The 129,034-nt window shown below is 51.6% G+C and overlaps 10 protein-coding genes across 11 annotated transcripts; 9 read left to right on the top strand and 1 right to left on the bottom strand.

Annotated features, from left to right (window-relative positions):
* Positions 1-12,002: 12,002 nt before the first annotated feature.
* Positions 12,003-20,098, top strand: MPG (N-methylpurine DNA glycosylase; the record flags this gene model as incomplete). The annotated part of the gene is made up of 3 exons (XM_080703279.1): positions 12,003-12,215; positions 15,722-15,926; positions 19,722-20,098. 3 exons carry the CDS (start codon positions 12,003-12,005, stop codon positions 20,096-20,098), a joined length of 795 nt encoding a protein of 264 aa, XP_080559405.1.
* Positions 20,099-20,776: 678 nt separating this feature from the next.
* On the bottom strand, positions 20,777-76,178 carry NPRL3 (NPR3 like, GATOR1 complex subunit; the record flags this gene model as incomplete). Of its 2 annotated transcripts, XM_080702588.1 has the most annotated exons (14): positions 20,777-20,942; positions 22,878-23,070; positions 23,866-24,055; positions 25,971-26,100; positions 26,441-26,547; positions 29,873-30,029; positions 31,468-31,605; positions 44,926-45,007; positions 46,397-46,550; positions 56,737-56,811; positions 60,211-60,340; positions 66,102-66,140; positions 73,262-73,331; positions 76,061-76,178. In XM_080702588.1, the coding sequence occupies 14 exons, from the start codon at positions 76,176-76,178 to the stop codon at positions 20,777-20,779; spliced, it is 1,749 nt and encodes a 582-aa protein (XP_080558714.1). The 2 variants fall into 2 exon arrangements, with proteins under 2 accessions (XP_080558714.1, XP_080558715.1); XM_080702589.1 differs by lacking the exon at positions 66,102-66,140.
* A 12,778-nt stretch (positions 76,179-88,956) lies between these two features.
* LOC308267781 (hemoglobin subunit zeta) lies at positions 88,957-90,236 on the top strand (the record flags this gene model as incomplete). Its single annotated transcript, XM_080702700.1, has 3 exons — positions 88,957-89,051; positions 89,764-89,968; positions 90,108-90,236. The coding sequence occupies 3 exons, from the start codon at positions 88,957-88,959 to the stop codon at positions 90,234-90,236; spliced, it is 429 nt and encodes a 142-aa protein (XP_080558826.1).
* A 488-nt stretch (positions 90,237-90,724) lies between these two features.
* HBM (hemoglobin subunit mu) lies at positions 90,725-91,314 on the top strand (the record flags this gene model as incomplete). Its single annotated transcript, XM_080704039.1, has 3 exons — positions 90,725-90,816; positions 90,907-91,111; positions 91,186-91,314. 3 exons carry the CDS (start codon positions 90,725-90,727, stop codon positions 91,312-91,314), a joined length of 426 nt encoding a protein of 141 aa, XP_080560165.1.
* Positions 91,315-93,500: 2,186 nt separating this feature from the next.
* On the top strand, positions 93,501-94,189 carry LOC308268936 (hemoglobin subunit alpha-like; the record flags this gene model as incomplete). The annotated part of the gene is made up of 3 exons (XM_080704038.1): positions 93,501-93,595; positions 93,716-93,936; positions 94,062-94,189. The coding sequence occupies 3 exons, from the start codon at positions 93,501-93,503 to the stop codon at positions 94,187-94,189; spliced, it is 444 nt and encodes a 147-aa protein (XP_080560164.1).
* Positions 94,190-95,202: 1,013 nt separating this feature from the next.
* On the top strand, positions 95,203-97,923 carry LOC308268934 (hemoglobin subunit alpha-like; the record flags this gene model as incomplete). Its single annotated transcript, XM_080704035.1, has 4 exons — positions 95,203-95,283; positions 97,163-97,282; positions 97,447-97,650; positions 97,795-97,923. The coding sequence occupies 4 exons, from the start codon at positions 95,203-95,205 to the stop codon at positions 97,921-97,923; spliced, it is 534 nt and encodes a 177-aa protein (XP_080560161.1).
* Positions 97,924-102,358: 4,435 nt separating this feature from the next.
* Positions 102,359-103,021, top strand: LOC308268933 (hemoglobin subunit alpha-like; the record flags this gene model as incomplete). The annotated part of the gene is made up of 3 exons (XM_080704034.1): positions 102,359-102,453; positions 102,543-102,747; positions 102,893-103,021. 3 exons carry the CDS (start codon positions 102,359-102,361, stop codon positions 103,019-103,021), a joined length of 429 nt encoding a protein of 142 aa, XP_080560160.1.
* A 2,373-nt stretch (positions 103,022-105,394) lies between these two features.
* LOC308268932 (hemoglobin subunit alpha-like) lies at positions 105,395-108,202 on the top strand (the record flags this gene model as incomplete). The annotated part of the gene is made up of 4 exons (XM_080704033.1): positions 105,395-105,441; positions 105,562-105,766; positions 105,900-105,995; positions 108,083-108,202. The coding sequence occupies 4 exons, from the start codon at positions 105,395-105,397 to the stop codon at positions 108,200-108,202; spliced, it is 468 nt and encodes a 155-aa protein (XP_080560159.1).
* A 30-nt stretch (positions 108,203-108,232) lies between these two features.
* On the top strand, positions 108,233-108,994 carry LOC308268931 (hemoglobin subunit alpha-like; the record flags this gene model as incomplete). The annotated part of the gene is made up of 3 exons (XM_080704032.1): positions 108,233-108,262; positions 108,473-108,628; positions 108,905-108,994. 3 exons carry the CDS (start codon positions 108,233-108,235, stop codon positions 108,992-108,994), a joined length of 276 nt encoding a protein of 91 aa, XP_080560158.1.
* Positions 108,995-125,782: 16,788 nt separating this feature from the next.
* Positions 125,783-126,421, top strand: LOC308268178 (hemoglobin subunit alpha; the record flags this gene model as incomplete). The annotated part of the gene is made up of 3 exons (XM_080703278.1): positions 125,783-125,877; positions 125,963-126,167; positions 126,274-126,421. The coding sequence occupies 3 exons, from the start codon at positions 125,783-125,785 to the stop codon at positions 126,400-126,402; spliced, it is 429 nt and encodes a 142-aa protein (XP_080559404.1). The 3' UTR covers positions 126,403-126,421.
* Between the last annotated feature and the right edge of the window lie 2,613 nt (positions 126,422-129,034).

Raw genomic sequence — 129,034 nt, 5'->3', positions numbered from 1 at the left:
CCTCTCCACTGCTTGGGGGAGATAGAGAGGCTCCCACCCACACGTAGAAGTAGGGAACTGAGGCGACTTGCCTTGCTCAGGCAGCTCTAGGGTGCTACTTGGAGCTCCTACCGGTCCTGTATGGATCCGGGAGGCCCAGAATACTGCACATGGCTCCTAGGGACCTACACTGCCGAGGAGCAGGCCTGGAGCATGGCTCACAGCTCCTGTACCAGCAGAGGGAGGCCCAAGGTACCTGCGCCTGGCCGTAGCCTCACATTCCAACTCCTGCTCTGAGCTGACTCTGCCCTTCAGGCCCTGGAGGCAATGGGGGAGCTCCCAGGCATGATGCCCAGAGGTCTGTCTTTTTTCTTTTCTTTTCTTTTCTTTTCTTTTTGGCAGTACCAGGGGTGGAACCCAGGGGCATTCTACTTCCGAGCTACACCCCCAGCCCTTTTTATTTTTCTTTATTTTGAAACAGGGTCTCACTGAGTTGCAAAGGGCCTCACTAAGTAGCTGAGGCCGTCTGCGAACCGCGATCCTCCTGTCTCGGCCTCCCAAATGCTGGGATTATAAGCCACCACACTCGCCCCAGGACCCCAGGGGTCTTTCTGAAGGCTGAGTTCCTCTCACCTAGCTTGGCCACAGGGTCATAGGATGAGGGCAGCATTTGTCCCCACACCACTGAGCCCCCTGCCCATGCTGAGGCTGCATTGGAGGCGTGGGACAGTGTCTGACATGAAGCCACTGTGTCTGAGAAACGGATGAGCGAGGTCTCTCAGCTGAACCAAAGCAGCCCTCGGCACCCAACCTGAACCGCATGCCCGGCCCAGACTTGGGTGCCAGGGCCATCCTAGAGATGGGTATCCTCCTCCTCAACCCGTGGTCCCCCTTTCAAGGCGCATACGGATTGCAGCAAAGGTCAGCCTGCTATTAAGTGTTTAGGAGATACCTCCGAGTTTCAGACACTAGTGGCTGAACCTGAGACAGTATTGGGTGTTTGGGAAAACAGGTGGACACAGGGAGGAGACCCTCACCTACAGGACTGCGACGCACCTCAGCCGTCAGGCCAACCCGTAGATGGGGGCCCAGCGGCCTGCTCCCCAAGGCTGCCGTGCCCAAGGGATCACACACAGGTGAGGCCAGGCCCAACGCAGGAGGGGACCACTTGGCATTTCAGCCATCCTGCCTCAGCCCACTCCTGCTAGCCTTGATTCTCTCAGGAGGAAGACACCGATGTCGCCTGTGAGGCCATTATGGGATCTGGAGAGGAGCCAGGCCAAGAGTAGAGACAGGCCACGGCTGGGGATGCGCCGGGCAAAGCCAGTGGCTGGCCTCTCCAGGAACCTGCCCACCTGTGCCCGGCACTTCTGCTGGCACCAGCCGGAACCCTGCTCAGCTGTCCCCGCAACCTTTGCCAACCGATTCACACACGCCTGTGAGGCCCTGTCTCCCGCTGCAGCACTAGAGCCCGTCCTCACGCCTGGCGCCCCCGTCCCAGGCCCCACACACACAGTCTGCCCAACCTCTATGTGTTCCAGGACCTCAGGCGGGCCGCACACCCAACAGGGCCTCCCTGGCCTGCTTCTCCAGGGCGAGGGCCACACAGGAGCCACGGCGTGTGTGCAGTCCTCTGTTCTGTCACTGCTGAGTCCAGAGTGCCCAAGACAGGACAACTGCAGAATACACACTGGGCAAACGCCGGCCACTGCAGAGCACGGGCTAGCAGGAACCGGCCCCATGACCTAGGTGATGGGTTCCGGGAGGAGACCCTGACTGACAGGAGCGAGTGGGAGCAGAACAGCACAGCAGAGAGCAGAGGGCTGGGAGAGCCAGCAGCACGGGGAGCCCAGCCCCACCAGCCCCTGTCTCCGCTGGCCACAGCTGGCCAGGATGCCCCAAGCCCAGCCACAGGGAGGCAGGGGCCCTGCCTGAACGCCCAGCTCTTCTGGGCTCCCCTCCGCCCAGGGTGGAGGTTAGGGTGCAAGAGAACCCACATGGCTCTAGGTCCAGCAGGCTGGAGGGGATGCCACCCTCCGTGGTGCTAGCCCCAGCCTGCCCACCATGTGCTCGGCTCCTCATCCGGGCCTCAAGTGAGTGGGATTCACAAGGCTCGGGGAGGAGCAGGCCCACACCGGACACAGTCTGGGCCAAGAAGCAGCACACTGCCCGCCCACAGAGGCTCAGTGTCCAGGCCTCCCCCAGGCACACAGGAGGCTCTTGTTCCCACACAGCCCTGGGTCTCCCTCCTCTGCTGATCTCCAGTGCAGGGGAAACCATGGCCCATGGAGGGCCCGACTGCCTGGGGTCACACAGCATGAGTCACTCCAGCACTATCAGGAGAGCCAAAACAGGCCTCTAAAGATGTGGGAAGTGATGGGACAGCTCTGGTCCCCGATGTGGAGCCAGGCTGGGTGGAGCATGGAACCCTGGTGCCTCTCCAGCACTCCACGCAGCAGCTCAGGACAAGCCGCTCAAGATGAGGCCGAGGCGGGAGGGCCGGGGAGCCACCGAGGCTGTGCGCCAGCAGAGACTGCTGTGGGAGGGTGCCAGTGGTTGCAGAAGAGCTGCCGGGTGGGGGGCAGGAGACAGTCCTGCTAACTCAGGCTCCTGCTCCAGGGTGATGGGACCCTTCAGGCAGCGACCATGCTCGGGTACAGGAAGAGCCAGGACACCAGAAGGCTAGTGGGTGAGTGGACCAAAACACTCACTACTGCCTCACCACAACTCCAAACAAGCCCCGGTTCTGCCATCTTAAAACCATGGGTGTGCCGGTGCCTGGTACAGAGTAGGTGCTCACCAGCAGCAGAGGGTCCAACACCGGGAGGCAGTCACGGGAGTGTGAGGGGCTGAGGGCAGGTGCAGTGGGAGGGCGAGCCCTTGGAAGGTATGGAGTTGGGGAAGGGTGGCCCAGAAGCACAGGGATACTAGGGACAGGCGGCCAGCAAGAAACTTCCCCCTCAGGCACGAGCAGCGACCACCTCTGTGGCAGGCCTGCCCGCACACTCACGGGCAGCAAGAGGCCAGGCCCAGGGCCCTGCTCCACTCAGGACACGGCCCACTACCGAGGTCAGCTGGATGACAGGCCCCACCTGGGACATCTGTCCAGTCATGTCCTTCGCTCACCACAAGCTCCCAAGGATTCCCACCTGCACCTTGGTCTCTGGCCTCGGTCCTCTCTCTGACCCCTGATCGAGAGGCCCCAAAGTCACCTAGCGGGAGGAGGTCTCCAGCGGTCTGCAGCTGTCCACCACTGCTACTGCATGGCAGAGGGACAGTCACCGGTCCTCTGTGCTTCTCCACTTATCTAGAAACAGCACTGTGTTGGGGATATCTGTGGGGCCTCTGCAAACCACAAAGTGCTCTTCAGTCCTCCCCATGACCCCCCTTTCCTACGGTGCAGAGCAGGGCAAGCCTGAGATTGACCAGTGGCCTTTACAGTGCCCTCTCCCTGGCCCCAGGAGGACACACCAGATCCCTGCCTCCCCCATCACGGCCACTGCATGTGGAGGGCCAGTGACAGAACAAGGGGCTGCTGCTTCAGGCCGTCCATAAAGGGAGCTGCCCTAGGCCCAAGAACCCGTGACGCTCGGGGACCTACACAAGAAGGCCGGTACAGGAGAGGAAGGGCCCAGCCCTGGGGAGGGCCCTGCCCAAGGCTAAGCCTGGGCCTGGGGTCAAAGCCCCTGACCCAACTCAAGCTGACAGAGCAGACATACCTGGGGGTCAGGGGACCTGTCCAGACCAGTCAGTCAGAAAAGTCATGAGGATAAAGACTCAGCTGGGCATGATGGCTTGTAATCCTAGTACTTGGGAGGCTGAGGCAGGAGGATCACTGGCTTGTAATCCTAGTACTTGGGAGGCTGAGGCAGGAGGATCACTGGCTTGTAATCCTAGTACTTGGGAGGCTGAGGCAGGAGGATCACTGGCTTGTAATCCTAGTACTTGGGAGGCTGAGGCAGGAGGATCACTGGCTTGTAATCCTAGTACTTGGGAGGCTGAGGCAGGAGGATCACTGGTTTGTGGCCAGCCACAGATACTTAGTGAGACCCTGTTTCAAAATAAAGAATAATAGCTGGGCGTGGTGGCGCACGCTTATAATCCCAGCTCTTGGGAGGCTGAGACAGGAGGATTGCACAGGTTCGAAGCCAGCCTCAGCTACTTAGTGAGGCTCTCGGCAACTTAGTGAGACCCTGTTTCCAAATAAAATAGAAAATAGGTCTGGGAGTGTAGCCCGAAGGTAGAAAGCCTCTGGGTTCCATCCCCAGCACCACACAAAAAAAATAAAATAAAATAAAAATTCAGGCTGGTGGAGCAGCTTGGAGGTAGAATGCCCCTGGGTTCAATCCCCAGTATCATTTAAGAGAGAGAGAGAGAGACAGACAGACAGACAGACAGACACACACACACACACACACCTGGGTTCCAGCCAGGTCCCAAGAGTTATATGAAAGCACGCTTTCCTGGCTGTCGGGAAGGAGGGACCCAATGCCCCTGGCTGGAGGGCAAATGAGCAGCCAGTCACCATCAGAGCCCCCCACAGTTCCCTTAACTGCCCCCACACATGTGTTCCTTGGTGCCCAGGCTTCCTTGGGCTCAGCAACCCTTCCCTGGACCCCTGAAGGATAAGACTGGAGAGGCTCTGGGAGGAGAAACCCAGTCAACTAAATGGCTTCAGCCATTAGGGGCTGGCACACCTGCCTCAAACCCAATCCCAACTGACCCCATTAATCCGCCATGACCTGTCCATCTACAGAATAAGGACACCGAGGCTCGCAGAGGCCCGTCCCTGCCTAAGATCTCAGAGCCCCAAAAGCCGTTCGGCAACTCAGAGAGGTCTGCCCAGAAGCCAGGATAGAAGGAACCCCGTGTGCCTGCCCTGTGCAGACACCTGGCTCTTCAGCCTCTGGGAACCCCACATACACGACCAGGGGCACCCCTGTTGAGGGAAGAAGTCACCCCTAAATACAGCCAGCTCCCAAAGCAGAAGCCAAGGAATCTGATCCCAGGGCTGGGTCTTTCCTCACAGGCACTGAGTGGGAAACCTGAGCTGGTTATGGAAGCAGATCCTCACACTCAGGGAGGGGCTGAGGCCCCACAGGAAGCAGAGCCCCCTAGCAGTGTTACAGCGGGAGGTCCCTGAAAGCAAGAGACACCTGGGAGAGTGCCCTGGCCCCAGAGGCCAGCTCCCAGGGTGGGACCTGCTGACTGGCCCTAGTGCCAGCCTCGGGTGGCGGGAGGCTGGCCGGCTGTGGAGGCCCTGGAAGGGACGGAGGGCCATGCCCCAACTCGACCACCAGACTCACTGGCCCTCGCCCTTCCCAGGGGAAAGGACCAGCCGTCCAGAACTACCTTGGTGGCAGGGGGCCGTCGGAACTTAGTGTGGGGGCCAGGGGGCGGGGGCCGCCCTAGGCTTCTAGCCGGGCTGAACTTGAAAAGCCAGTTTCCACAGGAAGTGGGGGTTCCCGGCCCGCCAGGCTCTCCGGCCCAGGCCCCGCCCACCCAGACGGACAGCCCAGTAGCGCCGGGCAGGCTCCGGCCGCGGCACCGCGGCTGCGGGCGGGCGGCCCTCCGCGATGCCCGGCGGCCCTCCGCGAAGCCCGGGCGCAGCGTGGCCGGCGCCCCGACGACCGGCCGGCCTCCCGCGAGGGTCCAGCCGGCCTGGAGGCCAGCCCACAGGCCAGGCGGAGGCCGGCCCGGTCCGCGCCGCGCTGGGCTCGCGGCCTGGGCCCGCCTGGCCGCGCGGCCGCCGCGCTGTCCGGCTGGACGCCCCCCGCCGCCCTCTCCGCCCGGCGGACCCCGGAGCCGCCACTCACCGCCGCGCGGCCCTCGACCGTCCCGGGAATGCGGCCGAGGGGCGTGCGCGGGGCGGGCCCGAGGGGCGGCGCTGACTCAGGGCTCAGGAATGCGGCCGCCCGCCGCCCGGCGCCTCCTCCGGGAAGGCTGCGGGGCTGCCCGGCCGCGGGCGGGCTCGGCGGCGGGGCCCCGGGGCCAGGCAGCCCTGGACCCCTCGGCCTCCCCGACCCGGCGAGTGCTGAGCTGCGGGCCTCGACCTGGGCTGGCCAGGGCTGAGCGCAGGGCCACGGAGGCTGCTGGGGTCTCCTAAAACTAGTCTGCAGCCCCTCTCCAAAGCCGCGCACCTCCCCTCACTGCAGACTCTCCTAGTCAGGCTCCGGCTGGAATCCCAGCTACTCCGAGGCTGAGGAGGCTTGCCAGGTTCCTGACCAGCCTTGGCAATGTCGGGAGACCCTGTCCCAAAATAAAACATACAAGGGGCTGGGGCTGTGGCGTGGAGGGCAAAATCCCCAGTACTGAGGAAAGGGTGATCTCTGCATCCGCTGTGCACACACCCGTTTACACACACTCAAGCGCACCACACATCCACTCGGTACACTTTCACGGGTACATGCTCGTGCACTCGCACATTTACACTTGTACACACGTGATGCACACTCTCCATCACACCCACACCAGGTCAGAGCACCCCTTCCCTGCTCCCCTCTCCCCTCCTCTCCCAGCAGGTGCTGAGACCAGACTGCACTCAGGGGCTGGCTGGGGGCCCATCCTGCAATGTGAGTTAGACAAAAAATGGCCCATCTGCTTTCAGGGAGCTGCTGGGGAGTGGGGCGGATTCCCAGCATCCCTCTCTCCTGACACTGGGTGCCCCCAGCAGGGGACAGGGACAGTAGGGCTGTCCCGGCTTTGTGAGTGGTGAGAGCCTGGGCTTCCCCTGGATCATGACTCTGAGTCTCCCTTCTTCCCACAGTGGCTCAGGCCTCAAAAGGGCCACAGATGTGTCCTTGGGCCTGTGCTGGTCCCAAGGCTGTTGCTGCCCCAGCCATACATCCTTGGGACCAGGTGTCCTTAGCTTCTGGAGTGGCTGCCACCGAAGGTCAGCAAGCTGCTCTAGTGCTTGACTGCAGGCCATGGCTGCAAATACAGTTGACAATTTGAACTTCTGGTAATGCACTCACTGGTAGGCCCACAGCTGAGCAAGGGGCAGAATCATCTACACTGTGGGTACCCACTCGAGGGGGGTCCTCCTGAACACAGATGCTGTCAACACAGACAGAAGCTTGGGAGGGTGGGGAGAGCGCCCTCACTGGGGAGACCGCTGTTGCACTGGGGACAGGCAGTGACAGGGAAGCTGCCTGGTGCAGATCCTCAGGCTCCTGCAGTGCACAGGCCACCTCTCCTCCTATGCCAGGCCGAGACAGGACAGTCTCCATGCCCGGCATTCTTGACCCCTGCCAGGGATAAGCAGGGAGAACCAGGGACTGGGCTTGCCTTCAATACCAGCATCAGTGCCCATGAATCTCCCCCTGCAGTGGATACTGTAAGGCCCCACCCAGACACTAGCCCCCAGCATGAGGAGCCCCACCACCACGACCTCACAGCTGAAACCCACTCTTGGCCCAGGAATCGCTTCAGTGGAAGAGCGCCCCTGGGCAGGTGTTCCACATCCAGGGGCAGGTACATGGCCTGGCTCTGTGTTCACTCTTCCCGGGGCCTTCTCAGTTCCCACACTGGGATCTGCAGCAGCCTCTCTTGCCCCTCACAAGTGTTGGTCCCAAGAGCATGCCCCTTGCAGGCAGATCCCACCTTAACCTGTGTCCATAGCTGCCCAAGCCTGGCCCACCTTGGCCTCCTAAACAAGGGCACCAGAACAGGATGCATAGACACATGCTCAGACCTATACCCAGTATACACTGACACATATACACACGTGCTCTGCCTCGTGCCTGCCATACTGACCTATGCTGTGGTAGAGGAGCCCCCTACACAGAATACCCACACACAGGAAGCTGCTGCGCAGCTGCTAGCTATCTGGGGATGGGCCTTGCCTATCCCCAGGTGTTGTAGTTCTTTCTCCAGGACCTGAGGGGTTAGAGGCCCTGACCAGTAAGACCATTCCTGGTATCCACCCTGGAATCTCAGCTCAGCTTCCAGGCCACAAGTAAGCCAAAGGGCCAGCCCTTGAGCTTTGGAAAGCCCTTGAGGAAGTCAAAAGTAACTTCTTGCCAGGCATGGTGGTGCACACTTGTAATCCCAGTATCTGGAAGGCTAAGACAGGAGGATCTGAGTTCACAGACAGCCTCAGCTACTTAGTAGGGCCTTTGTAACTCAGTGAGACCCTGTTTCAAAGAATAAAGAATAAAAACTAGGTCTGGGAGTGTCGTTCAGAGGTAGAATGCACCTGGGTTCCATCCCCAGTATCACAGAAAAAAAAAAAAAAAATGTTTCCGTCCTTGAGGAGCAGAGATCCAGAGATGAGCCCAGGACCAGCTGCTGACTACTTGGGAGGAAGGAGGAAGTGGGCCGGGCTAGCTGGAGACCAAAGTCATGGGCTGTTTCTGAGTCAGCTGCCCCTTACCCATGGCCCTGGACTTGGCAAGGGGATCCTGTAAGCTTCTGGGCCCAGGGTCTAGCAGCGTTGGCAGTATGGCCCCTGGGAGATACAGCCCACACACCTCCTCTTGGCCTGCCCAGTGGCTGCCCTCTGTGTCCAAGGAACCACTGACCCCCAGGCCCACTAGACAGGAAGCCACAGGCAAGGTGCCGAGAAGCTGCCACAATGGTGCTGTACCTGACACCCAGGAGCCGGCTCTGACCCAGCTCCTGCTTGCAGCTGTCAGCCGTCTCGTTGGAGAGAAGACTGGGTGAGCCCATGTGGTTGGCCCTGGGATGGTGAGGATGGTGCTAGCACTCTGGTCTCTGTGGCCCTTAAAGCCACCAGGGACTGACAGCCACATCCCTAGGAGCTTCAGCCCTTCTACGGAGCAGCTCACCCCAGCCTTGATGCCGCTCACAGCAGCATCTGCGTGTCCTCACCTAGATCTCTGGCAGATGTGCTTGCCTTCCCCAGCGAGCCTCCCCAGCCCAGCAACAGGGCACACTGGGCGCAGAGGAGGCCCCTTCTCTCCCCTGGTTCCACCTTCTCTAGCCCCTGGCTACACTGCCAGCCTGCCCTGCAGACCACAGTGGGAAAGCCCAACCCACCACTTCCAGCCTGTGGTAGGAGCCTTTCACCACAAGCCAGGAAGCAGGGGGTGGGCTGGCAGAGACTGCACAACCTCCTCCCCCTCCAGCACACACAGACCAGAACATCTGGAGAAGTGGGATGCTGGCTTGGGCCCCACCTCCTCCTCCAGGGGACAGGCCAGTCTGCCCAACAAATGGAATGAGCCTCTTGTTCATCCAAATGGTGGGGTTAAGACAGAGCTCCAGAATGCCTGTAAGCTTCCCACAACACTCACCTCCTGCCCTCAGCAGGGAGACAAGGGCCCACCAGGGGCCTCAGCTTCCCTCCTCAATTAGGAAGGGGGCTGATGGGAGAGGATCTGTTCCACAGGAAGGGGGTATCATTGTTTAGGGTTAGGGTTGAGGAGGAAGGGGGGTGGGAGTCACATCCAGGTCTGCCTCATTAACTAACAGATTTATGATACATCCTCACCCCCACCCCCGGAAGTATCACAGACAGCTGGTGGCTTCCTGCAGGCAGGGGCAGAGCCTGCCCCTCCCAGCCCAGGACGTCCTGGCTGGGCCGGGTGGGATGGCTGAGCCCAGCCAGGCACTCAGCTCCCCAGCTGTTCTTGAGAGGAGTACTGCCTGCTGGCCTTGCTTCCCCCACCTGAGGTTCCAGACACACCAGCATCTCCCTGCCACACCCAAGTGTTGGCTGCGGCCGCTGGGGTGCCTTCCCAGGGTCAGGGGCAAGGAATCTAAGGCAGCCCATGACAAGCCCTCAAGGGTTTTTACAGGCAGGGATGGGGTGTGAGCTGTGCCAGTTATTTATTGTGCCTGCAGAGGGGCCCAGCCGACCCAGACAAACCCGATAGTGGCAGAGTGGGGTGGGGATGCGTGATGGGTGTGGGGTTGCCCCTGAGTCCTGCCGGCCCCCAAGGATGCCCTCCCCGGGCCTTCCCTGTTCTCTGGGCCAGGCACTGCCCTTCCTAGTAGCCCCTCCCTCCCTGGGGGGCGGTCACAGGCTGGATGGGCAGCCGGGGCTTGGGCAGGGGAGCTGCCGCCCAGCCGGCGGGTGCTCCCGGGTCCCCAGTCCTGATGTCAGGCTCTTGGGGAGGCTGGCCAGGTGCCAGCTGGCCGGCCCGGCACGTGGGCGGTGAGCCGCTCTGGGCACGTCCAGGGTCAGGCGGGGTGGGGCTCCACGGCAGAATCCTCGCTGCTCCCGCTTTCCTTCCTCCGTCCGGATGTGATGACCCCGGCCCAGGGGCGGGGGGCCTCCGGACAGGCCAGGCGGCCACTTCCTGCCCACCCCGCCTTTCAGCCTGCCCCTCCAACAACCGCCCGCGGCGGGGAAGGCCAGTCCCAGGCGCAGGGCTCGGACCCGCCTCCCTAGCGTGCTCTCCACAGCACCCTCCGCGCCGGCCCAGGTGCCCGGCGGCCCAACCACCGAGGGCGGGTGGGGTGGGCTCTGCGGCCCTAGGCCACCCGAGGGCGTGCCAGGGGAGAACGCAGCGTCTGCGGCTGGGGCCCGCTCCTCAGATGCAGGCCCCGCCCACCATGCGCAGCCCCGCCCTCAGGCAAGGCCCACCCTCTGACATAGGCCCCGCCCACAACCAGGCGCAGCCCCGCCCTTAGGCACAGGCCCCACCCATTATGCGCAGCCCATCTTCCGGCTCAGGCCCCGCCCACCACGCGAAGACCCCGCCCATCAGGCACAGCCCCGCCCTCAGGCACAGGTCCCGCCCGCAAGGCGGGGCCCACCTTCAGGCGCAGTCCCCGCCTCAGGCATAGCCCCGCCCCACAGACGCAGCTCCCCCCAGCCTTCCGCGCAGGCGCAGCCTTGTCCCCGCCCCCGGGCGCCCACCGCGCAGGCCGCGCCCCAGCCCACCCGCCGAGCACTTCCGGGCAGGCGGCTGCTGGCGCGGGCGGGCCCAGGTGAGTCGCGGGGCCGCGCACTGGCCGGCTGAGCCGCCGCCCCAGACCTCCCGAGTGACCCGGCGCCGCGGGGCAGGGCCGGGCCGGGTGAGAGCGGGCCGCCGCGTCGCGGAGTCTGAGCCTCTGGCGGGCTGGCACCGTGGCCCCCGGCTGCAGAGACGGTCACGTCAGCGTCCATTCCCGGCGGACTGGCGGGCTCAGTCCAGCGCGAATGTCAGCGCCGTGTTAAAAATAAGGGTTCTCTCGCAGGCAGCAAGCCTTGGATACTGCCGAAGATCAGCCCAGGAGGGCACGTTCACGCGCTCACGTGCCGCCTTCATTTCTCCCTTCCCTTGGGCCTGATCAGCTCAGCATGTGGAGTCCGGCTGCTCTGGCCGTGTGGCGGGTAGACCCTCCACCTCCAGAGACTTCTTACCCACCTGTTCTTATCCTGACGTCCTGGGCAGCGAGGCGCAGGGGGCAGTTAGGGACTGGCAGGGGTCATGCCCTGAGCACTTGGGATGGGGCTGGGCAGATGGTCAGCCCCAAGTGCACCTGCGTGTGGTAATGTGGTGGGCCTTCTGGGCTTTTTTTTTTTTTTTTTCAGGACTGGGGAGGGAACTCAGGGGCATTCTACCTCCAAGCTACACTCCAAGCCCTATTTTTAATTCTAAAACAGGGTCTCACAGTTGCAAAGGGCCTCACTAAGTAGCTGAGGCTGTCCTCGAACCCTTATCTTCCTGTCTCAGCCTATCAGATGCTGGGATTACAAGCATGTGCCACCACACGCGGCTTCCTTCCGGGCTTTTCTGAGGAGCATGGCACAGTGCGAGCCCTGCTGACCTATCAGCCAGACATTTGGAGGAGAAATCCAGTATGTTTTCTCTGATGGGCCCTGCCCAGATCTGGGCTGCTTTTAAATTCCTGGCCAGGGTTGGGTACAAAGAGCAGAGTTCTAAAAACAAACTTCTTTGAGGTCCATGGGATGAGTGGGAATTGCACTCCTGCCCCAGACTTAGGCACCCGCTGGCTGTCCCCTCTGGCTTTGAACCTGTGCAATGCTCCTGTCTCTGCCTCCCAAGTGCTGGGATTACAAGCATGCACCATTTAAGTTTTGTTTTTTGACATTGCAGCTTTCCTGAAGGATGAGGCAAAAAAAACGACCGGCAGAGAGGCAGCAGCGTCCATCAGACACAGCCTGGACACCTTCCCCCAAGGAGCCCCACTTGAGACCACCCTTGACCCTGGGACCTCAGCGCAGTATCTATTTCTCCATCCCTGAGGGCCACCCTGCCCGGCTGGGGTCAGAGTTTTTCGACCAGCCGGCAGTCCCCCTGGCCCGGGCGTTTTTGGGACAGGTACTGAAAATGCAGTGACATGGTTTCTGCTGAAGTGCTTGGCACCTGTGGGTGCTGTGGACCCAGCCCTCTCACCACTGATTCACACCCCTGACGTGAGCCTCGGTCAGCTGTCCCTGTGCTCATGTAGTTGGCTTCTTGGCCCACATAGGTCCGTGGATAGCTTCATTCAGTTGTCCAGAGCCACTGGGAAGAAGGAGGAGATGCTAGTGCTTTCTGTCCCCGGTGGTGACGGTTGCCAGTCAGTTTTCCTGTCCTGGGTGAGGACAGGAACAGGAAAACTGGCAGCCTTCCCCACCTGGGAACAGCCTAGTCTCCACTCACCTGGGACTCCTCAGAGCAGGTCACTTGCCAGGATCATGGACAGTGTTGGCCTGTCTGTGGGGACACCTTTGCATGCCGGGCTCTTCGTAGTCACTGCTGCACTGGGGTTATGTGTCGTGCTATTTGTAGGCACATGGGAACATGGCTGTGGCCACCACTGGGCTGCCAGCATCAAAATTGCCTTGGGACAGCTCCCCTCCCACCACATGACTCGGACTTAGTGTAGGTCCAGGATCTGGGCTCTGCGAGGTGTACATGGGTATGCCTAGGGCCCATCGTGGGGTGGCCTGTCATATGACCTGTCGCCCTGCACATATAGCCATTGATTCTGGGCTGGGGGCTAGATCCACCTGGAGCACTATCTGGACATTGTTCTTGGGCACCAAAGCCCCAGGCCTGGATTACTGTTTCTCCTGGAGGTTCCCTGGCTTCTAGAAGAGGGCTTAATTTTAGGTTAAAATGTCTAAGAGCCAGTTACTATGACTAATAGAAAAACCAGGGTCAAGGGTTGTGTGCTAGCTGGGTGTGGTGGCAAACACTTGTAATCCCAGCATTTGGGAGGTTGAAACAGGAGGATCCGGGTTCGCAGCCATCCTCAGCTACTTAGGCCCTTTGCAACTCAGTGAGACCCTCCTGTTTCAAAATAATAAATAAAAAAAAAAAATAGGGCTGGAGGTGAAATGCCCCAGGTTCCATCCTCAGTACCGCAAAAAAAAAAAAAAAAAAAAAAAAGACATAGTGGCACACACTTGTAATCCCACTACTTGGAAGGCCGAGACAGGAGAATTGCAGGTTTGCAGCCAGCCTCAGTTACTTAGTGAGAACCTGTTTTAAAATAAAGAATAAAGCCAGGTGCGGTGGCACACGCTTGTAATCCCAGCGCTTGGGAGGCTGAGACTGGAGGATTGCACAGGTTCGAAGTCAGCCTTAGCTACTTAGTTAGGCTCTCAGCAACTTAGACCCTGTTTCCAAATAAAGTATAAAATAGGTTTGGGAGTATAGTCCGGAGGTAGAAAGCCTCTGGGTTCCACCCCAGTACCACCAAAAATATATATACATTAAATAAAAAATAAAGAATAAAAACTAGGGCTGGGGCTGGGTATGGTAGCACATACTTGTAATCTCAGTACTTGAGAGGCTGAGAAAGGAGGATTGCAGGTTTGAGGATAGCCTCAGCAAGTTTATGAGGCTTTCCATCAACCTAGTGAGACCAGAATTTAAAGGGGGGGGGGGGCTAGGGATATAGCTCAGAGGTAGAATGCCCCTGGGCTCACTTGTCAGTACCGCAATTAAAAAAAAAAAAATGCTAGCCAGTCATGGTGGCACACACCTGTAATCCCAGTATTTGGGAGGCTAACAGCATTGAAGGTGTGAGGCCAGCCTCAGTAACTAAGTGCACTCCTTCCTGTTTCAAAACAAATGGAAGCCCAAAGGGTTTAATCTTTTTTTTCTCAGATCTGGGGATAGAACCCAGGAGCATTCAATCTCCGAGCTACACCCCCTACCCTATTTTTTATTCTTTATTTTGAAACAGGGTCTCACTAAGTTGGGAGGACCTAAGAAGCTGAGGATGTCCAGGAACTGTGATCCTTCACTCTCAGCCTCCCGAATGCTGGGATTACAAGCATGCGCCACCACACCTGGCTAATCTTTAAAAAAGTATGTGCTTAAGGCAGGCATGGTGGTGCACACTTGTAATCCCAGCACTTGGGAGGCTGAGACAGGAGGATTGCACAGGTTCGAAGCCAGCCTCAGCTACTTAGTGAGGCTCTCAGCAACTTAGTGAGACCCTGTTTCCAAATAAAGTATAAAATAGGTCTGGGAGAATAGCCCGGAGGTAGAAAAGCCCCTGGGTTCCACCCCCAGTAACACACACACACACACACACACACACACAATTATGTGCTTTAAAGAAACAGACTTTAACCTAGTAGAGAAAGAATGTGTCTGTTCCTGTGAAGCAGCTGCAGGGCTCAGAGGACCCTTCTAAAAGCACCTTAATGAGCATTATGATATGGCAGAGCAGCCCATAGAGCCTGCCCAGGGTGGTGTTGAGGACACAATACATCTCTATTTAGTGTCCTTGGTGGTGCTTTTCCCCTTGGGCCCCATCATGACCCCTTGAGCCCAGTGGTGGACAAGATGATGTCTAGCAGAAAAGAGGGTGTCATCCTGTGTCCCTTTGGTCAGGGAGGATACCCTTTTCCATAACCTCCCAGTAGATGCCCTTGCAGACCTGAACTAAGGACGGTGTTAGCTCCCCCAGGAACCTCTACTGGACAATGACCAAGGGGAGCTCCCCTCCTGCACACCCCTTGGAGGTGTAGGAGATTGCAGTGAAGTCCCCAGAGGAATGTCCCCTCTGGGCACCTGGAAAGTCTCCCCTGGAGCTGGTCTGACCAGTCCATAGCTGTTCACTCATCTCTAGTGCCTTGGGTGCCATTAGGAATTTGGGGACAGCCATAGACCCCTTTCTTCTACTCTGTCTTGTGATACTGACCCTCAAGCACTACGGGCCACCTGAGGCAAAGGTGGCCGGCTTCAGTTGATCCTCTGACCTAAGGGTGGGAGGCAGGTGGCTGGTTCCTGAAGTTCCACTCTGAACCCTGCCTGACTTGGGCCTGAGGCTACAGACTCTGGGGCAGGATTACTGGCCATTCCCAGGAATGTGGTCTATGCTGGGGTATCACAGGACAGTGGGTGGTGCTGTCCAGAAAGATGTTAGAGCTGGTATGTAGTCAGCAAGCGTGAGGGCCTTTGTGCCTTGGCAGTCCGGGTTGGGGGCACTCCATAGGCTCTAGAACACCTCAGTAGGCCAGTGAGTAGCAGTGGGGCCCTGTGCTGCTCATGTTGCTAGGACTCATGCTGAACATTCGTGGTGCTCTAAGGGAACTGGGAAAGAGGGTCCCAGTAAGAGCCTGAAGGTTGACCTGCACCATGAATCCAGAGAGCTCGCAAGTCCTGGCCCAGCTCCCAGTGAAGAGTCTAGTCTGGTGGTCAAGCAGGGCTTGAGGCCTGGTGGGCTCAGTGGTGGCTCTCAGGCTCTGAGCAAGATGGAGCAGCCAGGTAGGAGGGCCTGGCTGGGCCTAGGCACCTGGCACATACTGAGCTGGGAAACTGGGCTGGGACTGTCGGAGTGGGTGAAACCCTATCCCTTCTGGCCCTGAGCAGACTGCCCACAGGTCCTTGTCCGACGACTTGCTGATGGCACAGAGCTCCGTGGCCGCATTGTGGAGACTGAGGCATACCTGGGGCCAGAGGATGAAGCTGCGCACTCAAGGGGTGGCCGGCAGACGCCCCGCAACCGTGGCATGTTCATGAAACCTGGGACCCTGTACGTGTACATCATCTACGGCATGTACTTCTGCATGAACATCTCCAGCCAAGGTTAGTGGTGTTGGGCTTGGGGGGCAGAACTGGCAGAGCCCCCTCAGCTACCAGCCAAGGGACCCCCATGAGGATTTTGGAAGGCAGGCATTTGAGAAAGGAGGTGCCATTGTCAGGGCCCAGTCTGGGCTTCAGGAGCTCTGGCTGCATAACAGGGTAAGGCTGGCTAAAGGGGCTGGGTCTCCAAGGGGAAGAGGCCATGGAGCAGACCTGTTTACAGAGCAGACGGGTTCCGTTAGGTCACCATTGGTCCCAGAACTCAGAGCTGATGCCACAGAGTACAGGGATACAAGAAAGGGCGAGTTATGGAGAAAAAGTGTAAGATCAATTTGGGGTGAGCTAGTCAGATGACCTTTTATGGGTTCTGGATCACTTGACCTCAGCTAGGAGCAGAATTGCTTAGAGAGCCTTAGACAATGCCTAGAGACAGTTTTGGTCACCAGTTAGAAGGTGCTACTGGCACTTAATAGGTAGAGACCAGGGGTGGTCCTAACCCTGTAGTGCACAGGACAGCCCGCCACAGGAACCCTCTGGCTCTGAACACCATCAGTGGACATGCTGTCCTAGCACTCAGGGGGCATCCACTCACCTCTGTGGTTCCGGATGACCAGGGCCCAGGATCAAGAGTCCAGGCAGGGCCTGAGCCTAGAGCACTGTTCTGCTAAAGCCACTGCCCAGAGACGCTCTCTCTGACCCTCCCGGGCTAGCCCGCTGTCTGCCAAGCTTCCCTCACCTACACCCAGATGAACAAATGCTGGGGAGCCAGTGGGGGTCTCATGATCTGGCATGTTGCGGGTCATGTGTGTCCAACAAGTGTGGTGATGTGGGAGTTCTTTTTTTTTTTTTTTTTTGGTGGTACTGGGGGTGGAATCCAAAGGCTTTCTACCTCTGGGCTACACTCCCAGACCTATTTTATACTTTATTTTGAAACAGGGTCTCACTAAGTAGCTGAAGCTGGCTTCAAACCTGTGCGATCCCCTGTCTCCGCCTCCCAAGTGCGGGGATTACACGCGTGCCCACCACGCCCGGCTTGATGTGGGAGTTTGACTGCCCAGAGCAGACAGCTGGGGATGTCCAATACAAGAGCCCCGGGGGTAGGGACACAGGGAACTCAGGACTGGCGACATGTCTGGCACAGAGTAGACACTGAGTGGGACTCTGGGTGACTGGATAACCAAGATGCTAGGAACCTTCCTGGAAGGCCTGTTATTACCCTGCAGAGCTGGTTGTAGAGTTTGTTGTTTATGGAACCAACCCCTTCACATGAGGCAGGGCTGACCTCAGTGGAGAGAATGAGCCCAGAAGTGCTTGGTGCTGTGGCTGGCAGGGGAAGAAACCCTCGTATCTGGGTATGGTGAACAGGGCAGAGGCAGGGACTACCTATTACATTCTGAACCCATGACCAAGATGCCCAGGAATGTCCAGGCAGGGGGTCAGGACCCCACATGGTACAGATGGTCAGGGTGAGGGTCATCTGGGTAGAGCAGAGGCTGAGAACATGGCTGTCCTATGCTGGAGTCGGGGCAGCATATGGAGATGCTGAAGTGCCAGGTTCAAGAGTAGGGTGAGCCAGGCATGGTAGTGTACACTTGTCATCCCAGTACTCGGGAGGCTGAGACAGGAGGATCCCAGGTTCGCAGCCAGCCTCAGCTACTTAGTGAGGCCGTTTCATAATAAATAATAAGGCTGGGGATGGTGTTCAGAGGTAGAATGCCCCTGGGTTTAATATCCAGTGCCACACACACAGGAAAAAGGTGAGATTTGTAAAGCTAAGAATAGGAAAGTGGTCAGATTTCCAAGCCTGGAGCCACTGGTGCAGCAGAGGGGGGTGGGGTGTGCATAGCAAGGGGATGGGGGGCTGGCAGAAAATGATCAAAGTCAGGTTGTGGGACTCCACGCACTCTGCAAAGGAATGGGTCTGGGGGATAGTGGTAAAGGCTAAGCTGTTCCTTGAACTCTTCTGCAGATAGGGCCCAGTGAGACAGCAGGGGGCATATGTCTTGTACTCCACAGGGACTCCAGGGATCCCTCTCCTTCCTGCTGAAGAGATTGTGGGTGGGCAGAGGGAGCCCCAGGTGTCAAGCTAGAGGTAACATGGGAATCAGAGGGACTGGAACCTGCAGACTTTGTATGGCCTTGATTTTATCTTGAATATTTTTGAAAATTGGCTAGATATGGGGTGTCAACTCACAAAAACTTACTGGCTTCAGGCTGTGCTGGGAGGCATGGCTTCATCCACTCTGGACTGGCCCTAGGTGCTAATGTAGAAGCTAGAGTTGGGAGGCCCATGTGGTAGAGACTAGGCCCAAGAGTAGAGACTAGCATGGCCACTCTCAGGCCCAGTCTCCCTGGCTGGAAGTCCAGGAGTACACAGGTAAGTAAGGGCAGGCATCTCAGGAGGGTAGTCTTGTTGAAGGGTCAGGCCTGCTCTGGCTAGCATCTGGGTTGTCACTGTCCGTGTCCAAGAATTTTTTTTTTTCCTTTGGTTGTACTGCGGATTGAACCCAGGGGCATTCTACCTCTGAGCTACACCCCCAGCAGCCTCCCCTCTTTTTAAATTTTGAAACAGGCCGAGCAGGGTGGTGCACGCTTGTAATCCTCATGTTTGGGAGGCAGAGACAGGAGGATTGTGCAGGTTTGAAGCCAGCCGCGTGCACTGGCTTAGGAGACCCTGTTTCCAAATTTAAAAAAATGTAAAAATAGGTCTGGGAGTGTAGCCCGGAGGTAGAAGGACTTCCAGGAACCCCAGTACCGCCAAATAAACAAACAAACAAACAAACTTTGAAACAGGGTCTCACAAGCCAGGTGTGGTAGCACATGCTTGCAATCCCAAACTTGTAAGGCTGAGACAACAGGATCACAGGTTTGTGGCCAACCTCAGCAACCTAGTGAGGCCCTCCACGACTTAGACCCTTTGAAACAGGGTCTCACCAGGTTGCTGAGGCCAGCCAACATCCTGCGATCATTCTGTCCCAGCCTCCCAAGTACTGGCATTACAAGCGCACATGTACCATCACAGCCAACCGGCCAGGGATTCTTAAGGGCCTTCCCAGACTTGTAGGGCAGGGGGACTCTGTGGACAGCTGTGTCCTCCTGGTGAGCCCCTGAAGTAGCCTGGACTGGCAGGGAGCGGCTGAGCTGAAGGAGACCTTGAGGTAAGAGGGTCCTAATTGGCACCTTCTTCTGACACACTCGCAGAGGTCGTTAATGGGAACGCCCACCGAATCACTGGATAGGGTCTTCCAATATTCCATTCACACTGGTGGCTGCTCCCAAGTTTCCCAGCTTGGCCAACGGGATGCTGAGTGGCAAGCTAATTCAGGGCCGTAGGTCTGAGGGTCCTCACTTCCTAGCAGGGTGACCCCACCTCAGGAAGGCTAGCTACCTGGGGCTTCCTTTGCTGGCCTCATAGCTGTTGCCCACCATCAGACCAAAGGAAGCAGGGGAGAAAGGAGGCTGGTGCCCAGTACTCACCATGTGCTTCTACAGGGCCTCCCCTAGCCAGCTCTGGCTTTGTGGGAATGGTGGCAGAGGCCTTCCCTGGTGGTGGCAGCCAGAGGCTCCCACAGAGGCCACAGCTGCTGTGGATTCAGATGTGGAAGAGGGGAAGGCAGGCAGAGGGGTCTGGACACAGTGGGATGCAGACCTCTCTGCTCAGAGCAGATGGAGAAGGCAGTGGGCCTAGGTCTACACAGAACAGGGGCCCCGTCTACTCAAGATGGCAGTCTCACCACTCTGCAACACTGAGCTGGGGGATGAGCGCAGTCTGTTTCCAAATTGTCATCTGTCCCACAGGGGACGGGGCCTGCGTCCTACTACGAGCACTGGAGCCCCTTGGGGGCCTAGAGACCATGCGGCAGCTTCGCAGCAACCTCCGGAAAAGCACCGTGAGCCGTGCCCTCAAGGACCGTGAGCTCTGCAGCGGCCCCTCCAAGCTGTGCCAGGCTCTGGCTATTGACAAAAGCTTTGACCAGCGGGACCTGGCCCAGGACGAGGCCATGTGGCTGGAGCATGGTGCCCAGGTACCCAGCGGGCCAGCTGTGGTGGCAGCGGCCCGTGTGGGCATTGGTCACGCAGGGGAGTGGGCCCAGAAGCCCCTGCGCTTCTACATCCGGGGGAGCCCCTGGGTGAGCGTAGTGGACAAAGTGGCTGAGCAGGACACACGGGCCTGAGCAAAGAGCTGCTCAGACAGGCTTTTTAATTGTTTGAACACTAAATAAATGCCCTTTCTAGGGGATTCTTGTTCACATCTTTGCCAGAGTCCTTGTCCCCCCATCAGCATGTGTCCTATGATGGGACCCAGGGGAGAACCACAGAGCGTGCACATACCTCCGGGGAGGGTCCTAGCAGCAAGCTGAGCTAGCCCATCACAGGACATGCCGGGTACAGGGCTGCGCCAGCCTGGCTGGACCAGCTCAGGCCCTTGTACCTCAGGTGGTCAGGTGGGCGCTGCTTGACTGGTGCGTATGTAGGGCAGTGAGGACTGGGCTAGGAAAGGCTCACAGCAAGCTGTGGAAATGCAGCTCGTGGTGAACAGAGGCCGTAAAGGGGGCACACAAGTTGGGCCAGGCATTCAGACCTCCTGCTGAGTGACCAGAGGGGCAGAAGTTGAGCCAAAGAAGTGCTTTTGCATTCTCCCCAGGGTGGCCATACAAAGGAGTGTGGCCAGGGATGGAAGAGGCACAGCCTCTGGCACGTTGAAAAGGTACAGGTGTCCTGGAACGCCCTCTGCAGCTCAGCAGCGCTACAGCTGTTGCAAGGACAAGACAGGTGCCACAGTGAGGGCCAGGCCATGCAGACCTCCAGGCAGCCAGGCTGCGCTCCAGCAGCCTCTCCATGTCCACCTGGACTCATGTGAGCAGCGCCTGGAAGACCGCAATGACGGGGTCCTCATGGGTGGTCACCACCAGCACGCTGCGGAACTTGTCGAAGAGCATGAGCAGCTGGGAGCGCCGCGTGTTCTCGTTGTACATGATCTCCTCTAGGTGGTGGCGGCCACGGAAGTAGTGAAGGAGCCTGGGAGGGAGGAGCGGCATGAGCCCGGGCAACCCAGAACCCCAGAGGCCACCTGTGGGGGTCTGCTCTGAACTGCCAGGACCACCAAAAGGGCAGGCAAGTACCAACAGGCATAGCTGTGTGGCGGTTCACACTTGTACTCCCAGAAACTCAGGAGACTAAGCCAGAGGACCACAAGTTCAAGGCCAGCCTCTGCGACTTAGCAAGACTTTGTCTCAAATAAATTAAAAAGGGCTAAAGATGTAATTCAGTAGTACAGCACCCTGGGTTCAAGCCCCAGTACTGGGGTGAAGGCTGTTCAAACCCTGCACCCCTAAACCTCCGAAGTCCTACTGTGGGGAAGGGGGTGCCAGAAGCTTCTTCATGTTACGGTGCACTGAATCCAGTCACCGTTTCAGCCAAGCCAAGGACGGCTTCTGCAGATGAGGCTGGCATACAGGGGGCCAAGACACGGGCAAGGCCTGGACCAGCTGCTTGAAGCATTGCTGATGGCTCTTTTAAGTGGTTCTGTGTGTGTGTGTGTGTGTGTGTCTCGCTGGGGATTGAACCCAGAGGTATTCTACCTTCAAGCTATACCCCTATTTTATTTTATTTATTTATTTTTAGTGGTACTGGGGTTCCTGGAAACCCTTCTACTTCCGGGCTACACTCCCAGACCTATTTTTATACTTTATTTGATAACAGGGTCTCTTAGGCCAGCACGGTGGCTAGCTTCGAATCTGCGTGATCCTGTCTCTGCCTCCCAAGCGCGGGGATTACAAGCCTGCACCACCATGCCCGGCTATTTTTTTTTTTTAAACAAGGTCTCACCAAGTTGTGGAAGCTAACTTCGAACCTATAATCCTCCTGTCTCAGCCTCTCAAATACTGGGAGTACCATCATGCCTGGCTGAAGAGTGTGTGTGTGTGTGTGTGTGTGTTGTGTGTGTGTGTGTGTGTGTGTGTGTGTGTGTGTGTGTGTGTGTGTGTGTGTGTTTTGCTGTACTGGGAATGTGAAACCCAGGGGCATTTTACCTCCAAGCTACACCCCAGCCCCATTTTTTAGTGGTTTTGTTTGTTTGTGGGTCTGGGGATGGAACCCAGGGGCATTCTACCTTGGAGCTACATTCCCTGCCCTATTTTTTATTCTTTATTTTGAAAGTGGGTCTCACCAAGTTGCGGAGGGCCAAAGTAGCTGAGGCTGTCCGCAAACTGTTATCCTCTGGTCTCAGCCTCTCAAATACTGGGATTACAAGCGTGTGCCACGATCCTGGCTTCTTATTTTTAATTTAATTTATTTACTTATTGTGGTACTGGGGATGGAACCCAGGGGCTTTTCTTCCTCTGGGCTATACTCCCAGACCTATATTTATACTTTTATTTGGAAACAGGGTGTCACTAAGTTGCTGAGGCTGGCTTTGAACCTGTGTGATCCTCCTGTCTCAGCCTCCCAAGCACTGGGATTACAAGCGTGTGCCACCACACCCAGCTGAAGTGTGATTCTTAACCACACTTAATACTAACAACCTCACCTCTCTCAGAACACCAAGAATCTACAGTGAACCCCAGGTCAGGGTGAGGGTTAGGCGATCAGGTTAATATGACGCAGGGATCCTGGGACTCCCTGCATTACCAAGAATGGTAGGCAAACCCCTACTTGGCCCCATGGATGAGAATTTGCTGCCACCTCTCAACCAGTGACAAGGAACATCCAGAAGGACCGAAGATACTCAAAACCAGACACACCAAGCCCCAGGCCTCAAAAAGTCTGCACTCTGCACACCTGGGAGTGGTACCCTGCACATGCACACACACTAGGTGGGAACAGTGTCCTCAGACACTGCCTCCCCTGTGAGCCCAGCTGTGGTGTGTGCATTTACACGCACAGTCATGTCAGGTCTGCCCCTTCCACTTGTCCCAACCCTAGAATTGGCTCCTGGCCTCACCAGGCACCCACCTGGCAAACATGCGCAGATCCTCGGGGTTCTGGGCTGCAGGTACGCTGAGGATGGCGGCCCGCTCGTGCTCGGACAAGCTGGCCAGCAGGTTCTCTGTCATTCTCTTGTTCAGGGGCGAGTCCCCACTGGGGAGCAGCTCTGCACTGGAGTTGTCCATGCTGGGGCTAGTGAGGGTCATGTCATCACTGCTGGCTGTGGACAGGCACAGGTCAGGGTGGCTTCCAGGAGGCCAAGGGGGAAGCACTGACTGCCCTGAAGCCACTCGACGGGGCCCCTCCTTGTGCCCCAGCCATACCATCTGCCCCCATCTTGAATCTGCCACAGGCCCTGGAACACAAAGGCCGTCCCTCTAGGAGCAGCCTTGAGGGCCTCAACAGAAGTACACTGGGTGTCCTCCACTCCCCAAGGCAGGCCCTCGCTCAGCATGGGGGACGGAGCGCCCCGCACAGGCCGGGTCCTCCCACAGAGCCTACAGCCCAACACTAGATCTCAGGAAGAAGAGTACTTTCAAACCCTTCTACCTTCTTGCCTTCTCCAAGCCTGGGGCCTGGGCTCAGTAATGGCTGCTGCCTTTGGGGTTACACTGTGGCTACAACAGCTCTTCCTAGAAGTGACTGTGACAGTCACTGTCTCTTCATGGGCCCAGGCACAGACATTTCAGTGGTCCTCCTGGTGAAGGTGTGAAGTCCTCTCTCATCTCAGGCTGGGGCAGGAGAGTCCAACAGCCATGTGGTGGACTGGGGCTGCTCTCGACTCCAGCAAGACACTGCTGAAGAGCCCAGGAGCACCCACAGTGGTGTAGGAAGACAGGCAGGGTCTCCACAAAGAACCAGGGTGCAGGAGCGTATGTGTGGGCACACGTGTGCAGCCATGCCAAGGCACCTCCACTGCTCTGGCAGTGCCCATGTTGGACTTCCTAGCAACCCTCCACCCTGCAGAGGTCAGGCTTCCCAGCTACTCCCATACCACCAAACAGGGGACTCCTACTTGGGGAGCCAAAGCTTAGGGCGTTGGGCGTGCTCAGGCTGCGGCCGCCAACCCGAGCAGTGAAGGGGACTTCGTCCTCTCGTGGGCGCGGCTCCTCCTCACTGGGCGAGGCCATCAGGCAGACGTAAGTGTGCAGCTGGATGAGGAGTCGGCGCTGCAGCATCCATACCACCATCTGGATGAGCTCGGTCTGTGGGCAGGCAGCGTGAGGCAACAGGCGAGGCTGGTTCACCCATCCCGGGCCCAATCCCCTCCTGGGGGTGAGAAGGCCATGGCCCTAGACAGCCCAGTGTGCTCTCTGGTGCTGACTCCTGGGCAGGAAGGCCCCTCACCTCAGAAAAGGAGCCCCCAGCAGCTATGCCAACTCGCCCCCCAGGGAAGATAAAAGGCCCGAAAGAGCTGCCGAGTCACACCTGCACTACCTCCCTTTGGACACTTGGAGGAATAGGACCTGGGACATGGAGTCTGAGCCCCTTCCCCCAGAGCCACCCCATTCAGAACACTAGGCCCTGCACTGAGCTCAGCCAGCCAGCCCGCTGCAGGGCAAGCCAGACACTATTCAAAAAGAGGCGTGGGCAGTTGTCCAGTAAGCAGAAAGTCTTTTCCTTGGATACACTTGAAAGTCTGCACTCAGGTGGCACATAGGTGGCTCCAGAAGGAAGCTGGAACATGGAGCTGAGGCCCCTCCACTCTAAGGCATGTCTAGACCAGGCCTCTGTGCTCTGTGCTAGCAGGAGGGGATGGGCCTGACCCAGAGTAGGGGACCCCACACCAGGACAAAGCACCTCCAGAGGCAAACTGAGCAGCGAGTGTGAGCACATGCCACCGTGCTCATCTCTGGAGTCTGACACTGCTGAGAGGTTCCTTTCCTGGGAAGAGCTGGTTGCTAGGGAATACGGGATGTATATACTAACCCTGGTCAAAACCAGATAAAGCCCAAAGACTGAAAAATACCTCAAGTTAACAAATTAGGAAATAAAACAAAGAGGCTTCAGAAGCAACAGACAGCCTGCCCCTGGGACTGGTCAGAACCAAATCCGGCTCCATCTAGGCCCCTGACCAGGCCTGAGGCAGCTGCCCAGGAATGGCCTGGAAAGTCCACCCTCTTATCCAGACCACTGGGAGGCGAGTAGGCCAAGCCCTCCTCAGTACTGCCCAGGAGGGAGAAAGGCGGGTGCAGAGGCAAAGGGTGTCTTGTATTCAGCCAGCACGATCTGGCATGGCTCCTGGAAACCAAAGGCTCTATGAAAGACAGCATTTAGAACCCTTGTCACATTCAGCATCTAAATGAGCTGGAAAACCAGGATCTTATCCTCAGTCACTATTTGAGAAAGAGTTTGATTAAAAGAACTGGTTTTGCTCAGTAGTTCTGGTGCTAATTAAAACAAATCCTTTGCTTTTGGAGACAAACCCTTAAGAACACCTAGCCCATCTCAGACCTCCTGTCCTGCTCCACCTGGCAGCCTCTCTGGCTCCGGCACCATCTCAGAGGCTCCAAGATGACACCCCGAAGCCCAGAGAGAGCTACCACCATCCTCCACATCTGTGGGAGAGCCCCGCTGCACTGAGGCTCAATCTGCCCGCCCCTGCCCTGGTCCAGGGCCCTGGACAGTCACCACTGCATGCTGGGGCCCTGTGGTCCCCTCGGGTGAGAAGACTGAGGGCCAGGAACCCCAGGAGTCACACACAGACCCTGTAGCCCTCTGAACACCCAGGGAAGGAGGGCAAGAGCCAAACTCTCTTGGAGGGCAGGGCCTAAGCCAGCTAGAAGCAAAGCTGTCTCTGCATCCTCTATCTGTGAGAAAACACCAGGCACAGAAGACAGCACAAAGGGATTCGGCTGGCCCAGAAAAGGCTCAACTCAGCCCTAACCCTAGGGACACCTGCTGCAGCCAGGGCAGGCTCTGTGGGTCTGGGAGAGTACACAGGGGTCGGTCACTGGTCAGGGTCTGCAGGCACCCTGGGGGCTTCTGTCACCCTAGCAGGGCACACAGTACCTGCACAGCAAGCCCCGCCCCCACCAAGCTGAGGAGAAAGGAAAAGCAAAGCCGAGGGCGCAAATCCACCTCTGCTCGACTGAGGGCCCCACAGCTTCTGTGACTCACCTCCTGCACTGGGGGCGCCAGGGGGCTCCTGAACTCCGACAAGGAGACCGGCAAGGAGAACTTGGCCAGGATGGATGGAAGGTCATAGGATGGGAACTGGCAGGAGAACTGCTCAGCCAGCGGAGAGTACCTGGCAAGCAAGCGCAACGGTGGGCACAGCAGACCCCACCACAGGCCCTCCGCGGGCAGCAGGGCACAGTGCGGTGGACAGGCCAGGATGGTGTGATGAGGATGGCAGGTCCCCCTTGGAGGAGCACGGCAGGCACCACAGGCACAGGCCACCTCACAGCCCTCCCTGACCTCAGCCCGAGGGCCACCAGCACTGAGCCAGACTAGAATAGGCACATGGACACAGTGCAGGCCAGTGATCAGGGTGCTGTGAGAGCATTGGTGCCCAGCCAACCAGGGGAGCACCAGGGATTCACCCTCCCCGCAGCAGGCCCCAAGCTCTGGCAGCCAGCGGTACTCACAGACACACACTGGCATTAGGTGACAGCACGTAGACATTGTTCTCACACAGCGGGTAGATGATGACGGCCTTGCCCCAGTACACCAGGTGAGCCGCAAGCTGGAAAACCTGTAGGCCACAGGAGCTGGGAGAACCAGGCCTGGAAAGCCACAGCCCGCCTGCCCTGGAGAAGCTGGTCCAAGGTCACGTAGCAGAATTTGTGACCATGGGCCCTGGGACTTCTTCCCTGACTGGGGCAGCACCTCCCACCGGGCACTGAATGGAGCCGGGCTGCAGTGCTTTCTGCACTCAGGGCGGTGGCCTTCCTATCACCGTGTCCTGTGTTATGGGCACCACCATTCCTGGCCAGGCCCAGACAGCAAGCTCATGACCACAAGAACATGGGAGTGCTGAGGGACACAGTGGGCCCAGCTAGGAAGAGTACTTGGCTGGGTGTAGCAGAAGCACAGCCCTCCCATACCCTCAGACCCCAGCATGGCCTCTCCTAGAAACAACATATGTGCGGTTACTAATGTGCCACCCAAAGACCCTGGACTATCCCATTGTGCCCTACCTTAACCTGGAGAACACCCTGTCATCTTGCTCTCCTGGGCCCTAGGACACCAGTAGATACAGAAAAAGACAGCAGAAATCCTTTCCAGGGAAGTATCAGGCAGTCCCCAGCTTCATGCAGGAGGCCAGGTCTGAGAGCACAGCACGCAGTGCTTACTGAGGTGTGTGAAGTCCCAACAGCTGGCATTTCTGCATCACCCTAGGACACCCCTCTGTCCTCTGGGCGATGAGTCAACTTACCATGCAGGACGTAGTACCTGCATGTGGACAGGTCTACTTCCCAGCACCTGCTCTGCACTGAGGACAGGTCTACTTCAGCAAGTGAGATCCCCAGTGGTACCAACTCGAGCATGGAGGAAAGAGCAGTTCTGACACTGCTCCTCTTCTCTCTCATCCCAAGTGCTACTGATATGAGCTCTCCAGAAAAAGCTCTTTCCCCATCGCTGCCACAGCACCCCGGCTGGCACCTCCCCTGCCGCAGCAGCCCTGACTGGTTCCTCTGCCTCGCCAAGACATTCTGCACAAGGCAGTCAGGCACCACTCTGGAGGCCAGAATTCCAAGATCAGTATCACAGCACAGGAATCAAGCCATGCTCCCTCTGAAAACTATAGAAGGGAATCTGCCTGTGCCTTTCCAGCAGTCAGCATCCTTCGACTTGGGGCACATCACTCCAATCTCTGCCTCCTTGGTCACATGGCCTTCTTCTTTTTTTTTTTTTTTTTTTTTTTTTGGTGTTACTGGGGATGGAACCCAGGGGCATTCTACCTCCAAGCTACACCCCAGCCCTATTTTTTATTCTTTATTTTGAAACTCACTAAGTTGCGGAGAGCCTCACTAAGTAGCTGAGGCTGTCCATGAGTTATGATCCTCCCGTCTGTCTCTCAAATGCTGGAATTACAAGCGTGTGCCACAACACCCGGCTTTCCATGGCCTTATTCTCAGTCCTTGTGACTGTATTTAGGGTTCAGCAAGAAAGCCTTCCCATCTCAAGATCCTTAACTTCCTAACAGCTACAAAGTCTCACAGAAGGCTATCACAGGTCCTGGGATGAGGGGGGCAATATTCAGCCAGTCAAAAATAACTCATGTGCCAGGTGTGGAGATGCATGTCTGTCTATAATCCCACTCTTTGGGAGGCTGAGACATGATAAATGCAGATTTGAGGTCAACCTCAGCAAGTAGTAAGATTCTCATCAAACTAATGAGACCCTGTTTCAAATAAAATATAAAGTAAAACAGCACTGGAGGTATGGCTCAGAGGCAGGCCCCTGGGTTCAATTCCCAGCATCACCAATAAATAAATAAAATTCAGCCAGGCGTGGTGGCACACACTTATAACCACAGTACTTGGGAGGCTGAGAGAGGATGGCAGACGCTAAGCCAGCCTCAGAAACTCAGGAGGGGCCCCTGGCAACTTAGTAAGAAATGACTTCAAAATAAAAAATAAAAAGGGATGGGGGTGTAGCTCAGAGGAAGAATGTCTCTAAGTTCAATCCTTAGTACCCACCCACCCCCAAAAAAAGTGAGCAGGATGTGTTCCTTACTAGATCATGTCCAGCCCAGGAGGCCAGACTGAAAAACAAAGGCAGAATCTGCTAAGTGTTCTCACAGATAAAGAGCCATGGGATAGGGAGGACAAAAGGACTTATTCTGAAAGAATAATTTTAAAAGTTGATTTGGAAAAAAAAAAAAAAGACCTGAGAATCAATCAGGCCTAAGCAGCAAATGCCACTAAGGATGAAACACCTCCCCTGGATGCACTTTGCAGCCCCAAACAGAGCCAGGAATCTGAGCCGGAAAGGCCCAAGTGGGACAGACCTGTGGCCAGCCTCCAGCTGGAGGGCTGGTGTGGACTCTGCTGCCACCTGGTGGCTGTTGTGTATACAGCCACTACACCGGGTCCTACTATCAGGTGGTCACTTCGATGGTACTCATGGCCCTGGCCAAGGTTGCCATCACCGGCCAGGCCCCTAGCCATCAGTTTCTTTTTGTACTTTTCTTCAGCCTCCCCACCCATACACACACTCCAACCAGATCCTCAGCCAAGGCTTAGGGGCCTTCTCTCTGATAAAAAGGACAACCCAGCCAGGCATGGTGGCATATGTTTGTAATCCCAGTACTTGGGAAGCTTTGACAGGCTGACTCCAGTTTTTGGCCAGCCTCAGCTACTTAGTGAGGCCTCCACAACTTAGTGAGACCCTGTTTCAAAAATAAAGAATAAAAGCTGGGCGTGGTGGGCATGCCTGTAATCCCAGCATTTGGGAAGCTGCGACTGGAAGATCAGTTTGTGGACAGCCTCAGCTACTTAACAAGGCCCTTTGCAACTCAGTGAGACCCTGTTTCAAAAATAAAAAGACTAAAAACTAGTGCTGGGTGTGTAGCTCAGAGGTGAAATGTCCCTGGGGTTCCATCCCCAGTACTAAAAAGAAAAAAAAAAAGAAAAAAAAAAAAGACAGCCCACAGAGACATGGCCTGGCAAGAAGGTGACATCTTGTGTGAGAAGCAGAGGCCCCCTCATGCCACCAAGTTAGGTCCTGCCCATCCCACTGTGAGGCCCCTGTGAGCTAGCTGATACCCTGTGTGCTCCAACCTCCAACCCCCCCACGGCCCACCCTGCTGTTCTCCCCGGTGCGGGGAGCACCTCCCTCCTTTCCTACAGCTCACCTCACCTTCTCTCACGGTACAAGGTTCGGCCCATGGCTAGCTCACGAGGCCAGCCACCCAGCAACCCAGCTGCTCCACGGCGGCCATGCAGTAGCTCTCAGCTGGACGGGGGCCCAGGCGTTGGCCCAGCGAGCTGCCTGCTTTCCTGCGACCCCACACCTCCTGCCTGCACCCAGGGGCAGCTCTCCCACCACCCAGCCAGGTCCCAGAGCCCCACCTGCAGCAGGGCCAGATCGGCATCCTGGGCTAGCTGCTGCAGGTTCTTCACAGCAGACGCAGTCTTGATCACGCGCACCAGGGCCGGGGAGCAGTCGATGGGAAGCTCGCTCAGCAGGGACTTCTCGTCACGGAGCAGCAGCAGGGCGTGGTAAGGGCTGGGAGCAGAGTCACACATCAGCAGGGCATGCGGAGTCAGGGCCCGCACAGGTGCGCACCCGGACAGGGCCCCAGAGCCCGCGGCAGGCACTGTGGAGCGCGGCGGAGGAGGGATCCAAGAGAAGGGCAGCGTGTCCAGGGGCCTTCTTAAACCTGTGCGGATGGCTGCTGCCCCTGGAGGGAGACAGCAGAATGACACCTGACTCCAGTCCCACCCCGGCGACTGCCCAGTACGTGTTTGCTGACTGAAGAAATGAATGAATCTTCCGAAGGAAATAATCCAAACACAGGAAAAGCAAAATCTCCACAGACTATGAATAAAACAACATAAAAATATGCTTAGCAAACGACTGAGAGGAAAGGCATCTGACTTAGAGCGCGCATGGGGGGGCAGGAGGACTGGGCAGTGCTTTGCTTTCTGTCATCTCCAAATGTTCTGGGATGTGTCAAGATTTCTTTTTCTTCTTTCTTCCCTTCCATTTCTTTCCCTTTCCTTCCCTCCTCCTTTCTTCCTTTTATTTTTTTGAGGGGCTGGTTATTGGGGATTGGATCCAGGGGCAATCTACCTCCAAGTTAAAAGTCCAGCTCTATTTTTTTATTAATTAATTAATTTATTTATTTTGCGGTACTGGAGGTGGAATGTAGGGGCATTGTATCTTCGAGCTACACACCCAGCCCTATTTAGTCTCACTGATTTGCAAAGGGGCTAAGTAGTTGAGGGTGTCCGCGAACTGCAATCCTCCAGTCAGCCTCCTGAATGCTGGGATTACAAGTGTGACACCACGCATGGCTTGCTTGCTTGCTTATTTATTTTTTTATGGTGCTGGGGATGGAACCCAGGGGCATTCTACCTCTGAGCTGCACCCCCAGTCCTATTTCATTTTCATTTGGAAACAGGTCTCTAGCTGGGCATGGTGGCTCATGCTTGTAATCCCAGTACTTGGGAGGCTGAGACCGGAGGATTGCACAGGTTCGAAGCCAGCCTCAGCTACTTAGTGAGGCTCTCAGCAACTTAGTGAGACCCTGTTTCCAAATAAAATAGAAAATAGGTCTGGGAGTGTAGCCCGGAGGTAGAAAGCCCCTGGGTTACTGAGACCCCATGATCTCCGACTCGTATGCAGAGGATCACCGAGCAGCAACATGAAGATGAGAGCCCTCCTCACCTGGCTTCTCCCCCATCTTAGCCACACGGCCCTCCAAGGCCGTCCTGCCCAGGCATGGGGTGAGGACTTGAGCAGGGAGTCCATCCCACTCAGTCAGTGCTGGGAGGCTCAAGGGAACTGGAGGTGGGGCCTTCCTGGACAGAACTAGACACAAAACCGTGAGTTTTTACTGGCAGCAGAGCCATACCTGCCAACCTGGGAACAAAGTAATCAACACAATCTTAGGGGGCAACTCCAGAGAAGGCTCCTGCAGGGCATGCGGGCTGGCTCTCACCGGATGGCTTTCAGGCTCCGTTCGATGGCCTCAGGGGGGATCAGGCTGGAGGCGGCATAGTGGATCTTGTGCGGCAGGCAGAAGCTCACTTCCAGCCAGCTGTTGATGTGGAGCCGTACCACCCCGGATGTGCACAGACTGCAGAGAGCGGCACATTACAGTTCAGAACAGCTTTCTAAACACACACCCAGATCACAGCAGCCCACGCTAAGGTGCTGCCCCAGCACACTCTCATGTTGGATGGAGGAAACTTCAGGTGGAGACACATGGACAAGAAAGTGACTTTCCAAGCCAGGCGTGGTGGTGCACGATTGTAATTCCAGTCCTTGGGAGGCAAAAACAGGAGGATCCCAAGTTCGAGGACAGCCTCAGCTACTTAATAAGGTCCTCTTCCAATTGGTGAGACTGTTTCAAAATAAAAAATGAAATAGGGCTAAGGCTAAGGATGTAGCTCAAAGGTAAAATATCCCTGGGTTCAATCTCCAGTACCACACACACAAAAGAAGTAATTTTCATATCTCAGTATATTTAAGAAAGCCTGTTAGGAACATACACACACACACACACGTTCATTTCTGGCTGGCACGGGGATCTGAGTACAATCAGCCTGCCAGGACTCAATGGAAGGCTCTTCTGTTGTCCCTGTCCTGGAGGATCAATGCAGCAGAGGCGACTAATCTGACTCCTGCCTGCCCAGGCCACTGGCAGATACCTGGCCTGTGGTTCTACTGAAGGAAGGTCACAGGTCACAGGTGGGCAGCCAGGCAGGGTCTCTAAAAAGGAGGGGAGCTGGCAAGTCCCCTAGAAGTTCAAGTGTTGAGAAGCACAAAGCAACCACCTCCCAGCACCCTGCAGATGCCAGCACTGCCCCAGGTGTGATATGTGAGGGTACCAAGCAGTAGATCTGTAAGTTCACATCCAGCCCAGGCCTGATACTCCACCAACACAGCAAACCTCTCACTCCTCCGTGTCTCAGTGATGGAAATTTAGTTCCTTCCTTTAGGCTCCAAACCATGCTTAGGCCAAACATGGCAATGATGTCCCTGACTCCCCATTTCGGGGTGGGGGGTGCTGAACCCAGGGGTTTCCCACCCCCCCACCCCTGGGCTACACTCCCAGACCTATTTTATATTTTATTTGGAAATGGTCTCACTAAGTTGCTGAGAGCCTCACTAAGTAGCTGAGGGTGGCTTCAAATTTGTGCGATCCTCCTGTCTCAGCCTCCCAAGTGCTGGGATTACAAGCGTGCCCACCACGCCCAGCTCTTTTTTATATTTTTGTGACACTGGAGATTGAACCCAGGGACATTCTATCTCTGAGCTACACCTCCAGTCCTATTTTATTTTGAAACAGGGTCTCATGTACAAATCAAAACTACACTGAGATTCCATCTGACCCCAATCAGAATGGCAATCATAAAGAATTCTAACAACAATGAATGCTGGCAAAGATATGGAGAAAAAGGAACTAGTGTACACTGTTGATAGGATTGCAAAATAGTACAGCCACTACAGAGATCAGTGTGGAGATTCCTCAGAAACTGGGACTGGATCCACGATCCACCATACAATCTAGCTATACCACTCCTGGATGTCTTTCCAAAGGGACTGAAATCAGAATATGATAGTGATACACGCATACCCATGCTTACAGCAGAACAATTCACAATAGCCGAATTATGTCCACCAACAGATGAACGAATTACAAAATTATCAGATATACATCCCTGGAAGAACCACATCCAGAAAGAGAAAGGGGTTGGACATGGAGGAGCCAGTCCTGATCCCCATACCTCAGCCAGCCTATGCTCTAAGTGCACTCAGTGCCATTTGCTACAGAGGAAAAGAAAACGCTCAAGCGAAGCCCACTGTAACTGCCCCACTGTGTCCCCCACGGGCCCAGGCACCAGGCGGTACGGTGTGTCAAGGGTTGGCCTGTGGGAAGACATTCCCCAGGACCTGCTCTGACCTAGGCAGGCTGAGGAGAGCCAAAGAGGTAGGCGCCTCCTTCATCCTGCAGGAAACACAGCCTAACCACTCCTGAGGACAACCTCAGCTCTCAAGCAGGAACAGGATGTAACTCAGTCTCCAAACTGCCAGCTTCCACAGCATGCCCCCCCATCGTGTTCCCTGATTGCTGCTCCCCAGCACTCAAGAGAGCAGCCAAGGCGTGCCTTTCCCATCACCCCTGGCCCTGCTTTGCTATTCCTAGCTCCCAGTGTGGGCAGAGAGCCAAGACACCCACATCTGGCTAATGGGGCAGGCCAGCAGCTCCACGAGGCAGGGCGGGAGCTCCTCCTGCCCCAGATCAGAAGCTGATCCCTTAGACCTCGCTCTGAGACACACAAACGTCAGGTGCGAAGACAGCCGGGGGAGGCGGCAGCACAGCCCTGCTCATGACAGCCATACAGCATTCTTAATACCTTCTTTCCTGAATCCTCAAGCAACAGACCAAGAGCCCCGAGCTTCTCCTCTTAGGTCCCACAGAGGGCTAACAGACTATGGCCAGAAGTTTCTTTTTCTTTTCTTTTTTCTGTGTGTGTGTCAGGGGGCGGGGAGGGAGGGATTTTTTGCAGTACTGGGGATGGAACCTAGCATTCTACCTCCGAGCTACAGCCTCAGCCATATATATATATATTGGGGGGGGGGGGCTCTGGGAATGGAACCCACGGGCATTTGACCTCTGAGCTACACCCCAACCCCATTTTTTATTTTTAATTTTGAAACAGAGTCTTACTAAGTTGCAGAGGGCCTCACTAAGTAGCTGAGGCTGTCCACAAACCTTGATCCTCCAGTCTCAGCCTCTCAAATGCTAGGATTACAAGCGTGCGCCTCCACGCTCAGCTTATGTCTTTATTTTGAAAGACTCTCTAGATCGCTGACAGTCTCATTAAATCACTGAGGCCGTTTTTTTTTTTTTTTTTTTTGCGGGTCTAGGGATGGAACCCAGGGGCATTTGACCTCCGAGCTACACCCCCTGCCCTATTTTTATTCTTTATTTTGAAACTGGGTCTCACTGAGTTGCAGAGGGCCTCACTAAGTAGCTGAGGCTGTCCGCGAACCGCGATCCTCCAGGTCTCAGCCTCCCAAATGCTGGGATTACAAGCGTGCGCCACCACGCCCGGCTAAGGCCGGTCTTAAACCTACAATCCTCCTGTCTCAGCCTCCCAAGTACTGGGAGTATAGGCATATGCCACCACACCCAGCTAAAGGCTTGTTTTTGTACTTGAAACTTCTAGAAGACAGGTGTGGTGGTTCATGCCTGTAACCCAGTACTTGGGAGGATAAGACAGGAGGATTACATGTTCGGGAACAGCCTCAGCAAGTAGTGAGACTCTCAGCACCCTAGTGAGATCCTGTTTCAAAATAAAAATAAAATATAGCTGGGGGTTTAGCTTAGAGGTAGACTACCACTGGGTTTGATCCCCAGTACTAGAAGAAAAGAAAAAATCCTTTAAACTCTCAAACAGGAAAGAGGCAATAGGGAAAGGAAACATGGGAAGGACACAGAATCTGTCTTTGTCCCACTATCCCCAGGACCTCTGCCAGCGCCAACTATCTGCTTACTGCAAAGTACTCATGGCTCCAAACACCCTGCCTGCCTCTATTTAGGGGCACCTGGGAAAGCCAGGCCTGCTCTCCAGGCCTCACCGTCATCAAGGAAGGGTCCAGGGATGGGGCTTCAGCCTGTGATTGGGCTTGGAGAGTGAAGGCTGGTCCACAGTACCTCAGAAAGAAATACATAAAGGGTTAGGAGAGTATCAAGATCTGGGAAAATGACCCAGTACTCCAGAGGAGGCCAGAGTGGGTGCTAACCGAGTATGTCTGAGCAGACAGAGGCTCCTGGCTGCATAGCTCTTTGGTCTGAGTTTTTGTGGAATAGAATGGATATCAAACCCTGAGGAAACAGCCCAGCCTTTTAAGGAGTCAAAGATCATAACATGAGCAGGGCATGGTCACACACGCTTGTAATCCCAGCACATGGGAGCGTAAGACAGGAGAATCATGGGCTCAAGGTCAGCCTCCACAACTTAGCAAGACCCCGTTTCAAGATTAAAAAAAAAAAAAAAAAAAAAAAAAGAAGGAAGCCAGGCGTGGTGGCGCACGCTTGTAATCCCAGCATTCGGGAGGCTGAGACTGGAGGATCGTGGTTCGCAGATAGCCTCAGTCACTTAGGCCCTCCGCAACTTAGTGAGACCCGGTTTCAAAATTAAAAGGGGGGGGGGCTACAGGTGTAGCTCAGTGGCAGAATGCCCCTGGGGTTCAATCCCTAGTACCAAAAATCGAAAAACACAAAACTCCTACCATAAGAGGGGACTTTGCAGGGGAGCGGTTAACTGCTCAACTTGATAGCAGTCAGGATCTCAGCACCCACACATGAGAGTGGAGGGAGGAGGAGGCCGGACACACTCAGCAGGGGCCATCTCCACAGGAGCCACTGGCCAGACCACTGAGCCTTGACCCAGTCAGGAGGTGACAAATGAAAACAAAGATCCCTTTCCTCTTCTTTTTTTTTTGGTGTTTGTGTGTGTTACTGGAGATGGTGTGTGTGTGTGTGTGTGTGTGTGTGTGTGTGTGTGTGTGTGTGTTAGTTACTGGAGATTGAACCTTGAAGATACACCCTCAGCCCTATTTTATTTCTCTCTCTCTCTCTCTCTCTCTCTCTCTCTCTCTCTCTCTCTCTCTCTCGGTGCTGGGGGTTGAACCCAAGGGCATTTTACCTCTGAGCTACACTCCCAGACCTTTGTCATTCTTTATTTTGAAATAGGGTCTCATTAAGTTGTGGAGGTCCTCACTAAGTAGCTGAGGGTGGCCACAAACCTGTAAGCCTCCTGTCTCAGCCTCCCACGTACTGGGATTATAGGTGTATACCACCGTACCCAGCTCTTTCTTTTCTTTATTTATTTGTAGCGCTAGGAATTCAACACAGGAGGGCGCTGCCTCTGAGCTACATTCCAATTTCATTTCATGGTACTGGGGACTGAACTGGGTATTCTACCTTGTTTCAAAATAAAATGAGACTAAGCTATATCCTCAGTCTCATTTTATTTTGAAACACAGTCTCACAAAATTGCTGAGAGCCTCAAAAAGTTACTGAGACTGGCCTTGAAGCTAAGATGCTCCTGTCTCATCCTCTCAAGTACTGGAATTACAGGTGTGCACCACTATGCCTGGATTTTGCTAAATTGCAGGGGCAAGCCTTGAAATTGTGAACCTTCTGCCACAGCCTCCTGAGTAGGTGAGATTACAGGTGTCTACCACCATACCAAACCTTTAAAAGGTCCTTCATTTATTTACTTATTTATTCTTTTTTTTGGGGGGGCATGGTATTGGGAATTGAACCCAGGAACATTCTGCCTGAACTAAACTCTCAGGCCTATTTCATTTTTTCTTTTGAAACAGGATCTCACTAAGCTGCATAGGGCCTCACTAAATTGCTGAAGCTGTCCATGAACCTATCTATGATCCTCCTGTCTCAGCCTCCCAAGTACTATCAACATGCCAGGCTAGGTCCTTCTAATTTTAGCGTGCGCACGCGCTCGCGCGCTCTCGCTCTCTCTCTCTCTCTCTCTCTCTCTCTCTCTCTCTCTTTCTCTCTGTCTCTCTCTCTCTCTCTCTGCAGTATTAGCTATGGAACCCAGGGGCATTCTACCTCCGAGCTACACCCCCAGTTTTATTTTTTATTCTTTATTTTTGAAACAGGGTCTCACTGAGTTGCAGAGGACCTCACTAAGTTAGCTGAGGCTGTCCTCAAACAGCGATACTCCCATCTCAGTCTCCCAAACGCTGGGATTACAAGTGTGTGCCACCATGCCCGACTCTTTAGCTCTTTTATTTAAGGATAAAGCTCAAGGTAGCTCTTGAAACAATATAGAATCAGAATTAAACTTCAAGATTCCTAACATTTCAAACATTTTTCACATTTAACTCCTAACATTTCTAACATTTCAAACAGCTTTCTTCTCTGCCAAGAAACTCTGCAATGCTTCATGTAGTTGACAACCATCTGACAAGTGAGGAGGCTCCAAGCACTGTCTGAAGTGCAGCAGAAAAGAAAGCACCTTGCAGCCCTGCACTTGGAGGACTCAAACCGTAGGCAAATTGTAGGGAATGTTAGAAACATCAGAGAGCTACGGGAGAGGCGCACGAAGAGCAGGGTACTGTGTGTGCAGAGAATAGGGAGCTGGGCATAGGCTCCACAGGGAGGCAGGGACGAGTGGTGGCTGTGGTCGTAGGGAAACCAGAGGGCGCATTAGCCCTGCCTTGCTTGGTTGTCAGCTTGTGTCAGTGGTCTGGCCCATGCACTGCCGGGGGCTCTCTCCTCTGGTGTGAATCATGCCTGTGTTGGACTCCCCTGGTTTCTATGTGGACTCGACTCCAGTTTCCCAAGAACCTGCTCATCCACCAGCTGCCTTTCCCTCTGAACACTGCACCGAAGATGGTGCCTCTTTACAAATCAACCAAGCTCCAAGCTCCATGGTGTGGAAAACCACCACCAGGTGGCCTTGAGGGCCAGCTGCAGGCCAGGAGGACAGCTGTACTGGGGGTGTGCCTGGCCCTAGCTCCAGGGAAAGCCTATTAATTCCTCATAGCAAGGGGGTAAACCAGGAGTCAGGGCAAAGTCTGTCAAGATGAGAGAAGAACAAGCTTTGTCTCTGTTTTTAAAGTTTGCAGATTTAGCCAGGCGAGGTGGTGCATGCTTGTATGCTTGTAATCCCAGCACTTGGGAGGCTGAGACAGGAGGATCACACAGGTTCGAAGCCAGCCTCAGCTACTTAGTGAGGCTCTCGGGTCTTAGTGAGACCTGTTTCTAAATAAAGTATAAAATAGTTCTGGGAGTATAGCCTGGAGGTAAAAAAAAAAAGCCCCTGGGTTCCACCCTTAGTAACACCAAAATAAATAAAAGAATAAATTAAAAACAAATAAATAAATAAACAAACAAACTCTGCAGATTTAAGGCAAGATCCCGAACCTGAACAGTTTCCTGCTAAGCATGTACATCTATTTGCAGGGTGTTTACTGGATTGGTCTACAAACACTCTGCAGAAAAACACTGTCCCTCAGGCTTATCCAACCTCATGCAGCAGGAGCGCCCAGCCCCGTCTGTGACGGGAGATAGGTGCTCCTGCCAGTGCCCTGCACCCTGATGCAGTGACTGTGCAGAGGCGACTTGTTCTTATCGTTCTCACCCAAGACAGACTACGTCTAATCTTACCCTATTCCCTTCGTGTTTCAACATCTGAGAAAGTGCCAGTTCCTAGCCTTCAGCTAATAACTGAAAAGTTGCTTTTTGGTCTCCTTCTGGTCATGTCCCCACCCTAGGACAGAGACCTGTGAAGCTCTCCCCACACTGCGCCCTCCAGCCTCACACGTGGGCCAGGCTTCCCCAGAGACATGGCTGGGCTGCAAAAATTCCAAAGAGAACTTTACGCATAGCAGCATTTTTATGGAAAGAGGCACAGTAACTCTCCAAATACTCCCAGAGGCGACTACAGTCCCAACTCTGCTCTGAGCAGTCAGCAGTGCGAGGCGCCACCAAGCGCCCCTTGTCTGGCCAGGCCCTGGGTACAGTGCCCAAGCTCTGAGCTCCCAGGCCTCCCACAGGCCCTGCTGACTCAGAGAGCCTCTCAACAAGCCATTTCTTCATACCCTACAGAACTTACAACACTGTATTCCTACCATTACACACTCCTTCAACCAACAGTGAAGAGCTGTGTGCTTCCATATGCTGAGCACAGGGCTTTGGCGCAGAAGTGGAGGGAGATCCCTGCTTTCCTGGGGGAGGCACACATGAGCGAGATGCCGTCACCAAGGTTATGGAGCCCCACAGGGAGACACAGCAGCTCTAACAGTTAGGATGGCCTCCTGAGGGACCCCCACTTCCAGCCGACATTTACAGACCTACAGGTTCTAGGGGACAGGGCTAGTGGGTACTCAACTATACCATAACCCTAGCTTTTAACCAGAATATCAAATACACAGCAACTCCTTTGAAAGGTCTCAATCTGATTTTTTTTTTTTTTTTTTTTGGTGGTACTGGGGGTGGAGCCCAGGGGCTTTCTACCTCTGGGCTATACTCCCAGACCTTTTTTATATTTTATTTGGAAACAGGGTCTCACTAAGTTGCTGAGAGCCTCACTAAGTAGCTGAGGCTGGCTTCGAACCTGTGCGATCCTCCTGTCTCAGCCTCCCAAGCACGGGGATTACAAGCGTGCCCACCATGCCAGGCTCAATCCGATTTGTAATCTCATTATTCCTCACAGCTTTTGGTCTTTCAGTTCTGTTTTGAAAAAACATTTCCCAGGGATCTGACAGAAGGTTACTATCGGAGCCAGGCATGGTGGCACACATCTATAATCCCAGTACTTAGGAGGCGGAGACAGGAGAAACACAGGTTCAAGTCCAACCTCAGTAACGTAGCAAGTAGCTCAGCTACCTAGCGAGACCATTTCAAAATAAAGTAAGGTAAGATAGGGCTGGGTATATAGCTTGGAGGCAGACTGCCTCAGGGTTTAAATCCTAGTACCACACATACAAAGAAAAGAGAAGAGAGAGAGGGAGGAGAGAGTGAAGGAGGGAGGGAGGGAGGGAACTATCAGAAGATAGGAGCTACGTTTTGTGCTACCTGGTCAATATTGTACACTCAATCTTTCCTCTTAGTGCAGAAGGGACAGGCCCTTAGGACAACCATGGACAAGGATGGAGGGCAGAACACAGGCCAGAGATCCCCCGGGGAACTGCAGAGCTGTGCTGGCACCAGGCAAGAGTGGGGACACCACTGCCAGGACTCACATTAAGAAAAACAGCTCCCAGCATCCCTAGGGGCAGGACTCAGGACTCAGCAGTGATTGGGGTGGGAGGTCACCTGGAGGTAATGTTATCCTAGACATTATAGAGGGCGCCTGGTTGGGGGGAAGGCCAGTGCTGAGCAGCTTGGGAGCCCTTTTCACCCAAAACTTGAATTCCTGTCTTCTAAGCTATGCCCACTAGGTGGCTCTGGGCCCCAGCCCTACAATTCAGAGGGAGAGAGGGAGGGAGGGAGGGAGGGAGAGAAAGAGAGATTGATTGATTGATTGTGTTTGTGTGTGTGTTTGTGTTTCAGCAGATTGACCTCAGAGGCATTCTACTTCTGAGCTACATCCCCAGCTCTATTTCATTTTTTATTTGGAAATAGGGTCTTGCTAAATTGCTGAGAGCCTCGCTAATTGCTAAGAGGCTGCTTCAAACCTGCAATCCTCCTGTCTCAGCCTCCCAAGTACAGGAGTATGCCATGCCCAGCTTATTTTTTACTTTGAAATGGTGTCTTGGTAAGTTGCTAAGGACCTAGCTAAGTTGCTGAGGCTGGCCTCCAACCTGTGATCCTTTTTTCTCAAGCTCCCAAGAACTGGGATCAAAGGTATGTGCATTTTATTCCTTTTTTTTTTTTTTTTAACATACTGGGAATGGAACCCAGAGGCATTCTACCTCTGGTCTATATCCCAACCCTGTTTTATTATTTTTTGGAAACAGGTCTCACTAGATTGATGAGAGTCTCACTACTTGCTGACACTGTCCTCAAACCTGCAATCCTCCTATCTCAGGCTCTGAAGTACATGATTACAAGCATGAGCCACAACGCCTGACTTACTTTTTAGTTTTGAAACATGCCACCAATTAAAATCCAAAAATTCACCAAGACCCCGTGTTGGCAAATTTAGGTAGAGAGGTACCTCACACGCTGCTGGTAGGAGTATAAATTGAGGCACAGACCCCTGAGGGAACATCAATATTACAACTGCATTTTTTTTTTTTTTTTGGGTGGTACTGGAGGTGGAACCCAGAGGCTTTCTACCTCCAGGCTATACTCCCAGACCTATTTTATACTTTATTTGGAAACAGGGTCTCACTAAGTAGCTGAGGTTGGCTTCGAACCTGCGCGATCCTCCTGTCTCAGCCTCCCAAGCACAGGGATTACAAGTGTGCCCACCACGCCCGGCCACAACTGCATTTTATTCATCTGTAATGCTTTTAGGAATTGATCTTAGGATAGAAAGACACACAAGAAATAGCAGGTGAATGTTTGAGTAGCACCTGTTACTTGGAACCAACTAAACGTCCAAGGGAAGAGGCTCGCTAACTATACAGCCAAAAGAACGCGAACCTCATTTATCAAAACACACTGAAATCAAAACAGCAAAGGCAAAACAGCATGTGTGTGCTACCACCATGTAAACACAGACGCAAGTCTGCGATAGCAGAGATGGCTGTTGGGACACTTCTGCCAGGGCGTGGCAGGAGAGACAAGGCCAATCTTCAAACCAGATGAATATGTGACTTTAAAAAGCTGAGCTAAGCCAGGCGTGGTGGCGCACGCTTGTAATCCCCACGCTTGGGAGGCTGAGACAGGAGGATCACGCAGGTTTGAAGCTAGCCTTAGTGGCTTAAGAGACCCTGTTTCCAAATAAAAATATAAAATAGGTCTGGGAGTATAGCCCGGAGGTAGAAAGCTCCTGGGTTCCACCCCCAGTACCACCAAAAAAAAAAAAAAAAAAAAAAAAAAGCAGCTGAGCTAAGCTGGGCGTGGTGGTACACGCTTGTAATCCCACTACTTCAGAGGCTAAAACAGGAAAATCGCAAGTTCACAACCAGCCTCAGCTACTTATTGAGACCCTCCACAACGTAGTGAGACCCTGCTTCAAAATAAAGAATGAAAAATAGGGCTGGGGGTGTAGCTTGGAGGTAGAATGCCCCTGAATTAAATCTCCAGTACCACCAAAAAAAAAAAAAAAAAAACCCAAAAAACAAAATGTTAACAGTTATCATTGCTGGGAATAAAATTAGATGACTTTTCTTTATTCTTTTCTAAATTCCCTGTCCATAGCCGGGCGTGGTGGCTCACGCTTGTAATCCCAGCACTTGGGAGGCTGAGACAGGAGGATCGCACGGGTTCGAAGCCAGCCTCAGCTACTGAGTGAGGCTCTCAGCAACTTAATGAGACCCTGTTTCCAAATAAAATATTAAAAAAAAAAGGTCTGGGAGTATAGCCTGGAGGTAGAAAACCTCTGGGTTCCACCCCCAGTACCACCAAATAAATAAATAGATAAATAAATTCCCTGCCCATAATGAACATGTTTTGTTGGTGAATCATTAAAAACAAAACAATTTTTTGTTCATTTTTGTGGAATTGGGGATAGAACCCAAGGGCATTCTACCTGAGTTAAACCTTCAGCCATATATATATATATAGTACTGGGGATGGAACCCAGGGATATTCTACTTCCAAGCTATACTCCTAGCCCTATTTTTTTTTTTTATTCTTTATTTTAACACAAGGTTTCACTGAGTTGCAAAGGGCCTCACTAAGTAGCTGAGGCTGTCTGTGAACTTGCGATCCTCCTGTCTAAGCCTCCCAAATGCTGGGATTAAAAGCGTGCAACAGGCCGGGCGTGGTGGCGCACGCTTGTAATCCTCACGCTTGGGAGGCAGAGACAGGAGGATCGTGTAGGTTCGAAGCCAGCCGCGCGCACGCTGGCTTAGAAGACCCTGTTTCCAAATAAAAATGTAAAAAAAAAAAAAAAGTGTGCAACACCACACTTGACTTATTTTTTCATTTTGAAAAAGGTTTTCACTAAGTTACTAAAGCTGGCTGTGAATCTACAAACTTCTTGTCTGAGCCTCCCAGGTACTGGAATTACAAGCATATGCCACCATGCCCAGCCCTATTTTTGTGAATGTGTGGTACTAAAGATTGAACCAAAGGTACTTACCACCTCTGAGCTAGACCCCTAGCCCTATTTTATTTATTTTTAATTTGAAAAATATTTTTTGGTGGTACTAGGGATGGAACCCAGGGGCCTTCTACTCCTGGGGTTACACTCCCATACCTATTTTATATTTTGTTTGGAAATAGGGTCTCACTAAATTGCTGAGAACCTCACTAAGTAGCTGAGGCTATCTTAGAACCTGCACAATCCTGTCTCAGCCTCCCAAGTACTGGAATTACAAGCGTGTGCCACCAGGCCTGACTTTTTTATTTTATTTCTTTCTTTATTATTATTATTTTGTGGGGGGGGTCTGGAGATGGAACCCAGGGGCATTTGACCTCTGACCTATACCCCCTGCCCTATTTTTTTTATTATTTTGAAACAGGGTCTCATTAAGTTGTGAAGGGCCTTACTAAGTAGCCGAGGCTGTCCGTGAACCATGATCCTCCGGTCTCAGCCTCCAGAATGCTGGGATTACAAGCGTGCACCACCACGCCCAGCTTCTATATGTATGTATGTATGTATGTATGTATGTATGTATGTATGTATATATGTATGTATGTATGTATTTTTCTGACACTGGGGATGAACCCAGAGGCATTCAACCCATGAGCTAAAACCCCAGCCCAATTTTATTTCTTATTTGGAAAGGGGGCCTCACTAAGTTGCAGAGGGCTTCACTAAATTGTCAAGACTAGCTTCAAACCTGCAATCCTCCTGTCTCAGCCTATCAAGTATTGGGATTACAAGCATATGCCACCATGCCTGGCTTTTTATTTTTTATTTTTTTATGATACTGGGGATGGAACCCAGGGGCGTTCTACCTCTAAGCTACAACCCCAGCCCTAATATTTATTCTTTATTTTGAAACAGGGCCTCACTAAGTACCTGAGGCTGGCTGCGAACCTGTGATCCTCCTGTCTCAGTCTTCCAGGTACTAGAATTACAAGTGTGCACCACCACACCCAGCTCTGACTCACTTTTTTTTTTGGTACGGGGGGGTGGAACCCAGGGGACTCTACCTCTGGGCTATGCCCCCGGTCTATTTTATATTTTATTTGGAAACAGGGTCTCACTAAGTTGCTGAGAGCCTCACAAAGTAACTGAGGCTGGCTTTGAACCTGTGAGATCCTCCTGTCTCAACCTCCCAAGTGCGGGGATTACAAGCGTGCGCCACCACGCCTGGCTCTCTGACCCACATTTAATAAAGCCGATGCTCAATCACCAATATAATCGGGTCAACATGAGGTTTCCGTGGTGTCCCCAAAGCTCACTGCCCTCAAACACCCAACCATCCCCGAGCAGTTTACACCATACCTAGCCTCTCTGAGCCCCAGTTTCTTCTTGGGTAAAATAGGAACAATGACACTCACCTAATGAAAGTGGGCCCAGAACTGGAAACTGTCATGTTCAATAAGATGCCACTTTCCATTTGATGATTCAGAAACATTATCAGGCACCAATGTATCTGAAAGGCTCATTTTCTGAGCAGTTTTAAGAGGCATCTAGAGGTGTGTCCAAGTGGGCACACACCACTCAGCAAGTGGGGAGTGGCCGTACAGCTGTCCCAACCCTGTCTTCTCTGACCCCATCTCAGTGGAGCTCTAGATCTGCACACCAGAACAGAGTCCAGGGCAGGGGCACCATGTGGTCCTCAGGCCAGGAGGCCAGGGAAACCGACTGTTGGAGGAGGCCCAGCATGCACACCGTCCTACCTGTCATACGCCTCCTTGAGGTCCCTGGCCAGCTTGCACTTAGGCAGGATGTGATGGAACGGTGACTGAGGACCTTCACTGGCTGCAACGATAACAGCACAGAAGGGCTAAGAGCTCCAAAGCAAAAACCTTCACAGCTGGAATAGAGAACACTTTTTCACAAATTCAACTTGAAAAGAATTTTGAATAATTTTTATTTTTATTTTTTTAATTTGGGAGGGGTGCTAGAGGTTGAAATCAGGAGAATTCTACCTCCAAGCTACACTCCCAGCCATATTTTACTTTATTTATGTATTTGTTTGTTTGTTTATTTATTTGCAGTAATGGGGATTAAACCCCGGGTATTCTACCTTCAAGCTACACCGCAGCCCTATTTTTATAAGGAGGGTCTCAATAAGTAGCTGAGGCTAGCCATGAACCTGAGATCCTCCTGTCTCAGCCTCCCAAGTACTGGGATTCCAAGAGTGCGCCACCATGACCAGTTTCCCAGTTCTTTTTATAAAATGCGTGCATTCATGTGAATTAAAATTAGACTTGGGTGGCGCACGCTTGTAATCCCAGCATTTGGGAGGCTAAGACAGGAAGATCGAGGTTCACGGACAGTCTCGGCTACTTAGTGAGGCCCCCTGCAATTCAGTGAGACCCTGTTTCACAAATAAAGAATAAAAAAAATATATATGGCTGGGGTGTGGCTCAGAGGTAAATCCCCCTGGGTTCCATCCCCAGTACCAAAAAAAAAAAAAAAAAAAAGACTTGGGCTGATTTACTCAACCACTTTTACATGTCATATTTGCGTGTATGTATGTATGTATGTATGTATGTATGTATGTATGTGTTATATATGGTAATAGGGATTGAATCTAGGATTATCCCACCTCCAAGATACCCCCAGCCCTATTTTTTAATTTTTATTTTGAAACAGGGTCTGGCTAGATTGCGGAGAGTCTCACTACTTGCTGAGGCTGTCCTTGAAAGCAACCTAGCAAGACTCTGTTTCAAAATAAAAAATAAAAAGTGCTGGAGGTATAACTTGGAGGTAAGAATGCCATGTTCAATCCCTGGTCCAAAAAAAGGAGTGATCATTTGTGGAGAAGGAACATATTTTCAGTTGGGAAATCAATTTAGACATGTCTACTCAGGAAAGTGGACCTAAAAATAAGCCCCTCGGGGCGTCTTCCTGTGACCCTAGAGCAGGATCAACCCAGTATAAAGTTCACAGAACCTTTCTAAGCTGCTGCTTCCACCTGCAAAGCAAGGACAGTTCCTGCCGTGCAAGGCTGTTGTGAGAATTTCCTCACTAATCCCAGTTCAACCAAAGCTGATGGTGCTGTCAGCTCCTGACTCATGTCTTGGCTGAGGGACAGGAGAGATCCCGCTGACGTGCACACTAACCTGACCGGCAGCCCCCGGGGCTGCCCATGCCTCAGGGAGGCCACAGCCAGCCCAGACCCGCACTCATGGCGCCGCTCACCATCGGCCGCAGTGGACACCTCGTCCTGGAGTGCCAGGATCAGCTTGGCCTCCCGAGTCAGGTACTGGCAGCGGTGCTCCTCATGCTGCAGCACCGTCGCGATGCGCCGGGACAGGTTATGCAGGCAATTTATCACCGACGGGTCAGCGTTGGCCTGCAGGAGAGAGACTGCACTCAGATCCAAATGTGTACACAGGAACACAGCCAGACACACAGTGTTAAAAAGGTAATAAGGCCGGGCGTGGTGGGTAGCGCACGCTTGTAACCCCAGCATTCAGGAGGCGGAGACAGGAGGATCGCGCAGGTTCAAAGCCAGCCGCGCTGTTAAGAGACCCTGTTTCCAAAAATAAAAAAAAGTATAAAATAGGTCTGGGAGTGTAGCCCGGAGGTAGAAGGGCTTTCAGGAACCCCAGTATCACCAAAATAAATAAATAAATAAATAATAATAAAATAAAAAGAAAATAAATAATAAAATAAAATGAAAAATAGGGCTGGGGGTATAGCTTGGAGGTACAATGTTCTGGGTTCCATTCCCAGTATTGCCAAAAAAAAAAAAAAAAAAAAAAGGTAATAAGGCCAGGCATGGTGGTGCACACTTGTGATCCCAGCATTTGGGAGGCTGAGACAGGAGGATTGCAGTTTAAGGACAGCTTCAACTACTTAGTGATACCCTTTGCAATTTAGTGAGACCCTGTTTCAAAATAAAGAATAAAAATAGGGCTGGGGTGTAGCTTGAAGGTAGAATGCCCCTGGGTTCTATCCCCAGTATCGCAAAAAAAAAAAAAAAAAAAAAGTAATAAGCCAGGCCTGGTGGCACACACCTGTAATCCCAGTACTTGGGAGGTTGAGACAAGAGGATAGCAGGTTCAAAGCCAGCTCAGCAACTTAGCAAGACCCTGTTTTCAAATAAAAAAATAACAAAGGGCTGGGGGTATAACTTGGAGGTAGAATGCATCTGGGTTCAATCCCCAGAAGGAGGGAGAGGGGGAGAGAGGGAGAGAGAGAGAAGGTAATACAGGTATGCAGCAAAAACTTAAAACCAAGAAAGGCACCTCCTCCAATCCTCTTCCCTAGGTTCCTCTCCAGGGCCACTACTGCCTGAAATCTCCTATGCCCCCTCTAGGAACACTAGAGGTAAGCCCCCACCCTCTATTCCTGGGAATGGCTGTGTGGATGGCTCTATATAAATGGCTCTGTGGGGGAACCTATACATCGCCACCCTGCCAGGACAGCACAGAAAGCAGGGTGCATCCAAGGCACAGACTCTGCCACCCACCTGCTGTGTGATCCTGGGTGACAGGTCCTCACCTGAGAAAGGACAGCAATGGCACCTCCCCACTGGCGACCAATGGGAAGAAGTCAGCCCGACATGGAGAGCACTCAGAACAGCGTGCCCTGAGCACACCCTGGAGTGTCTGTGATCACTGCTGTGCTGCTGCCTACAGACATGACTGGCCTGTGGTGTGTGCAAACTCAGACACAAGCAGCCATGATTCAGGGCACGTGGTCAGTAACAGAAACACTATACGAACTGTTCAGTGAAGATGCTCCATCCTCAAGGATGAGGCTTTTTCTCCACCAGAAATGACACTGGTCACAAGCTCACCAGCAGGCTCCTGGCCTGCGTTCCTGGCCAGTGTTCCTTTGGTTCCCATGTTGACTAGCTCAAAGGGGAGCGAAGGAGGCCTGGAGGGGCCCGCCTCCCTCCTCTGAAGCCTATCAGAGGCCACAGTCAGCCCGGCAGAGGCACCAGCCCAGGGTGGGGTGCACAGCTGTGGGGTCTGTGAAGGCGCTCCAGGGAGGAGATAACCCAGCCAGGCATGACCTGGTGATTCTGGAGGCCCACAGGGCTGCTGAGTCATCCCATGGGAGTGGAGAGAGAAGGGAGTGGGACACGCGGTACCACTGATTAGAACCTATGCTGCTTCCTCCCTCCTGTTTATTCGGCAGGCAAGCCTGATGAGTGCCCTCAGTCAGAATTTAGGGTAAAAGCCTTACTCAGGTATTAAACACTTTGTTCACCTAGAGTTGGAGAGATTTTTTTATGCTCTTGACAAATCCCATGTATACATACAGAAATTGTACCTGGGCAGAGTTGCAACAAGTGGCAATTTGCCCCTTCCTGTCTAGGGCATCCCCTGGAACTGGAGGGGCAATTTATAGGACAAATATAATTCCTTCAAAATAAATTCAAATTTATAAGAATCTATGTAAAAACATTCCACCAGCAAAGCAGGGAGAATAATCCTGAACATGTGACTACTCCCTTGAAGAAGTAATCCTGTCATACCTGCGAGCTCAACCCTCTGGTGGAGGTGCCACCAGCCGAGGCAGAGCTGCGCCTTACATCAGATGCCTGGGGCCATGCACTGACCCTCCACAACACACTGGGCGGTGCTGCCAGGAGAAGCCTGAGGATCTGTGTCTTGTTTGCTCAGGCCTGACACCAAGTGAGCTGCCTACAGAGTCCCAGGCTGTGCAGGGGAAACACTGAGATGGCTTCCACCTAGGAACTCTTGGAAGCAGCGCTTTCTCAGTATGTTATAAAGCAGTACAAAGTTTACAGAGTCATCACCCACGAGACTGGCTCATTCTGATTTGTACCCTAATGTAACCTGGCCTTCAAAGCTAACTTCCAGGGCTGGGGATGTGGCTCAGTGACAGAGGGCCTACCCAGCATGCACATGCCCCTGGATTTGATCCCTAGCACCATCACACACACACACACACACACACACACACACACACACACACACACACACAAGTTAACTTCTAGTTTACCAAATCTACAGAGAAAGCAAGTCTGACAGTCTGCACAATGAGAAGAGCCCAAATGGAACACATGATGGGACAAAGGGAGGGAGAGCCAGGCTGGCAGACAGAGGTGCCACACGCACTAGAGGGCTGGCTCCCACCCGATCAGACAGACCAACTGGAAAAATTTTTTTTGTTTTGTTTTGTTTTTTGCGGGTCTGGAGATAGAACCCAGGGGAACTCGACCTCCAAGCTATACTCCCTGCCCTATTTTTTATTCTTTATTTTGAGACAGGGTCTCACTAATTTGCGGAGGGCCTCACTAAGTAGCTGAGGCTGTCCGCGAACCATGATCCTCCAGTCTCAGCCTCCTGAATGCTGGGATTACAAGTGTGAGCCACCACGTCCGGCAGAAAAATGTTTTTGTAATCAGGAAAAGTTCCAATGGTTGGGCATGGTGGCACATGCCTGTAATCCTAGTACTTGGGAAACAGGGACAGGACAATTGCAGGTTCAAGGACAACTTCTGCTATTAGTAAGGCTCTCATCAACCTAGAAAGACTATGTTTCAAAATAAAAACAATAAGCTGAATGTGGTGGCACATGGTTGTAATGCCAGTACTTGAGAGGCTGAGACAGGAGGATCACAGGTTCAAAGCCAGCCTGAGTTGGTATGTTGGTGCTCGCCTGTAATCCTAGTAGTTGGGAGGCTGAGACAGGAGGACCACAGGCTCGAGAACAGCCTCAACAAGTAATGAGATGCTCATCAACATAGTGAGACCCTATTTCCAAACAAAAAATTTTAAAAAGCAGGGCTGGGATAGAGACTGGAGGTAGAATGCCTCTGGGTTCCACTCCCAGTACCCCCCCACACACACACACATAAATAAACATATTTTTAAAAATCCAGTCTGGGCAATTTGATGAGGTTCTCAGGAGCCTAGTGAGATCCTGTTTCCAAATAATAAATAAGTTGGGGGTGTAGCTTGGAAGTAGAATGCCTCTGGGTCCAATCCCCAGTACAATAAATAAATAAATAAATAAATAAATAAATAAATAAATAAATAGTAAAAATTTTTTAAATAAAATAGGGTTGAGGATGTAGTTTGGAAATAGAACATCCCTGGGTTCAATCTCCAGTACCACACACAAAAAAATGTTTCAGTGGATCAGGTACTAATTTATTTATTTATTTATTTTATTTTTTATTTTTTTGGTGGTACTGGAGGTGGAACCCAGAGGCTTTCTACCTCTGGGCTATATATACTCCCAGACCTATTTTCTATTTTATTTGGAGACACAGTCTCACTAAGTTGCTAAAGCCTCACTAAGTAGCTGAGGCTGGCTTCGAACCTGTGTGATCCTCCTGTCTCAGCCTCCCAAGCGCGGGGATTACAAGCATGCACCACCATGCCCGGCAATCAGGTACTAATTTTTATCAACCTATTATGATAAATTTTGTCAGAAGTAAAAAGGGTGTCATGGCATTAAATATCTGTCTACTTTTTTTTCAATGGTACTGGGGATGGAACCCAGGGGCATTCTTCCTCCAAGTTACACCCCCAGCCCTATTTTTTATTCTTTATTTCGAAACAGGGTCTCACTGAGTTGCAAAGGGCCTCGCTAAGTAGCTGAGGCTGTCTGCAAACCGTGATCCTCCAGTCTCCACCTCCTGAATGCTGGGATTACAAGCGTGCATCACCATGCCCAGTCAACGGTCCAAGTTTTAGAGAAATACCTTCTCAAGTGTGTAGGAATGCCAGACATGAGGTCTGGGACCGGTCTTGAAATAGAGAGGGAGGGCTCAGATGGAGCCAAGATGCAGAGGCAATGGCTATGGGTCCCCAAAGACAATCACATCACGCTTGTGAGACTCGGCTTCTAGTTAGGGGTGCACTAGTCTTAGCTCACAGCGTGGATCACTGAGTGACGTGCGTGCACAGAGCAACCCCCCTCCCTCCCCATGCACACAGAGACTGGCACTGGCACTCACAGATGTGCACAGTGTCGACTGAAGAGTTTCCTGTATTAATTCTCCCTCTCCCCCACTTTAGATATTATTTGTTTATTTTGAGGTATTTGAAATGGAATCCAAAGGAAGCTCTGCCAGTGAAATACATTCTCAGTCCTTCCTCCCTCCCTCCCTTCCTTTCTTTCTTTCTTTCTTTCTTTCTTTCTTTCTTTCTTTCTTTCTTTCTTTTTCTTGTGGTGGTGCTGGGCTACCTCCAAACTACACCCTCAGACTGATTTCATTTTTTATTTAGAACAAGGGTCTCACTAAGGTGGTGAGAGCCTAAGTTGCTGAGGCTGTCTTCAAACCTTCAACTCTCCTATCTCAGCCTCCCAAGTACTGGTATTACAGGCGTACATCATCACACCCAGCTTAATTTGTGTGTGGGGGGTGGAGAAGGGGTCTGGGGATGGAACCAGGGGCATTCGACCTCCGAGCTACACCCCATGCCCTATTTTTCATTCTTTATTTTGAAACAGGGTCTCCCTAAGTTGCAAAGGGCCTCACATACCACTAAGTTGCAAAGGGCCTCACCAAGTATCTGAGGCTGCCAGCGAACCGCAATCCTCCGGTCTCAGCCTCCCGAATGCTGGGATTACAAGCAAGTGCCACCACACCTGGCCCCAGCTTACTTTATACTTTGACACAGAGACTCACTATATTGCCCAGGCTGGCCTCCAACTTGAAAGCCTCCTGTTTCGGCCTCTAGAGAAGTAAAAGTAAAGCCATGAGGTACTGTACCTAGCTTCAAAAGGTATAAGTTTTAAGCCAGACATGGTGGCACACACCTATAATCCCAGTATTTGAGAGGCTGAGACAGGCAAATTGTAGGTTCAAAGCCAACCTTAGCAACTTAGTGAGACCCTATTTCAAAATAAAAAAGAAGCTGGTGGTAGTGTTGCACACTTGTAATCCCAGTAGTTGGGAGACTGAAATAGGAGGATTGTAGGTTCACAACCAGCCTCAGCTACTCAGTGAGGTCCTCGGCAACTTACTAAGACCCTGTTTCAAAATAAAAAATGAAATAAGGTTAGGGGTACAGCTCTGAGGTAGAATGCCCCTGGGTTCAATCCAGAGTACCACACCAAAAAAAACCCCGTAATAATAATAAAAAATATGGGCATGGTGGCATGTGCGTATAATAAAAATAAATAAATAAAAATTAAAAATAGATAAATAAATGAAAAATTTTTAAAAATGAAATAGGGCTGGGAGTGTAGCTCTGAGGTAGAATGACTCTGGGTTCCATCCATAGTAACAACACAAAAAAATAAAATAGGGCTGGGGATGTAACTCATAAGTAGAATACACCTGGCACCAAAAAAAAAAAAAAAAAAAGTATATATTTTAACTGGATGGGCAATGGTAAATGCTTATAATCCTGGTACTTCCAAGGCTAAGCAGGAGGATCACAGGTTCCAGGCCAGCCTCAGCAATTTAGTGAGACTCTCGTCAACTTATTGAGAACCTGTTTCAAAATAAAAACTAAAACAGGGCTAGGGCTAGTTAGAATGACCCAGGGTTTAATTTCTAGCACCACAGAAAGAAAGGGGGAAAAATGCACATTTTTATTTTTAATTAATTTAGTTTTTTGTGGTACTGGGGATGAAACCCAGGGGCATTCTAACTCAAGCTATACCCCCATCCCAATTTTTAATTAATTTTGAAACAAGATCTCACTAAGTTGCAAAAGGTCTCACTAAATAGCTAAGGCTGTCCACAAACCTGGATCCTCCTGTCTCAGCCTCCCAAGTACTGGAATCACTAGTGTGCACCACCATGCCCTGCTTCCTTTTTTTTTTATTATTCTTTATTTTGAAACAGAGTTTCATTAAGTTCTGGAGGGTCTTACTACTTTGCTGAGGCTGTCTTTGAAACTGTGTTCCTCCATCTCAGGCTCCCAAGTACTGGGATTATAAGTGTGCGCCGCCACCACCACCGCCTGGCTAATACTTAACTTTTCTCTCCCCCTCAACATCATGGCCAGCTAAAGTCCTATACTGTTTTGTTACTTGCTTGCTTTGGTGCCAGGCTGAACCCATGAATGCTATATAATAAACAGTTTTAAGGACAGCCCACAGTGAGATCCTGTTTCAAAATAAAAAAACAAAACAGTCTGGGGATATAGCACAGAGGTAGAATACCCCTGAGTTCAATTCTCAGTAGCAAAAAAGAAATAAAAAATAATTACACAATTGTAAAAGCTGCTTGTTTTCTCAACAATGTTCCAACAGTGAGACTGCCGGCCTAAGGGCATCTTGACACAAACACTCTGCTGTCAAGTGCTGGTCTCCAAAGATGAAGGCCTGCCTGTGCCACACGGGGTGTGCTGGGCTGCTTTGCACCACTCGCCCCATAGGGGTTATTTCTTGTTTACTTGCTGTCTCAGCCTCCCAAATGTTGGGATTACAAGCATTGGCCACCATGCCCAACTAAGACCCTGTTTCAAAATTAAAAATCAAACAGGGATGGGAATGTAGTTCTGGGTTCAATCCTCGGTACCACAAAAATTAAATAAATAGCCAGGCATGGTGGCACATGCTTGTAAACCCAGTTCTTGGGAGGCTGAGACAGGAGGATTGCACAGATTCGAAGCCAGCCTCAGCTACTTAAGTGAGGCTCTCAGCAACTTAGTGAGACTCTGTTTCCAAATAAAGTATATATTAAAAAAATGGGTCTGAGAATGTAGGTGTAGCCCGGAGGTAGAAAAGCCTCTGGGTTCCATCCCAAGTAACACACACACACACACACACACACACACACACACACACACACACACACAATAAATATTAATTAATTAATAAATATTGCCTAGGCTGACCTCAAACTTAGAATTCTCCTACCTCAACCTCCCAAGTAGCTGGAATTACATGCCTGCACCACCACACCCAGCCAGATCCCTTATATTTTAACAAGTTTATTAAAAATGCATGCCATTACTCCTGAATATACCTCAGACAGAGCTGTAAACACCTTTAAATAAAGAAGCTAAGGCAGGTGTGGTGGCACACAACATAACTCCAGTACTTGAGAGACTCAGACAAGAGGATCATAGGTTCAAGACCAGCTTCAGCAACGTAGCAAGGCTTTGAGCAACCTAAAGAAGCCTTGTTTCCAAACAAACAAACAAACAAAACAATTTTAAAAGGCCAGGGATGTGGCCTGGAGGTACACTGCCCCTGGGTTCACTCTCCAACACTAGGAAGGAAGGAAGGAAGGAAGGAAGGAAGGAAGGAAGGAAGGAAAGGGGAGGGGAGGGGAAGGAAGGAGGGAAGGACACGCTGAGCACAGTGCCACACAACTGTAATCCCGATACATGGGAGGCTGAGAGAGAGAATCACTGTTTCTCAGTCAGCCTCAGCAACTTGGTGAGTCCCCCCACAATTTAGCGAGACCCTGTTTCAGAAGAAAAATTAAAATAGGGCTGGGGTTAGCTCAGAGGTTGAAAGCCCCTGTATTCATTCCTTAGTACCAAAAAATAAAAATAAAAAACAGGCCAGGCATGATCACACACACCTGTGATCTCAGTACTTGGGAGGCTGAGACAGGAAGATCACAGGCTTGAGAACCGTACACGTTGGGAATGTGGCAAGACGCTGAGCAACCTAGCGAGACCCTACTTCAAACAAAAAACAAAATACAAGCTGGGCGTGATGGCGCACGCTTGTAATCCTAGTACTTGGAAGGCTGAGACCGGAGGATCGCAGGCTCAAGGCAGCCTCAGCCAGGGGTGAGTCCCTCATCAATCTAGCAAGATCCTGTTTCAAAATGAAAGCAAAATAGGGCTAGTAGTGTAGCTCGGAGGTAGAATGCCCCCGAGTTCAATCCCTAGACCTCCACTAAAAAAAAAAAAAGATAAGAAAAAATAAACAAGTAGCCTTAATTTTACAAAAAAAAAAAGAAAAAAAGAAAAGAAGTGTGAAAATGTACAGAAATTAGAGCTCTTTTACACTGCTGATAAAAGTGTGAAGTGGCACAGCCACTATGGAAAACAGGTAGGAAATTCCTCCAAAGCTAAACACAGAGCTACCACATGACCCAGTCTTTACTCAGAGGTCTATATCCAAGACTTATGAAAACGTGTCCTCGCTGGGCGTGGTGGCGCATGCTTGTAACCCCAGTACTTTGGAGGCTGAGACAGGAGGATCTGGGTTCGAGACAGCCACAACTACTTAGTGAGGTCCTCTGCAACTCAGTGAGACTCTGCTTCAAAATAAAAAATAAAAAAAATAGGACTAGGGGTGTAGCTCGGTGGTCGAATGCCCCTGGGTTCCATCCTCACAAAACTCATTTTACAACCCGGGCATGGTGGTGCAGGCTTGTAATCCCAGCATTTGGGAGGCTGAGACAGGAGGACTGCACAAGTTTGAAGCTAGCCTCAGCTACTTAGGCCCTTTGAAACTCTGTGAAACCCTGTTTCAAAATAAAGAATAAAAAATAGGGCTGGGGTGTAGGTCAGAGGTAGAATGCCCTTGGGTTTCATCCCCAGTACCGCACACACACAAATATCTTTTTACAAATATCTACAACAGCATTATTTATAACAGATAAAACAGAGAAATAACCCAAATGTCCATTAATAGATGAGTGGATAAAGTGTGATGTAGTCATACTAGGGAATATTATTTGGCCATAAAAAGGAATAAAGTACATCCAGAAATGGTGGCATGCACCCACAATCCCAGTACTTGGGAGACTGAGTTAGGAGAATCACAGGTTCGCAGCCAGTCTCCTCGCCTTAGTAAGGTGCTCAACAACTTAGTAAGAGCCTGTTTCACGATAAAAAATAAAGGGCTGTATGTAACTCAGAAATCAAATACTCCTGGTGTTCAATCCCTATTACCAACAGAAAAAAATAAAAGAAATAAAATACTGATAGATGGATGAAAATAAAAAATTTGCTAGACGGAAGAAGCCAGATGCCTAAGGTCATATATGGTACTATCCCACTCGTGTAAAACGTGCAGAATAAATTCACAGAGACAAGAAGTGGACGGGTGGATCCCAGGGCTGGAGGGGAGGGAGAGCGGAGAACTGCTGAGGGGACGGTTTCCTTTAAGAGTGGTGCAAATGTGCTGAAGCTCGACAGTGGTGATGAACACGGTGGCAGATGCTCACACTGAGGTCGTGTGATGAACATTACACTGTTCCAGCCGCGCAGAACTAAACACTCACGCGGTAAGCGCTGTGCGGGCGGGTCCTGATGGAACCCCGGGCATTCTACCTCCGACACTCCCAGCCCTATTTGATTTTTTGTTCAGAAACGGTCTTCGCCAAGTTGCCGACAGCCTCACTAAGTTGCTGAGGCTGGCTTTTCAACCTGCAATCTCTTATCTCCCCCTCCAAGTGCTGGGATTACAGGCGTGTGCCATCAGGCCTGGCTCTGTCATGTGTAGTTTACAAATAAAATTAAAAAAAGAAGGAAAAAACAAGGTAGACTCTGCCCCCACTCCAGAAAGGGCGAGAGCAGTGCCCACCACAGTCTGAGCACTGGGCAGTGGCACACTCGCTGGGAATGGGCTGCTTCTCTCTCTGACCCTCCTCCCTGATCCAAACCGTCTGTGCAAACACTCACCCTCAGTGCAAATACCACATTAAAAAGAATCATGGTAGGTGCTTCCCTCTTCGGGGATGGATCTGTTTTGGAGACCTGTAAGAGAGGTAAATTCTAATAAACTGAGAGCCATGACTTTCCAGAGAAGTCTACTTAAAGCTGTAGTACCTCAAGTATGAAAGACCCCAGACAACAGAGAACCAAAGGAAATAACTCGAGGTCTCTGAGGCATGATGTGCCCTGGCTCTGGAGGGCGCTTGCTGCACACGGAGCCGCAGCTCTGACGAGTGGCAACACCAGCGCTCTGCCGCCCTACCCATGGAGCACGCCGACGAAGCCGGGCGCCAGTGTGGAGGGACTGGAGCAGTGCAGGGCCCCAGCCACGCGCCACCGCTACCCAGGTCCACTGCGTCTGGCCAGGACTAAACGTCCCTGCGTCGGCAAGGACATTTAGAGACAGGGCGATGTCCAGGGCAGCAGAGCACGCAGGCCTTGGCAAGACGGCGTGGCCAGCCTCACTCCATAACCAAGTCCTTCTCTATGTGCTCCCAGCCAGCTGGTCGCAGACCACAGCACAGCTGGGTGTGGCGGCACACGCCTGCAATCCAGTCCTGTGAGGCTGAGACAAGAGGATCGGAGGTTTGCAGCCAGCCTTAGTAATTCAGCCAGACTCTATTTCAAAATAAATAATAAATAAATAAGGCATGGTGGCACATGCTTGTAAACCCAGTACTTGGGAGGCTGACATAGAATTGCAGGTTCGTGGCCAGCCTCAGCTACTTAGTGGGGCCCTCCACAATTTAGTGATACCCTGTTTGAAATTAAAGAATAAAATAATAGGGCTGGGGGAGTATAGGTAGAATGCCCCTGGGTTCAATATCCAATACTGCCACCAAAAAAAGGGACAAATGAGTCTTCTGCGAACATGTGGAGCTCCTCAAAGCCAGCTGCAAGTGTCCCCAGGAGGGGGAGTGAAGGTCCCAGACCCAGCTCTCTCTGGGTCACCCCGGCCAAGTACACGCCAGCTGTGCAGCGAGGGACTGCTACCGGGTGCCAACAGCCCTGCCCTTCACCACAGACAAGGCCCTGAGCCAGTGAGGACTGTGTGGGAGGGGAGCAACATCCACAGGCCGACACCCAGATGCCTCAGAACACTGCCGGGGCCTTACTCCTAGAGCTGCAGATCACAGAACAGACCCCAGTCTCTGGTGAGCGGCAGCTAAACCCTCCATGGCACCCTGCAACACCAGGGTCTGAGTGGTGCTGACACCGAACAGGCTCGGTCTGCAAGTCCCCTCAGGTAATACTCCACTCCACTCTGATGGCACTCCTCAGAGAAAACATAAAAGTGCTTAATTATAATATCATCCAATAGCTGGGCGTGTGGGAGCGCCTGTGATCCCAGCAATCCGGAGGCTGAGACAGGAGGACCGCGGTTTGCGGACAGCCTCGGCTACTCAGTGAGGCCCTCTGCAACTCAGTGAGACCCGGTTTCAAAATAAAGAAAAAAAATAGGACTGGGGGTGTAGCTTGGAGGTAGAATGCCCCTGGGCTCCATCCCCAGTACTGGGGGGAAAAAAATCATTCAACATAGAGAAATGGTGCTGGAGACATAGCTCAGTGGTTAGAACGCTTGCCTAGCAGTGAGGGGCCATGGGTTCAACTCCCAGTACTGCAAAAAAAAAAAAAAAAAGTAAATAAATAATAATAAAATAAATAAATAACTGCATCATTTGGGGGGAAATTCAGACTTTGACAGATACTGGTTAGCTTATTCTCTGGGCACTCCCGAGAAACAGACAGCCTCTATAGAGAGGAAAGCCACAGTCCATAGACCCAGAGTGCAACTAACAAAAACTAACCTCAAGCTGGTATGGTGGCACACACTTGTAATTCCAGTACATGGAGGCAAAAACAGGAGAATCAAAGTTTCAAAGCCAGCCTCGGTAACTTGGGGAGGCCCTCTGCAACTTCATGAGATTCTGCTTCAAAATAAAAAATAAAATAGGGCTGCAGTGTAGCTCAGAGGCAGAATGCCCCTGGGTTCAATCACCAGTATATTAAAAAAACTAAACAAACAGCTGTTGGGCATGGTGGCACATGCCTATTTTCCCAGTACTTGGGAGGCTGAGACCGAAGATCTGCAAGTTCAAAGATAGCCTAAGTAGTGAGACTCTCATCGACCCAGTGAGGCTATGTTTCAAAATAAAATAAAATAAAATAAAATGACAGCCAGGCATGGTGGTGCATACCTGTAATCCCAGTACCTGAGAGGCTGAGATAGGAGGATCTCAGGTTCAAGACTAGCCTCAGCAATTTAGTAAGGCCCTGTTTCAAAATAAAAAGAGATAGGGGTGCCAGGCGTAGTGGTGCACGCTTGAATTCCCAACATTTGGGAGGCTGAGAGCAGAGGACCGCGGTTTGTGGACAGCCTCAGGTACTTAGTGAGGCCCTCTGCAACTTAGTGAGACCCTGTTTCAAAATAAAGAATAAAAAATAGGGCAGGGGGTATAGCTCGGAGGTCAAATGCCCCTGGATCCCATACCCAGACTCCCCCCCAAAAAAAAACCCCAGAGAGAGAGAACAGGGGTATGGCTTGGAGGTAGCATGCCCCCAGATTTGATTCCTAGTGCCAAAAAATAAAATAGGGCTGGGGTTGCAGCTCAGATATAGAATGCCCCTGGGTTCCATCCCTACTACCACATACACACAAAAAAAGCTAATTGCAGCTGAGCATGGTGGTACATGCCTAAAATTCTAGCTACTTAGGATGCTGAGGCAGGAGAATGGCAAGTTCCAGGCCAGCATCAGCAACTTAGTGAGATTCTGTATCAAAAAGTAAAAAGAGAGCCCGGTGTGGTGGCACACACTTGTAATTCGGGAGGCTGAGACCGGTAAGTTCGTGGTTCGCAGACAGCCTCAGCTACTTAGTGAGGCCTTTTGCAACTCAAGGAGACCCTGTTTCAAAAAAAAAAAAAAAAAAATAGGGCTGGGGGTGTCACTCAGAGGTAGAATGCCCCTGGGTTCCATCCCCAGTACCGAAAAAAAAAAAAAAAAAAAAAAAAAAGTAAAATGAGCTGGAGAGGTAAAGCACCCCTGGGCTAAATTCCCAGAACCCCCCCACCCCCCGCAAACTAACTGCAGGGAGCTGGGGTGCACTCGGTGGCAGAGCACTTCCTATCATGCGCAAGGTCCTGGGTCTAATAGCACCAAGAGGTAATAATACTAGTGGCACAGTCTAAAGCACCTGGGGGCAAGTACCCTGTCTCTTTTTCTGCTGCACCCCCAGGACCTATAATAAGGCAGTGTCCTGTCAGGTCTGCTGGCCACTGCTGCCTTCTCCAGAGCCAGTGTCAGCACAGTTCTGAGGCCCCCACCCTAGGATGGGCCGGACTTTTCTGTAGAGAGGACCCTGCCCACCCAGAAGGAACCACACCTGCCTAGGAGACCCCTACCTGGCCAGGGAGGACCACACCTGCCCACAGAGGGACGTACCTGCCCGAGAGCATGCTGCAGCAGCGTCGGGTGCCCAACAAATCTCACGTTATCTATCTTCAGTTCAAATTTTTGGCCACACATTTCAGATTTGGTTGCCAAAATTGTTGCCAGAATAACATCTGAAAACCTTAAAATTGAAAAAAGGTAGGCTAGAAATAAGTTAACCAAGCATCATGACACCGTGCCCCCTACCTCCAGGGGGGAGGGACTCCATAAATGGTGGTTCTGTGGAATTGCTCTGCCCCCAGTGCTGATGGACATTTCTATCAGTGGCTCTGTTGCAGCAATCCCAAGATTACAGATATAAAATCACCAAAATTAGAGGTAAAAGTTATGAGGAGCACAGGCTGAAGGCACAGGGGTCATTTCTTGCATGCTCTATGAAATTAGGATAGAAAGTTGCAATTTGCATTTAAAGGGAAGATCAGCTGGAGCTGGCATGCCTGAGTAGCAACTTAGAGGCAGAGGGAACTCTCCTTAACACTTGGCCTTGCTGGACTGCGCCCTGGACAGCCAGGACACTGACCCCTCCCCAGCAGTGACAGAGAGGACCATCCCTTCACTTATCCTGAGGTGGACACTTTACAGTTTTCATTAGGAAACTGTACGAGACATGCAGACCCACCGTGTTACATGAGCACAGGGACACACAAACTGTGCCACGGGCGGGGGACAGCTAGGGTGTGGTGAGAGGCCACTCCTTCCAAGGTGCAGCTGCACGTTTATCTCCCTACGGGCAACCCTGGTCCCTCCAGCCGGGAGATCTGGATAAGGGAAAGTGGGCTACAGGGAGGGCCGTGCTGGGGCGCAGCGATGCCGCTTATCTCAGAGCGCAGGACCTCAGGGCCCCTCTACAAACGAGCACACCGGGTGTACGTTGTATGTGTGTGTGCTGGGGATTGAATCCAGGGGCATTCCAAGTTACACCCGCCAAGCTACACCCCCATCCTTTTTATTTATTTATGTATTTTGAAACAGGGTCTCACGAGGCTGCGGAGGCTGGCCTCAAACCTGTGGTCCTGTCTCACCCTTTCAAGCACGAGAATTCCAGGCATGTTCCACTGTACTGCCTACACTGCAGTACTTCTCATCTGGAGAACCCCATGCTCCTCATCCACCCAGGAAAGCCTTTCTAAGCCTTCCCGTCCCCAGGGCCACATTCTGCCCTGGTCTATGAGACCCACAGTCCTGAGAGACTGCTGGACAGGCGTGCCGGCGCCTTCTCCAGCACGCTTCCCTCCAGGAAGCCCTCATGGCAGTGACTGGGGGAGGACTTGTAACTGCTCCACTTAGGGTGAAAAGGAAGGTCAATTTCATGTAACTACTGCAGCTCTAAAGCAGCCAATCGCTCTGATAAAAAGGTCTAGGAGGGAGGCCATTTACTCCAGGCGTCCTACACAAAGCAGGGCTGTCAATCCAGCAAGAGCCTCACTGCTCAAGTGAAATATGGACAAAATGCAAGACTAGGGGCTGTGGGATTCTTTCCAAGTCCACAAGAGGCCAGTGGCGGCCCTTGAACTCCCAGGCCTGTAGAGTCCGTGCCCACTAGTTCCCAGCCTTCTCCAGAACTAGCAAGAGCCTCTAGCTGTCCTAGGCCACCCTGAGCCCCAAGCAAACTGGATGCCAAAAGCTGGCTGCCTAACCCTTGCATGGTCAAGGGAGTTTCAAGCCTTCTCAATCTAATCTTATGAAAGACATTCCGGGATACACAAGACGCAGAGATGAATACTTGGCCTCTCCTTCCTGAAATGCTGCTTTCTGGAATGATTAAACCAGACATGGGAGATTTCAGTGTCTTAGATAAAAGGCACCACTGGCTTTCTTCAAAACCTCTGTATGGCCAGGCATGGAGATGCATGCTTGTAATCCCAGCATTTGGGAGGCTGAGAGAGAAGGATTGCAGTTCATGGACAGCCTCAGTTACTACCTAGTGAGGCCCTTTGCAACTCAGTGAGACCCTGTTTCAAAATAAAGAATAAAAAATAGGGCTGAGGGTAGAATGTTCAGAGAGGTAGAATGCCCCTGGGTTCCAGCTCCAGTATCACAAAAAAAAAAGGAAAAAAAAAAAAAAAAAACAAACTCTGTATAGGCTTGTAATCCTAGTACTTGGGAGGCTGAGCAGAAAGATTGCAGGCGCTCAGCCAGCTTCAGCTACTTAGTGAGACCCTGTTTCAAAATAAAGAGTAAAAATAGGGCTGGGGGTGTAGCTCAATGGTAGGATGCCCCTGGGTTCCATCCCCAGTACCAGAAAAAAAAAAAAAAAAAGAAAAAAAAAACTCTACACGGTTTGCTCTGTCCAATAGCTCCTGTCTGAAGAACCCTGATGTGGAAGGAAGTTCAGAAAATCAGATCTCTCCGAAGCATCTCTACTCTCGCAGCTGACCAGCGTCAATACTTCACGTCTCGTCTAAACCAGAAGTTCCCAAATTTATTTGGCTTACTGCCCTCTTTTCAGAAAAAAGAAGAAAAAAAAAACCAACCCCACTCAGCATCCACCAGGAATCTACCTTCTTTAAGAAAATAAACAGAAAGATGCATCAACAAATTTTTGTTCTTTTATATATTTGTATTTTATTTTATCTCAGCACACTCCAGACACAGAGTATCACTCCTTTTGGGAACTTAAGATAAACAACACCCTCCACTCCACCACCCAGTGACTCAGGACACAGACAGCAGACAGAAAAATAACCCCCACCATTTCAGAAAGCTCATTTGTTCCTGATTGCCAAAAATCTCCACTAAAAACACTATCATGCCAGGCGTGGTGGCGCACGCTTTGTCCCCGTACTTGGGAGGCGGAGACAGGAGGATCACACAGGTTCGAAGCCAGCCTCGCTGGCTAAGAGACCCTGTTTCCAAATAAAATTATAAAAAAAAGAATAGGTGTCTGGGAGTGTACCCCGGAGGTGGAAGGGTTTCCAGGAACCCCAGTACCACCAAAAATAAAAATAAAAATAAAAATAAAAAACCACTATCATGAAAAGTCACAGTCATAGCTCAGCCCCAGCCCTAATCCAGGAACTCAAGTTACTTTGGCTGTGGGGTGGGTGCTGGTATTTCAGAGGTAAGCGGTGGTAGTGTAGCCCAGCTTACATCTATAAATATCTAAATCCTAATGTGTACTTGCTAAGTAAAAAGCTTCCCCCCCCTCCCACCAGAAGGCAAGGTCTACAGAGAGTCAACTAGAAAGATGTGAGCTGCTGAGGTTAAAAATCACATGGTCTTAGCTGGACACAGTGACGCACACCTGCAATCCCAGTACTTGGGAGGCTGGAAAGGAGGGTCGCAGGTTCAGGGCCAGCATCCACACCTTGGCAAGATCCTCGGCAACTCAGTGATGTGGCAAACCCTTCAGGTGTAGCCAAACCGTTTTAAAACAAACAACAACAACAAAATAAAGCTAGGAGGTGGTGCACGCCTGTAATCCCAGTACCTGGGAGGCTGAGACAGGAGGGTCACAGGTTCAAGGACAGCCTCAGCAAGTAGTCACTCTTCAAACTAGTGCGATCCTATTTCAAAATAAAAATAAAATAGGAGCCAGGCGTGGTGGTGCACGCTTGTAATCCCAGTACCTGGGAGGCTGAGACAGGAGGATTCGGGTTTGCAGCCAGCCCCAGCTATTCAGTGAGGCCCTTTGCAACTTAGTGAGACCCTGTTTCAAAATAAAGAATAAAAAATAGGGCTGGGAGTGTAGCTCAGAGGTAGAATGCCCCTGGGTTCAATCCCCAGTTCCAGAAAAAGACAAAAAAAAATAAAATTAAAAAAAAATAGAGCTGGGAGTGTAGCTTAAAGACAGAATGCCCCTGTGCTCAATTCCCCAGTACCACAAAAAGTAAAATACATAGTAGGGGACGGTGGCACATGCCTGTAATCTCAGTGCTCAAGAGGATCACAGTTTCGTGGCCAGTCTCAGCAACTTAATGAGGGCCTCTGCAACTTAGTGAGACCCTAATAAAAAATAAATAAAATAGGGATGGGATGTAGCCAGAGGTAGAATGCCCCTGAATTCCATCCCCAATAAAATAAAATACATAAAAATAAATAAAAAATAAACAGGCATTGTGGCACACACCTGTAATCCCATTATTTAGGAGGCCCAGACAGGAAGGCTGGAAGTTTGACAGCTTCAGCATTTTAAGAAGACTCTCAGCAATGTAACAAGACTCTGTTCCAAAAAATAAAGGGCTAAGAATATAGCTCAGAAGTAGAACGCCTCTAAGTTCTACCGCCAGTGTCATTAAAACACACACACAAAGCCGGGCGTGGTGGCGCACACTTGTAATCCCAGCGCTTGGGAGGCCAAGACAGGAGGAGCGCACAGGTTTGAAGCCAGCCTCAGCTACTTAGTGAGGCTCTCAGCAACTTAGTGAGACCCTGTTTCCAAATAAAATATAAAACAGGTCTGGGAGTATAGCCCAGAGGTAGAAAAGCCCCTGGGTTCTACCCCCAGTACCACCAAACCAAACACACACACACACACACACACACACACACACACACACACATTCATTCTTTCTCTCTCTCTCTCTCTCTCTCTCTCTCTCTCTCTCTGCCTTAAGTGGGTATCCAGGGAAGCCCCTCTAGGACGGCTAGCAGGAGGATAGTTGGCCCCTTTCCTTATCTAAACAAATCTACCCTACAAAAATTCCACTTGCCACAGTTTAATGTTACACATTTACAATGAAAAGAAGCTTGTGGCTGGGTATGGTGGCACACGCTTGTAATCCCAGCATTCGAGAGGCTGAGACAGGAGGATCACAGTTCGCAGACAGCCTCAGCTACCTAGTGAGGCCCTTTGCAACTCAGTGAGATCCTGCTTCAAAATAAAGAATAAAAAATAGGGCAGGGGGTATAGCTCGGAGGTTGAATCCCCGAGGTTCCATCCCCAGACCCGCAAAAAAAAAAAAAAAAAAAAAAAAAAAGCAGCAGCTTGTGTGGCTTTGCACATCACATGGTGTCTAGTGCTGTAGTATAATATGCACGAGGACTCAAGCACTGTAAGATTGGAGGAGGGACATTGCTTCCAATTTTTACAAAACTACTTTTGATGGTAAAAGCCTGGTAAATGTACCATAACACGATAAAACTACAATAACAAAAACCAAAGATTTCTGAAATTGAAAATTCAAGGAAAGCACATTTAGGAAGATGTTATCAGCCTGGCTGGAAAATGGGCCAGGACTTCTATTCCTGCAGAGACATGGAGTAGGGCTTGTCTAGCTTGGCCAAAAGAGGGAAGCACAGCTTGGAAAGGAGCTCCCCTCAACCCCCCTATCTGCTTCTCTGCTAGGACTCACAGATGCTATGTGTACCTCCACGGCCCAGAGGGGCTAGGCGAGCCCCCCTCACCCATAACCACCTGTGCCAGCACTGTATCAACTCTATGTGGTATTTTTGCCTCTACTGAGCTCATCTAATAGAGTCTAAGCCTAAGCACCGCTCTCAACACCCAAACCTCGAAAGAGATGCCCACTAAAGTCCTCTGAAAACCATGACAAGAGGCAGTGAGCACAGATCTCGCAGTGTGGCAGTGGGACAGGGATAAGAAACCCCACTCCTGCTCACCCACCACCTTCACAGGACTACGAGTTCCTGCCTAAGGCAGGAGCGGTTTGTGTCACCCACCTGGCCCCAAAAGTCTTTCTGGGACCCGCCAGCCATGTTTTGGCTCCTGGGTAACAGGAAACAGCTAAACACCAGGGTGGAGAAAGCGCAGGACACTGTGGGAAGTCCAGGCTCTCATAAGAGGACTAGGCAGTGAGGTCCAAGCTTGTGTGCCTCGTTAGTCATTCTTCAATGTTGAAGGAAATCAGGAATTAAGCACAATTACAAGAAGAAAATGCAGCCGGAATCAAAGACAGAAGATGGTAGAGTCTTGGTCTTACCCTGCAACCAATTGCTCATCGGTGGGAGGACATGGCTCCCTGAAATGGGAACAGAACCATCAAGACCAAACAAAAACTGTTTTTCTAAAATCATGAAAAGTTACAAGGTTGTTTAATAGTGTAATAGAAGAACCACCAGTAAGAGCATTAACTGCTAAGTGTCAAGACTAAAAACTCACCAGACAAGAGAGAGGATATAGATACTCCCCAAGATGAACACTTACCACGGGGTTGTCTCAGTAAAGCTCAAATTCTTATATGTAACGATGGACCAAGAGTGAGTACGCATCATCCCCGTCCTCCTCCCGGTACTGAGGACCGAGCCCAGGGGCATCTACCACTAAGCGACATACCTATACCCAGCCCTGTTCGTTTTGAGACAGTGTCTTGTTAAGTTGTCAGGCTGGCCTTGAACTTGTGATCCTCCTACCTGAGCCTTCTGAGTTCCCATATTACAGACATGCTCCATCATGACCAACAAGAGCCACTCTTATTTTTGTGTGGGTGGGTCTGGGGATGGAACCCAGGGGCATTCTACCTCCAAGCTACACCCCCAGCCCTATTTATTTATTTATTTATTTATTTATTTATTTATTTATTTTTGGTGGTACTGGGGATGGAACCTAGGGGCCTTCTCCTTCCAGGCTACACTCCAAGACCTATTTTATATTTTATTTGGAAGCAGGGTCACTTAAACCAGCTGGCTTCGAACCTGCGCGATCCTCCTATCTCAGCCTCCCAAGTGCCGTGATTACAAGCGTGCGCCACCATGCCCAGCTTATTCTTTATTTTGAAGCAGGGTCTCACTGAGTTGCAGAGGGCCTCACTAAGTAGCTGAGGCTGTCGCAAACTGCGATCCTCCCGTCTCAGCCTCCCGAATGCTGGGATGACAAGCCTGCACACCACACCCAGCTAAGAGTCACTTTTTAGAAGAAGCACAACACTGCAAGACCTAGGTTAGACCCTAGAGCCGTAAGAATTAGCTGGACACCTGGGCACAAGTAGCTAATCTTTCTGAATAGGCTTCTCATCTATGACAAGAAACCAAGTGCACAAGAACAAGCAAGTCCCATATGTTAAAGCCTTCTAAAAACTGGAGTAGCACCTGGCTGTCATCAGCCCAGTTCTTGAGATCTCGTCCCTGCCTTCATAGCTGACCTTAGTCTCTCCCTGGAGCATCCTGGGGATCATTAGAGCCATATACACTTGTGTTAGAAAACATCTATGGCTTCTGCACTATCTGATTTGAAATTTTTAGAAAGAGTTTAAGTGGGCATGATGGTGCAGGCCTGTAAACCCAATAGTTGAGAGCTCAGACAGAAGGATCATAGGTTCAAGGATAGCCTCCGCAATGTAGCAGGGCTCTCAGCAACCCAGAGACCCCCTTTCAAAACAAAAAATAAAAAAGGGCTAGAGGCTTTAGCTCAGAGGTAAAATGCTATGAGTTTAATCCCAGTACATCATCATCATCATCATCATCATCATAACAAGAACAATAATAACAATAACAACAATAATAATAAAATAGAAAGAGTTCTTATGCTGATATTTTTATTCTGAAACATGCTGCTTTCCAAGTATTCTGAAAAGAGAAAGGAAACCAAACTTGGGAGTAAAGGTGTGAGACCCCTCCCATGACTGCTGTGCCATGCCCATTGGGCTCCATGCCTGCCCAGCTGCTCCCCACAGCTCTCATCAGGAACACACACTCACTGGGCATGGTGCCGCAGGCTTGTCATCCCAGCATTCAGGAGGCTGAGACAGGAGGATCGCGGTTCGCAGACAGCCTCAGCTACTTAGTGAGGCCCTTTGCATCTCAGTGAGACCCTGTTTCAAAAATAAAGAACAGAAAACAGGGCTGGGGTAGAATGACCCTGGGTTCCATCCTCAGACTCACACACACACAAAAAAAAAAAAAAAAAAAAAAAGAAAGAAAGAAAGAAAGAAAGGAAAGGAAAGAAAAGAAACACACACTCACCAGGGCATCATGGTACACGGGAGGATTACAAGTTCAAGGCCAGCCTCAGCAACTTAGTAAGTCCCTGTTTCAAAATAAAGAATAAAAATAGGACTAGGGGGCATAGCTCAGAGGTAGAATGCCTCCGGGTTACTCCCTAGTGTATGTATCTCTCTCTCTCTCTCTCTCTCTCTCTCTCTCTCTCTCTCTCTCTCCTCTCCTCTCCTCTCCTCTCCTCTCTTTTCTCTCTCTCCTCTCCTCTTCTCTCTCTCTTTCTCTCTCTCTCTCCTCTCCTCTCCTCTTCTCTCTCTTTCTCCCTTCTCTTCTCTCTCTCTCTCTTTCACACACACACACACACACACACACACACACACACACACGCGCGCACAACAAGACATCACTGAGTTCAGTCGTCAGTGCTGTAGACACACACACAAAGAGCAATTAATGAGAATAAACTCCTAACCCTGAAACACATCTTGATGCCACCCCTGGTGCTACCACCACCCAGTTCTCTGAGCCAACACTGCCCACAAGGCCTTTCTACAGCGATGGAAATATTCTGCACACTTCATATGGCAGCCACACGTCCCACGGAACCACTGACCGCCGAAATGATGCTGGTGTGGCTAAGGAGCTAGATTTTTATTTTATTTTATTTCAGCAAATTTCCATTTAAATGGCCACATTTGCCAGTGTTATAATACTGAGCAGCCCAGCTCTGCATCCTACCTTCTCTAAGGCTGGTTACAACCACTGAGAAGTTAATTTTGTTTCAAACTGACAAGCAGGAATATCTCAGGGGTTGCAGAAAGAAAAGCACTCCTACAAAAGACAATCCGGAAAGATACAGGAGAATGGACTTGCCGAACCCTGCACTTCACACATGCTCTGGCTGTGACGGGAAGCAGGGCCTGGTGAGCCTCTCTGGCAACATAAAGAGCAGGGGACAGGGCCTCTGAGGAGCTAACCTGCATCTTGACAACTTGGAGGTGCCAGGCGTGGGGGCGCACGCTTGTAATCCCAGCATCAGGGAGGCCGAGACAGGAGGATCACAGTTCACGGACAGCCTCGGCTACTGATGCCCTTTGCAACTCAGTGAGACCCTGTTTCAAAATAAATAATAGGTCTGGGTATAGCTCAAGGTAGAATGTCCCTGGGTTCTATCTCCAGTGCCACAAAAAAAAAAAAAAAAAAAAAAGAAAGAAAGAAAGAAAGAAAGAGAAAACATGGAGGGTGGAGCCAGGCATGATGAGGCTCATCTGTAATCCTAGTACTTAGGAAGCTAGAAAAGAAGGACTGAAAGTTCAAGGCAAATCTCTGCAATTTAATGAGATCTACTTCAAAATAAAAATTAAAAACACTGGGAGCATAGCTCATACGTAGAATGCCTTTGGGTTCAAGCCCTAGTACCAAAATTAAATATTTTTAAAAAACAAGAAAAAGGAAAATGGTGGGGTAGGATCAATAGATGTTATAATGTGTTAAAATTACCAAATAAAGCCAGGTGTGGTAGCGCACGCTTGTAATCCCAGCATTTGAGAGGCTGAGACAGGAGGACTGCACAGGTTCAAAGCCAGCCTTAGCTACTTAGTGAGGCCCTTTGCAACTCAGTGAGACCCGGTTTCAAAATAAAGAATAAAAAAAAATAGGGCTGGGCGTGTAGCTCTGAGGTAGAATGCTCCTGGGTTCCATCGCCAGTACATAAAAAAAATAATTACCAAATGAAGCAATGTGTGTGTGGAGGGGATTGATCCCTTGGCCTTGACCATACTAAGTAAGTCTAAGCTACTTCCTCAACCCTAAATGAACCAATTATTAATTTTAATAAAAGATTCCAGTTGTGCCGGGTGTGGTGGCACATGTTTATAATCCCCGCGCTTGGGAGGTGGAGACAAGGAGGGTCACACAGATTGGAAGCCAGCAGCACTGGCTTAAGACATCCTGTTTCCAAATAAAAAGTATAAAATAGGTCTGGGAGTGTAGCCCGGAGGTAGAAGGGTAGAAGGGCTTCCAGGAACCCCAGTACCACAAAAAAAGAAGAAGAAAAAACAAGATTCTAGTTGAGTATGGTGGTGCACGCTTGTAATCCCAGTACTTGGGAGGTTGAGACAGGAGAATCACAGGTTCAAAGATTGCCTCAGCAAGAAGTAGACTCTCATCAACCTAACAAGACCCTGTTTCAAAATAAAAATAATAAAATACGGCTGGGAATGTACCTCAGAGTAGAATGCTTCTGGAGTCAATCCCCAGTACCAAAATAATAAAATAAGAGATTAAAAAAAATATTCCATTGCTGAGTGTGGTGGTGCACACTTGTAATCCCAGTGCTTGGAAGGCTGAGACAGGAAGATCACAGGTTCAAGGACAACCTCAGCAAGTAGTGAGACTCTCATCAATGTAGTGAGGTCCTGTTTCAAAATAAAAATAAAAGCTGAGCATGGCAGCACATACTTGTAATCCTAGTACTTGGAAGGCTGAGACAAAAGGATCACAGGTTCAAAACCAGCCTCAGTAACTTAATGATGCTGTCAGAATTTAGCAAAGCCAGGTGTGTTGTCTCACACTTGTAATTCCAGTATTTGGGAGGCTGAGGCAGGAGAATTGCAGGTTCACTACCAGCCTCAGCTACTTACTGAGGCCCTCTGCAACTTAGTGAGACCCTATTTCAATATAAAGAATAAAAAATTGGCCTGGGAGTATAGCTCAGAGGTAGAATGCCCCTAGGTTCAATCCCCAGTAACAACAACAATAAAAAAATAAAAAAATTACAGGGCTGGGGTGTAGCTCAGAGGTAGAATGCCCCTGGGTTTAATCCCCAGTACTGAAGAAAAAAAATTACTGAGACCCTGTTTCCAAATAAAAAACAAAATAGGTCTGGGTGTGTAGCCTGGAGGTAGAATGCCCCTGGGTTCCACCCCCAGTACCACAATAATAATTTAAAAATAAAAATTAAAAAAGCTGGGCATGGTAGTGCATGCCTATAATCCTAGCACTTAGGAGGCTGAGACAGGAGGCTTGAAGGTTTGAGGACAGCCTCAGCATGTAGTGAGATTCAACAACCTAGCAAGATCCTATTTCAAAACAAAATAAAATAGGGCTAGGGTGTAGGTCAGAGGTAGAATGCTTCTGGGTTCAATCCCTATCACCACAAAAAAACAACAAAAAATTAAGAAAATTTAAAAATTGGGCTGGGGTGTGGCTCAGATGTTTCAAAATAAAAAATAAAAAGGCTGGGGTGTAGCTGAAAGGTAGAATGCCTGTGAGTCTAATCCCCAGCACCAAAAATAAAAGATATAAAATTTTACAAAAGGGCCAGAGGTGTAGCTTGGAGGTACAATTCCCTGGGTTTAATCCCCAATACCAAGCCAGGCGTGGTGGCACACACTTGTAATCCCTGCGCTTGGGAGGCCGAGACAGGAGGATCACACGGGTTCGAAGCCAGCCTCAGCTGCTTAGTGAGGCTCTCAGCAACTTAGTGAGACCCTGTTTCCAAATAAAATATAAAAAAGGTCTGGGAGTGTAGCCCGGAGGTAGAAAGCCTCTGGGTTCCACCCCCAGTACCACCGAAACAAAAACAAAAACAAATAATCCCCAATACCAAAAAGAAGCGCTCCTGCCAGGCATGATGACACATACTTGTAATCCCAGTACTTGGGAGCCTAAAACAGGAGAATCAAAAGTTCAAGGCCAGCCTTGGCAACTTAGTGAAACCCTCTGCAACTTGGTGAGACTCTGTTTCAAAATAAAATAGCTCAGAGGTACTCAGAGGTTCGCCCCTGGGCTCAAGCCTCAGTACCACACACAAAAAGAGAAGCATTCCTTTCCCACAATCTTCCCTCTTCCTATGTTAAATACTGAATTAACTCCCTAAAAACATCCTCCTTCCTTCCACTGTAAGTCCCTGAAGAGTGGCTGTAGGAATTAAGTGCTGCTGGCTTTTCAAGAACCCACTACACAGACTGACTTCAGCTTGGTCCTCATGCCTGTGAGTTGTGGGGAAGAGAAGGATGGGGAAGGAGGGGCCAGACCCTCTCCTTTCTGTTCTACGGCACAGGTGAAGGGTAAGACGCACCTGTTCGGTGTGCAGGGGCAAGAGCTTTCTATGTACCTGGGACGACAAGCCACCAGCTTGAAAGAACAAGACAACCTCGAGCCTCTACCTCAAGACCATCTCTTGAGATCACCAACAATTCTCTCCCTCAGCCACTCTTATCTATAAGCTAGTCCCTCTTCCAAAGCCCACTTCCCTCAGAGATAGTCCTAGGTCATCAGAAGCCCCAGCATCCTCACAAGAGAGATAAAACCACACTCCTCGAAGGGCAACTCACTAAGGCAGGTGTGGTGCACTATTGGAGAACTGGAGGAGACCCACCACACAGCAGAGGCCTAGTGTGGAGGACTCGGCCTCTTTCTCCTGGGCTGTAGAGGCCCAGTCTCTAACCAACATGGGGCCTGCCTGTGTTTGGGGTTTGTGTGTGTGTGGTGCTAGGGATTGAAGCCAGGGGCCTTCTACCTAGAGTTACACCAGCAGCCCAGCTCAAAGATAGACTACCCCTGGGTTCAATCCCCAGCACCACACACGCGCGCGTGCGCACACATACACACACACACACACACACACACACACACACACACACACACACACACTTCTAAGAAGTCAGAGTGGTCATTTATGAAGTTTCTACCCTGATGGTGCCTCCCAAAGACAGGACGGGGAGAACGCTTGGTAAGGAGCAGGCCTCACCTTCATCTGAGCCTAAAGGAGTATCATGGGTCAGGCCAGCCCCAGCTCCCAAGCCCATAGCCTCACACCAATTGCGCCTGACCACCAGAAGGACTTGAGCAGGCCGTGCTGTGCCTGAGTGCCTGCATACGACTGTGCATATGCTCCAGGAAAGAGGTCTGAGGACAGCGAAGGGGTCTGCTCACTCTACGCTCCTCTCACAGGAGTGACACGTCCTACATGGATGCAGGCTACCCACTCAGACCTACATTAACCACACAGCCCATAGCCGTGTCCAAATTCTTCAGCAAACCAGAAAGGCTGAAAATGCAACCCTCAGCTCTGCACTGAAACGCACCCACTAAAAAAAGATACCAGATTTCTCAGAGGAGCAAATATCTGGGTTAAGAGGAGGGTAGGACTCTGCACATGCCTAAGAGTAGGACCAGCCCCGTCCTGAGTAAACAGAGCCCTTACCTGGAGTCACCGTCCTGGTCATCAGCATGTTCACCCGTGTTGTTAACAGCATATCTGCTACGTGGTTTATCTGAGTAAAGGCAAAAAGGGAGAAGAGCTTCTAGTAAGATCTCTCCACACACAGGACTGTGAAGTCATGAAAATCTACGGCTTCCAAGCTGGTGTAGTAGTGCCCACCTGTAATCCCAGTACTTGGGAGGCTAAGACAGGAAGATCGCAGGTTCAAGGACAGCCTCAAAAGTAGTGAGACTTTCATCAACCTAGTAAGACCTTGTTTAAAAAAAATTAAAAATAGGGCCGGGGTATATCTCAGAGGTAGAATGCCACTGGGTTCAATCCCCAGCACACACACAAAAATCTATGGCTTCCAAAACACTGTCTATCCATAGAATAGAATAATATTCAGCCATAGCTGGGCGTGGTGGCGCACGCTTGTAATCCCAGCATTTGGGAGGCTGAGACAGGAGGATTGTGGTTCGAGGACTGCCTCAACTAATACTTAGTGAGGCACTTTGCAACTCAGTGAGACCTTGTTTCAAAATTAAGAATAAAAAAATAGGGCTGGCCCTGTTTCAAACTAAAAAACAAACTGGGAATGGAGGCACATGCCTGTAATCCCAGTACTTGGGAGGCCAAGCAAGGAGGATGGCAGGTTCACAGCCAGGCCCAGCAATTTAGAGAGGCCCTCAGCAACTTAGCGAGACCGTTTCAAATAAATAAGTAAATGTATAAAAAGCGTTGGGGGTGTAGCTGAGAGGTAGAATGCCTCTGGGTTCAATCCCCTGTACCACAAGGAAGGGCAAGAGGGAGGGAGGGTGGAGGGAGGGAATGAAGAAAGGCAAATAAACATGTACTCATTCTTTTTTTTTTTTTTTGCGATACTGGGAATGGAACCCAGGGACATTCTACCTCTGAGAAACAGCACCAGCTCTATTTTTTATTCTTTATTTTGAAACAGGGTCTCACTGAGTTGCAAAGGGCCTCACTAAGTAGCTGAGGCTGTCCCCAAATCGCAATCCTCCTGTCTCAGCCTCCCAAATGCTGGGATTACAAGCATGAGCCACCACACCCAGCTACTTACTCATTCTTTCTTAGACCCTACCATCCTACTTCTGGATCCTACAAAATGGTAATAGAAGCCAGGACAGATGGCACACATTTGTTATCCCAACACTTGGGAGATTGAGAACGGAGGATTGCACGTTCACAGCCAGGCTCAGCAACGCAGAAAGACCTTCCGCAAACTAGAGAGACCCAGTTTCAAAACAAAACATAAAAAGGGATGGATGTGTAGCTCAGAGGTAGAATGTCCCTGGATTTAATCTCTAATACCACATAATAATAATAACAATAATAATATTGATGATGATAATAATAATACAGTAATACAGAAAGGACATTTGCACTGTTTGCATCAGCAAGAGTAAAAACAACTTATGTCAATCAACAGAGTACTAGATAAATAACTACTTTCATGTCATGGGATTCACTGCAGCCTTTAAAAAGGACAAGGCTGCTCCACAGGTTTTGATTCTATATCCAACATGTAGACTTAAAGCGAAAATGAGAACAACAGGGACAGAACAGTGTAGACAGTGTGTATCACTTGTGGTTAGAAATAAAATAATGTGGCATGGTGGATGATCCCAGTATTCAGGAGGCCAGAGGAGGATTGTGGTTCAGCCTTTGCAACTCATTGAGACTCTGTTTCAAAATAAAGAATTAAAAACTAGGGCTGGTGTAGCTCAAAGGTAGAATGCCCCGGGGTTCCATTCCCAGTACTGAAAAAAAAAAAAAGGTAAGAAAATAAGTGTGTGTATGTGCTTGTGTTTAACACAGAAGGTCGGAGCAGGCCTGTAATCCCAGTACTTGGGAGGCTGAGACAGGACCGCAGGTTCACAGCCAGTCTTAGCAATTTATCAAGGCCCATTGCAAATTAGTGAGACTCCTATTTCTGGGTTTTGTTGTTGTTTTGGTTTGGTTTGGTTTGTTTTTTTGTACTGAGGATAAAAACCAGGAACCTTCTAACTTGGGGGGGGGGGGGGCTGGGGATGCCAAGCTACACCGCAGACCTTTTTATGTTTTGTTTTAAAACAGGGTCTCGATAAATGGCGGAGGGCCTGTGTTGTCGAGGCTGGCTGAGAACTGTGATCCTCCGGTCTCAGCCTCCACGTTCTGGGGCCAGGCGCGCGCCACCACGCGCGGCTTATTAATGTGTTTTTGTTGTTTGGTTTGTTTTTTCGTGACACTGGGGCTGAACCGAGGGGGAGTCCACCTCCGGGCTCACCCCAGCCCTGTTTTATTTTTTATTTGGAAACAGTCCTGCTGACCGCTGGCTGGCCTCGCAGCTCGGCCTGGCCTCCCGCCGCCGGGCCGCGCGGGGTGCTCTGCGCGGGGTGCTCTGCGCTGGGGGCTCTGGGCGGGGTGCTCCGGGCGGGGTGCTCCGCGCGGGGTACTCTGGGCGGGGTGCTCTGCGCCGGGTGCTCTGCGCGGGGTGCTCTGGGCGGGGTGCTCTGCGCCGGGTGCTCTGCGCGGGGTGCTCTGGGCGGGGTGCTCTGCGCCGGGTGCTCTGCGCGGGGTGCTCTGCGCGGGGGGCTCTGCGCGGGGTGCTCTGGGCGGGGTGCTCTGCGCTGGGGGCTCTGCGCCGGGTGCTCTGGGCGGGGGGCTCTGCGCGGGGTGCTCCCGGCGAGGTGCTCCCGGCGAGGCGCTCCGGGCGGGGTACTCTGGGCGGGGTGCTCCGGGCCGGGTACTCTGCGCTGGGCTCCGCGCCCCGCGCCGCGGGCGGCCGGCGCCACTTACTTGTCTGGCACGCCGGGTGCTCCTGGCTTCTCTGGAAGGGGTACCTGAACAGCAGCTTATTGCCCCTGCTGCCCGAGCTCACCAGAATCACGCTGATGGGGCTGGTGTTGTCCCCCATGCTGCCCGGGCCGAGGGACCAGGCCGGGGCGCCCCACGCGCGACCTGTCACCAGCCCGCTCCGCGCTCGCGAGACTTCCAGGCCGCGCTCGCGAGACTTCCGCTCTGAGCGCGCGCGCGGCCCGGCTCTGCGCAGGCGCGTGCAGGTGGCGCGCAGGCTCTGGTGACACAAGGGCTGGTGAGGCGGCCGGGCGAGACAGGAGGGTTCCAGGTTCGAGACCAGCTTCTACAATTCAGAGAGGCCCTCGCAACTTGGCAAGACCACATTTTTTTTTTTTTTTTTTTGGTGGTACTGGGGTTCCTGGAAGCCCTTGTACCTCCGGGCTACACTCCCAGACCTATTTTTACATTTTTATTTGGAAACAGGGTCTCCTAAGCCAGCGCGCGGGGCTGGCTTCGAACCTGCGCGATCCTCCTGTCTCTGCCTCCCAAGCGCAGGGATTACAAGCGTGCGCCACCACGCCCGGCGGCAAGACCACGTTTAAAAAAAAAAAAAAATCCCTGCGTGGTGGCGTACGCTTGTAATCCCAGCATTGGGAAGGCTGAGATTAGAGGATCGTGGTTCGCAGACAGCTTCAGCTACTTAGTGAGGCCCTCTGCAACTCAGTGAGACCCGGTTTCAAAATAAAGAATAAAAAATAGGGCAGGGGGTGTAGCTTGGAGGTCGAATGCCCCTGAGTTCCATCCCCAGACCCGCAAAAAAAAAAAAAAAAAAGGTTGAGTGTGTGGCTCGGAGATAGAATGCCCCTGGGTGCAGTACCCAGTACAGCAAAAATAAATAAATAAATAAGTAAGTAAGTAAATAAATAAGCCAGGCACACTTGTAATCCCAGCACTTGGGTGGCTGAGACAGGAGGATCATGATTCACGGACAACCTCAGTTACTTAGTGAAGTCCTGTTTCAAAATAAAGAATAAAAAATAGGGCTGGGGGTGTAGCTTGAAGGTAGAATGCCCCTGGGTTCCATCCCCAGTACTGCCAACAAATAAATGATAGATAGATAGCAAAAAGCTGAGTGCAGTGGTGCTAACCAATAATCCCAGTACTTTGGAAGCTGAAATCATGAGGTTTTTTTTTGTTTGTTTTGTTTTTTTTGCGGGTCTGGGGATGGAACCCAGGGGCATTCGACCTCCGAGATATACCCCCTGCCCTATTTTTTATTCTTTATTTTGAAACCGGGTCTCACTGAGTTGCAGAGGGCCTAAGTAGCTGAGGCTGTCTGCGAACCGTGATCCTCCGGCCTCAGCCTCCCAAATGCTGGGATTACAAGCGTGCGCCACCACGCCCGACTAGGATCAAGAGTTTGAGACTACCCTCAACAGCTTAGACTCTCATCACTCTGCAAGATCCTGTTTCAAACAACAAAAAATAAAAGGGGCTAGGGGTGTAGCTCAGAGGTAGAATGCCTCTGGGTTCAATCCCCAGTACCTCCCACCAAAGGAAGCAGAGGACTGAGACCATAGAGTCACAAGTTCGAGGCCAGTCCCAGCAATTTAGTGAGAGGTAGAATGCCCCCTGGATTGTTCAATCACTAGTACCACCACCACCCCAAAAAAAGAAAAAAAAAATTAAAAAGCATCAATTTGTTTTTCAAAAATTCCAAAAAGAAAAATAGTGTCTTCTTCCATGTTGGTTTCATGGGGGTGGGGATGGGGGTACTGGGGATTGAACCCAGGGGCATTCTACCTCGAGCTACACCCTCAGCTCTGTTTTTTATTTTTATTTTGAAACAGGATCTTGCTAGATTGATGAGTCTCACTACTTGCTGAGACTGTCTGCGAACCTGTGATCTTCCTGTCTCCGCCTTACTAGAACTGGGATTACAGGTATGTACCTTCACACCTGGCTCACAGCCCCTTTTTAAAGTTTTGTTTTGAAACAGGGTCTCAATCTGGGTACAGTGGCGCACACCTGTAATCCAGTACTTGGAAGGCTAAGACAGGAGGATTGCAGGCTCAAGACCTCAGCAACTTAGCAAGACTCTGTTTCAACATAAAAATAAAAGAGCTGGAGGTGTAACCCAGAGGTAGAGTAGCCCTGGGTTCCATCCCCAGTACTAAAAATATATATATATAGGTTTTTTTTTAGTACTGGGGATGGAACCCAGGGACATTCTACCTCTGGGCTACACCCCAGCCCTATTTTTTATTCTTTATTTTGAAACAGGGTCTCATTGAGTTGCAAGGGACCTCACTAAGTAGCTGAGGCTGTCTGTGAACCGTGATCTTCCTGTCTCAGTCTCCGGAACGCTGGGATTACAAGCATGTGTCACCACGCCTGGCTAAATAAATATATTTTAAAAAGAAAGAAACAGGGTCTCTGAGGCTTTCCTCAGATCTGTAGTCCTTAGTCTTATCCTCCCAAGGACTGGGGTTATAGCTTGTATCACTGGCCCAGCTGATGACTTGCTTTCTCTGGAAGGGGACTTTTGGGAACCCTAACCCCAGCCTAGGTCACCCTCGGGCGGAGGCGAGAGGCCCCTGGACACGGCCTTATCATTGCTGCCATTTGGCATCCAGGCTAGGTGGGGCTCAAGCACCATCTGGGACTGCCTGATGCTGTAGCGTTTCTTCCCACCAGGGAACAGCTACTCACCCAAAATAATCACTAGAATAATTTTCTTTCAGTACTGGGGATTAAACTCAGGCATTCCACTTCTGGGCTATCCTACGCTAGCCCTTTTTATTTTTTCTTTGGATACAGGTGTAGCTAGAGGCTTGCTATTTGCTCAGGCGGCTATGCTCCAATATTAATCCTCCTGTCTCACCTCCCAAACACTGGGGTTACCACTAGCCTTCTTTCTTTCTTTCCTTTTTTCTTTCCTTCTTTCTTTCTTTCTTCCTTTCTTTCTTTCTTTTCCTTTTCTTTTCTTTTCTTTTCTTTTTTCTTTTTTCACTGTCCTGCGTGTGGAGCCATGGCCATTCTACCTCTGAGTTATACCCCTGAGGCTGTCCGTGACTCCTCAATCCTCCTGTCTCAGCCTCCCAAGTACTGGGATTACAAGTGTGCGCCACATCCCCAGCTAGTCCTAGCTTTATTGTTTTTTTTGAAACAGGGTCTCACTAAGATGCTGAGGCTGGCCTGGAACCTGTGATCTTCCTATCTCAGTCTCCCAAATACTGAGTTTATGGGTATGTGCTACCTCATCGAGCTAAAAATAATCTTAATTCTCCACCATTAGCCAGGTGTGGTGGTTCATGCCTGTCATACCAGTACTTGGTAGGCTGAGACAGGAGGATTACAGGTTAGAGGCTAGCCTCAGAAATTTAGAGACTTTGTTTCAAGATAAGAAATAAACTGGGCATGATGACACATGCTTGTAATCTCAATACTTGGGAACAAGAGAACCAAAGGCTCTCAGCAACTAAGTGAATCCCTCCACAATATAGTGAGACTTTGTTTAAAAATTATAAATAAACCAGGCGTGGTGGCGCACGCTTGTGATCCCAGCACTTAGGAGGCTGAGACAGGAGGATCACACAGGTTCGAAGCCAGCTTCAGCTACTTAGTGAGGCTCTCAGCAACTTAGTGAGACCCTGTTTCCAAATAAAGTATAAAATAGGTCTGGGAGTATAGTCCAGAGATAGAAAAGCCCTGAGTTCCACCCCAGTACCATAAAAAATTATAAATAAATACATGGCTGAAAGGCGGGCATGGTGGTACATGTTTGTAATCCCAACATGTGGGAGGCTGAGACAGGAGGATTGCAGGTTCACAGCCAACCTCAGCTACTTAGTGAGGCCCTCTGCAACTTAGACCCTTTTTCAAAATAAAGAATAAGAAATAGGACTGGGGGTATAGCTTAGAGGTAGAATGCCCCTGCGTCCAATCGTTAGTACAAATAAATAAATAAATAAATAATAAATAAATAGGGCTGGAAGTAAAGCCCCCCGGAGTTTCATCCCCAGCACACACACAATAATAATAATAATAACATCATCACCACCAAAACATAAAGAGGGTTGGGGGTGTAGCTCAGAAGTAGAATACTCCTGGGTTGAATCCCCCAACCAAAAAAGAGAGAAGATGTATAATAAATAAAATAAGCCAGGCGTGGTGGCACACACTTATAATCCTGAGACAGGAGGATCACAAGTTCAAAGCCAGCATCTGCAATTTGGAGAGGCTCTCAGCAACCTAGTGAGACCTTGTTTCCAAATAAGATATATAAAAAAAAAAATCAGGTTGGGGCTATAGCTTGGAGGTAGAATGTCTCTGGGTTCAATCCCCAGTACTAAAAACATAAGAAATAAAATAAAATGGGCTGGGAATATATATGGGGCTGGGAATATGGCTCAGAGGTAGAGTACTCCTAGGTTCAATCCCTAGCATTACACACACACACACACACACACACACACACACACACACACACACAGTGTCCTGATCTACAGTGACAGATGATCCCTCTAACACTGAGGTGGGGGCTGCATCTAAGCCTCAACAAAAGGTTGAACCATGAAACGGACTCAAGGTTAATCAGCAGCCCCCACCCGTCCCTCAGAGTCCATTCTGAGAGGAGGGTCCGCAGACCCAGCCTGGTCTCCTACAGAGTGTTGGAAAGCCCCTTTAAGCTCAGACCAGCTACTTGGGTTCAGGATGTGCCTGGAGCTTGGAACTCAGCCCAGAGACCAGCATCCTGAACTCACCACACCAGCTCAGGCCCTCCTTTCACTGTTGGGAAACGAAAGTAGCCCAGCCCAGCCAGCATGCCAGCCCACACCAGAGCACCGGCTAGCTCCTGCCATGTCATACTTTGGACATATTTTGTAACCTCCCTGAGCCTCCATTTCCTTATTTTAAGAAATATAATAATTATCAGTCATGGGGGTGCATGCCTGTAATCCCAGCACTTGGGAGGCTGAGACAGGAGGATCTCGGGTTCGAAGCCAGCCTCAGCAACTCAATGAGGCTGTCAGCAACTTATCAAGACCCTGTTTCAAAATAAAAAATAAAATAGGCCTAGGGATGTCACTCAGAGGTAGAATGCTCCTGGGTTCAATCCCCAGGACAAAAAAGAAAAAAGCAATAATAACAAAGCAAAACCTCCCTCACTGTGTGGTTGTGAAGGTCAAGGGCCCAACATGAAGAGGGTCTGGTACTGTGCACAGGACCTAGAAAGCCTCTGATAAAATCACTGACCTCACACCACACAAAATCAACCCAGTGTAGACTGTCACCAAACCACAAGACCACAGAGCTTCTTTTAAATTTATTAGGTATTTTTTTTGTGTGTGTGTGTATGGTACTGGAGATGGAATCCAGGGACATTCTACCTCTGAGCTACACACCCAGCCCAATTTTTTATTCTTTATTTTGTTTTTGTTTTGTTTTGTTTCTGTGATACTGGAGATGGAACCCAGGGGCATTCTACCTCTGAGTTACACCCCTGCCCTATTTTTTATTCTTTGTTTTGAAACAGGGTCTCACTGAGTTGCAAAGGGCCTCACTAAGTAGCGGAGGCTGTCCTCAAACCACAATCCTGTCTCAGCCTCCCAAATGCTGGGATTACAAGCATGCGCCACCACGCCCAGTTACAATAAAGCTTTTACAAATGTAGTCTAGAAGTCTTTCTTCATCTCATGATGTTTTTTGCTCTTTTTAGGCTGGGCGTGGTGGTGCACGCTTGTAATCCCCGCGCTTGCGAGGCTGAGACAGGAGGATCGCACGGGTTCAAAGCCAGCCTCAGCTACTTAGTGAGGCTCTCAGCAACTTAGTGAGACCCTGTTTCCAAATAAAGTATAAAATAGGTCTGGGAGTATAGCCTGGAGGTAGAAAGCTCCTGGGTTCCACACCCCCAGTACCACCAAAAAAAACAAAAATAATAATAATATAGGACCCAAGCATGGTAGTACATGCCTGTAATCCTAGTACTTGGGAAGCTGAGACAGGAGGATCACAGATTCAAAGACAGTCTCAGCAATTTAGTGAAACTCTCAGCAACCTAGCAAGATCCTATTTCAAAAAAAATTTTTAAAGAGGCTTGAGATATAGTTTGGAGGGAGAATGCCCCTGGGTTTAATTCTCAGGACCAATAAATAAATAAATCATTTTTAAATGGCTGGAGAGATAGCTCAGAGGTAGAATGAACCTGGGGTCAATCCCCAGTAACACACACACACACACACACACACACACACACACACACACACACACAAAAGAAAATTCAATAACTATATGAACAGAGACAACCTCATTGATCATCACAAAATGTGAACTCTAGACACAGGGGAAGCCAGGAGTGGTGGTGCTCACTTATAATCCAAGTACACGGGGCTGAGACAGGAGGATCGCAGGTGAAGGCCAGCCTCAGCAACCTAGGGAAACCCTGCTTCAAATAAAAAATATGCCAGGCACAGTGGGGAATACCTGTAACTCTACTACTTGGGAGGCTGAATCAGGAAGATCATAGGTTCAAGGGCAGCCTAGCAATGAAGCGGGACTCTCAGAAACCTAGCAAAACCCCACTTCCAAACAAAAATTAAAAGGGCTGGAGGTATAGTTTGGAGTTAGGATGCTCCTGAGTTCAGTCTCTTGTGCCACAAAAATTAACTAATTAGTTAATTAAACATAAAAAGGGCTAGAGGTGCATCTTGGAGGTACAATGCCCATGGGTTTAATCCCTGGTACAGGAAGGAAGGAAGGAAGGAAGGAAGGAAGGAAGGAAGGAAGGGAGGGAGGGAGGGGAAACTACCACACACCTACTTGAAAACTTAAAAGAAACCAGAAGACAGACAACAGCGGGTGTCTGGGAAGACGTGGAACAAGGGGGTCTCACTAGTGGACCCTAAGTTGCCCCCACTCTGGAACACAGTCTGGCGTTACCCGCATAGTTGGGAGCACACATGCCCTACACCCCCTGCTAGGCACCAGCCAGCAGAGCCTGGGCATGTGGGCATCAGGTGACACGCAAAGGCTTATGGTCACCGCAGTATTGCTCACCAGAGCCGAGAACTAAACAGCCCAATGCACATCCCAGGACCATGGAGGGACAAAGGGAAATTCAAAATGAAAATGAGTGACCACCCCAAGGCTGGTAACTATCACAAACCAGGAAGTGAGAGAACACTGAAATGAAAGAAGGCATAATGTACTGTTTCGTTTAAATGATGGCAAAGCATGAGGCTCCCTGGGCGTCATGGTGCTCACCTGCAATCCCAGTGCCTGGGAGGCTGAGAGAGGAGGGTCGCAGGTGCACAGCCATCCCGGCAACTTACCTAGTGAGGCTCTGTTACCAAATAAGAAACAAAGCCAGGCTGCGGGTGTAGCTTGGAAGTAGAATGCAGCCTGCAGGCTGGGGGTGGGCTCAGTAGCAGGTGCTGATTGGCAGATTGGAGTCCCTGGGTTCAATTCCAGCTCCAAAGGGGAAAGCAAAGCATGGGAAACAACTGAAAAGCTGAGCGTGGTGAGAAAGCTACTGAAGCGGGTGGCACACACCGTAATTCCAACTCTTCCATGACAAGACAGGGGAAGTAAGAGAGACTGTCTGCAAATAAACAATGAAAGGCCCGAGGATTCAGTCAGGGCTAGACTACCTCTGGGCTCAATCCTCAGGACTGAGAAGAGAAGAGAGAGCAAGACGGCCTTGGGGAGGGAAGGAAAGAGGGAAGTGGAACAGAGGGAAGGGGAGAGAGGAGAGGAGGGAGGGAAGGAAGGAAGGAGGAAGGGAGGAGGGAAGGGGAGAGAGGGGAGGAGGGACAGAGAGGGTGGGAGGGGGAGGGAGGGAAAGAAGAAGGGGGAGGGAAGGAAGGAGGGAAGAGGAACAGAGGGAAGAAGGGAAGGAAGGAGGGAAGGGGAGAGGGGAGGGAGGGGAGAGAAAGGGAGGGAAGGGAGGAGGGAGGGAGAAGGAAAGTAGGAAGGAGGGAGAGAGGGAAGGAGGGAGGGAAGGAGGGAAGGGGAGAGGGGAGGGAGGGGAGAGAAAGGGAGGGAAGGAAGGAGGGAGGGAGAAGGAAAGTAGGAAGGAGGGAGAGAGGGAAGGAGGGAGGGAAGGAGGGAAGGGGAGAGGGGAGGGAGGGGAGAGAGAGGGAGGGAAGGGAGGAGGGAGGGAGGAGGAAGGTAGGAAGGAGGGAGAGAGGGAAGGAGGGAGGGAAGGAGGGAAGGGGAGAGGGGAGGGAGGGGAGAGAGAGGGAGGGAAGGGAGGAGGGAGGGAGGAGGAAGGTAGGAAGGAGGGAGAGAGGGAAGGAGGGAGGGAAGGAGGGAAGGGGAGAGGGGAGGGAGGGGAGAGAGAGGGAGGGAAGGGAGGAGGGAGGGAGGAGGAAGGTAGGAAGGAGGGAGAGAGGGAAGGAGGGAGGGAAGGAGGAAGGCAGGAGGGAGGGAGGGAAGGAGGGAGGAAGGAGGGAGGGAGGAAGGAAGGAAGGAGGGAGAGAGGGAAGGAGGGAGGGAAGGAGGGGAGGGAGGAAAGAGGGAGGTAGGAAGGAGGGAAGGAGAGAGGAAGGAGGGGATATAGGGGAGGAAGGAGGGAGGGAGGAGGGAGGGAGGAGGGAGGGAAGGAAGGAAGAAGGGGAGGGAAGGAAGGAAGGAGGGAGGACGGAGGGAAGGAGGGGAGGGAGGGGAAGGAGCTCCCCTGCCTTGGTCATGCACAGTTCAGACGTAGGAGACACGCGCACACATTACCAAGCTTGATGTTTGCTTGTGTTTGTTCTTGTTTTCCAAATCAGAGGACTTACCTAAGCCCCACAGTCTTCTCTAAGAATAGTTCAGAAAAACATCTGTGACAAACCCTCCTCACAGATGCATCTGCCCCATTACATCAAAACATCATCAGGGCTGGCTGTGCTGGTACATGCCTATAATCCCAGTATTGGGGAGGCTGAGAGAAGAGGCTGGCAGGTTCAAGAACAGACTCAGAGCCGGGCGTGGTGGCGCACGCTTGTGATCCCCATGCTTGGGAGGCTGAGACAGGAGGATCACACAGGTTCGAAGCCAGCCTCAGCTACTTAGTGAGGTTCTCAGCAACTTAGTGAGACCCTGTTTCCAAATAAAAAAATATATAAAAAATAGGTCTGCAAGTATAGCCCAGAGGTAGAAAGCCTCTGGGTTCCACCCCCAGGACCACACACACACACAAAAAAAGAACAGCCTCAGAACTCAGCAATTTAGCGAGACCTGTTTCAAAATAAAAAAAAAATAAGCCAGATGTGGTGGCACACGCCTGTAATCCCAGTACTACAGAGGCTGAGACAGGAGGGTTGCAGGTTTGCTGCCAGCCTCAGTAACCTTGCAAGGTTCTCTGCAACTTAGTGAGATCATATTTCAAAATAAAATAGGCCAGGTATGGTATCATACATTTGTAATCCCAGTACTTGGGAGGCTGAGATAGGGGAATCATAGGTTCAGAGCCATCCCCAGCAACTTTGTGAGGCCCTCAGCAACTTAGCAAGACTCTATTTCAAATTTAAGAAAAAAAAAAAATAGGGCTAGGAATGTAGCCCAGAGGTAGAACGCCCCGGGTTACATCCCCAGTACTAAAATAAATAAATAATTTTTAAAAATAGGAATGGGGTGTAGCTCAGAGGTAGAATGCCTCTGAGCATTCTACCAATACAATAAAAATAATAAATAAATAAATAAATAAATAAATAAATAAATAAATAAATAACAGGACATGATGCATGCCTATAGTTCCAATACTTGGGAGGCTGAGACAAAAGGATTTCAGATTTGAGGACAGCCTCAGCAACAATGAAGTGACTCTCAGCGATTTAGCAAGAACAATTTCAAAAACATGAAAAGAGCCAGGCATGGTGGGTGCATGCTTGTAATTCCAGCATTTGGGAGGCTGAGACAGGAAGATCGAGGTTCACAGATAGCCTCGGCTACTTGGTGAGGCCCTCTGCAACTCAGTGAGACCCTCTTTCAAAATAAAGAATAAAAAGTAGGGCTGGGGTGTAGCTTAAAGGTAGAATGCTCCTGGGTTCCACTCCCAGGAGCATGTCCACACACACACAAGTGTGCACACACATACACACACACACACACACACACACACACACACACACACACACACCAGGACTTTCTGCAGTTAAATCTTTAGCCAATTTTAAAATTTGTATAAAAAAAAGTGAAGGAATTCGCCAGGTATGGTAGTACACACCTGTAATCCCAGTACTTAGGAGGATGAGACAAGAGGATCGAGGTTCGAGGACAGCTTTAGCAATTTAGTAAGACTCTCAGCGGCCTAGCAAGAACCTGTTTCAAAATAAAAATAAAATTGGGCTGGGGGTATAGCTTGGAGATAGAATGCATCTGGGTTCAATCCCCACTATCACAAAAAGAAAAAAATGTAAAGAATTAAAATACACAAGACAATTTTGGAAAAGGGAATAAAATGGGAGGCCGGGCGTGGTGGTGCACGCTTGTAATCCCCACGCTTGGGAGGCGGAGACAGGAGGATCGTGCTGGTTTGAAGCCAGCCTCGCTGGTTTAAGAGACCCTGTTTCCAAATAAAAAATATAAAATAGCTCTGGGAGTGTAACCCAGAGGTAGAAGGGTTTCCAGGAACCCCAGTACCACCAAAATAAATAAATAAATAAAATGGGGAAATCACATTTCCTGTTTTTTTTTAACAGCTTCATTGAGATAAAATTCACATACCTTACAGATTACCCATTTTAAGTATGTCCAGGAGCTGGCATGGTGGTGCACATCTGTAATCCCAGTACTTGGGAGGCTGAGACAGGAGGATCTCGTGTTCAAGGACAGCCTCAGCAAGCAGTGATACTCTCATCGATCTAGCAAGACCCTGTTTTTAAAAAAATAAGGTTGGAGGTAATCTGGAGGTAGAATGCCCCTCGGTTCTATCCCAGTACCACAAAAATAAAATAAAACATGTACAGGTCAGTGGGTTTTAGTGTTTCCACAGTCATGTAACCACTGACATAGATAATTATAGAACAGTTTCATAACCCCCAAAGAAAACCTATATCCATTAGCAGTCACACCCTCCCACCACCCCAGCCTAGACCACCACTAACCTACTTCTGTCTGGATGGATTTGCCCACTCTGACCATTGCAGAGAAATGGGACCATTTCTCTTGTGGTCTCTTTCACTGAGCATGGTGTTTTCAAGGTCCATCTACGTTGGAGCACTCATTCCTTCTTATGGCTGAAAGACATCCCATGGTATGGATTCTACCATATTTTAACTCACCTGTTGAGGGAAATTTGGGTTGTGTTCACTTTGGGGAGATTATGAATCCTGTATATATAAAGCTTGCTATGAACATACAAGTTTTGTGGATATGTTTTCATTTCTCTTAGGTACGTACTTCAGAATGGAACAGCAGAGTCACAGGACAACTCTGTTGCTGGGCACAATAGCGCACACCTGGGAAGTAAAACAGGAGGACTGCAGGTTCCAGGCCAGCCTCAGCAATTTAGCAAGACCCTCGGCAACTTAGTGAGACCTTTTTTTCTTTTCTTTTCTTACAGCACTTGGGATTAAACCCAGGGGCACTCTACCTCTGAGCTACACCCCCAGCCCTACTTTTTATTCTTTATTTTGAAACAGCATCTCAATAAGTGTGGAGGGCTGAGGCTGGCTGTGAACCTGCTATCCAGCCTCCAAGGTACTGGGATTACAAGTGTGCACCACCACATCCGGCTTTTACTTTTTATTTTGAAATGGAGTCCAGCTATGTTGCTGGGGGTCTTACTCTGTTGCTGAGGCTGGCTTCAAACCTGGGGTCTGCCTGTCCAGTACTGGGGTTACCTGCATGGCTCAGACAGCACTTGTCTTTTTAGTTATGGCCCCTCTTAGTAGGTATGAAGTAGTTTCTCTTTATGGTTGTGATTCCCACTTGCCTAACCACGAAGGATGTTGAGCACCTTTTCATGTGTGTATTGGTTATTTGTGTATCTTCTTTAGAGAAATATTTATTACAATTATTTGCCCATTTTTCAATCAGTTGTCTACCTTTGAATTGTAAGTGTGTGTGTGTGTGTGTGTGTGTGTGTGTGTGTGTGTGTGTGTGTACACACTGGAGGCTGAACCCAGGGGCATTCTACCTCTGAGTTACACCCTAGCCCTTCTTTGAATTTTGAAATAGGGTCTTGCTAATTTATGGAGTGCTGCCTCAGTCTCCCAAGTACTGAGATTACACCACCCAGCTGGATTTAAGACTTTTAAAATATATTTTGATAAGTGTTTGCTTTTGTTTGGGTGCTGAGCAGGGGACCCAGGGCTTCGCCCAGCTTAAGCATGTGTCCTGCCACTGAGCGGCTCTGGGCCCTCTCTCTGAACTCTAAAGATGCCTGGGGTCAGGCTTGTTGACCACCCTCCTGCTGCTCAGAAGTCAGACCCAGTACCTCTCCCAGTGCTGGGTTGGCAGGACCCTCGCCTCCCTGGAGAAGCCCAGGAATCACAGAGACAAGGGGAGGGAGGTATAGGCAGCGTGGTGGGTATGTTCCCAAGGAGGGTGCACGCTGGGCCCCAGTGTGTGGTTCTGAAGTGGATAAGGACAGTGCGGGGCTGGACTTTGACTGCAGGGATGACCTCCTGGGATGCCTGGGCCCCTATCTCTCCTGGATTCTCTAAGGCCAAGTGGGGGTGGCCGGAGTGATAGCCCCTCAACCCCCAGCCCCACCAGGTCCAGACTGCCCACTATTGCTGGGTCTGATAACAGACCCCACCCCGCCGGCCCCCTCCCCTCTCTCAGCCAATGGCCGCAGCCAAGCTAGGCCCCGGCTTGTGTATATAAGGAGACCCTAGGAACGGAGCAGCAGCAGGCCAATCCTGAGTGTGCCCAGCTCCAGCACAGCCCCTGTCTTCACCGCCGCCATGTCTCTGACCAAGAGTGAGAGGGCCATCGTCATGTCCATGTGGGACAAGGTCTCCACGCAGGCTGACGCCATCGGCACCGAGACTCTGGAGAGGTAAGCACCAGGCGGAGGGCCAGAGTAACCAGGCCAGAGCCAGGGGGGCAGTGAGGAGGAGGTGAGGAGGGGTGAGGAGAGGTCAGCAGGTGGGGTCCTGAAGACAGGACAAATGAACCAGGCGTGGCAAAGCTCACCTGTGACCCCAGTACTGGGGAAGCTGAGACAGGAGGATCACAGGTGTGAGACCACTCTTGGCAACCTAGTGAGACTGTTTCAAAGCAGAGTAGAAAGGGCCGGGGGTGTAGCTTGGAGGTGGAGCGCCCCTGGGTCCATCCCCACTACCACACACACACACACACACACACACACACACACACACACACGGAAGGAGCACCATGGGCTAATGGTGGTGAGGAGGGTGAGGAGGCCGGTTAGCGGCAGGAGGCCCACAGCGGGAGGCAGAAGGCCGGCCAGCTGTCAGTCCTCAGAGCCCCGCAATGGTCTCCACAAACGTGTTGACTGAATGTAGTTGGGAGAAGCAGTACCTTGTACACTGCAGCCTGGGGCGAAAGAGTTAGCAATTTTATTTAAAATTTTAATGTTTTGCATTAGTTTTAATTATTTAAAATAGTGCATTAAATATGATTTCCCTGACTTCTGGGGTTTGTAGCATTCCCTAAGGTTTGTAGCCAAGGCAGGTGCCTGGGCCCTGGCTCGAGCCTTGTCAGCTCCCCACTGATGCCCCCAACTCATTTCCGCCCACCCCCAGGCTTTTCTCCAGCTACCCCCAGTCCAAGACCTACTTCCCGCACTTCGACCTGCACCAGGGCTCGCCGCAGCTGCGCGCGCACGGCGCCAAGGTGGTGGCCGCGGTGGGCGAGGCGGTCAAGAACATCGACAACCTGTCCTGCGCGCTGACCAAGCTGAGCGAGCTGCACGCCTACATCCTGCGCGTGGACCCCGTCAACTTCAAGGTGGGCGCTGGGCTGGGGGCTTCCGCGCGGGCGGGGCTTTGCCCTGGTGGGCGTGGCCAACAGGGCGTGGCCAGGTGAGGGGCGTGGCCTCGCCCGAGACGCCCGGCGCACTGAGCCGCGCTCCTCCCTCCCTCCGCAGCTCCTGTCCCACTGTCTGCTGGTCACCCTGGCCGCCCGCTTCCCCGCGGACTTCACGGCTGAGGCCCACGCCGCCTGGGACAAGTTCATGTCGATCGTGTCCTCCATCTTGACCGAGAAATACCGCTGAGCGCCGCCCGCGACCCCAGGGCCGGCTGCCCCTGCTCCCCCCTGAACCCTCGAGCTGCGGCTCCTTCCCGGACCCCCAATAAATGGATTCGATGGAACGCACTGGGTCCTGTGTCTCAGTACGGGAGGGGAGGAGGGCGCGAGGTGCCTGGGGCTTCGCAGGAGCCGCCCGGGCCTGGGTCGTCCGCTGCGGGGTTGGTGCTTGCCCCGGGGGCCCCGACGCGGCGCCCCCGTCCGCGCCGCCCACCGCCCGAGGCGCCGGCGCGGCTCCCTCCCCAACCCCAAGGAAACGGGGCTCCGGGCCCGCGCCCCTTCCCCGCCGTCCGCACGGCTCCTCCAGCACGGCAGTAACTGCGCCGGCCTGGGTGGGCGCCGGGCCCCGGGCGGGGACCCCGCGATCGGCCCGGGCGTGACCACCCGCAGTCCCGCCATCCGGCAGGGCGGGGCGCGGCTCTATAAGGGCGGCGCGGCCCGGGCAGCCGCCGCACCATGCTGGACGCGCCGGAGCGCGCGCTCATCGCGCAGGTCTGGGACCTGATCGCCGGCCACGAGGCGCACCTCGGGGCGGAGCTGCTGCTCAGGTGCGCGGCGGGGTCTGGGGGGGTCTCGGCGGGGCGGGCGGGAGGGGCGCGGGGGGGTCCCGGGCGCCCCGCTCACGGCCCCGCACGCAGGCTGCTCACCGCGCACCCCAGCACCAGAAGCTACTTCGCGCACCTGGGCCCCCACCCCGACGCGGGCTGGCTGCGGGCCCTGGGCGAGAGGATGCTGGCGGCGCTGGGGCTGGCGGCGCGGCGCCCCGACGACCTGCGCGGCACGCTGGGCCCGCTCGCCCACCTGCACGCCCACGTGCTGCGCGTGGACCCCGCCAGCTTTGGGGTGAGCCATTTCGGGCGGGGGGGGGGGTCGGGCAGGGCTGGCAGGCCACGCCCACTCACCGCGGCCTCCCACAGCTGCTGGCCCAGTGCTTCCAGGTGGTCCTGGCCTCCCACCTGCAGGCCGAGTTCACCGTGGAGATGCAGGCGGCGTGGGACAAGTTCCTGACCGGCGTGGCGGTGGTGCTGACCGAGAAGCACCCCTAGGCGCGTGGTGCGGGCGGTGATCTGTGCACATCAATAAACTGAGGCCTCGGACGAGTGTGTGGTGTGGTCCTTGGCCAGGCGACATCATTGCTGCTGGACTTAGGCCCAGGGGTCCCTCGGGGTGACCTCCAGAACTGGGGGGGAGCACTGAGCACTGAACCCAGAGTCGCTCTACCGCAGAGCTACATCACCAGCCCTATTTATTATTATTTTTATTTTGAGAAAGAGTTTCACTAAATTGACCAGGGGGCTCCAAACTGCTGCTCAGGTGGGTAGGGGCTGGATTTTTAGTTCATGACACCTATACCACGGTGTGTGTGTGTGTGTGTGTGTGTGTGTGTGTGTGTGTGTGTTACTGGGGATTGAACCCAAGGGCATTCTACCTCTGAGCTAAGCCCCCAGCCCTATTTTATTTTCATTTTGAAATGGTTTCACTAGGTTGATGATGAGAGTCTCACTACCTGCTGAGGCTGTCCTTGAACCTACAATCTTCCTCTCTCAAGCACGTGCTGCTACACCAAGCCTTTTTTTTTACCCCACCCTTTTTATTTTTCATTTTACTTTATTTATTTATTTTTTGGTGGTACTGGGGTTCCTGGAAGCCCTTCTACCTCCGGGCTACACTCCCAGACCTATTTTTACATTTTTATTTGGAAACAGGGTCTCCTAAGCCAGCGCGTTCGCGGCTGGCTTCGAACCTGCGCGATCCTCCTGTCTCTGCCTCCCAAGCGCGGGGATTACAAGCATGCGCCACCACGCCCGGAGGTAGAAGGGCTTCCAGGAACCCCAGTACCACCAACAAAACAAAACAAAACAAAACAAAAAACAAGTAGGGTTTGGAGGTGGAGCTCACCCTTGGTTCAATCACCAGGAAACACACACACACACACACACACACACACACACACACACACTAATTAAACACACACCAGGGTCTTTATAAATTGCTGCTTTGCACAAATGCAGCAACTGTCTCCAACCATAGTTCTCCTGTCTTGGCCTCCCAGGTACTGGGATTGAAACCAGGGATAGTCTACCGCTGAGATACATAAGCCCCCAGTCTTATTTTTTTTAGCTTGAAACAAGAGCGCACAAAGTTTCAGAGGACTCACTAAGTTGCTGAAGCTGACTTTGAACAAACAATCCTCCTGTCTCAGCCACCCAAAAACTGAGATTACAAGCATACACTAACATACCAGCTCACTATTGCTGTTTGTATGTCCATTTTGTATTCTGTAGAGCAGGTTTTGAATACTTTGGTGCTGACAAGCTAGGTGGTCCTGGGATACCTGAGCTCTCTGAGCCTCACCAGTTATGTGAAGATGACCCTGAATTTACGAGGCCTTTGCAGTAATCTCTGAGATCCCATGCACGTCTTGGCTCCACAGGCTCATGGCCACCCCATACCCAGCCCTGCATCTCAGATTCTGCTGGTCTCCCTCTAAGATGGGCCCAAACCCAAGATCTGCCCACACTCTCTGTCTGGCTGGGGCAAGAACCTTCGTGTTCCCGGTATTTGAAGACAAGAAACAGGGACTAAGGGGGAGCGGTACCTGGAGCTCTTCCCAACCCTGAGCAGGGTGGGTCCAGGCGAGGACCTAGTGGAGGCCACAGCACCAGGCCTGAGAGGGTACTGAGAGCTGAGTCCTGATCTCCACTCTGCTTGACTCCCCCATGATCAGGGTGCAGCCCTTCACCCTGAGATGCCTGGAGCCCTGGCTGACCGTCGGCAGGGAGCTGGGAGGGCTGGACCCCAGGAGACAGGGACAGGGGCAGCTCTGGTCTAGAGGAAGTCTGGATGAGAGCAGCTGCGTCTCACCTCAGGAAGGATGGCTATCCGCTCCAGCCAGCAGGAGAGGTGCCCACTGCGCCTGGCTCTGGGCTGCGCACGGTGCACAGGGAGGGAGGGAGGTTCAAGGTCTCAGGAACCTGTGCAGTATCCTCAGACTGGGGCTTCTCGCAGGAGGAGCCGGCTGTGTGTCTGCCTGGTGCTGACACATCTGGAGCAGCTTTGGCGCCCAGCCAGGCCCCGCCAGGCCCTCTGTGCTTTCCTGGTGGGGCCTCCTAGCACCCTGGCAGCCAATGAGCACAGCCCTGTGCTGTGACTCTGCCCTAGGATATAAAAGCTCTGCCCTGCCTATGGCACACAGGTTTCTGGTTTGGAACAGACTCGGGAAGAACCCTCCATGGCGCAGTCTGCTGAAGACAAGGCCAACATCAGAGGTTTCTGGGAGAATGTCAGAGGCAACACTGCCGAAACTGGCAGGGAGGCCCTGGAGAGGTGAGGACCCTCCTCTGCTTGCTCATACCCAGAGCTCAAGGCCAGCCCCAGGGCCCAAAGGCACTAAGTGTCCATGCCTGACATCCTCGATCACTGCCCACCCCTCACTTCTCTCTGCAGGACCTTCCTGAGCTTTCGCACAGTCAAGACCTACTTCCCCCACTGTGACCTGAGCCCCGGCTCTGCCCAGGTCAGGGATCAGGGCAGGAAGGTGATTTTTGCAATGACTGATGCTGTGGACAACATGGATGACTTGCCCACTGTCCTGAGTGCCCTGACTGACCTGCATACCCACAAACTATATGTGGACCCTGTCAACTTCAGGATGAGTGTTCTTCTAGGTTGGAAATGATGTGGGGTGCAGAAGACACAACTGTCCTTGAGTGCTGGAAGAGACTCCCATGGTTCTGAAGGTGAGTGCAGGCAGCAGGGTCTCAATGGCACTGACCTGATTCTTCTCTAACAGCTCCTGGCCCACAGCATTATTGTGACCATGTCCAGAGTGTACCCATGGGATTTCAACCTGCCATTCACACCTCCATGGAGAAGTTCTTGGACTCTACAAGCGCAGTGCTGACCTCCCAATACCGCTAAGCTGGAAGCTCTGTGGCCTCGTCATCTGCCTGCTGGGCCTCCAGCCAGCTCTCCCCCCTCCCCACACCTGCTTCTTTAGCCTTTCAATAAAGTGAATGGATGGCAGCCTGCTGTGCTGGGTTCTCTTTGTCTGGGAAGGTGCCAGGCTATGGCGGTTCTGCTCATTGTGACCACACACCTGTCTGCAGCTCATGTCACAGGGAACTGAGCTGGACCTGCTCCACAGAAGGCCCTGAGTCCCTGAGGCTGCACAGCCCAGGCTCCAGGGCTCCTCTCAGGGCACAGTGTGGGGAGGAGAGGACCACTCAAGGGTGTCTAGGAGTTCCCAGGACAGGACTCAGCTCAGGCTCCTCTGCGGGTCCTTGGCTTACAGGATGGAAAAGAATTTTGGATCCTGCAGGTCTAGGCACAGACAGATTAATTTAGCAAGCCAGGAGTGCACATTCAAGGGGAATGCAGCCATCTCAAGAGAAAGACACACATCTGTGTTTGGAGCTGGTTTCCCAGTCCTCTTCTAAAGGAAACTTAGTGCTAAGTATGGCAGGACATGCCTGTAATCCCAGTAGCTGAGAGGAAGCTGAGACTAGAGGATCCCAGGTTCAAAGCCAGCCTTGGAAACGTGGAGAGGCTCTCAGAAACCTATAAAAACCCATTTCAAAATAAAAAAGAAAGTGCTAGGGGTGTTGCTCAGAGGTAGAATGACCCTGGGTTTGATTCTCAGGTAAAACAAGTAAGTAAGTAAATACGTACATACATGCATAAATACATACATACAGTATATAAGAATCTTCTTGGCCACATGGTGCACACTATAATCCCTGTACTCAGGAAGCTGAGGCAGGAGGACTCAGGCTCAAGGCCGGCATCAGCAGTTTAGTGAGATCCTCAACAACTTAATGAGACTGTGTTTTGAAATAAAATCAAAAGATGGGCTGTGTGAATGTTGGAGGAAGAATTCTCTGAGGTTCATCCCCCAACAACAACAACAACAAAAACAAAACCCAGAACCCTTGATGAAGGTGGTGTGGAGGTGTAACAACCCTCCGGGGCTCACAGATGGCTACGGTGGTCGGCTCCTCTTCTGGGTCCTCAAAGTGGGTCCCATTTTCTGCTCAGTATGTGATGCAGGAAAGTCCCCTGTGAGGCTTCTCAAGATGCCAGAGCGCTCGTACTTAGGCTGTTTGTTGGGATGAGGCTCATTAACAAGGTAATTAGTCACAGGACCATCCTCCCAAGTAAGGGAATTTCCAGCCACTTTAAGGTCCTGAGTGACCGGGCACTGGTGCAGCCTGGAATCCCAGCACTTGAGTATGAGACAGAAGGATCCTGGGTTGGAGGTTAGGCAGCCACTTAGGGAGGCCCTCAGGAACCTAGCAAGACCCAAGAAGATAAATAAAAAGAACACTGGGATCCGGGCTTGGTGGCACACGTATATCCTAGCACTTGGGAAGCAGAGGCAGGAAGATCCCAGGTTGGAGGCAGCTCTGGCAAGTGTGACACTGTCATCAATCTAGCAAGACCTGTGTCAAAACAAAAATCCACAAGTAGGGTTTGCAGGTGGAGCTCACAGCTGGGCCCCCACGTGAGACCCCATCCACCTCCCCAGCTGGATGGAACAAGAATTTTAGAGCTCCCAGCCACTGTAGACAAGAAATGGGGACTGAGGAGGGAGTCTCTGTCTCTTTGTCTCTCTCTCTCTCTCTCTCTCTCTCTCTCTCTCTCTCTCTCTCTCACACACACACACACACACACACACACACACACACACACGAATTAAACAAACACACACCAGGGTCTTTCTAAATTCCTGCTGTGCTCAGATGCTCCAACTGTCTCCAGCCTTCAATTCTCCTGTCTTGGTCTCCCAAGTACTAGGATTGAATCCAGGAATAGTCTACCTCTGAGCTACACCAGCCTCCAGATTATTTTATTTTTTAGCTTGATACAAGGTCTCACTAAATTTTGGAGGGACTCACTAAGTTACTGAGGCTGGCTTTGAACACACAATCCTCCTGTGTCAGCCACCCAAGTACTGAGATTACAAGTATGCACTACTATACCCAGTTAACTATTGATGTTTGTATTTCAATTTTGTATTCTGTAGAGCAGGTTTACAATACTTTGGCATTGACAAGCTAGGTGGTCCTGGGATGCCTGAGCTCTCTGAGCCTCACCAGTCATGTGGAAAATGACCCTGAATTTACGAGGTCTTTGCAATATCTTTGAGATCCCATGCATGTCTTGGCTCAACAGGCTCATGGCCACCCCATACCCAGCCCTGCATCTAAGAGTCTGCCGATCTCCCTCCAAGCTGGGCTCCCACGTGAGACCCCATCCACACTCCCCAGCTGGATGGAACAAGGATTTTAGAGCTCCCAGCCACTGTAGACAAGAAATGGGGACTGAGGAGGGAGCGACTCCTGGAGCTCTTCCCAACCCTGAGCAGGGTGGGTCCAGGCGAGGACCTAGTGGAGGCCACAGCACCAGGCCTGAGAGGGTGCTGAGAACTGAGTCCTGATCTCCACTCTACTTGACTCCCCCATGATCAGGGTGCATCCCTTCACCCTGAGATGCCTGGAGCCCTGGCTGACCGTGGGCAGGGGGCTGGGAGGGCTGGACCCAGGAGACAGGGACAGGGGCAGCTCTGGTCTAGAGGAAGTCTGGATGAGAGCAGCTGCGTCTCACCTCAGGAAGGATGGCTCTCCGCTCCAGCCAGCAGGAGAAGTGCCCACTGCGCCTGGCTCTGCGCTGCGCACGGTGCACAGGGAGGTTCGGGGTCTCAGGAACATGTGAAGAATCCTCAGACTGGGGCTTCTCGCAGGAGGAGCCGGCTGTGTGTCTGCCTGGTGCTGACACATCTGGAGCAGCCTTGGCGCCCAGCCAGGCCCCGCCAGACCCTCTGTGCTTTCCTGGTGGGGCCTCCTAGCACCCTGGCAGCCAATGAGCACAGCCTGTGCTGTGACTCTGCCCTAGGACATAAAAGCTCTGCCCTGCCTATGGCACACAGGCTCTGGTTTGGAGCAGACTCAGGAAGAACCCACCATGGCCCTGACTCCTTATGACAAGGCCAACATCAGGGCTATCTGGGAGAAGGTCAGAGGCAACACTGCCGAAATTGGCGGGGAGGTCCTGGAGAGGTGAGGACCCTTTTCTTCCTTGCTTGAACCCAGGGATCTATGCCAGCCCCAGTGCCCAGAGGGACTAATTTTTGGTGTCTGACCTTCCCCAATGCCTGCCCATCCCCCACCTCTCTGCAGGACCTTCCTGAGCCTCCCTCTGTCAAAACCTACTTCCCCAACTATGACCTGAGTCCCGGCTCAGCCCAGGTCCAGGCCCAGGGCCAGAAGGTGATTTTGGCGCTGACCGACGCTGTGGACAACATAGATGACTTGCCGGCCTCCCTGAGAGCCCTGAGTGAACTGCATGGCTACAGGCAACGCGTGGACCCTGTCAACTTCAAGGTGAGTGTTGTGCCAGGCTGGGAAGAATCGGGGTGAGAGTACAGCTGTCCTTCTCAGTGCTGGCAGAGACCTCCGTGGTCCTGAAGGTGGAGTGCATGCATCTGGGTCTCTATGGCCAATGACCCGATTCTTCTCTCTCCATAGTACCTGGCCCACGTCATGCTGGTGACCCTGTCCAGCAGGTACCCGCAGGATTTCACCCCTGCTGTCCACTTCTCCATGGACAAGTTCTTGGACTCTGTGAGCACAGAGCTGACCTCCAGATACCGCTAAGCTGGACCCTCCGCGGCCTCGTCCCCTGCCTGCTGGGCCTCTAGCCAGGCTCTCCACCTGCCCCACACTTGCTTCTTTAGCCTTTCAATAAAGTGAGTGGACGGCAGCCTGGTGTGCTGGGTTCTCTGTGTCTGGGAAGGTGCCAGGCTGTGGTGGTTCTGCTTATCTTGACCACACAGCTGTCTGCAGCTCATGGCACAGGGAGCTGAGCTGGGCCTGCTCCACAGAAGGCCCTGAGTCCCTGAGGCTGCACAGCCCAGGCTCCAGGGCTCCTCTCAGGGCACAGTGTGGGGAGGAGAGGACCACACAAGGGTCTCTAGGAGTTCCCAGGACAGGACTCAGCTCAGGCTCCTCTGCAGGGCCCTTGGCTTAGAGAATGGAAACAAATTTTAGCACCTGCCAGTCAGAGGCACAGAAAGATTTATTTAGAAATCAAGGAAAACACATCCAAGGGAAAATGCAGACCACCTCAAAAGAAATACATGTTTTATGAGTTCCTGGCTCCCATACAGTTTTAAACAAAATTGGTGCTGGGCAGGTGGCACAGACTGTAATCTCAGTACTTGGGTGGTTGAGACTGAAGGATCCCAGGGCAAGGTCAGCCTCAGCAATGCCTAGCAAGACCCTGTTTCAAAATAAAAAATAAAAAGGACCAGGGGTGTAGCTCAGAGGTAGAATGGCCCTGAGTTAGTCCCCAGGACCACAAAATGAACAAATGAATGAATGAAAAAATGGATGGGAAACCTGGTGCCACAGTGTTGGGTACGGTAACCTCAATACTCAGTGGATGAGACAGGAGGACTTCAGTTCCAAGGCTAGCCTCAGCAATTTAGTGAGACCTTATTTAAAAATAAAAACAAGACCATCATGGTGGCACACACTTCTAGTACTTGGGAGGCTGACAGAGGGTGTCACAGATCTGTGACCAGGCTCAGCTACACAGTGAGGCCCTCCACAACATAGTGAGACCCTGTTTCAAAAATAAAGAATAAAAAATAGAACTAGGGATGTAGTTCAGAATTAGAATGCCCATGGATTTAATGCCTAGTACCCCTAATTAATCAATTAGTTAAATAATTAATTTTTAAAAAGGGCTGGTGTGTACCTTGGAGATAGAATGTTCCTGGATTAAACCACCATTTCCATTAGCAGACACAAAATGCCCAGGACACTTGGTGAGGGTGGGTGAGTGAAGGTGTAACATCCTCCAGTGCTCACAGTGGTTTATGGTGGTCGGGTCCTCTTCTGGGTCCTCAAAGTGCTCTCCAACTTCTGGTCAGCAGGTGATGCTGGAAAGTCCTCTGTGAGGTTTCTAAGATATCAGAGCTCTCCTGCTTAAGCTATTATTGGGTGGGGTCATTAACAAGGTCATTAAGCTGCACAGGATAATTCTCATTAGTAAGGGAAGTTCCAGTAATCTTAGATCGTGAGGGAAGTTTAGTGTGTTGGTGCATGCCTGAATCCCAGAACTTGGAAGGATGAGACAGGAGGACAGTAGGTCTGAGGCCAACCTCAGCAACGTAGCAAGACTCTGCAGCAACCTAGTGAGAGCCTATGAAAATAGAATAAAAATAAGGCTGGAAGCCAGGTGTCCTGGCACAGGCCTGTAATCCCAGCATGGGAAGCAGAGACAGGCCATTCACAGTTTGAGTTAAACTCAGCAAGTAGTGAGACTTTTATCAATCTAGCAAGACCCTATTTCAAAAAAAGATAAAGTTGGGCATGGTGGCACATGCTTGTAATTCCAGCATTTGGGAGGCTGAGAAGGAGGATCAAGGTTTGAGGACAGCCTCAGCTACTTTTCAAGGCCCTTTGGAACTCAGTGAGACTCTGTTTCAAAATAAAGAATAGAAAATAGGGCTGGGGATGTATCTTGGAGGTAGAATGCCTCTGGGTTCCAGCCCCAGTAGCTCAAAACAAAAAACAAAAACAAAAAAGAAAGAAAAGAAAAGAAAGAAAAAAGGAGGACTGATAGTATAGCTTGGAGGTAGAATGTACTTGATTCAATCCCCAGTATCTCACACACATACACACACATGCACCAAACAAACAAACAAACAAACACACCAGAGTCTTGCTAATTTGCTACTTTGCTAAGATGCTTGGGATGTTCAGGACCCTGAAGTTCTCCTGTTTTAGCCTCCCATGAATTGGGATTAACTCAGGGGCATTTTGCCTCTGGATACACCACAACCACCCCTACTTGATTGATTGATTGATTGATTGGTTTATCTATTATTTTAGTTTGAAACATTATCTCACTAAGTTGTGAAGGCTTCATCAAGTTGCTGACATTGAACCACAATCCTGTCTCTGTTTCACATATACTGGGATTAGAAGTGTGCACCAACAGGCCTGCCTAAACTATTGATTTCTGGGTTGGGAGGTTGTCATTGGAGATAAAACCCAGAGGCATTCTACCTCCAAGCTACACCCCAGCCAAAATTTTTTTATCCTTTTTTTAAAAAAGATTTTAAGTTGCATTATATTCATGCACCATAATGGGGTAATAAACCTTTGTGGACATACATGTACACATCGCCCATTTTATCCTTTGTTTTGAAACAGGGTCTCACTAAGTTTGAGAAGACCTCACTAAGTAGCTGAGGCTGTCTGTAACCAGGATCCTCCAGTGTCAGCCTGCACCACCATGCCCAGCTCGAATACTAGATGTTTATTTTGTATACTGTAGTAGTCTAGACCCTGTCACACTGAGATGTCTGGAGCCCTGGCTGACCGTGGGCAGGGGGCTGGGAGGGCTGGACCCCAGGAGACAGGGACAGGGGCTGCTCTGGTCTAGAGGAGTCTGGCATGAGAGCAGCTGCGTCTCACCTCAGGAAGGATGGCTCTCCCCTCCAGCCAGCAGGAGAGGTGCCCACTGCACCTGGCTCTGGTGATTTGGTGCTGACCGACGCAGTGGACAGCATAGATGACTTGCCTGGTGCCCTGCATGCCCTGTCTGACCTCCATGCCCACAGGCTACATGTGGACCCTGTCAACTTCAGGGTGAGTGTTGTTCCAGGCTGGGAAGGATCTGGGGTGCAGATGGCACCTTGAGTCCTAAGTGCTGGCAGAGACCCCCATGCTTCAAAAGGTGGTGTGCAGGCAGCTGGGTCTCTATGGCCAATGACCAATTCTTCTCTCTTCACAGCTCCTGACCCACAACATTATTGTGACCATGTCCAGCAAGTACCCGCGGGATTTCAGCCCTGCCGTCCACACCTCCATGGAGAAGTTCTTGGACTCTGCAAGCGCAGAGCTGACCTCCCAGTTTTGCTAAGCTGGACCCTCCATGGCCTTGTCCCCTGCTCACTGTCTTCCTGCCAGCCCTTCTCCCCTCCCCACACCTGCTCCAAGTATGGGGATTGCAAGCATGTGCCACCATGCCCGGCTATTCTTTTTTTTTTTTTTTTTAATTTGGTGGTACTGGGGTTCCTGGAAACCCTTCTACCTCCAGGTTACACTCCCAAGACCTATTTTATATTTTTATTTGGAAACAGTTTCTCTTAAGCCAGAGCGGCTGGCTTCGAACCTGTGCTATCCTCCTGTCTCAGCCTCCAAAGTGTGGGGATTTCAAGCATGTGCCACCATGCCTGGCTAGTCTTTATTTTTTGAAACAGGGTCTCACTGAGTTATGAAAGGCCCTGCTAAGTAGCTGAAGTCATCTGAGAACTGAAATCCTCTGGTGTCAGCCTCCTGAATGCTGGGATTGCAAACCAGTTCCTCTTCTAAGAGAATCTTCATGGTAGCCAGGCGTGGTGGCGCACACTTGTAATCCCTGTACTTGGGAGGCTGAGACAGGAGGATCGCACAGGTTCGATGCCAGCCTCAGGTACTTAGTGAGGCTCTCATCAACTTAGTGAGACCCTGTTTCAAAATAAAATATAAAATAGGTCTGGGAGTATAGCCTGGAGGTATAAAGCCTCTGGGTTCCACCCCCAGTAGCACAAAAAAATTATAAAAAAGAAAAAGATAAAAGAAACTTGGCACTGCGTGTGACGGTGTATGCATGTAATCCCGGTACTTTGGTGAAGCCTGAGACAGGAGACAGATCGATCACAGGTTTGAAGATAGCCTCAGCAGTGTAGCAAGACTCTCAGCAACCTATAAAGAACTTGTTTCAATATATATATATATTGAGAGAGAGAGAGAGAGAGAGAGAGAGAGAGACAGAGAGAGCTGAGATGTAGCTAGGAAGTAGAATGACTCTGGATACAATCCCAGTAAAGCTAAATAAATACATACGAAATAAAAAAATAGAAGGGAAGTCCTGGGTTGTGTCTCAGAAGTAGTGCTCTCCTGGTGGCACCTCCTAGCACCCTGGCAGCCAATGAGCAAAGCCCTGTGCTGTGGCTCTGCCCTAGGATATAAAAGCTCTGCCCTATCTACCGGTACTCAGGCTTCTGGTTTGGAGCAGACTCAGGAAGAACCCACCATGGCGCTGTCTGCTGAAGACAAGGCCAACGTCAGGGGTTTCTGGGAGAAGATCAGAGGTGAAACTGCTGAAATTGGCGGGGAGGCCCTGGAGAGGTGAGGACCCTCCTCTCTCTTTCTCTGAACCGGGTTTCAATGTCAGCCCCAGGAACCCCATCCCTGTCAACCCCCTCCCTTCTCTACAGGACCATCCTGAGCTTCCCCTCCACCAAGACCTACTTCCCTGGCTTCGACTTGAGCCCCGGCTCTGCCCAGGTTCAGGCCCAGGGCAGGAAGGTGGCTGATGCGCTGACCGACGCTGTGGACAACATAGATGACTTGGCAGAGATCCTGAATGCCCTGGCTGACCTACATGCCTTCAGGCTACGTGTGGACCCTGTCAACTTCAAGGTCAGTGTTGTTCCAGTTTGGGCAGAATCTGGGGTGCAGAAGGCACAGCTGGCCTTGAGTGCTGGCTGAGATCCCCATGGTCCTGAAGGTGGAGTGCAGGCTGCTGGGTCTCTATGGCCGCTGACCAATTCTGCTTTCTCCCCAGCGCCTTAACTTCGGCCTGCTTGTGACCATGTCCAGGAGGTACCCGCAGGATTTCACCCCTGCAGTCCACATCTCCATGGACAAGTTTTTGGATTCTGTGAGCGCAGAGCTGACCTCCAAATACCGCTAAGCTGGACCCTTGGCGGCCTTGCCCAATGCCCTCTGAACTTCCATCCAGCCCCTCCTCCCCTGCCCACACCTGCATCTTTAGCCTTTCAATAAAGTGTGTGGATGGCAGCCTGGTGTGCTGGGTTTTCTGTGTCTGGGAAGGTGCCAGGCTGTGGTGGTTCTGCCTATCGTGACCACACACCTGTCTGCAGCTCATGGCACAGGGAGCTGAGCTGGACCTGCTCCACAGAAGGCCCTGAGTCCCTGTGGCTCCACAGCCCAGGCTCCAGGGCTCCTCTCAGGGCACAGTGTGGGGAGGAGAGGACCACACAAGGGGCTCTAGGAGTTCCCAGGACAGGACTCAGCTCCGGCTCCTTTGCGGGTTCTTGGCTTACAGGATGGAAAAGAGTTTTAGCACCTGTCAGTCAGAGGCTCAGAGATTTATTTAGAGAGCAAAAACAGCCGGGCGTGGTGGCGCACGCTTGTCATCCCCGCGCTTGGGAGGCGGAGACAGGAGGATCGCGCAGGTTCGAAGCCAGCTGCGCGCACTGGCTTAGGAGACCCTGTTTCCCAATAAAAATGTAAAAATAGGTCTGGGAGTGTAGCCCGGAGGTAGAAGGGCTTCCAGGAACCCCAGTACCACCAAAAAAAAAAAAAAAAAAAAAAAAGAGCAAAAACAGCACCCAAGGGAACATGCAGCCATCTCAAAAAGGCAAAGATATATTCTGTAGGTTCTTCTTTTAAAAGAAACTTGGTGCTGGGTATGACAGTGCATGCCTGTAATCCCAGTACTTGGGAGGAGCCTGAGACAGGAGGAACAGAGGTTAGAAGATAGCCTTGGCAATGTAGCAAAGCTCTCAGCAACCTAGGAAGACCTTGTTCAATATAAAATAAAGAGGGCTGAGGTGTAGCTCAGAGGTAAAATGACTCTGAGTTCTATTCCCAGTAATGCTAAGTAAATAAATATAAAATAAATAAATAACAGAAAAGGCCCAGGTTGTGACTCAGAGGTATATAGACCTTGTTTCAATCCCCAGTCTCTCTCTCTCTCTCTCTCTCTCTCTCTCTCTCTCTCTCTCTCTCTCTCTCTCTCTCTCACACACACACACACACACACACACACAGGGCCTTGCTAACTTGCTGCTTTGCTAAGATGCTGGTCACTTCCTGAAATTGCAATCCTCCTGTCATAGCCTTCCAAGTGCTAGGATTCGACCCAAGGTCTCCTGCCTCTCAGCTACACCCAGCCCTGTTTTATCTTTTACTTTGAAACACTTGTCTATAATACAGAGGGCATCACTCAGTTGCTGAAGCTTGCTCTGAACCTGTGACCTTCCTGTTTCAGCCTTCCAAGTACTGAAATCACCATGGCAGCTGGCTATTGGTATTTGTATGTTGAGTTTGTATCCTTTAGGGCAGGTTTTGAATACTTTCTTATTGACAAGCTAGGTGGCCCTGGGCTGCCTGAGCTCTCTGAGCCTCACCAGTTATGTGAAGATGGCCCTGAACTCACAAGGTCTTTGCAATAATCTCTGAGATCTCATGCAGGTCTTGGCTCCACAGGCTCATGGCCACCCCCACACCCAGCCTGCATCTCAGATTCTGCTGGTCTCCCTCCAAGCTGGGCCCCCACCTGAGACCCCATCTACACTCCCCAGCCACTGGGGCAAGAACCTTAGTGCTCGTGGCCTCTGCAGACAAGGAACGGGGACTGAGGGGGAGCGGCACCTAGAGCTCTTCCCATCCTTGAGCAGGGTGGGTCCAGGCGAGGACCTAGTGGAGGGCACAGCACCAGGCCTGAGAGGGTGCTGAGACCTGAGTCCTGATCTCCACTCTGCCTGACTCCCCATGGTCGGGGTCCAGCCCCTTCACCCTGAGATGCCTAGAACACTGGGTGACCATGGGCAGGAAGCTGTAGGACTGAACTCCAGGAGACACAGTAGCAGCTCTGGTCTAGAGGAAGTCTAGATGAGAGCAGCTGCGTCTCACCTCAGGAAGGATGGTTCTCCCCTCCAGCCAGCAGGAGAGGTGCCCACTGCGCCTGGCTCTGGGCTGCGCACGGTGCACAGGGAGGTTTGGGGTCTCAGGAGACTGTGCAGGATCCTCAGACTGGGGTTTCTCGCAAGAGGAGCCTGCTATGTGTCTGCCTGGTGCTGACACATCTGGAGCAGCCTTGGCGCCCAGCCAGGCCCCGCCAGGCCCTCTTTGCTTTCCTGGTGGGGCCTCCTAGCACCCTGGCAGCCAATGAGCACAGTCTGTGCTGTGACTCTGCCCTAGGATATAAAAGCTCTGCCCTGCGTACGGCACACAGGCTTCTGGTTTGGCGCAGACTCAGGAAGAGCCCACCATGGCGCTGTCTGCTGAAGACAAGGCCAACGTCAGGGGTTTCTAGGAGATGATCAGAGGCGACATTGCCGAAATTTGTGAGGAGGCCCTGGAGAGGTGAGGACTCTCCTCTGCTTGCTCATCCTCAGGGCTCAAGGCCATCCCCAGGGCCCGGCAGGAACTAGGTGTCCATGCCTGACCCTCCCCAATCCCTGAGTATCCCCACCTCTCTCTGAGGACCTTCCAGAGCTTCCCCTCCACCAAGACCTACTTCCCCAATTTCAACCTGAGCCCTGGCTCTGCCCCGGTCAGGGAGCAGGGCAGGAAGGTGGCTGATGCCTTGACCAATGCTGTGGACAACATGGATGACTTGGCCGAGACCCTGAGTACCCTGGCCAACCTGCATGCCCACAGGATACGTGTGGACCCTACCAACTTCAAGGTGAGTGTTGTTCCAGTCTGGGAAGTATCTGGGGTGCAGAAGGCCTTGAGTGCTGGCAGAGATCCCCATGGTCCTAAAGGTGGAGTGCAGGCTGCTGTGTCTCGATGGCCACTGACCAATTCTCTCTTCACAGCACCTGAACCACAATCTGCTCGCAACCCTGTCCAGAAGGTACCCGCGGAATTTCAGTCCTGCCACCCACTATTCCATGGACAAGTTTTTGTCCTCTGTAAGCAATGAGCTGACCTCCCAATACCGCTAAGCTGGACCCTCCACGGCCTCGTCCCCTGCCTGCTGGGCCTCCAGCCAGCTCTCCCCTCTCTCCACACCTGCTTCTTTAGCCTTTCAATAAAGTGAGTGATCTGCAGCCTGGTGTGCTGTTGTGTGTTTGGGGGGGAAGGTGCCAGGCTGTGGTGGTTCTTCTTATCTTGACCACACAGCTGTCTGCAGCTCATGGCACAGGGAGCTGAGCTGGACCTGCTCCACAGAAGGCCCTGAGTCCCTGTGGCTGCACAGCCCAGGCTCCCAGGGCTCCTCTCAGGGCACAGTGTGGGGAGGAGAGGACCACACAAGGGGCTGTAGGAGTTCCCAGGACAGGACTCAGCTCAGGCTCCTCTGCGGGGCCCTTGGCTTACAGGATGGAAAAGAATTTTAGCACCTGCCAATCAGAGGCTCAGAGAGATTTATTTAGAGAGCAAAAACAGCACCCAAGGGAACATGCAGCCATCTAAAAAAGGCAAAAATATATTTTGTGGGTTCTTCTTTTAAAAGAAACTTGGTGCTGGGTATGACAGTGCATGCCTGTAATCCCAGTACTTGGGAGGAGCCTGAGACAGGAGAATCACAGGTTAGAAGATAGCCTCAGCAATGTAGCAAGGCTCTCAGCAACCTAGGAAGAACTTGTTCAATATAAAAAAAAAAATAAAGAGGGCTGAGGTGTAGCTCAGAGGTAAAATGACTCTGAGTTCAATTCCCAGTAATGCTAAGTAAATAAATATAAAATAAATAAAAGAGAAGGCCCGGGTTGTTACTCAGAGATAGAGAGCCCTTTGCCCTTGGTTCAATCCCCAGTATCTTTCACTCTTTCCTCCTCCTCCTCCTCCTCCTCCTCCTCCTCCTCCTCCTCCTCCTTCTTCTTCTTCTTCTCTCTCTCTCTCTCTCTCTCTCTCTCTCTCTCTCACACACACACACACACACACACACACACACACACACACACACAGTCTTGCTAACTTGCTGCTTTGCTAAAATGCTGGTCACACCCTGAAATTGCAATCCTCCTGTCTCCGCCTTCCAAGTACTAGGACGCAACCCAAGGGTCTCCTGCCTCTCAGCCACACCCAGCCCTGTTTTATCTTTTACTTTGAAACACTCTCTATAATATGAAAGACCTCACTCAATTGCTGAGGCTTGCTGTGAACTGTGATCCTACTGTTTCAGCCTTGCAAGTACTGGGATTAAAATGTGAGCCACCACACCAGCTAGCTATTGATATTTGTATGTCGAATTTCTATCCTCTAGGGCAGGATTTGAATACTTTTGCATTGACAAGCTAGGTGGTCCTGGGCTGCCTGAGCTCTCTGAGCCTCACCAGTTATGTGAAGATGGCCCTGAACTCACCGAGATTTTTGCAATAATCTCTGAGATCCCATGAGAGGTTAGCTCCACAGGCTCATGGCCACCCCCACGCCCAGCCCCGTATCTCAGATTCTGCTGGTCTCGCTCCAAGTTGGGCCCCACCCAAGATTCTGTTCAAACTCCCTGTCTCGCTGGGGCAAGAACCTTAGTGCTCGTGGCCTCTGCAGGCAAGGAACAGGACTGAGGGGAGCGGCACCTGGAGCTCTTCCCAACCCTGAGCAGGGTGGGTCCAGGAGAGGACCTACTGGAGGGCGCAGCACCAGGCCTGAGAGGGTGCTGAGAGCTCAGTCCTGATCGCCACTCTGCCTGACTCCCCCATGGTCGGGGTGCAGCCCTTCACCCTAAGGTGCCTGGAGCCCTGGCTGACCGTGGGCAGGGAGCTGGGAGGGCTGGACCCAGGAGACAGGGACAGGGGCAGCTCTGGTCTAGAGGAGTCTGGATGAGAGCAGCTGCGTCTCACCTCAGGAAGGATGGCTCTCCCCTCCAGCCAGCAGGAGAGGTGCCCACTGCGCCTGGCTCTGGGCTGCGCACGGTGCGCAGGGAGGTTCAGGGTCTCAGGAACATGTGCAGGATCCTCAGACTGGGGCTTCTCGCAGGAGGAGCCGGCTGTGTGTCTGTCTGGTGCTGACACATCTGGAGCAGCCTTGGCGCCCAGCCAGCCTCCCCCCCCCCCGCCAGGCCCTCTGTGCTTTCCTGGTGGGGCCTCCTAGCACCCTGGCAGCCAATGAGCACAGCCTGTGCTGTGACTCTGCCCTAGGACATAAAAGCTCTGCCCTGCCTACCAGCACAGAGGCTTAAGGTTTGGAGCAGACTCAGGAAGAACCCACCATGGCGCTGTCTGCTGAAGACAAGGCCAACGTCAGAGGTTTCTGGGAGAATGTCAGAGGCACGCTGCCAAAATTGGCGGGGAGGCCCTGGAGAGGTGAGGACCCTCCTCTGCTTGCTCATACCCAGGGCTCAAGGCCAGCCCCAGGGCTCGGCAGGACTAGGTGTCCATGCCTGACCCTCCTGATCCCTGCCCACCCCCACCTCTCTCTGAGGACCTTCCTGACCTTCCCCTCCACCAAGACCTACTTCCCCAATTTCGACCTGAGCCCCGGCTCTGCCCCGGTCAGGGAGCAGGGCAGGAAGGTGGGTGACACATTGACCGATGCTGTGGACAACATGGATGACTTGCCCACTGCCCTGAACGCCCTGGCTGATCTACATGCCCATAGGCTACGAGTGAACCCTGTCAAATTTTTTTGGGGGGAGGTGTACTGGGGATGGAACCCAGGGGTATTCTACCTCCAGGATGCACCACCATCCCTATTTTTTATTCTTTATTTTGAAACAGGGTCTCACTGAGTTGCAAAGAGCCTCACTAATTAGCTGAGGCTGTCTGCCAACCCTGATCTTCCTGTCTCAGCCTCCCAAATGCTGAGAGTACAAGCATGGGCCACCACGCTGGCTTTCTCTGCAGTTTTTCACCCTAGGCATGCTCGTGACCATGTCCAGCAGGTACCTGTGGGTTTCAGCCCTGTGGTCTACACCTCCATGGAGAAGTTCTTGACCTCTGTGAGTGCAGTGCTGACCTCCAAATACTGCTAAGCTGGACCCTCCGTGGCCTTGTTCTCTGCTTGCTGAGCCTCTGACTGGCCCCTCCTGTTTCCTCACATCTGCATCTTTTAGCCCTTGAATAAACTGAGTGGACGGCAGCCTGGTGTGCTGGGTTCTCTGTGTCTGGGAAGGTGCCAGGCTGTGATGGTTCTGCTCATTGTGACCACACAGCTGTCTGCAGCTCATGGCACAGGGAGCTGAGCTGGACCTGCTCCACAGAAGGCCCTGAGTCCCTGTGGCTGCACAGCCCAGGCTCCAGGGCTCCTCTCAGGGCACAGTGTGGGGAGGAGAGGACCACACAAGGGGCTCTAGGAGCTCCCAGGACAGGACGCAGCTCAGGCTCCTCTGTGGGGCCCTTGGCTTACAGGAGCAAGCCGCACACACTCAAGGGAGAATGCAGCCATCTCAAAAGAGAAAGATAGATTCTGTGGGTTCCCAGCTCTTCTTTTAGGAGAAGTGGTGCTGGGTGTGATGGTATACCTTTAATTCCAGTTGAGAGGCTGAGACAGGAGAGTCACAGGTTCAAGATCAAACCTCAGCGATGCAGGGAGATTCTCAGCAACTTAGAAAGACCTTGTTTCAAAATAAAAATAAAAGCCAGGAGTGGTAGCCCAAGCTTGTAACCCCAGTTCTTGGGAGGCTGAGACAGGAGGATCACGTTTGCCCCCAGCCTCAGCTACTTAATGAGGCTCTCCACAATTTAGTGAGACTCTGTTTTAAAATAAAGAATAATGCAGGCATGGTGATGCACGCTTGTAATCTCCGCGCTTGGGAGGCTGAGACAGGTGTATTGCACAGGTTCAATGCCAGCCTCAGCCATTTAGTGAGGCTCTCAGCAACTTAGTGAGACCCTGTTTCCAAATAAAATATTTAAAGAAAGGTCTGGGAGTATAGCCCAGAGGTAGAAAGCCTCTGGGTTTCACCCCTAGTACCACCAAAAATAAATAAAAATAAAAAATAAAAATAAGGCTGGGGGTATATAGCTCAGAGGTAAAATGCCCTTGTGTTCAATACTCAGTACCGCTAAAACAAAATAAAAAATTAAACCTGGCTGTGGTGGTACATGCTTGTAATCCCAGTACTTGGGAACTGAGATGGGAGGATTGTATGTTCAAGGATACCCTTAGCAACTTAGCAAGACCTTATCAACCTAGTGAGACACTGTTTCAAAATAAGAAAAAAAAAAATAGGACTGGAGGTGTAGCTCAAGATAGAACAACTCAGGGTTCAATCCCCACCACCAAAATAAATAGATAAATAGAACTGGGGTGTAGCTCAGAGGCAGAATGACCCTGGTTTTGTTCCTCAGTAACACAACGTAAATAAATAAATAGATGATTGATAGATGATAGATATAGACAGATAGATATATCTAAATATAGATAGATTAGATAGATGGATAAGGAAAATTTGGTGGCTACAGGGACTCACACCTATAATTCCTTTACTTGGCAGGAGGACCTCAGGTCCACGGCCTTAGCAGTTCAGTGAGATCCTCAACTTAATGAGATTCTGTTTCAAAATGAAAGGGTTGGGGTGTGGCTTGGAGGTAGAATGCTCTTGTGTTCTACCACCAGTTACCAAAAAGAAACAATAGCCAGAACCCTGGGTGAAGGTGGCTACAGAAGGTGTAACATCCCTCCATTGTCACGAGACAGCTTGTGACCACTATGTGATGCTGGAAGGACCCCAGGAGGTTTCTCCAGATACCAGAGCTCTCCTGCAAAGGTATTCATTGGGGTGGGGAATTAAAAAGGTGAGTAAGGTGCACAGGATAACTTCTTTAGGTACAGGAGATTGAACCCAGAGGCACTCTACCTTACCTCTACACTCCCAGCCTGATGTTGTTATTTATTTGAAGGTAGGGTCTTGCTAGGTTGATGTCTCACCACTGATTGTGGCTGTCTTCAAACCTACCGTCTTCCTGTCTCAGTCTCCCAAGTACAGGGGTTGCAGGCGTGTGCCACCTCACCTGGCTACAGGATAACTAAGATTGTGAGTGAAGCAGGGCGGGTTGGTGCGTGCCTACAACCCAGTACTTGGGAGGAAGAGACGGGAGGATCACAGTTCCAGGCCAGAATCAGCAACTCAGAAAGACCCTAAGAAACTTGGCAAGACCCTAAGAAAAGAAGAGAAAAATTGCAGAATCTGGGCTAAGTGGTATACACCTGTAATCCCAGCACTTGGGAAGCAGAGACAGGAGGACCACAGGCTTGAGGCCATCTTAAGCAAATAATGAGACTAGCGTCAATCTAGCAAGACCCTGTTTCAAAATAAAAATTAAAAAGTAGGGCTGAAGCTGAGTGTGGTAATCCCAGTACCTGGGAAGCTGAGACAGGTGGATTTGAGGTTTGAGGCCAGCCTCTGCAATTTAGTGAGACCCTATTTAAAAATAATAGGACTGGTGTTGTAGTTCAGAGGCAGAATGCCCTTGGTTCAATTTCTAATATATTTCTCTCTGTCTCTGACGCTCTCTTTCTCTGACTGTCTCTCTGTCTCTGTCTCTCTCTGTCTCTCTGCCTCTCTCTCTCTCTCTCCTCTCTCTCTCTCTCTCTCTCACACACACACACACACACACACACACACACACACATACACACCAAAAATAAAAAAAACCAGCCTGATTTGCTGCTTTACTAAGCTATTTGGGCTATCCTCAAACCTAACATTTTCCTGTCTTAGCCTTCCACGTATTGGGATTTAACCAGGGGTATTATGTCTCTGAGCTACATGACCCTCCAGCCCTATTTTATTATTCAGTTTGAAATAGGGCCTAAGTTGCAGAGGGCTGAACTAGGCTACTGAGGCTGGAGTGAACTGTGATCCTCCTGTCTCAGTCTCCCAAGTACTGGGATTACAAGCATATGCCACCATACCTGTCCTGCTAATGATTTGTGTACGATTTTGTATCCTATAGGACATCTTTTGAATACTTTAGCATTGACAAGCTAGGTGGTCCTGGGCTGCCTGAGCTCTCTGAGCCTTACCAGTGATGTGAAGATGACTCTGAACTCACGAAGTCTTTGCAGTAATCTCTGAGATCCCATGCAGCCCTGTGGAAATTCCTCTCCGGGACTTGGGAGGGAGAGACCTGAATTAACGACTCAGACAATTGCCTCCCCTCGCGCAACTGACAAAATGTATTCTCTAAAACTGAGTTTTTTATACCCTTCTCCAGTTAGGCAAATTATCAAATCCTCATGGGAAAGAGTAAATACCAAAGTAGAATGGGGGGGTAATTGCTAAGGTACAATCATAAGCGAGACAAAAAGGCCTTGTGAGCCATTATAGGTCTTGTGATTAAGATCAGCCCCCTGCTCTCACTGGTGGGCCTTAGTGGGAAAATTCCAGAGAGGACAGGAGTCACAGCCAGAGTTTCTGGAGGATTCGACCTTCAGTGGGATCTCTTTAGGAATCGTTCCTCAGGCTCTGTCCATGTACCACCGTGGCCAGGTTTAATTTTTTATTTTGTTTTTGCAGTACTGGATATTGAACATAAGGGCATTCTACATCTGAGCTACACCCAGGCTTTTTTTTATTTTTTATTTTAAAACTAAATTGTGGAGAGCCTCATTAAGTAGCTGAGGCTGGTAGCAAACGTGATCCTCCTGTCTCAGCCTCCCAAGAACTGGGGTTACAAGCTTGGGCTACCACTCCTGGCTTTTATTTTTATTTTGAAACAAGGTCTTTCTAAGCTGCTGAGAATCTCCCTGCATCGCTGAGGTTTGATCTTGAACCTGTGACTCTCCTGTCTCAGCCTCTCAACTGGAATTAAAGGTATATCCATCACACCCAGCACCACTTCTCCTAAAAGAAGAGCTGGGAACCCACAGAATCTATCTTTCTCTTTTGAGATGGCTGCATTCTCCCTTGAGTGTGTGCGGCTTGCTCCTGTAAGCCAAGGGCCCCACAGAGGAGCCTGAGCTGCGTCCTGTCCTGGGAACTCCTAGAGACCCTTGTGTGGTCCTCTCCTCCCCACACTGTGCCCTGAGAGGAGCCTGGGAGCCTGGGCTGTGCAGCCTCAGGGACTCAGGGCCTTCTGTGGAGCAGGTCCAGCTCAGCTCCCTCTGCCATGAGCTGCAGACAGCTGTGTGGTCACAATGAGCAGAACCATCACAGCCTGGCACCTTCCCAGACACAGAGAACCCAGCACACCAGGCTGCCGTCCACTCAGTTTATTGAAAGGCTAAAGAAGCAGGTTGGGGGTGGGGGGAGAGCTGACAGGAGGCCCAGCAGGCAGGGGACGAGGCCTCCGAGGGTTCAGCTTAGCGGTATTTGGAGGTCAGCACTGCACTCACAGAGGTCAAGAACTTGTCCATGGAGGAGTGGATGGCAGGGCTGAAATCCTGTGGGTACCTGCTGGACATGCTCACAAGCATGCCGTGGGTCAGGAACTTTAGAGAGAGAAGAATTGGTCAGTGGCCATAGACACCCCGCTGCCTTCTGGACCATGGGGATCTCAGCCAGCACTCAAGGCCAGCTGTGCCTTCTGCACCCCAGATTCTTCACAGCCGGGAAAAATACTCAATCTGAAGCTGACAGGGTCTACACATAGCCTGTGGGCATGCAGGTCTGCCAGGGCATTCAGGGCATCTTCCAAGCCATCCATGTTGTCCACAGCATCAGTCAGGGCATAATCACCTTTCTTCCCTGGTCTCTAACCTGGTCAGAGCCAGGCCTCAGGTCAAAGTCAGGGAAGTAGGTCTTGATGGAGGGGAAGGTCAGGAAGGTCCTGGAGAGAGAGGTGGGGGTGGGCAGGGATTGGGAGGTTCAGGTATGGACACTTAGTGCCTGTGAGCCCCAGGGCTGGCCTTGAGCCCTGGGTATGAGCAAGCAGAGGAGGGTCCTCACCTCTCCAGAGCCTCCCCACCAATTTTGGCAGTGTCGCCTCTGACATTCTCCCAGAAACCCCTGACGTTGGCCTTATCTTCAGCAGACAGCACCATGGTGGGTTCTTCCTGAGTCTGCTCCAAAGCAGAAGCCTGTTTGCCATACGCAGGGCAGAGCTTTTATGTCCTAGGGCAGAGTCACAGCACAGGCTGTGCTCATTGGCTGCCAGGGTGCTAGGAGGCCCCACCAGGAAAGCACAGAGGGCCTGGCGGGGCCTGGCTGGGCGCCAAGGCTGCTCCAGATGTGTCAGCACCAGGCAGACACACAGCCAGCTCCTCCTGCTAGAAGCCCCAGTCTGAGGATCCTGCACGGGCTCCTGAGACCCCAAACCTCCCTGTGTACCGTGGGCAGCGCAGAGCCAGGTGCAGTGGGCACCTCTCCTGCTGGCTGGAGGGGAGAACCATCCTTCCTGAGGTGAGACGCAGCTGCTCTCATGCCAGACTCCTCTAGAACAGAGCTGCTTCTGTCCCTGACTCCTGAGTCCAGCCCTCCCAGCCCCCTGCCCACGGTCAGGCAGGGCTCAAGGCACCTCAGGGTGAAGGGGCTGCACCCCGCTCATGGGGGAGTCAGACAGAGTAGAGATCAGGACTCAGCTCTCAGCACCCTCTCAGGCCTGGTGCTGCGCCCTCCACCAGGTCCTCGCCTGGACCCACCCTGCTCAGGGTTGGGAAGAGCTCCAGGTGCTGCTCTCCATCGGTCCCAGTTCATGTCTTCAGAGGCCACGAGCACTAAGGTCTTGCCTCAGTGGCCGGGGAGTGTGGACAGGGTCTTGAGTGGGGCCCCAGCTTGGAGGGAGACTGGCAGAATCTGAGATGCAAGGCTGGGTGTGGGGGTGGCCATGAGCCTGTGGAGCCAAGACCTGCATGGGACCTCAGAGATTATTGCAAAGACCTTGACAGTTCAGGGTCATCTACACATAACTGGTGAGGCTCAGAGAGCTCAGGCAGCCCAGGACCACCTAGCTTGTCCATGATAAAGTATTCAAATCATGCTCTATAGGATACAAAATCGACATACAAGAATCAGTACTAAATGGGTTTGGTAGCATATCCTCATAGTCCTAGTACTTAGGAGTCTGAGACAGGAGGATCACAGATCTCAGCCAGCCTCAGCAGCTTAGTGAGGCCCTCCCCAACTAAATGAGACTCTCTTTCAAACTAAAAAATAGGAAGCCAGGTGTGGTTGCGCACACTGTAATCCCAGCATTTAGGAGGCTGATACAGGAGGATCTTGGTTCGAGGACAGCTCAGCTACTTAGTGAGGCCCTTTACAACTCAGTGAGACCCTGTTTCAAAATAAAGAATAAAAAATAGGTCTGTGGGTGTAGCTTAGAAATAAAATGTCCCTAGGTTTCATCACCAGTACTGCAATTTAAAAAATGAAAGAAAGAAAGAAAATAGGCTTGGAAGTATAGCTCAGAGGAAGAAAGCCATCTGGGTTCAATCCTAGTATCTGGGGACTGAGATTGCGAGTTTGAGGAAGGCCCCAGCAAAGAAACAATTTAAGAAGGCCCTGGATTTTTTGTTTGCTTGGTAGGTTTTTGTGTGTGTGTTTGTGTGTGATGTACGGATGATTGACCCAAGGGCATTCTACCTCTGAACTACACCCCCAGCCCTTTTTTAAATTTAAATTTTTATTTTTAAACAGGGTCTTGTTTGAGTGATGAGAGTTACACTACTTGCTGACGTTGTCCTTAAACCTGCGATCCTCCTGTCTCTTCTTCCCAAATCCTAGGATTACATCAGGTTCCACTGTGCCCAGCCTTTAATCTTTTTTATTTATTTATTTTTGGGATCTTGCTAAGTTGCTGAGGGTCTGGCTAAGTGGCTGAGGCTGGCCTCAAACCTGGGCTCCTCCTGTCTCATCCTCCCAAGTACTGGAATTACAGGTATGAACCACGAACTCAGCTTCACTCAGGATCTAAAGTTACTGGAAATTCACTTACTTATGATAATTTCCTTGTGCACCTCAGTTACCTTGTGAACTACTCCCACCCAGTAAATAGATTAAACAATAGAGCTCTGATATCTTGAGAAAGCTCACAGAGGACATTCCTGCTTTTCATATTGACCAGAAAATGAGACGGCTCTGAGGATCCTGAAGAGGACCCGACCACCATAAACCATCTCCTGATCATTGGAGGGATGCTGTACCTTCCACACCCACCTTCGCCAAGTGTTCTGAGATTTTTTATTCTTTTTTTGTTGTTGTTACTAGGGGCTGAAACCAGGAGTTTTCTACCTCCAACCATATCCTATCTCTTTATATATATTTTTATTTTGAAATAGGATCTCACTAGTTGCTGGGGATCTCACTAAATTGCTGAAGCTGGCCTTGGACCTGAGATCCTCCTGCTTCAGCCTCCCAAGTACAGGTATTATCGGTTTGAGAATATAATTAGGTCTTTTATATCAAAGGAACAGTTTTATTTTTTGGTACTGTAAATTGAACCTAGAGGCATTTGACCTTTGAGCTATATCCCTAGACCAATTTACTTTTTATTTCTTATTTGGAAACAGGGTTTCACTAGGTTACTGAGAGCCTCCCTAATAGCTAAGGCTGTCCTTGAAGCGGGGGTCCTCTATCTCAGCACCCAGGACTAGGATTAGAAGCGTGTCCACCACGCCCAGCTTAGGTTCCCAGTTGTAAACCTGCTGCTGTGTGGCCTTGTGTACTGCCGCCCTAGCAGATCTCGGCTCTGTGGTCCCTCCACGGAAGGCTGCTGCTTCAGGCAGCGCCCGAAAATCATTCTGTGGTTCCTGCCACGGAAGGTTGCTGCTCAGGTTAGCTTCCTGACGATGGTCTTCTCGCATAAAAATGACCTGAAGTCAGATATAATAATTGGGAGAGAAATATATGTAATAACTGGGGGGTCAGAGAGGAGATCGATGACAATTCTCAGGACAGAAAATCCAGCACACCAGGCTGCCATGCACTCAGTTTATTGAAAGGCTAAAGAAGCAGGTGTGGGGAGGGGAAGAGGGGCTGGCCAAGAATAGCTGGCCGCCGGAGTTGGTGGCACACACCTGTAATCCCCGTGCTTGGGAGGCAGAGACAGGAAGATCACACAGGTTTGAAGCCAGCTGCGCTGGTTTAAGACACCCTGTTTCCAAAATTTAAAAGTATAAAAATAAGTCTGGGAGTGTAGCCTGGAGGTAGAAGGGTTTCCAGGAACCCCAGTACCACACACACACACACACACACACACACACACACACACACACACACAAAAAAAAATAGCAGGCCGGGGTGGAGCCACGGAGGTTCCAGGTCAGTGGTATCTGGAGGTCAGCTCAGTGCTCACATTATCCAAGAACTTCTCCATGGAGGTGTGGACAGCAGGGCTGAAATCCCCTGGGTACTTGCTGGCCAGGGTCACAAGCATTCCATGGGTAAGGAACTGGGGTGGGAGAAGAATGGGGTCAGTGGCCATAGAGACCCAGCTGCCTGCACTCCACCTTCAGGACATGGGGTCCCTCCTAGAACTCAAAGCCAGCTGTGCCTTCTGTACCCCTGGTCCTTCCCAGCCTGGTCCAACACTCACCCTGAAGTTGACAGGGTCCACATGAAGCCTGTAGCCATGTAGCTCACTCAGGACTCTCATGGCAGCTGGCAAGTCACCTACATTGTCCACAGCATCGGTCAGTGCATCAACCACCTTCCTGCCCTGGTACCTGACCTGGGCAGAGCCGGGGCTCAGGTCAAAGTTAAGGAAGTAGGTCTTGGTGGTTGGGAAGGTCAGGAAGGTCCTGCAGAGAGAGTTGGGGTGGGCAGGGATCGGGGAGAGTCAGGCATGGACACCTAGTGCCGGCCAGGCCCTGGGGATGGCGTTGAGCTCTTACTCAGAGCAAGGGAGGACAGGGTCCTTACCTCTTCAGGGCCTCCCCACCAATTTTGGCAGTGTTGCCTCTGACCTTCTTCCAGATCTCCCTGATGTTATCCTTGTCATAAGGAGTCAGGGCCATGGTGGATTCTTCCTGAGTCTGCTCCAAATCAGAAGCCTGTGTGCCATAGGCAGGGCAGAGCTTTTATGTCCTAGGGCAGAGTCCCACACAGGGCTGTGCTCATTGGCTGCCAGGGTGCTAGGAGGCCCCACCAGGAAAGCACAGAGGGCCTGGTGGGGCCTGGCTGGGCGCCAAGGCTGCTCCAGATGTGTCACACCAGGCAGACACACAGCCGGCTCCTTGGTGCACAGTGCACAGCCGGCCAGGGAGTGTGTGTGGGTTCTTGGGTGGGGTCCAGCTTAGAAGGGAGACCAGCAGAATCTGAGATGCAGGGCTGGGTGTGGGGGGCCATTAGCCTGAGGAGCCAAGACCTTCATGGGATCTCAAAAAGTATTGCAAAGACCTTGCGAGTTCAGGGTCATCTTCTACATAACTGGTGAGGCTCAGAGAGCTCAGGCAGCCCAGGACCACCTAGCTTGCTAGATTAATGAGATTGTCACACTTGCCAGAGCTGCCTCAAACCTCTTGCCTCTGCTTCCCAAGTGCTAGGATATACGTGTGCCACCAAGCCCGGATCCCAGTGTTCTTTTTATTTTATCTTCTTGGGTCTTGCTAGGTCCCTGAGGGTCTCCCTAAGTGGCTGCCTAACCTCCAACCCGGGATCCTCCTGTCTCATACTCAAGTGCTGGGATCCCAGGCTGCACCAGTGCCCGGTCACTCAGGACCTTAAAGTGGCTGGAAATTCCCTTACTTGGGAGGATGGTCCTGTGACTCTAATTACCTTGTTGATGACCCTCATCCCAACAAACAGCCTAAGTACAAGCGCTCTGGCATCTTGAGAAGCCTCACAGGGGACTTTCCTACATCACATACTGAGCAGAAAATGGGACCCACTTTGAGGACCCAGAAGAGGAGCCGACCACCGTAGCCATCTGTGAGCACTGGGGGATGTAACACTTTCACACACCCACTCTCACCAAGTGTCCTGGGCGTTTTTTTTTCTGTTAATGTTCACTGGTGATTTAATCAACTCCCTCTGCCATGAGCTGCAGGTCAGTGGTCAAGATAAGCAGAACCACCACAGTCTGGCACCTTCTCAGACGCAGACATCCCAGAACACCAGGCTGCCGTCCACTTTACTTACTTACTTATTTATTTTATTCATTTATTTTTTATAATGGGGATAGAACCATGGGGCATTTTACCTCGGAGCTACATCCCTAGCTCTGTTTTTTAGTCTTTTTTTTTTTTTAAACAGGTTCTCAGTTGTGGAGTGCCTAAGTACATGAGGCTGGCTGCAAACCAGGATCTTCCTGTCTCAGTCTGCTGGATTACATGCAAGGCCTCTAACCTTCCCCTAGAAACCCTGAGGTTGTCTTGTCTTCAGAAGACAGGGCCAGGATGGGTTCTTGTCCTTGCTTACGATGTGGACCACATGTATGACTTTCCTACACCCTCAGTGCCCTGAGTGACCTGATGCCTATAGCCCACGTGTGGCCCTTGCCAACTTCAAGCTGAGAGGCCTTGAGTGTGGCTGAGACCCGTGGTCCTGAAGGTGGATGTAGGCAGCTGGGTCCCTATGGCCCTGACCCCAATCTTCTCCCTCCACAGCTCCTGACCCACAGAATACTTGTGACCTGGACAACATCTACCAGAAGGGACTCAGCCCTGCAGGCCACGCCTCTGTGGACAAGTTCCTGACCTCTGGGAGCACAGAGCTGACCTCCAAATACCACTAAACTGGAACCTCAACAGCCTCTTCCCTGCCCACAGGGCCTCTGGGCAGCCTTAGGTTCCCTTCCCACACCTGCATGTTTAGCCTTTCAATAAAGTGATTGGCCCAGCATGGTGGCACACACTTGTAATCCCAATATTTGGGTGGCTGAGACAGGAGGATCTGGGTTCGCAGCCAGCCTCAGCTACCTAGTGAGACCCTCCACAACTCAGTGAGACCCTGTTTCGAAATAAAGAATAAAATATAGGGCTGGGAAGGTAGTGTCTCAATAAGTCACGGGGCTGGCTTTGATCCTGGGATCCTCCTGTCTCAGTTTCCCAAGTGCTGAGATTAGAGGCATGTGCTATCATGCCCAGCTGTGAATGGAATTGTTTCCTGATTTCTTTTTAAGGAGTTTCATTACTGTCCCCAGGAAAGCTAGTGAATTTTGTATGTCAATTTTGTATCCTATAGAGCAGGTTTTGAATACTTTGGTCTTAACAAGCTAGGTGGTCCAGGACTGCCTGAGCTCTCTGAGCCTCACCAGTTATGTGAAGATGACCCTGAACTGTCAAGGTCTTTGCAATAATCTCTGAGGTCCCATGCAGGTCTTGGCTCCACAGGCTCATGGCCACCCCATACCCAGCCCTGTATCTCAGATTCGGCTGGTCTCCCTCCAAGCTGGGGCCCCACTCAAGACCCTGTCCACACTCCCCAAACTAGCCAACTGGGCCAAGACCTTAGTGCTCGTGGCCTCTGTAGACAAGGAACAGGGACTGAAGGGGAGCAGCACCTGGAGCTCTTCCCAACCCTGAGCAGGGTGGGTCCAGGCGAGGACCTAGTGGAGGGCGCAGCACCAGGCCTGAGAGGGTGCTGAGAGCTGAGTCCTGATCTCCACTCTGCCTGACTCTTCCATGGTCGGGGTGCAGCCCTTCATTCACCCTAAGGTGCCTGGAGCCCTGGCTGACCATGGGCAGGGGGCTGGGAGGGCTGGACCCCAGGAGACAGGGACAGGAGCAGCTCTGGTCTAGAGGAAGTCTGGATGAGAGCAGCTGCGTCTCTCCTCAGGAAGGATGGCTCTCCCCTCCAGCCAGCAGGAGAGGTGCCCACTGCGCCTGGCTCTGCGCTGCCCATGGTGCACAGGGAGGTTCAGGGTCTCAGGAACCTGTGAAGAATCCTCAGACTGGGGCTTCTAGCAGGAGGAGCCGGCTGTGTGTCTGCCTGGTGCTGACACATCTGGAGCAGCCTTGACACCCAGCCAGGCCCCGCCAGGCCCTCTGTGCTTTCTTGGTGGCACCTCCTAGCACCCTGGCAGCCAATGAGCACAGCCTGTGTTGTGACTCTGCCCTACGATATAAAAGCTCTGCCCTGCCTACGGCACACAGGCTTCTGGTTTGGAGCCGACTCAGGAAGAACCCACCATGGCGCTGTCTGCTGAAGACAAGGCCAACGTCAGGGGTTTCTGGGAGAAAGTCAGAGGCAATGCTGCCGAAATTGGCGGGGAGGCCCTGGAGAGGTGAGGACCCTCCTCTGCTTGCTCATACCCAGGGCTCTACGCCAGCCCCAGGGCCCGGCAGGAACTAAGCGACTATGTCTGACTCTCCTGATCCCTGCCCACCCACCTCTCTCTGCAGGACCTTCCTGACCTTCCCCTCCACCAAGATCTACTTCCCTGGCTTCAACCTGCGCCCTGGCTCTGCCCAGGTCAGGGACCAGGGAAGAAAGGTGATTTTGGCACTGACCGACGCAGTGGACAGCATAGATGACTTGCCTGGTGCCCTGCATGCCCTGTCTGACCTCCATGCCAGAAGGCTACATGTGGACCCTGTCAACTTCAGGGTGAGTGTTGTTCCAGGCTGGGAAGGATCTGGGGTGCAGATGGCACCTTGAGTCCTAAGTGCTGGCAGAGACCCCCATGCAACAAAAGGTGGATGCAGGCAGCTGGGTCTCTATGGCCAATGACCAATTCTTCTCTCTTCACAGCTCCTGACCCACAACATTATTGTGACCATGTCCAGCAGGTACCCGCAGGATTTCAGCCCTGCCGTCCACACCTCCATGGAGAAGTTTTTGGACTCTGTAAGCGCAGTGCTGACCTCCCAATACCGCTAAGCTGGACCCTCTGCATCCTCATCCCCTTCCTGCTGGGACTCCAGCCAGCCCCTCTTCCTCTCCCCACACCTGCTTCTTTAGCCTTTCAATAAAGTGAGTGATCTGCAGCCTGGTGTGCTGTTGTGTGTTTGGGGGGGAAGGTGCCAGGCTGTGGTGGTTCTGCTTATCGTGACCACACAGCTGTCTGCAGCTCATGGCACAGGGAGCTGAGCTGGACCTGCTCCACAGAAGGCCCTGAGTCCCTGTGGCTGCACAGCCCAGGCTCCTCTCAGGGTACAGTGTGGGGAGGAGAGGACCACACAAGGGTCTCTAGGAGTTCCCAGGACAGGACTCAGCGCAGGCTCCTCTGAGGGGCCATTGGCTTACAGGATGGAAAAGAGTTTTAGTACCTGCCAGTCAGAGGCTCAGAGATTTATTTAGAGAGCAAGAAGCAACATCCTAGAAAGAATGCAGGCCATCCAAAGAAAGAGACATTTTTAGGCTCCTGTTTTAATAAACTTGGTGCTGGGTATGGTGGCACATGCCTGTAATCCCAGTACTTGGAAGGAGGCTGAGAGAGGAAGATTCCATGTTCAAGGTCAGCCTCAGTAATGCCTAGCAAGACCCTGTTTCAAAATAAAAATAAAAAGGGTTGGGGTTGTAGCTAAGAGGTAGAATGACCCTGGATTCAATCCCCAGTAGCACACAATAAATAAATAAATAAATAAATAAATAAATAAATAAATAAGTAAAGACTTGTTGACCACTGTGGTACATCTGTGATTCCTGCACTTGGGAGGCTGAGGCAGGAATACCTTAGGTCCAAGGCCAAGCTCAACAATCAATGAGATTCCCCAGCAACTTAGTGAGATCCCTGTTTCAAAATAAGAAATATAAAGGGCTGGGATGTGGCTTGGAGGTAGAATTCTCCTGGTTCAAACACCAGTGACAAAAAAGAAAAACAAAACCCCAGAACACCTGGTGAAGGTGGGTGTGGAAAGGGACGATATATCCCTCCAATGGTCATGAGGTGGCTTATTTATGGTGGTCGGGTCCTCTTTGTATCTCAAGTGGTCTCCATCTTCTGATCAAAATCTGACACTGGAAAGATCTCTATGTGGTTTCTCAAAATATCAGAGCTCTTCTGCTTTAGCTATTTATGGGGGGGTAATTAACAAGGCAATTAAGGTGCATAGGATAATTATCATAAATTAATTTCCAGTATCTTTAAGCTTGTGAGTGAAGCTGACTGTGTTGGTTCATGCCTGTAATCCCCAGATGAGACAGGAGGGTTACAGGTTTGAGACCAGCCTCAGCAATTTAGTGACACCCTCAGCTACTTAGCAAGACCCTAAGAAAAGAAGAACAAGGCTGGAAGCTGGGTGTCGTGGTGCCTGCCTGTAATCCCAGTACTCGAGAATGACAAGAGCGTTGTAGGATTGAGGATGGCTTCAGCAAGTAGTGAGACACCTATCAACCTAGTGAGACCCTGCTTAAAAAAAAAAATAGGCCAGGCGTGGTGGCACAGGCTTGTAATCTCCGCCTTGGGAGGCGAGACAGGAGGATCAAGCTGGTTTGAAGCCAGCCTCGCTGTTTTAAGAGACCCTGTTTCCAAATAAAATATATATATATATATAAAATAGGGCTGGTAGTATAGCTTAGGGGTTTAATCATTAATACCACAATGAAGAAAAAAATAAGGTTGGGCTGTTGCTTGGAGATAGAATGCCTCTGAGATTCATCTCCAGTATAAAAACAAAACAAGCAAAATACCCAAAAGAAACAAAAAAGGATCTAAGTTGCTGAGAGTCTTGCTAAATTATCAGGCTAGCCTTGAACCTGATATACTCGTCTTCAGACCCCCAGGTATTGGGATTATAGGTGTGTGCCATTGTCCTCAGTGAGACCCTGGGTTTTTTTTTTGTTTTTTTTGTTTTTTGTTTTTTTTGTATTGTGGGTAGAACCCAGAGGCCTTCTGGGCTATACTCCCAGACCTATATTTTTTCTATTTTATTTGGAAACAGGGTCTCACTAAATTGCTGAGAGCCTCACTAAGTGGCTGAGGCTGGCCACAAACCTGGATCCTCCTGTCTCAGCCTCTCAAGAACTGGGATTACAAGTGTGAGCCACCCTGCCCAGCTGAGACCATTTCTTAACAACAACAACAACAACAACAACAAAAACAGAGCCAAGCATGGTGGCACATGCTCCTAATCCTAGTATTTGGATAAATCCACCCTTAGCAACGTAGTGAAGCCCAAATAAATCCTCAGCAAAAATAAATCCTCAGAGAAGGTGGCACAGTATTTGGGAGGCTAAGACAGGAGAATTGCAGGTTCATGGCCAGCCTCAACAACCTCATGAGGCCCTCTGAAACTTAGTAAGACCCTGCTTTTTTCTTTTGTTTTCTTTCTTTCTTTCTTTCTTTCTTTCTTTCTTTTTTTTTTTTTCGGTATTGGGAATGGAGCCCACGGGCATTCTACCTCCGAGCAACAACCCCAGCCCTATTTTTTTTTTTAATTCTTTCTTTTGAAACAGGATCTCACTGAGTTGCAAAGGGCCTCACTAAGTAGCTGAGGCTGGCTGCGAACCGCGATCCTCCTCTTTCAGCCTCCCAAATGCTGGAATTACAAGTGTGCGGCATCACGCCCGGCTCAAGACCCTGTTTTAAAATAAAAAATAAAATCGGGCTGGGTGTGTAGTTCAGAGCTAAAATGCCCCTCGGTTCAATCCCCAGTACCACCAAACATACAAGCTCAGACAGTGGAGAGACTGGAGCAAGATGGAGAAAGAGGGGTGGTCCCGGGGCCTGGACGGGCCTCCAGCGCCGCTGAGTCCCAGCATCTCATTCTTGTCCTACAGAGCCTGGGTCAAGCCTGGGTCAAGCCTGGGTCAAGCCTGGGGCTGTGGGCAGAATCAGGGAAAGATGCAGGGTAGGACGTGGAATTGAGAAGAGGGACCCAGGGTGCTGAGCACTGCCCAGGCGGAATTAGGTGCTTCCTTCTCCTCTGTCCAAGGCGGTTTGACCTTCCTTACCCAGGGCAGTGGGGTGAAGAACGGCCCCAACCCACCGCAGAGCGAGGCCTTCCTCCAGGCCCAAGAAAAGACTTACCAATGGCTTCTGAAGGCCTTTCTGCCCTCTACCCAGCAACAAGAACGAGGGCTTCAGGGAGGGACTGAGTTCAGCACCAGCTGCACTCCTCCCTCGCCTGCAGGGGCCAGCCTCAGCACCTCCACATTTTCCACCTCTGTTCTGCAGCCCCGGGTCCTCTTCCTGGCCAAGGCAAGCCTCTGCTCTTGTCTTGTCTCCCCTCCTGCGGGAAGCCCACCTGATCCTCAGACTAGCCTAGGTCTCCTCATCCACTTCCCCAGGTTTGCAAACGTGTGTGTATTCTGGGACACCCCAGAGGCCCAGTGCCCGCTCTCCTGCACCTCGTCGCTTGGCTCAGACACCGTCTGGACAGTGGGGGTGTCACTGAGCCAGAACGCTAGGCCACTCGCGCGGCCACCAGGGGCTGAGAGCCCCCGACCTCGGCTGCGGGAAGGCTCAGCCCATTTGCAGCTCGGCGTTTCTTCCTTCCGTGTGTCTGCGCTCTGTCCTCACAACGACTGGAAGGAAGGGGGGCGGAGGAAGCGAGGCTGCAGGGACCGGAGGGCCCCTGGCCCCCCATGGGGGCACAGCTTCTCTTCTTTCCCGCACAGGCTCCGCTCACCGAGGATTCTGCTCGGGAAGGGCACGTCCCGCGTGTGCCAAGCTTGGGTCCAGGGAGGCGGTGCGGCGGCCCTGCCTGCTTTTCCTCCCAGGACCGCAGCCCGGGCGCGGATGCTCGGGCACCCCAGAGACGTGGTCGGGAGCCCAAGGCGGGCATGCGGCGGGGGCTAGCGCCGCTTCCCGGGCAGGCGGGTCTCGGGTGGGGAAGGTGGCCGGGCGGTCGGGAGAGCTGGAGACCAGCAGGGCGCCCCCTGCCGGCCGCGCCCCGCCCCAGCCCTTGCAGCCAATGAGCGCCGCCGCGCCCCCAGCCCTTGCAGCCAATGAGCGCTGCCCGGCGGGGCGTGCCCCTGCAGGCCGGGCTTAAAAGCCCGGGGCTCACCCGGTTCAGCACGCTTCTGGTTCTGCTACAGACTCAGAAAGAACTCACCATGGTGCTGTCTCCTGCTGACAAGACCAACATCAAGTCCGCCTGGGACAAGATCGGCGGCCACGGTGCCGAATATGGCGCGGAGGCCCTGGAGAGGTGAGGACTCTTCCCTGGCTCGGACCCCGGACTCCCCGGGCTCGCCCCTCCCGGTCACCGCCCACCGCCGCCCTCCTCTCCGCAGGATGTTCCTGGGCTTCCCGACCACCAAGACCTACTTCCCCCACTTCGACCTGAGCCACGGCTCTGCCCAGATCAAGGGCCATGGCAAGAAGGTGGCCGAGGCGCTGGCCAACGCCGCGGGCCACCTGGACGACCTGCCCGGCGCCCTGTCTGCCCTGAGCGACCTGCACGCCCACAAGCTGCGTGTGGACCCTGTCAACTTCAAGGTGAGCGTCGGGCCGCGGGCGCTGGGGCAGGGGCGGGAGCCCCGGCCCTGCAGGGTGGGCGCCGGCGGCCGCGGGCCCAGCCACGACCCGCGCCTCCTCTCCGCAGCTCCTGAGCCACTGCCTGCTGGTGACCCTGGCCAGCCACCACCCGGCCGAATTCACCCCTGCGGTCCACGCCTCCCTGGACAAGTTCTTGGCTTCCGTGAGCACCGTGCTGACCTCCAAGTACCGTTAAGCTGGAGCCTCCGCGGCCTCGACCCCCGCCCTCCGGCCTCGGCCGGCCCTCACCCCCCGCGCACCTGCGCCCCTGGCCTTTGAATAAAGTCTGAGTGGGCGGCAGCCTGTGCGTGCCTCTTCTCTGAGTCCCGGGCGCGGTGGGACCTTGGGAAGGCCGGGGAGGGGCCGGAGAGATGCGGAGGGAGGGGAGGGGGCTGGGCAACCCCTGGCAGCGCCTCCGTGTTCCTTCCCGCGCACTCCAGGGCTATAATGCGTGGGTTTCTCATCCGCACATGCTACCGCACAAGCGCACACACTTGCACGAGCTGCCCCAGCCAGCTGGGGCACCGTGGTGCACACTGATGATCTCAGCTACCCCAGACACAAGTTCGAGGACGGCCAGACAGTTTGGTGCGACTCTGCCTCAAATTAAATCAGCAGGGCTGAGGGGGTAGCTAAGTGGTAGAGTACTTGGCTGGCACAAGGTGGGCGTGGGGAAGAATTGACTAGGGAAAATGGAAGGGACTGAACAGGCAAACAAAACGGCACAACAGAGCGGCGTATTATTAAGCCATGAAAGAACTGCTCTTATAGCGTGGCTGGACCTTGGGAACAGTGCTATGAGTAAGAAGTCAGGCATCCAGGCGACATATTAGGATCCCGTTATATAAAATACCTAGCCGGCGTGGTGGCCCACACTTGTAATCCCAGTAGTGGGAGGCTGAGACAGGAGGACTGAAGGTTCACAGCCAGCCTCAGCAACTCGGTGAGACCCTGTTTCCAAATAAATATAAAATAGGTCTGGGGGTGCACCCCAGAGGTAAAGTGCCCCTGGGTTTCATCTCTAGTATCACACAGTAAATAAATAAATATATAAATAGAGCCAGGCGTGGTGGCGCACGCTTGTAATCCCAGCATTTGGGAAGCTGAGACCAGAGGATCACAGTTCAAAGACTGCCTCAGCTACTTAGTGAGGCCCTTCGTAGCTTAGTGAGACCCTGTTTCAAATTAAGAATAAAAAATAGGGCTGGGGGTGTAGTTCGAAGGTAAAATGCCCCCGGGTTCCATCCCCAGTACCTCAAAAAATATATTATATATATATATATATATATATATATATATATATATATATTACTCAGCGTAAGCAAATCTATAGATCCAGATATAAGATCTGTGATCGCCAAAGGTGGACGGAGAGGGGTTGGGTAGCTTTGCTCATGGTATGTAGTTCTGCTGGGTGTGATGAAAAAGCTCTGGAATTAGACAGTAGTGATGGTTGCGTGTGGTGACAGTGAGTGTACTGAATGCCACTAAACCACCATTCTTTCTTATGGTGTGGGAACTGAACCAAGGGGTGCTATACTGCTAAGCACGCCCACAGGACCCCCTTTTAGTGGCACTAGGGGTTTAACTCAGGGCCATTCTACCTCTGAGGTATATACTCCAGCTCTAATTTTTTTTATTTTGAAAAAGGATTTTGAGCTGGGCGTGGTGGTACATTCTTGTAATTTCAGTACTTGGGAGGCTGAGATAAGAGGATCACAGGTTTGCAGCTAGCCTCAGCTACTTAGTGAGGCCCACCACAACTTAATGAGACTTTATTATTTTTTTTTGCAGTATCTGGGATGGAACTCAGGGACATTCTACCTCCAGGCTACACCCCCAGCCCTATTTTTTAAATGTGTGTGTGTGTGTGTGTGTGTGTGTGTGTGTGTGTGTGTGTGTTACTGGAGGTGGAACCCAGGGGCTTTTCTACTTCTGGGCTATACTCCCAGACCTATTTTATAGTTTATTTGGAAACAGGGTCTCACTAAGTTGCTGAGAGCCTAACTCAGTAGCTGAGGCTGGCTTTGAACCTGTGTGGTCCTCCTGTCTCAGCCTCCCAAGCGCAGGGATTACAAGCATGCACCACCATGCCCAGCTTTTTATTCTTTTTTTTGAAACAGGGTCTCAATGAGTTGCAAAGATCCTCACTAAGTAGCTGAGTCTGTTCCCAAACTATGATCCTCCTGTCTCAGCCTCCCAAATGCTAGGATTATATGCATTAGCCATCACGTGTGGCTGTGAGACTCTTGTTTCAAAATAAAGAATAAAAAATAGGGTGGAGGTTGTAGCTCAGAGGTAGAAAGCCCGTGGATTCAATACCCAGCACCACACACACACACACACACACACACACACACACACACACACACAAATAATGAAAAGAAAAAGGGTCTTGCTAAATTACTCCACCCTGGCCCCAAACCTATGATACTCCTATGTCAGCCTCCCAAGTACTGGGATTTCAGGCATGCACCACCACACTGGCTGAACTCTGTATGTGTGTGAGGATTGAGCCCAGAGGCATTCTCTTTCTCCCCAATCCTTTATTTATTTATTTATTTATTTGCAATACTGGCCATTTGAACCCAGAGGCATTCTACCTCTGAGCTACATCCCCAACCCTATTTTATTTTTATTTTGAAACAGAATCTTGTTAAGTTGTTGAGGGACTTGCTATGTTGCCGAGGCTGCCTCTGAATCTGCAATCCTCCTCTCTCAGCTTCCCAAGTACTGGGATTACAGGTGTGCCCAGCAACCTGTCTTATTTTGAGACAGGATATGGCTAAGTTGCTGAAACTGTTTTGTTTGTTTGTTTTTTTTTCAGT

The sequence above is a fragment of the Muscardinus avellanarius genome (genome assembly GCF_963383645.1).
Source record: "Muscardinus avellanarius genome assembly, chromosome: 10".
In the NCBI taxonomy this organism is placed as follows: Eukaryota; Metazoa; Chordata; class Mammalia; order Rodentia; family Gliridae; genus Muscardinus; species Muscardinus avellanarius.
The sequence above is the reverse complement of the archived record's forward strand: the minus strand, read 5'-3'. Positions and strand labels throughout refer to the sequence as shown.